General features: G+C 40.5%; 1 protein-coding gene across 1 annotated transcript; it reads left to right on the top strand.

The window, feature by feature from the left end:
- Positions 1 to 38,152: 38,152 nt before the first annotated feature.
- Positions 38,153 to 99,425, top strand: GRXCR1 (glutaredoxin and cysteine rich domain containing 1). Its single transcript, XM_073340109.1, has 5 exons — positions 38,153 to 38,548; positions 58,594 to 58,606; positions 82,302 to 82,531; positions 93,606 to 93,671; positions 99,176 to 99,425. The coding sequence occupies exons 1-5, from the start codon at positions 38,153 to 38,155 to the stop codon at positions 99,353 to 99,355; spliced, it is 885 nt and encodes a 294-aa protein (XP_073196210.1). The 3' UTR covers positions 99,356 to 99,425.
- The last annotated feature ends 44,754 nt before the right edge of the window (positions 99,426 to 144,179 follow it).

The following is a 144,179-nucleotide window of genomic DNA, read 5'->3' as shown; positions in this document are numbered from 1 at the left end:
TTAATCTCAGAAAGGGGGACTACACAAAAATGAGGAAGTTAGTTAAACAGAAATTAAAAGGTACAGTGCCAAAAATGAAATCCCTGCAAGCTGCATGGAAACTTCTTACAGACACCATAATAGAGGCTCAACTTAAATGTATATCCCAAATTTAAAAAAAACATAGTAAGAGAACCAAAAAAGTGCCACCATGGCTAAACAACAAAGTAAAAGAAGCAGTGAGAGGCAAAAAGGCATCCTTTAAAAAGTGGAAGTTAAATCCTAGTGAGGAAAATAAAAAGGAGCATAAACTCTGGAAGTGAAGTGTAAAAATATAATTAAGAAGGCCAAAAAAGAATTTGAAGAACAGCTAGCCAAAGACTCAAAAAGTAATAGCAAGAATTTTTTTTTAAGTACATCACAAGCAGGAAGTCTGCTAAACAACCAGTGGGGCCACTGGACGATCAAGATGCTAAAGGAGCACTCAGAGATGATAAGGCCATTGCGGAGAAACCAAATGATTCTTTGCATCAGTTTTCACGGCTGAGGATATGAGGGAGATTCCCAAACCTGAGCCATTCTTTTTAGATGACAAATCTGAGGAACTGTTCCAGATTGAGGTGTCATTAGAGGAGGTTTTGGAACAAATTGATAAACTAAACAGTAATAAGTCACCAGGACCAGATGGTATTCACCCAAGAGTTCTGAAGGAACTCAACTGTAAAATTGCAGAACTACTAACTGTGGTATGTAACCTAACATTTAAATCAGCTTCTGTACCAAATGACTGGAGGATAGCTAATGTGATGCCAATTTTTAAATAGGGCTCCAGAGATGATCGTGGAAAATTACAGGCTAGTATGCCTGACTTCAAGAAAAAGATCTTGAGTCACTGTGAATAGTTCTCTGAAAACATCCACTCAGTGTGCAGTGGAAGTCAAAAAAGCTGACAGAATGCTGGGAATCATTAAGAAAGGGATAGACAATAAGACAGAAAATACATTGCCTCTATATAAATCCATGGTAGCCCACATCTTGAATACTGCATTCAGATGTGGTCACCCCATCTCAGAAAAGGAATTGAAAAGGTTCAGAAAAGGGCAACAAAAATGATTAGGAGTATGGAACAGCTTCCACATGAGGAGAGATTAATAAGACTGGGACTTTTCAGCTTGGAAAAGAGACAACTAAGAGGGGGATATGGTAGAGTTCTATAAAATCATGACTGGTGTGGAGAAAGTAAATAAGGAAGTAAAAAGAACAGGAGTACTTGTGGCACATTAGAGACAAACAAATTTAAGGAAGTGTTATTTGCTCCTTCTCATAACACAAGAACTAGGGGTCACCAAATGAAATTAATAGGCAGTAGGTTTAAAACAAAAAAAAGGAAGTATTTTTTCACAAAATGCAAAGTCAACTCTTCTTCCAGAGGTGGCCACACTCAGCCCAGGCACTGTATAAAAAATAAAGTAAAGAAATAAAAAGACTTAAGAGTATGTGGGCCAATATTTTAGCTAGACTGAAGGAGAGAAATAAAGAAGAAAAGCTGAGAATGAGGCATCTTGTGTATTGCAAGTGAGTGAGTTTCTTCCAGGTGGTGGAAAGGCTAACTCCTTAATTCTTCCTTTTTGACTTTGGGGGACACTGTCTTCAGCTGTAGTCTTCCCTTGTAAGAATGTCAAGATTGGACCCTGTATTTTGAGTCAACAGTGTGCTGTTGTTGCCAAGAAGGCCAATGGCATTTTGGGATGTATAAGTAAGGGCATTGCCAGCAGATCGAGGGATGTGATCATGCCTCTCTATTAGACATTGGTGAGGCCTCATCTGGAGTACTGCGCCCAGTTTTGGGCCCTGCACTACAAGAAGGATGTGGAAAAATTGGAAAACATCCAGCGGAGGGCAACAAAAATGATTAGGGGACTAGAACACAAGACTTATGAGGAGAGGCTGAGGGAACTGGGATTGTTTAGTCTACGGAAGAAAAGAATGAGGGGATGAGGGGAATGAGGAGAACCACCTGAAAGGGGGTTCCAAAGAGGATGGATCTCGACTGTTCTCAGTGGTAGCAGATGACAGAACGAAGAGTAATGGTCTCAAGTTGCAGTGGGGGAGGTTTAGGTTGGATATTAGGAAAAACTTTTTCACTAGGAGGGTAGTGAAGCACTGGAATGCGTTACCTAGGGAGGTGGTGGAATCTCCTTCCTTAGAAGTTTTTAAGGTCAGGCTTGACAAAGCCCTGGCTGGGATTATTTAGTTGGGGATTGGTCCTGCTTTGAGCAGGGGCTTGGACTAGATGACCTCCTGAGGTCCCTTCCAACCCTGATATTCTATGATTCTATGACCCTAGTATCCATTTTCAGAGGATCCAGGAGCAAGTTTGGGCAATATCAGACTAGAGGTATCCAAAATCTGTCTTGTTCTTGTAGATCAGGAGGGGCTTAACTATCTGACACTGTAGATTAATTGGAGCCAGAGGGGAAGACCTCATCCTTTCCAAGCTGTAAAAAGTCTGAATTAGTTGACTAATTGTGACTGATGAGGCTGTGAATTCTGGCTGTTGAAGTATCTCACGTAGGCTTATTAGTAATGGTGAGAGCTTCTTCACTGTTCAGACTAAGTTTCATCTGGAACAAACTTTTAATGTTTTGGCACCTAACCAGAAATGTCTAGTAAGGACATGGTCACCGCTGACTGCTGTGGAATTGAGAGGGCTTGTTGTTAATTCAGTGCTATTGAGATTCTAAAGGTAAAAGTTGCTTCTCACATTGAAATTCAAGTCACCGCAATGCAGGAGAAAAATCCCCCCACCCCCCAACGCTTCCCTTCATTTACAGAGAACAGACAGTGGTTCAGGCTATTCCCATCGGCACCAGCCAATTTCAGCAAAAGACAGGTGGACACTTGCATTATAAGTCACATATAGTGTATCAAATTATTCTTATTAGTCTCCCTATAGGCTTCACCCACAAGTGATCACAGTACTGAACTCTCTACAATTGCTATAAAATAACAGTGCTCACCAGAACTCATAATTTATTCTGAATTTTTCCAGGTCTCTTTAGGTACTACGTAGACATCTCTTTTATTTTTGTGCTCAACTCTCAATTTATCTGAAATGAGCCATAAAGAATATGAATATAAGGGAAGCAGAATAAAGACACTGCTATCAGCTACATTTGTGTAAAGCCATAGTTTCCAGGCCCTCCTCCCCACTAAAATCAATGCAGTTGCTCTAGATAGAAATTGGCATAACTGAAGGAGGAAACTGGACCTTTATCTTTACTTTCTTTCTACTCATCTGATTGCCTGAAATTAACGAAATAGCATTAGCTTCTGCATCAAAGTATGGATGGGGAAGATGATTTTTATACCTGTTCTGTTAAATGATTGTAGTGATTTTTTTCAAGGCTGCAGAAAATGATGTTTTTAAAGTCTTTTTCTCAAGAATTGCAATTGCAGTGATGTTGTTAACTGTTCCAGTACAATATCAGCGGACTTTGTACAATAATTCAAGGTGTTAGTCATACTGATTTTGTTTTTTAAAAGAGGAAGTGTAACTAGCATCTCTGTTTGATGAAGTAGCATCTTCAGTCTGTTTATTTATTGGGATACATACCCTCATGTGGCAAAACATAAGTATTACATCTACACAGAAAAATGAACATTTGAAAATGTTGAAATATATTTTTCATCATGACATTTATATTTCATTTTTGTGGCAACACCCAACAATAACTAAAAGAGATTCCCAGCTGTTTGCAATGGAGTGTACTGTGGTCACAGTTCTGAATTGATTGATATCCTGTGCTGTCCTGTTTACTTCAGCAAGCTTGAATGGAGTCTCATTCAGCACAAAATTAGGCATGGTAAGTTTTAACTTATTCCCAGACATTTGGGAATGATGATGTAGTACCATCACCAGGACCAGCCAATACAACTCAGCTGCATGGAGTCTGTTCCTTGTGAAAGCTAACAATGTGACCCAAATAATTTCACTTAGCACATGAATCAAATACGAATCAAGATGGATGGAAGAGTAACTTGATATGTGATTGTTTTATACCCCTGCTAAAAGTCCTTTGTGTACGTTTGGATAAATAACTATAACTTTAGTATCCGAGTACACTGTAGTTTACCACCACATTTTGGAACCACTGAGTTCTTGTTTGTAGATTTGACCTCTTTGTCCTGCTCCTGACAACAGGCTGTGCTATAGCAGCAGCAATTGAATTAGATCAGTTGGGAGAGTGTTAGACTGAAGACCTAAAGGTCTATAGTTCAATCAAAGGCTTTGCCAGGACTCTCAGTTTCCTCTGGAGGTCAGAGTGGATAATGACAGTGGTCTTTTCTGTCCTTATCTATGAAAACTGTTCTTCAACTCACTATTTGTACCTGGTTCAAAGGAATGATAGACACTCATCCTGAGGAGTTGACAGCCTGGATTTTTAGCCAACACACACATGTGAGTCTGAACAAGGTTAATGGACGGTTTCAGAGTAACAGTCGTGTCAGTCTGTTCGCAAAAAGAAAAGGAGTACTTGTGGCACCTTAGAGACTAACCAATTTATTTGAGCATAAGTTTTCGTGAGCTACAGCTCACTTATTATGTAGTCACTCACTTCATCAGCACTTCTCTTTCAACGTTTTGAAAAATTACATTTGTTTGAATCTTAATTTACCCAATTTCCGTGGGTTTTGTGGCAGAAGACAGTTCTTATTGAGATGATAAACTGGGTTTGGAAGAGCCTGCCAGGAATAGAGGACAGCAGGAGAGCAAGCAAAGTGATGTTTGTGTTAGGAGTTGAAGGATTATTAAGGCTGACACCCTTAGCAACACGGGGGGTGGAAGCTTACCGTGAACGGAGGAGCTGACGTTTGGGGTTAGAGTGCGTGCTGAGGAGCCCAGGGTGCAGAAGTAGCTTGGGTAGCTTCTAGGGCTCTGGCAGCAGTGGGGTGGGGAAGGGTGGCAAGGCAAGGGAAGCACTCGCATTGGCCTCGGAGACACATGACAGGCTGAGTAAGTGGTCAGTCTCTGCGTGGTCAGTGCGGCTGTGGGGGCACAATGTCTCCACTCGTCTACCTGGGGCATCCAGAGCAGCTTACTGCCTGGCTTCCTGCCCTGGCTGCTGCTTTCTCGGAACTGGCAGCAACTCCTGCCCTGGAGGTGAGACAGACCCCCTCATCCCCAACCCCAAAATGACTCAGCTCCACCTGGCTGCCTCTTCCCTGCCCAGCCCTGTTCCACCCCTGCCTCCAGGTGACCCCTCTGTGCAGTGCTGAGGGGGCTGGGCTGCAGAAGAAGTGGGAGCCAGGCTGCCCATCTCACCCCTTCCCTGGGTACGGAGGAAATATTGTGGGGGAAACAGAGCAGCCCCCACCAGTAATTCACCGCAGACCTCCTAGCTCCACTCCCCTGATTAGCAGAGCTAGGAATGTAAGGGTGAGGGGATCAACTCAATACTCTATGCTGCTGTCTTGCTGCAAGGCAGGTGGCTGCCAGAGCATATTATTTCTTCTTGGCATCCCTATGCACAGGACCAGCAGAAAACCGATGCACTACTTAAGCCTTATTTTGTTGGATCTCTGCTCAGGGGTGAATTTTACCCATACTTTCTTCCTAACACATTTCAGATTTATGTTTGGCAGCATTAAAACTTCCCATTTTTGACTGAGTTGTCTTACTAGAAATGTTTACTTTTTGATGATCCATAGATTCCAAGACCAGAAGGGATCAGTGTGATCATCTAGTGTTACCTCCTGTACGACACAGGCCAGAGAATTTCCCCAAAATAATTCCTAGAGCGTATCTTTTAGAAAAACATCCTGTTTTAGAGAAAAATTGCCACTAGAGGACAATCCAAAACAACCCTTACTAAATTGTTCTGATGGTTAACTACCCTCACTGTTAAATGTACACGTTATTCCAATCTAATATTATCTAGCTTCAACTTTGTGTTATACCTGTCTCTGCTGGACTGAAAAACCCATTATTAAATATTTGTTCCCTATTTAGCTACTAAAGGGATCACGATTACAATCTCAAACCTTCTCTTAGTTAAACTAAATAGATTAAGCTCCTTGCATCTCACTGTACGACGTTTTCTAATCGTTTTAATTATTCTCATTGCTCTTCTCTGAACCCTCTCCAATTTATCAACATCTGTCTTGAATTATGCACACCACAACTGTGCATAGTTTTTCAGCAACAGTCACACCAGTGCCAAATACAAAGGTAAAATAACTTTCTACTCCTACACAAGATTTTTGTTTTTGAACCCAAGGATTATGTTAGTCCTTTTGGCCACAGCATTGCACTAGGAGCTCAGGTTCAGCTGATTATCCACCATGACCCCCCAAATCTTATTCAGAGTCACTGCTTCCCAGGATAGAGTGCCCTATGCTGTAAGCCTATATTCTTTGTTCCTAGATGTATGCATTTATGTTTAGCTGTATTAAAATACTTATGGTTTGCTTGCCCCCAGCTTACCAAGGAATCCAGATCACTCTGTACAGTGACCTGTCCTCTTCATTATTTACCCCTTCCACAATTTTTGTCACCTGCAAACTTTATCAGTGATTTTGTTTTCCTCTAGGTCTTTGATAAAAATGTTAAATAGTGCAGGGCCAAGAACCAAGCCCTGCAGGACCCTGCTAGAAACATATCTGTTTCTGATTCCCTGTTTACAATTACATTTTGAAACCATGTGTTGGACACATTTTAATGTGTTCCAGGTTAATTTTAAATCATTAAGTTTTTAATCAAAATGTCATACAATACCAAGTCAAACACCTTACAGAAGTCTAGATCTGTATAGCATGATGTCAGAATATTAAATACAATTTAGTGTGAACACAATATTTATCATTTTTGTGCCTTTCCAGATTCCAGTGAACTTGGTGATTAGCTTAATGTCACTCCAAAAAGTGGCAGAAGCGGTGCCAGGTAAATGGCTGATAATTCAGAGTGGAAGCAGCACTAGATTGACACAGTGCTTTTTGTTGTTACATAGATATGTGAAATTATCCCTTCTTTGTTTAACAAATTTCCTTGCTAAGAAACCCACAACAAAAGCCCCATGTGTATACAACTGCTGACTGTCTAACGCATATTGATGAAATAGCGCTTGATTACTATATTACAGTGGTGGCACCAGTTATTTATTAGGCTATCACTAGATAACACAGTTGACTTACTGTGCAGTTGCTATGGTTTCCAAAGAGGGTACTGTGCAGACTAATTACCTCAAAACACTGTGTGGTATTGTATAATCCATCACCTCTGCTGCTCCTATATTTGTATAGCAAACAAAACGCTGATAATGGGGAGACTGAGAACACACTGATTTCCCCTTATAGGTCTACACCCGTTCCCAATTGCTCTTAGCATATTTACATTTTCCAGACTTTACATTCTTCTTTCATTTCTACAAGATCTTAAATGAACTAAAAATGCAAATAAACAGGGGAATTTATCAAATGTAAAGTGCCTTTAGTGTTGAACCATATTCTTCCCTATTCTGGTTTTAAAACATGGGGTTTCCTATCCACTGTTTGCTTGTTATGGAGGGATTTCTTTTCCCCCTTTCCTCACAAGGGAATCAAAAAGTTACATGTCCTAAACAAGTAGACCTTAAGAAATTCAGGGTAGTTCCAGGGCCCCCACACAACAACCCTGCTTCCCCCTCTCCTTGGGACAGCCTGATTCCTTCAGGCAGCTACTTGAAGCAGCAATTGAACATCATAGAATCATAGAATATCAGGGTTGGAAGGGACCTCAGGAGGTCATCTAGTCCAACCCCCTGCTCAAAAGCAGGACCCATCCCCAATTAAATCATCCCAGCCAGGGCTTTGTCAAGCCTGACCTTAAAAACTTCTAAGGAAGGAGATTCCACCACCTCCCTAGGCAACGCATTCCAGTGTTTCACCACCCTCCTAGTGAAAAAGTTTTTCCTAATATCCAACCTAAACCTCCCCCACTGCAACTTGAGACCATTACTCCTTGTCCTGTCCTCTTCCACCACTGAGAATAGTCTAGAACCATCCTCTCTGGAACCACCTCTCAGGTAGTTGAAAGCAGCTATCAAATCCCCCCTCATTCTTCTCTTCTGCAGACTAAACAATCCCAGTTCCCTCAGCCTCTCTTCATAAGTCATGTGTTCCAGACCCCTAATCATTTTTGTTGCCCTCCGCTGGACTCTTTCCAATTTATCCACATCCTTCTTGTAGTGTGGGGCCCAAAACTGGACACAGTACTCCAGATGAGGCCTCACCAATGTCGAATAGAGGGGGACGATCACGTCCCTCGATCTGCTCGCTATGCCCCTACTTATACATCCCAAAATGCCATTGGCCTTCTTGGCAACAAGGGCACACTGCTGACTCATATCCAGCTTCTCGTCCACTGTCACCCGTAGGTCCTTTTCCGCAGAACTGCTGCCTAGCCATTCGGTCCCTAGTCTGTAGCTGTGCATTGGGTTCTTCCGTCCTAAGTGCAGGACCCTGCACTTATCCTTATTGAACCTCATCAGATTTCTTTTGGCCCAATCCTCCAATTTGTCTAGGTCTTTCTGTATCCTATCCCTGCCCTCCAGCGTATCTACCACTCCTCCCAGTTTAGTATCATCCGCAAATTTGCTGAGAGTGCAATCCACACCATCCTCCAGATCATTTATGAAGATATTTATGACATCCATGAAGTCAGCATGGGTCAGTCCCACACAGCTATTCCCTTGCTCCGCCCTTTCACAAGAATTTCTTCAGGGATGAAGGAGCATGTTATGGCCTGGCATCTCCCCACTTCCATGCCACTTAGTCAAGATTCCTTTCAGTTTTGGCTCCCCTCTAATCACAGAATTGGACTAGGCCCAATAGGGCTTAATCACAAAACTTCTTAAAGACTTCCATTTATATTAGATTTGTTTGGTTTAAACATTCCACCAGATTGCTGCAGGTTTGCACGTTGCCCAAGTGCCAAAGTATTTAATACTAGAGTATTTAATCATCTGAGCTGAGCAAAGTGCAAAATCTAGTACTTTTTAAATAATTCGTGACACAAGTAAAGGGCCAGATCCCTAGTGGGTGTAAATTAATGTAGCTCTATTGAAATAGAGATCTTCTGATTTATACCCGTTAGAGGTCTGGACCAGAATTTTAAATCAAATTAATTTTAGGACTTGGTTGTAGAATCTAATGTTTACCTTTTCAAATGAAACTGAGAGGTTCATCATAGTCTAGACAATTCACAGCAAATGTTTAGAGTGCTTTGCTTGTTTGTTTTTTTCCCCCTCCATCATTAATATCAGCTAAAAATCAGGACTCAATGGGTAAAAATGAGAACTGGGTGAATAAGAGCTAGCAAATTATTTACTTGACAATTTTCACTTCTGTCTGTTTGGGGATTTCCCATGCCCAGGTTATGAGTTTCTCAAATTTATTCAATATTAAAAATTGTTAGCTGAGTATTTTAGCAAATACTTATTGGTCTCATTGTTTGCAGTTATTCCCTGTGAGTATTCAGTGTTGAAAATTCACATGGTATATCTTTGTTCCCTGTGATTGGATGAACATAGCAAGTATCCTCATGCAAATACTCATGTTTATTAATTCAAAATTCACTTTCTGCAAATGTTCCCCAGTATTCACTTAAGTTTGCTTTTTATATTAGCTTTGCTGCCAGTAAACTCATTTGCTAAAATATTCATGTTAGGTGCTCAGATGTTTGACCTGATAAAAACCTACATAGACCAAACAAATACAAAAGGGATGCAAACACACGCTAAACAAATTTGCTTAAAACAGCAACCAAATAAACATAAACTCTTATTTTTGTAATGTTTGACCAGCTTTAGTTGAGAAAAGTCCTTTCTGTGTCCCCAACTTTATAAATTAATTTATTTAAATATTAAACTAGAGGAACTGGATTCCCTATCTGTGTTCATTCCCTATCTGTGTTCAAGCTCTATTGAAAAGGTGTTTTGCATTTCTTATTCCTGCATACATTTTGTTTATTTGACTGAACCAAGGATAGGAAATAATAATGAAAACACCCCAAACCAATCCACGCATTTCATATCTGTCCTTACATATCAAAGTGCACGGTGCCTTAGAAATGCCTAAGTTAGATAATTCTCTGGTGTCAACAAACTGCATTACAAAATAAAGTGCCAGTAGAGTGTATCAGTTGTTCGCAAATGAGAGAAATATGTTCCTAGACAACACATTTAGCTATGTTATTAGTTTGAGGATAATTCACATGGTTCTGGTATACTAAAACTCTTTCAGTACCGGTTCCAAAGAGCTATGAAATCACTTCTTTCTATTACATTATCTATTGATCATGAAACAACAGATTTGATGTGTCCAGCAGTTTGTGATATGACTTTGCTCTAATGCAGTTTGTTCTATTCTGAGGGAATATGTAAATTTGGATAGGATTACCAAAACAGGACTTCATAGGACACAAAAATCAAAGTACAAATCTATCGGTTAGATATACATGGTATGAATTGTTTCATGAGGGCTGAAACATTCTGAGTAAGTGTTTGAGGTTGTATTACATTTAAAAAGTTCTTAAATAGTTCATGCTATGCCACAGTTTCTTAATAGCATTGCATTAAATGTATGTGAGCAGGGCTCCTAGGGCCAAATTTAGCTACTTTAAAATCATTATAACTAGAGCTGTCAATTAATCGCAATTAACTCACGTGATTAACTCAACAAAATTAACTGCGATTAAAAAAATTAATCACAGTTTTAATCACACTGTTAAACAATAGAATACCAATTGAGATTTATTAAATATTTTTGGATGTTCTTCTACATTTTCAAATATATCAATATCAATTACAACACAGAATACAAAGTGTACAGTGCTCACTTTATATTACTTTTGATTTCAATTCCCATCATATAAGTACTGTAGTGCAATCTCTTTATTGTGAAAGTGCAACTTACAAATGTATATATTTTTTGTTACAGAATGGCACTCCATAACAAAACAATGTAAAACTGTAGATCCTGCAGGTCCACTCAGTCCTACTTCTTGTTCAGCCAATCAGTTTGTTTGTTTACATTTATGGGAGATAATGCTGCCCACTTCTTATTTACAATGTCACCTGAAAATGAGAACAGGCATTGACATGACACTTTTGTAGCCGGCACTGCAAGGTATTTATGTGCCAGATATGCTAAACATTATTATGCCTCTTCATGCTTTGACCATCATTCCAGAGGACATGCTTCCATGCTGATGATGCTTGTTAAAAAAAAAAGTGTTAATTAAATTTGTGACTGAAGTCCTTGGAGGAGAATTGTATGTCTCCTGCTCCATGGTTTTACCGCATTCTGCCATATATTTTGTGTTATGATAGTCTCGGATGACGACCCAGCACATGTTGTTTGATTTAAGAACACTTGCATTGCAGATTTGGCAAAACACAAAGAAGGTTCCAATATCAGATTTCTAAAGATACCTACAGCACTTGACTCAAGGTTTAAGAATCCAAAGTGCCCTCCAAAATCTGAGAGGGGCGAAGTGAGGAGCATGGTTTCAGAAGTCTTAAAAGAGCAACACTCTGATGCAGAAACTACAGAACCCAAACCACCAAAAAGAAAATCAACCTTCTGTTGGTGGCATCTTGACTCAGATGATGAAAATGATCATGTGTTGGTCCACCCTGCGCTGGATAATTATCGAGCAGAATCCGTCATCAGCATGGACGCATTTCCTCTGGAATGGTGGTTGAAGCAGGAAGGGACATATGAATCTGTAGGGATGTTACACACTGGGAGGTGCTGAGATACTATGTTAATGGGGACATACAGGTCATGTAAGTAACTTAGATAAAATTATTTGCCTGATATCTCTCTGGTTAAATAGTGCATGGATAATTTTTTGTAGCTCTGGATAACTGAAGAGAACATCCCCGGACTTGGACATTGTCGAAGTTCACTAAATCAGGTTAGGCTAAATAGTGGTGGATTCATTCTAAGTCATGTGTCTCTGGAGAGGTTTTTTTTAAAAAATAGGGTTCTATTTTTGAGCTTTTGAGATCACATTAATGTTGAAAATAAATAGTATGAAAATTTAATTAGGACTCGTCGACTATTTCCTCCTGATTAGCAGACATAAAATATCGAATTTGCAGCATCTTCCAGACCTAAATTAAATAACTGTGGGAAAAGGGAGTTCATACTGATTGATTCTTAGTGTTCCCCAAAGCCTTCTATTTCTAATTTAATGCTCATTTCTGGTTTTCAGCTGTAAATTCCTGCAATTGGTCATGGGAGCAAATTCATCATTGTAATTCCTTGTTGTCCTGGGACCAAATTTTATTCAGTTACACCACTAAAAATACAGAGTAACTTCAATTACTTCAATGGGGTTTATTTGGATTTACAGTGGCACAGGTGACATTAGAATTACTTCCATAATACACATTTTTTATCCTAAATTCATTGAAAACTAAATTCACTCATACTGAGAATGTGATGTTACCTGTTTTAATAATTAAAGCTGAAGTTCAACCATTTTTCTCTGATCATATGGGATTTGTTTACGTCATCTCAGCTGGATTATTTTAATTCTTCATTTGCAGCACCTCTTAGAATTCCTCTAAGTTATTGATTCAGAACTCTCTCATTTAAGTGGCAACAACATGGTCTCCAGCATCTTGTGAAACGTACCTTCAAACAATCTCACATACACACAAGAGACTGTTAAAAAACTAATCTTCCTGCTGGTCATTTGACAGGTAACACAAAGCTCACTTTATATACTTAGCTCTGATGGAAATTTTAATAGCTTGTGATATATTGCTTAATAACTACCCCATACACCCAATTCATCAGACAGCTGCAGCTGAGTACTCAGTGTAGCTCAGGGGAGTAGAGCAAAGGTTTCTACCCTCTGCCTCTTGATCCTCACATGCAATGGTGCCAACTCTCACCATTTTTATCACAAGTCTCACAATTTTTTTTAAGCCTCAGTAGCTGGAACCTAGATCTTGCATGAGGATCTCAGCATTTTTAAAGCACATTTCTAATTCTCATGCTTGCAGAGAAATGTTCAAAAATATGAGGCAAGTGCAATTTAAAGCCTCAGAACCTAGAAAGGAAAGATCCCTCCCCCAAAATTATTTGGCTTAAAAATCATGAGGGCTTATTTAATCTCATGATTTTTGAACATTTGGGGCTAGCAATACTGCAGATGACTCAGAGCCAGGCCATTTCTTGGCACCTGTTTAAATAGCCTGATGGCTGTTCTAAACTGTCCCAAGAGCCATTATGGCAAGGGATATCAGTGTGTAGATGTGGATGTCCTTATTCCTATTTCATGATCCCTCTGCTGGGGAAGTTGGGAAGAAGGCGCTGTAGAAATCACTGTGGTAGATCTGCACCAACCAATATGTTCTCCTACCTAAGGGGAATTCTTATTGGGTGACCCAAGTCAGCTTTCAGGTTGGTTTCTGCTGCTGGAATGGCATGAAGCTACTGCAGGGCAGTTAAGGATCTGGCCAGAACCTGTAAGATACCAGAGTACCGAGGAAGACTTCACATGGCATTTGGCCTCATAACAGAAGGGAAGCAAAATGGCAGAAGAAAGATTTTAAATCTTATATATGTAAGTCCCTGGGCATTGAAATGAGCTTCTCGTGTCAATGCAAGTCTGTGAAGTGTCACTGTAGTGTCAGACATTCCAGGTGCTTATTGTACCAGTAATTATTGTGTTACTGAGTGTACCAAGCATAGTCCTGGCCACCAAATAGCTTTTTTATTGGAGAGCTGACACTCGGTGTTAATTATCTGAACCAAAAGGGATTTTTGTCCACGGTGTAACTGGAGACCGGGGCTGAATGACTAACATGGCTACGTAGTGGCACAGGCAATATCTTTTGATCAGCACTAATCCTGTGAGGTGTTGAAAAGCCACAACTCCTACTGAAAAAAGAAAAGGAGTACTTGTGGCACCTTAGAGACTAACCAATTTATTTGAGCATGAGCTTTCGTGAGCTACAGCTCACTTCATCGGATGCATACCGTGGAAACTGCAGCAGACTTTATATACACACAGAGAATATGAAACAATACCTCCTCCCACCCCACTGTCCTGCTGGTAATAGCTTATATTGTTTCATATTCTCTGTGTGTATATAAAGTCTGCTGCAGTTTCCACGGTATGCATCCGATGGAGTGAGCTGTAGCTCACGAAAGCTCATGCTCAAATAAATTGGTTAGTCTCTAAGGTGCCACAAGTACTCCTTTTCTTTTTGCGAATACAGACTAACACGGCTGTTACTCTGAAACTCCTACTGAATTATTGAGATTAGAGTGTTCTTATCACACTGCAGGAGACCTTGACACCTAACCTTTGTGACTAAACCCCCCCCTCCCTGTGTCCCCTCCTCACCAACTTGTGAATCTAATAAAGTGAGAGCAAGCCTTGGAATTAGTTTCTGAGGCAAATAAAATGCATCAGAAGTAGGAGACACTTCTATTTTAACTGAGATTCAAATGAAAACGGATGTATATTTAGCTCCAGAGGAAAGAGAAACTAAAAGAGAGAGAGAGAGAGAGAGCATTAGCAAACAGTTATACAAACATCATACACTGACCAGGAAAGTAGTTTCCTATCTCTGTTACATATTAAATACATTTAGCAGCAGCGGTGAGCAGGTTAGAAACAGGATTCATTGTCCTAGACCTTTCTTCTAGGTGAAGATGCTACGTGACTGATAGTTAGGCCAGGGAGTTGGGTGGGCCACATTGCCTTGACAGGGAGACTCAGCATATTAGTGTATTATGGGGAACATGCACCTGCTAAAATACATCTGGTGGAACATAGGGTCCACTGCAATCGCCTTCACTCAGGCAAACTCTCTTTGTAGCATGACATATGGGGCATTTGTCCCAAATATAAGGTTTAATCAGCACCACTCAATCAATCAAGTTGCAGTGGGGGAGGTTTAGATTGGATATTAGGAAAAACTTTTTCACTAAGAGGGTGGTGAAACACTGGAATGCGTTACCTAGGGAGGTGGTAGAATCTCCTTCCTTAGAGGTTTTTAAGGTCAGGCTTGACAAAGCCCTGGCTGGGATGATTTAACTGGGAATTGGTCCTGCTTTGAGCAGGGGGTTGGACTAGATGACCTTCTGGGGTCCCTTCCAACTCTGATATTCTATGATTCTATGAATTAAAAAGGAAGGAAAAGTATTTCCCTTAATTTTCAAACAGTTCCTAAAATGTAGTCCTGAGGCATCATCCAAGTCTCACTAGTGACTGATCTGCTCTTGAGTCAACTACTTTGAGACATGGGGTCAGTGCTGCTTGCAGAGTTACAGTGGAAGAAAACGGATTCCATAGGCCGAACAACAGGTGGGGTTTTATTTGGCGTTGAGGCAAAGCATTCTTAAAATTAAACCAGAAATAACTGGCATTTAGAATAAAATATAGATATACATTTCCACTTTTTGTCAAGTCAATCGCTTTTATATACTTCCTCAGAATGCTCAAGTATATATATTTTGCTGGAGTAAGGGGCATTAAATTGCTCTCCCATCAAACTCTTCTCTTTTTGGCTAGCCGGTAGATCCCCTCTTGGATTTCAGCTACAGGAAAGACAGATTTATGCTGCAGCAATACCCTCAGAGATTAAAAAGCCATAGGCACTGCAACTGATATTGAGAACTCCTGTGGAGACACACTGTATTCCCATTTGATTTGCTGTCTGGTTAATGAGCCTGTAAATTGAATTAGCTCAGTCTAAGTGCTCAAAATCCATGTTGAAATAAAAAAAGAGATCACAGTAGGACAAAACTATTGTGGATGAAAGCTGTGCTTGGTTTTGTGCTCAATGTCTCAGGCACTAAAGTAAGACTAAAATAATAATTCTGAAATAGCAATACTAGCTAACAATGTTAATACCAAAATAAGAGGGATCACTATTTCCCCCCTTTCCCCTGATGCAAAACTGCCTGCATCTTCTACCTGGAAGACATGTCTTCAGCTGACATGTTTGTTTTAATGGCAAAAGAATGCCCAGAGGAAGAGATTTACAAATTAGAGTAATGAATGACCTACAGTCCTTATAACCTCTATGCACTGAGCTGTGTAGAAGGTTAGTCAGTAGTTTATCATTTCCTAGCGAATGATTTTAGGCAATCAACATGAGAAAGTGATACTGTTTACTTTTTTTTCTCCCTACCTTAGATCAAAATGCAGATAGTTATTTTTCTGGTAAATGTTTTCTCTTTCCTTGTATTCATGATGATACTCTTCCAGCCTCTGATGCATCTGATTGTGGAGTGTCCTGTGGCGTGCCAGGCCTCACCAGAAAGATGGTGCTGACCGAGTCTTAAGGATTCCTAACCTTCAGATCATTAGTCCATCCACCTTTCACCCATACATGCATATCTAACCTCTGATTTTCTGAGGGCCTGTCTAGATGGGGCCAGGAACCACATTTGTTGAGGCAGTTTTAAAAACCCTTCTAAAATTTGTTTTAGTCCACTCAGTATAAATGTGGTTTGATCTGTCAATGTACATAAGTGTTTCCAGACAGCCTGGCCTTGCTCACACTAGCTGATCAGAGTTAACCTGGGCCAGTTTTAAAACAGCATCAAACTGAAGCAGTTGAAAAATACTTTTAGAAGCAGTTCAGTCACCATTCCTGGACTAGCATCAACAGAGCCTAAATGGCTTAGTGAATGATCTCTTTAACAATTAGCTCAGCCATTAAACAGAATGCTGCCCTAATCACTTGCTGCAGGTTTCTTTGCAGTTCATGCGGAGACTCAAGCTGTTGGTGACTATCTCTGCCACAGTGAAAAATCAAACCAGTCCCATCTATTCCGTGTCCATGGGCAGCTTTTCTCTCTCAAGGTACTTTGGTATTAGACACATTTCCAAAGATAATTGTTTATGTCTAAAATCTACTGAGAGGAATGCAGGGTGAAGATGGAGAACAGATTTTTGATTTAAAAACAAATCATATATACGCAAAAAGAAAAGGAGGACTTGTGGCACCTTAGAGACTAACCAATTTATTAGAGCATAAGCTTTCGTGAGCTACAGCTCACTTCCTCAGATGCATATCGTGGAAACTGCAGCAGGCTTTATATATACACAGAGAATATGAAACAATACCTATTCCCACCCCACTGTCCTGCTGGTAATAGTTAGTGCTGTCTCTTCTTTCCAGCTGTGATTTGATATACCTGATATAGAGTTCCTAAATTTAATACTGATATAGGCTCAGGATCATATTCTTAGCTAAACAGTAAAATAAGTATCCAGTCAGTCACTGGGCTGGATTTCTCACAGTCAGGAGCCAGATGAGGAACTGAAGAATGCATATTTGGTTGGCAACAATGCCTATGTAAGCGCCTCACTCGCCATCACTCACATGAAGGATGAGATCTAAATTTTATTATTTATCACTATAGTATCTAGGTGTCTAAAATGAAGACAAGATCACAATAACTGTAAATTACTGAAAAGTAAAAATTATGGGGAAAAACATTAACGATGAAATTCTCACATCAGAGTCACAGGGACAATCTAAGAAAAACAGTGTCAGTCTCTGTTTCAAGGTAGAAATGTGACTTATGAAGTTTCTTATATCCTTTGTAGAAGGATTGCCACACACCACACCTGCATTAACTTTGGTGCAGGGGTGCCCAACCTACAGCTAAAAAGCCATTCAATGGCCCACCAGAGTATTTCATAAGGCCTGTGGCCACCCAGCTCTGAAGGCAGAATGGAGAGCGGTGGCTGCTTGCCTGGTGCCCAAATCTGAAGGCAGTGCCGCCATCAACAGCAGTGGAGAAGAATGGATAGCATGGTATGGTGTTGCCACCCTTACTTCTGCACTGCTACTGGCAGCCATGCTGCCTTCAAAGGTGGGTGCTCAGCCAGCAGCCACCACTCTCTGGGCACCAAGCCAGACTTTTACTCAAAGAATAGAAGTTATTGGTGCAGATTTAAAAGAAGAGCCCAAAACCCAAAATTTTGAGATATTTTTTAGTGGCTTTGGATGAAAGGACTGACATTACTGGCAGTTCTTAGCTGCTAATTTTCATTGTGGAATAGATGAGGCATTTCAAATAATTGAGGAGCTTGTGGGGCTCCAGACACATCATGGGAAAACTACATGTGAAGACTGAGATTTGCCGACACTATTAGTGAACTAGGTCTGTCTTGCCGGAGTGACAACGGATAGAGCTGAGAACATGGTAGGCTATAAGACTGGACTGATTTGGCTGGTGCATAAGGAGTTGGATTTGTGTAATGCTGAAAGGCCATTAGCGTTGCACTGTATTACTCACCAACATGCTCTGTATGGCAAAGTTCTAAATTTAGAAAATGTAGTGGCCACTGCAAGCTTGATCAGAGCATATAGGTTGTGTCACCGCTCATATCAACCATTCCTGAAGGAAACTGATTCAGAATATGAGGATGTGCGGTAATATAGTGAGGTGCATTAGCTCAGTTGCAGAAATGTGCTCAAATGTTTCTTTGCCTTGTGGAATGAAATCAATATTTTCATGAATGACAAGTCTAAAAATGTACCTGAACTCTCAGATTTGGGTTGTGGGATGGGTTGTGGGATTTGGGATTTGGCAAGTCTAACAGATCTAACAAGCACAGGCACCAACTTCTTCTCTAGCCTATTGGGTGCTTGACCCCTGCTCCACTCGAGGCCCTGCCCCCACTTCACCCCTTCCCTCAAGCCCCTACTTCTGCTCCACCTCTTCCCCACTTTTTTCCGCTCTATCCCCGCTCCTTCCTTGCCAGCCAATGCCTCCTGGGTGGGAAGTGCTGGGAGGGAGGGAGAGAGGGAGGAGGAGCAGTTGATCAGTGGGGCTGCTGGTGGATGGGAGGAGCTTGGCTGCTGGTGCGGTGGATGCTAAGCACCTGCTAATTTTTCCCATGGGTGCTCCACGGAATCAGCGCCTATGCTAACAAACCATTTGAATGATCTCAATTTGAAATCGCAAAGTAAAGAAAGGCTTGTTTCCCAGTTCTAAAGCCTTTCAAGCAAAACTGAAACTCTTGCAACAGCACTCAGAGAGGGGAACACTATCTCACTTTCCTTCCTGCAAAAAACTCCTTCCGGATGAAAAGGTCAGTGTTCCGGTCCCATGTGCTCAAATGGTAAAATAACTGGACCTCTTAGATAAGAATTTTGAGGACAGATTTTCTGACTTCAAGTCAGACGTCTGTTTGAAAATTTCTTTGTTGATAACGTGGATAATGTCCCTGCCCTTCTGCAAATGGAACTGATTAAGCTGCGAGTTAAGTCTTATTTAAAAGGACATGTTTCATGAAAAGAAACTGGTGGAGTTTTACTCACTGCTGCCCAATGATCAGTTCCAAAATCTGCAGAGATTTGCTAGATGAACATGCACAATTTTCGGCAGTACATACATCTGTGAACAAACTTTCTGTTATAAGCTGGATACGCGTAAGCTGTGATGCCCCCTAACAGTTGACCATCTGCATGCTGTACTTCAGATGAGTGCCTCTCACTTTGAGCCAAACTTCAACAAGCTGGTTGCTGAGAAACAACCTGAGACTTCTTGCTAACACAGAAAGTGCACTTTTTGTTTGTTATTAGGGAGAGGGTTATGTGTTCGCTATTGTTCTTTTTCCTGTTTTCTATCATTCTAATACACATTTTAGGCACTGGATTTCTTTGTTTGTTTTTACATAGGTTGTTTCTATATACAGTATTATCTATCTAAATACATACAAAACAAGCTGAACTTAAAATATAAATCAGTACAAGGGGATTTTAAATCTTATTAAAATATGTAGAAGCTGTTTGGCCCACACAAGGTTGGGCTTAGGTTTATGTGGTCCTCCTGTGTAATAAGATCAGGCACCACTATTTTAGAGGATCCACAAAAGGGAACATGGTCTGGCCAAAAAAAAAAGAAAAAGGGTTATTTACACCCCTGAACCACTGATGATGGATGGGCATGTTTACTTACAGATGCCCTACTGGTAAGGTCACAAACAAACATTACCGATCTAGAATATCAGGCTGATTATAGACACTCCCTGAAGGACACTTTCTACATGAAATCGGTTTGACAGCTAGAGGAAAATGTAATAATAATTTGCACTTTGATAATTTATCCAAGATTTTCAGTGTGTTAATGCAATCATTTAATTAAGTCTTACAACATCCCTGTGAGACAAGAAAGATAAATTGAAGGAACTTCACTCAGTAATAAAATACAGCTAACTCTATGGTAGATTTCAGCAGCACTTGATGCTTTTGGACATGAAGTGAAGAATATTGTATCCAAGGATAACTGCAGGAGAACTTTAACAATGCAGAATGTTATTATATGAGTGGGAATTTGGTGAGAATACGAGGACTATGATCTCTACGCTAGCAAAACATGCCCTTGGAACCTTCTTTAATATATATTTTTGGAGCCACACGATAACTACAAGTGGGTTAGGATTTCTGTTTCACCTCTGAGTCAAGTGATTTTATCTGGAGCAACATAATACCCCCTAATGCCATATAGGAACCCTCATGGACTGTTGATGCTTTGCAAATAATGAATGGTATGAGCAAATGCATCATTTAAATGAATGGTAACTGAGAGGCTACATTGTTACACTTTTTTATTCCAGCGTAACTGCTACCCAATTTGTCCCAACCCCAGAACATGGTACTATTTTCATATTAAAGCTGTAGCTCTTGACTCACAATCCAAACATAACCCCCACCACAAACAAATAAATCTTTTTAAGACAGACAGACACACGAACTTGGAACAGTGTGCACTTGGGAAACAGATTTCAGAGTAGCAGCCATGTTAGTCTGTAGCCGCAAAAAGAAAAGGAGTACTTGTGGCACCTTAGAGACTAAACTTTATGCTCAAATAAATTTGTTAGTCTAAGGTGCCACAACTACTCCTTTTCTTTTTTTGGGAACCAGAGAGACTTCTGCTGGAAAAGGTGCTTAGATGGACTTACTATTTCAGGTGGAGCTATGAGAATAGAAGTGTCTGTGTGAAATGTCAGTGTTTGTCATCTGTGTCCAGGAACAGTGCACATACCCTGAAAACAATAGATAGGAAAAGAATATACTGATGAATATGTGCATCATTTTCTTTCCCAACAAAGAGCCAAATGTTTCTTTAACCATTTGGAAATGGAACAATAATAAATTCAGTACTAATACCAAAGAGAATGTTCCATCCAGTGAAATACCACCATTTCCTGTCGCATATAGGTAATCCTTGGAGGCATTTCATCCAAATCTGACCTAACTTGGTGCTATGTGAATTGTGAGATCTGATGGGGATCACATCAGAAGATGATATAGCTATATGCCAGCTTTCAGACCAAGTGTTTGTAAACTGTACTACAAAAGGCTTGTTTCACACTCGGGAAGCCCCTGAGTTACAATGGGGATGGACGTGACATATGAACCTGAACAGAACAGCCCAAACCAAAAGTGTAATTAGAATTCACAGAAATATTTGCAAATATTTTCCCCAGTATTCACCTACTTCTAGTTCCATCATTTGACACAGTAAACACAATTTGACAAAGGCTAAAAAAGAAAAATTACATGATCTTTGGAATGTCTGACACAGAAAACAACTTTTTTTAAAAAAAATTATGGTCTGAGTTGATCCATTATGGAACAATCTTTTGGATTCAATGTTGTGAGCTTGGGCGCTATTCTGTGCTAGATTGTGACATGTAGGCACAGCTCTAAGGAGAGGGCTTGTGACATGTAGGTACAGCTCTAAGGAGAGGGCTTGTGCCTTGTGGAGACTCACCACCTCAGAGGCTGCTTTGGGTGTGATTGGGACTCCCTTTCCTCTCCCAGATGTCTTGTTCACAAACTGTGCTTACTCTCCACTAAGGGCTGGTAGAAAGTTGCAGTGAGCTTGGAGCTCTTTTGAAGACACAGGCCTACTCCTTGAAGGGTACTGTCCCCAAGATTTCCATGGACCTCAGTTCACAGTGCTTGTAAAAACCCATCCTCAACCTCCCCAAAGGCAGAATTCAAAGAAAAGTCTGAATGGAACCTGCAGCTTCTCTCTCCAGTCCATAAAATTACACTCAAATAGGAGGCAGAACACACAAAATGCAAGCCTATGGTTTTTCTTAAAAAAATTACAGCTTCCCATCAGTTCATGAAGTATATTCCTTGCACACACAAATTTCTATCAGTCACATAGGGTTTCACAATGATGTAGATTAGAAATCCAATATTAGCCTCTTCATGGGATACAAGGTATTACATCACAGCAATTTTACTGCTAATTATACATATTTATGATGCATGCTACACATTACAAACATTACCATGTATCACATCATCATTAATTATCTTATGGGTTACATTATTGCATACATCAATGACCTTTTCACTATGGTAGTGTACTTTATATATTCACAGTCAAAACAATTGAAGGCTACACAAACAGATGTCATTGTACAATATGTTGGTGACAAGGTAAATTGTCACACAACAGCAATGATTAGCCATCACCGTGATGGTTTTCTGAATCAGAGTCAATGTAAGCTACAGGAGTTTAAAGAGGCAAAAGGTTCATGCATGTCCCTTCAATCATATGGATTAGTCCAGTGTTCAAGGTATTTATGTTTGACATAGTGACAATTACACTTGCCCTAAGGCTTGCAGTCCCCACAAGAAATCATTTCAGCAAAACATCTGGAATAGCAGCTTTTTCAGTAGCCGTGGATACCTTCTGGAGGATCATCCCTTTATCCACTTTGTCTATTTGGCAATAATATATCTAGCTAGGCTATCAGTGAACTATACCAGAGTGGGGCCTGGCACAACAGTTAGCTTTTATGACATGCTAGTGCAATCTGTTTAGTTGGTAGGAGCTATTCATTTTCTTTTCTGCTGCAGCAAAACGTTGATAAAAAGATCAATTCCTTCCCTCTATAAATGTGTGCTATAAAATGTTCCATGGTAGCGAAACAAGATACAGTAAGTGTGTCTATTTCCTCCATTGTTCTAAAACCACTACATTTTTTCTGAAATCTCACTTACAATTCTCAATTATTTTACCTTTTCAATGCTAACTTGAAAAAGGGGGGAAGCATAACCTATAGCTGCATGAAGAACAAACACACACATTCAGTGGCGCACTAATTATTGGTAAGATTTGGGATTACCAAGTACTGTGTTATGGATTTTAGTTTTAATCTAAAAATCTTGGCAAGCCAGTTAGGTATTAACACATCACATTATCACCACCTCCATTACTATAATTAGTGGGCACTGACGTCTGATGTGCAATGGGTATAAAATCATATTTCCTGGCCTTAGTCGCATGCCCTGGGTTGAAGTTCACAACCACCAAATCTGATAGACAGATTGCAGGTGGGCATACTTAAAAATTCCATTAATTTAAAAGAGTTTATTGGTTCCAAGAATATTCCCTATTTTGAAAATGGGAAAGTTGGCTGAAAATGGAATCTCTCAAAACACTGGAACTTTGAGGGCACTCACTATATTAGTATCATATAAAGAAACATAGGCCAAGATTTAAAAAATTGGTGCCTGAAGTAAGACTCCTAAATTCACACCTGCAAACCTAAATAACTGGTCTGATTTTCAAAAGGACTGAGCAACCAGCTCTTAAAACGTTTTTTGCAAATCATAGCAAATATAACAACGTGGCAAACATAAAAACAACTGCTCCTAACGTTTGTGCTTTAAAAATAGCAAAACAATGCCAGATTTTTTCAAATTAGTTGTTTTCCAGTATAGCAGCTACCATGCCTACCTAATGGTTGCCAGATGCTAGAATAAACTTAAGCAGTTAGCAGAATTCCCCAATAGGTGGCTGGATTTGTCCTCTGTCCTCCTGGACAGCTGATACATTATATTCTGCACCTTAGAGTGTAGACAGCTGTTTTACAAGGTGAGCCAAAGGTAATATTTCTTTGGCTGAGCCCATAGGAAATGCATTACATTTGTCTCAGTTTGCAGCATGTTTATTCTATGCAGTCCAAATTATCTACCTCTCTAACTCCTCTTGGGCAATTCATTCCAGACCTTATGTTGTTGTTGCTCATGGTATTGAATAACCTCACTTAATCCACACAGAACAATCAGGGCCAGATTTTCAAAGGTTCATGCATTGACCAGAGCATGCACTTCCCAAGCATGTGTGTGCTTTTGAAAAGTCTAGGGCCTGGTTCTCTTTTCTGTTACTCATTTATTAAAAATTACAGATAACAGTGATATGATCATGGGTTGCTCTTACCATACCAAAGTCTACAGCCAGCTGCAAATAGATACCATAATGTACTCAAAAGTTAATATTACAAGAGATGTCAGTAATAATTCATACCATCTGATTACTAATGAATGGGACTGTTGTGCCATAGCTATTACCTTCACATTTGCTGTAGGTACTTAATAATCTGAAAACAATTTAAAACATCCACAACATGTGTGAATATGATAAAATGGTCTCATTTACAATGTTGATCATGAGTGCAAATGAAGTAGACATTATTTTAATCTAGCTATTTGCTCTTTACCTTTTCATGATTTTGTCATCTTATCTTCCACTACAGTCTCTTTTCTATGCTTCAATTTCCTATCTACTGCTATTTTTACATTACTCATTCCAACAGTTCTTTGTCACCTTTGCTTTTTACGTCCCACCTTTATCAGCTAGAGTCTTGTAAAGTACATTTTATAGTGGTTTTAAAAAGTACAGCTTACATCTCTTCAGCAGAGCTAGTCAATGAATATGGCAAATGTTCTTTGTCAAGCCATAGTCCTTAGACTCTGCTTCATTTGTGTGGATTTTATATTGCTGGAAATGGCTCACCTTGATCATCACTACAAAAGGTCCCCCCAGCCCTGCTCTCCTGCTAGTAATAGCTCACCTTAAGTAATCACTCTTGTTACAGTGTGTATGGTAACACCCATTGTTTCATGTTCTCTATGTATATGGTAAAAAATCCAATCTCTGTAATTTATGGTCCTCTACTGAAGTGAATTACAGCCAATATGAGCCATGTAAAGTCAAGAATAAAAAATGACCTCACAGAATTAAATTATACAGGGAATTGTACACTCAATGTTCAAATATAGAGATCACGGACGAGATCCTCAGTAGCTATAAATTGACAGGTCATTTGAAGTAAATGGAGCTAAGCAGATTTAAACTATCTGTGATCTGGTTCCTACATTCAAAAATCTGGTTTCGAAGATGTATATTTGGCATTCTCCTTCTGTTCTCTTGGGTACATGCATTGGTCTGGCTATGAGGGTTTCATCCCCAGTTGTATTCCTCCATTAACTTCTGCAGGATTAAAGCTTTCATCTTAATGTCATTACATTTCTACCCTGGTCTGGTAATAAAGATAGCTTTTCACAAGTAGATCAATACTGTGCTGTTTTCTCTAGCCTGCAGAAATAAGGACTGAATCCATAGCTCTAACAGAAGTGTGTACTGCTCCATTCATCTCAGCTGGATGATAACTCAGAAGCCTAATGAGGTCAATCAATGTGTCAATACCGATAACTCTTGCTATAGAACATGTTAATTAGTAGGGACATCAAGCTAACATGCTTATCTGGTGTTGTGAGATCCAGCGATGGATGGGTGCAGCCACTCCCTACATCATTTTCTAAAAAGTGACCCTCATGTAGTCTGTAGCGCCATCCTTTTTCTCCTGTACTTGGTGTGCTCTCTCAGATTTCCTTCCTGTTGTCCTGGAGAGGAATAGAAGTGGGAAGGGACATCATCATTGGACTTCCCTGTCTCTTGCATAGGGCAGAAAAAAATAACTTTTCTCCCCGAGGTTGCCCTCCAACTGTTAGGAGTCCCTCCTACATCTGCTGAGGAGTAGCCAGCAACTGCCACTCTTCTTCCTCCTCCCTGACATTCTTTTTTTCTCATTTCAGTGCAGCTCAATAGGAAGGAGACACTGGTTAAGAAAGAAAGAATCAGGGTAGTGCTGCTTATGGGGTTGCCAACCCCCCAGAATTGTCTTGGAGTCTCCAGGAATTAAAGACTAATCTTTAATTAAAAATTATTTTGTGTGATGAAACCTCCAGGAATGTGTCCAATCAAAATTGGCAACCCTAGCTGGTTAGGATCCTGAGGAAGAGGAAGAAAGGACTATATTGCTGCAACCCCTTTTGCCAGCAGGAAGAAGAGGAGGATCTGCTGCCAAAGATTCCTGGGGAAGTTATTATTTGGGGCTTGCAATGACGTAAGAGCAGATTGTGTTAAGTTAGGTGGTGGCTGGGAGTGAAACCTAAAGGAGAGGAGCTTTGAGTGTATGTGGGGGAACCAGGAGGACCATACTGTGAAAGTGTCACATTTGCCCTGGACCTGCATTTTGTTCATATTTGTTCATATTGCAAATCTACCTGCCTACCTACCCAGCTCCAATCACACAGGAAACTTACATTTTGGCTGTGCTTAGTGGTAGTCTTTGCTCTATTGGCTGTGCTTAGTGGTAGTCTTTGCCCAGGATTGGAGCAGGGGCAGCGATATTGACAAGTATTTTGGAGAATGGTAAAGCTTTCTCACCAGCTACCTGCACCATACCTTGTTCTCTTCAGTGCTATGCAGCCCTCATTTTCATAAGGGATAAAGAATGAACAAACAAACAAACAGAAATCAAAATGAATCAGAGTCTTCTAGATAAGGAGTTTAAGATTGCACAATGATTGTTTCATTCATGTACTGTACTTCTATGTCTAGTAGAAAAATCCAAAATGTACTTCTAAAGATCACACTAAAAATGTAATTTGCAAATATTCTTGCCAGGAGACAGGACATAAAAGACAAAGGAGGTAAAGAAAACTGAATTGCAACATTTTTAAAAAGAGAGAGAAATGGGAGAAGGGCAAACCGTCACTCAGCGCTGAACACCAGCAGTTAAAGGTGAAAGCACAAAAGACAGAGAAAGAGAAAGGAAGTAAGTTTGTCCCTGGATTTTATTTTCAAGTACAAAGAACAAAAAAAAAAAAAAAAAAAAGGGCTTCAGAAAGAATGACTTCATCAGGCAAGAAATGTGTCATTGCTGCCAAGCTCCACTGCATCCGGTTTGGATGGATACTGTCCACTCCATGAACCATCCTGCTGAATAAAAAGCACTTTGGCCACAAAAACTAGAAAAAGAAGGGGAAGACTGTGCAGTGGAAGCTGATGACATCTGAAAGTGCAGAGGCAATATTGACGCGTAAAGATATGTCAGGTTCCAACAGTAGGTAAACAACTCTGAATCTGTAAATGGGACAAAAACAGAGTAGGTAAAAATCTATCCTTCCTGTCCTCAAAGAGCTTCCGCTGAGAATACTGAACTTCATAGAGACCATAGCGCTTGTGTAAGACAATACAAACACATGCCTTTTAGCTCTTTGATCCTACATTCAAATTTCTTATGTCACAAATGAAACTAGCTTGTTGCTTTGGATCTGTTTCCTGGTGGATGTTTGTACATATGTAAGCGGGGGAATAGTTCCGCTCTTGTGGGGAACTTTCCTGGCTTCTCTACTACCCCGGTGAAGTGGGCTAGCGAAAGGATCTGAGTCCTCGCTCCCACTTCCTTTACCCAGTGGCCTCCCTGCCCTTGAGGACTCCCCTTCCACTCTCCTGTCTGGCAGAGTCCTCGTAACCCCAACAAGGCTGGGCCCAGGATTCCTGGGGGGCTCGACCTCCAACCCTGTTGTGGTCACCTAGGACAGGGGCTAGGGTGTCCCCACTGCGAGACTCTCTGCACTGGGCACTTCTCTGACCCACTGACCATTACATACAAGTTAAAGCAAATGCAAGTTATTTAATCAACAATTAATTTAAAAAAGAATAAGGGAAAATGAGAAAGGTTAAAGGAAACACAACCACCCGCTCTGTGGCAGGGAACATCACAAACAGCGTCTCTGGAATATCAGGGCAGTTCAGTCTGTTCCTTGTAAGTCCCAGGCCTTCTTCTCAGGCCCTGGCTTTGCTGAAGGTTGGACACTTACTCTGGTGGTGGCCATACGCTCTTAGGCTCTAAGTGGTAGGACCCTTCTTCCCAGTGTCGCCCCCACCCTGTCAGGGTTATGATCCAAGCCTGGCCTGCAGAGCCTCTTCGCTGAGGCGTCTCCATGTGCTGGGCCCGCTGCCCAGGGTCCCCCTCGCTCTCCCCAGCTGCTCACAGCACCCAGCTCTGGACTGCTCCAGCCCCAGCTCCACCATTCTGTCTCAGCACTGCTGCTGCTCTGCCTCCAGCTCCCTGGGCTGCTTCTCTGGCCCCTCTGCCTCTGGTTGCTACAGCTCTGCTCCCAAGACAGGTCTGCTCTGCAGGCTGCTTCTGTGACTCTGCTCCCAGCACTGACCTGCTTCCTGGGCTGCTTTTCTGGCCCCTTTGGCTCTGGTTGCTGCAGCTCTCCTCCCAGGACAAGTCTGCTCTCTCTGGGCTGTGCCTCTGGCTTTGGGGCTGCAGCTCTGCTCCCAGGACAGGGTCTGCTCTCTCTGGGCTGCTTTTCTGGTCTCTCTGGATCTGGCACAGCTCTGCTCCCCAGCTTAGCTTGGGCCCCTGCTTTCTCCTTAGCTCTGCCCCACTCTGTCTGACCCAGGCAAATCCAGCTCACAGGGAGGACGGGACCTCCCTGGCCTCCTGACTCCCTGATTATCCTGCTCGTCCTGTCATTCAGGCTGACCTGGAGCATTGGCCTCTCCCCATTGTTCCTGGGGGCTGTCAGTCTCAGGATACTGATTCTCCATCGACCCTTCCCCCTTTTTAGTATTGGGAGCTAGCAACTAAAACACCCCCGCTGAATGTTAGTAACGGGGCAACAGTCCTCCATATCCCAAAACTACTTTACAAGAGCCACATGTTTGCTCAGGAGAGGTCCACAACTGGAATACTGAGAGTGATTGTAGGTGAGGTTTGAAGTGCACGATGGGAGTGTGGTATTGGGCAGCTTGCACAGTGTTCACTTATCTTGCTCCAGAGCAACCAATGCATTCAGCATCTCATTGTCATGACCACACAGTGCCACATAAAATATTTTCTAATGAAAAGCTGAATTAGCATGTGACTGAATGATGCTCAAAATAATACAGCAGTAGCTGGTTAACACAGCTAGAATATATTTTAAAATGAAAGTCTGATTAATTCTGCATTTAGTTGCTGCTATATTAACACCATTTTTATTAAATGCATCAGGCCATCATTTAACTACTCAGATAGGGCCTAATCCTGCACACTGAAGTCAATGGGAGCTTTGCCACTGACTCAGATGGGCATGAGATCAAGCCCATGGTAAAATTCACATAGGATCTGCTAGAGAGAAAAAATAATTTAAATGTCTCATGTAAAGTGAGGCTCACACAGACATTCACATCTCCTAGTGCAGCCCAAATTCTTTGCAAACTAGTTGAGCTTTACTGTAGAAGTTTTAGGGAAAAAAGCATACCACCAGAAGCTATTATTCTGCTTCAAGAATGTTCTTAATTTTAAATCAGTGTTTGAAAATGAATTATGTTGGCTGTCACAGTTCACGTGAGTAAGCAGCAATTTTGCAATCACTGTGATTCAGCCCCTGGAGAGAATGAATTTTATACAGTGTCAGATACACGTATTTGATACAAATACAGAGTTCGATATAAGCTGTTTTTCTTCTTGAATGTATGATAATACATTGAGTCTTGTCATTTATTATTTTTAGTTCATTTCTTCTGTGTAAATACTTGATAATGCAATAAATCACCTCTTTTCAGTGGGAAAATATGTCTGACAACCAGACAGTAATGTTATGAAATATCATTAATCATTAATATTTCTAGTTCATAGACTGAAGATAAGAAATGATCGTACAATCTCTGTTGGATGAAATTTGTACTTCTGTAAATCCTTTTAGCTTTAAAGAGTTACTCCTAATTTTCACTAATTAAGTGAGATAAGAATCAAACCTTGTGTACTTAAAATGCAGAAGTTTAATTCCTCCCCAGTTGCACCCAATCCCCAGGTGCAAAGTGGAGATGGTCCATATATCTGTACTTAGGCATCCAATACTCATTCAGGGACAGATAATTCCACCCAATCTAATAAACTCAATAAAAACATTTTTAAAAGGTGTTACTTTACATTTCTATTGCTTTACTCTTGCCCTTTTAAAGGCATTCCCAACCCTAACCCAGTTAAATGTAGCCTGATGAAAGTAAAAGGCTGAAAGCCTTTTCGAGCACACAAATTCGTACCCTCCTCCCCTTAATTTCCTTTAAACATTCTGATTTAGACCTGGAACTGCTTCCTTTAGCCACCAGAACCTTAACCAGAATATAGAAAGTCAGAGAATTACTTGATCACAGCAAATCTCTCAATATTCCAGTATATATTCTCCTTCTGGCCACCTTCAAACAAATACAGTCTGGGCTGAATTTTCAAAAGACAGCACCCAAGTTAGACCAGCAAGAAACTGACCTCTACACCCACAGATCCTGGTGAGGGTGCAATCACTTTTCAAAAGTGAATTGGGAGTGCTTTGTTCCAGGTGGGCTTTGAGTGGGCCTGACTGTTATAAAAAGGCAGCCAGTTGCAAACCAGCTGAGTGGCGAACAGCGGAGCGGAGCGGCTAACAGAGGGAATTTGACTGGGATCTGTCCAAGAGAAGGTATACTAAGGGCTGCTTTAGGGGGGCTGTGTTGGTAAGTATCTGAGTGTCTGTTGCAGGGACAGTTTGTCAGTTTGGCATATTGAGCTGCATTAGTAGGAGCACTGCCAGCAGATTGAGGGAAATGATTATTCCCCTCTATTCGGCACTGGTGAGGCCACATCTGGAGTACTGTGTCCAGTTTTGGGCCCCCCACTCTAAAAAGGATGTGGACAAATTGGAGAGAGTCCAGCGGAGGGCAATGAAAATGATCAGGGGGCTGGGGCACCTGACTTACGAGGAGAGGCTGAGGGAAATTGGTCTTATTTAATCTTCAGAAGAGAAGAATGAGGGGGGATTTGATAGCTGCTTTCAACTACCTGAAAGGGGGTTCCAAAGAGGATGGATCTCGACTTTTCTCAGTGGTACCAGATGACAGAACAAGGAATAATGGTTTCTAGTTGCAGTGGGAGGTTTAAGTTGGGTATTAGGAAAAACTTTTTCCACTAGGAGGGTGGTGAAGCACTGGGATGGGTTACCTAGGGAGGTGGTGGAATCTCCTTCCTTAGAGGTTTTTAAGGTCAGGCTCGACAAAGCCCTGGCTGGGATGATTTAGTTGGGGATTGGTTCTGCTTTGAGCAGGGGGTTGGACTAGATGACCTCCTGAGGTCCCTTCCAACCCTGATATTCTATGATTCTATGCTGTTAGCCTTCTTGGCAACAAGGGCACACCGTTGCCTCTTATCCAGCTTCTCATCCACCATAATCTCCAGGTCCTTTTCTGCAAAACTGCCGCTTAGCCAGTCGGTCCCCAGCCTATAGTAATGCATGGGATTCTTCCATCCTAAGTGCAGGACTCCACACTTTCCTTGTTGTACCTCATCAGATTTCTTTTGGCCCAATCCTCCAGTATGTCTAGGTCACTCTGGACCCTATCCCTACCTTCCAGCATATCTACCTCATGCCCCATCTTAGTGTCACCTGCGAACTTGATGAGCGTGCAATCCATCCCATCATCCAGATCATTAATGAAAATGTTGAACAAAACCGGCCCCAGGACCAACCACTGGGGCACTCCGCTTGATACCAGCTGCCAACTAGACATTGAGCCATTGATCACTACCTGTTGAGCCAGACGATCTAGCCAGCTTTCTATCCACCTTACAGTCCATTCATCCAATCCATTCTACTTTAACTTGCTGGCAAGAATACTGTGGGAGACCGTATCAAAAGATTTTCTAAAGTCAAGATATATCATGTTCACGGGTTTCCCCATATCCCCAGAGTCAGTTATCTCATCCTAAAAGGCAATCAGGTTGGTCAGGCATGACTTGCCCTTGGTGAATCCATGTTGACTTTTCCTGATCACTTTCCTTTCCTCCAAGTGCTTCAAAATGGATTCCTTGAGGACCTGCTCCATGATTTTTCCAGGGACTGAGGTGAGACTGACCAGTCTGTAATTCCCCAGATTCTCCTTCTTACCTTTTTTAAAGATGGGCACTATATTTACCTTTTTCCAAACATGTTCGCTCCTTATGCTAAAGAACCTGTTCCACCTTGAACTTGGCTGTGACACTCAGAGAACCTTTCCCAGAGCTGAAGAAGAAACTCAAACTCTTGTCTCTTTAACCAACATAAGTTGGTCCAATAAAAGATATTACCTCACCTGCTTTTTCTCTCTAACATCCTGGGACCAACACAGCTACAACACTGCAAACTAGAATTTATTTAACTTTTAAGTGCCTATCCAGAGCTTGGAAAACATTTAAAAAAATTGCTAAGGGGGCCAATGCTCATAAAGCATCTCCGATTCCCCACACCAACTCCTCCCTCTCACAACCCTTATGCCTAATTCCACCAATTGATGCTCCCTAAAAGAAGCTTTAGAAAACAGGATTGCTTATAGCTCTGCTTTGAAGATCAGCTTATCTAAACTGAGGGGATCCAATTCCAAACCTGAAGGCCTCGTTCTATTTACATTCTGCCAAAGATATGCAAGGTGCTAGGCTTTCAGAATGGACACATTTTTCAGGTACTTATGCACACGTTTGAAAATGTGGCTCATTATACAGATTTTTTTATTTTGTAATATTTTATTTAGATTTTAGAAAATATTAATCAATAATTAATCATTGCTATTTGTACTGCAGTAGAGGCTAGATGCTCCAATCAAGCATCGTGGGCCCATTTTGTTATGAGGGGGGGCAATGAGAGTATTTCTACAATACAGCTGGGAGTGAGCCTTCCAGCCGGAGCAGACAGACTCACGCTAGTGGGGCTCAAGCAAGCGTGCTAAAAATAGCTGTGTGAATGTTGAGGCTCAGGGGAAGCTCAGGTTCTCAAGCTGACCTGACCCTCTGGGTCTGAGCTACTGTGACTAACTCGAGTCTCAGCGGGGGCTGCAATGTCCACACTGTTATTTTTATCATGCTAGCTTGAGCTGCGCTAGTATGAAGCTGTCCACCCAGACTGGGAGACTCACTCCCAGCCGCAGGCTTCCCTGGCACCAGGATTTCACCCAGAAGTTCCCAAAAAACATTTCACTTGAAGGATGCAATGTTAAAAAGCAACATCTAGGGACGTAATCCGTGCTTTGTTAACATATGTTTGACTGGTAAGAGAGAGTGATGCTAGCACTAAACACCACCATTTCTTCTTGAAAGTTAAACAGAACTTAACTACACATGTGGTTTTAAAAGATCCAATAAAAGTAATAACAAACTTCCAAGTTACTGTCCTTCAGGTTTTAAAACTAACTTTTAGGGATTAGAATGAGACCTTCGTGGAGGAGTAAATTATTCCATAGTGACCTGCTGCTGTTTTTCTTGTACCTTCTGCCGAAGAATCTGGCACTGGCCACTGCTGGAGACAGAATATTGAACCAGACGGATCATGGGTCTGATCCAGTATGGCAAGTCCTTTGTCACTATCCTTCCAAAGCCAAACTCTCATAAGCCACTTGTTTTCACTTTCAATACCCTTCAGGGCCTATTTTCACCCTACGCATCATCCTTCATTTGCTAATGACACCTGCCTTTAACCGGTGCACGATTCTGGCCTCCATTGCCCTTTTGTTAAATTTTCCACACAAGAACCTTTGTGCTTTTTCCCGTGCTGCTCCACAAGCTTGGGAAGGAATTCTCTGTAGACAACTGCAAAGTTATTTCATTATCCACCTTCAAAACCCTTCTGAAAACTCTCCTTTTCGGTGATGCCTCTAAAAATAAACTTGACAATAGGTCAGCTGCTGATGTGCGGAGACTACACCTCTCATGCTGACCAATATTGTCTCATTGTTTCCTGGTACTCCCTGTCGGTCTGTCTGTAGCCATCCGTTCTCTTGTCTTACACTTAGATTGTAAGCTTTTTCAGGCAGGGACTGTCTTTTTTTTCCTGTGTATGTACAGCACCCAGCACATGGGGTCCTGGTCCATGAATCGCGGTTCTTGGCACTATGGTTAATACAAATAATAAATCATCATCATTGGAGAAATTCAGGTTAAGATCAACACCCTCTTGCCTATTTTTCTTTTGATCATTTTAAAAAAGTCACAGAATCTTCATACTAAGATAAACACATAAATATACACACATACTTTTATGTGAATTTCTGATAGAGAGATAAGAGTCAGAATTAGAGTATTAATTCAAATGCCTTAGGCATGGCGCTAACAGGTTTAATTTTAATGGGATTCTCAAATATTGAAGAATGTAGACAGGAAGAGTAAATTCAGTATGTAATATTAATTCTAAACATTTAATTTAATTTATGGCAGGAATATGTAAAGTACATGTACTAGCAGTATGCTGAGATGCTAACAGCTTGGGAATTATTGGGTAACGTTTCAAACATTTTAATGTGGCTTGTCACCTCTATGCACTGGTTTCTTTTTTCCTGTAAGTGTTGTTTCACAAACAGCACTTTTTTGATGTATTTGATCTGAATGTTTAGATTTTAGTCTGAACTTGCAAAAACCACCCTTATTCACCACTCTGTTGTACTAGTTTTTGGTCAGTGGAATTCCATGGATTTTCAATGAGGTTATAATGGCATAAAATGGGACATACATAGTGTTGAGAAGTGACAACAGTAATTTTAAAAATGCGTTTACTATTCTTATTTGCAGGATAATTGGGATTTGGTGGAGTAATGTAGTGTTCTCTTATTGGGACAGTCTGCATTACTTTTGGAGCTCTGGAATATGTATTTCAAACTGACAGTCCAATACGAAAAAACACAGAATAGTGGGACTCAATCTGCAAAATCCACCACATACTGTAGAATGTATGATTTCTACCATGCCAACCCTGATATAATACAACTGATTTAAATATTAGGAGCTGCTTTTCAATACACCTAAAGACCATCTGAAATCAAAGAATTAATGAAGAAGTACTGTTAAGTGTATTGTAGTATGCTATCTTGTACACAATGTAAAATTGACTGTTCTCATTCACAGGGAATGGGAAATCTCTTTTACTGTGGTGAGGGAGAACCGAACAAGGATTTCCAAAACAAACCTCAGGAGAAAATACCCCCACTGTTGATTAGCAGGAAGGACATCAGCTGCTTTTAATGGAGGATCATTGGCTAAATCTATCATTATATACATATTTCTCTGGTCCCTGTATACCTGTTAAAAGCTGAGTTGTGTCACGGTTTAGTGTTACTTTTACTGTACATGCCTCTATGACTCCTGGCTTTCAACTGCTCTGAATAGAAGGGCAGACTATCAATCTTAAGTAGGTGGGAACTAATTAAAGTATTGGAATATAAATAACAGTATCATTTGATATTTATTCATTATTGTAGTTAACAAGAAATATGGAATATTCAGTATCAATGTAAACGTTGGTTATTTATCTGCTTTCATATTTTTAAGAGGGAGAAAGAGGCATTTATCTGCTAGCATTTAAAAAACAAGCCAAGAGTCTGACCACAGTGTTTCACAGTTCCTAATCCTCTGGGTTTTTCAAATGTGACAAATAATTTTTACTGTTTAGGATTATTTCTGAGGATGTCTGTGACTTTATGACCAATCACAACTCACCAACACAGGTTGAATTTTGAATATTAAAATACTGAATACTCACACAGTGAGCTGTTCACAATCGTTTTGGTGAATAAAATGGATATATCTTAAGAAATTGCAACTGGCTGATGGATGTTTTTACACTAGATGCCTAAAAGATGTCACTGACTTAAGCTGGTCTTCTTGATCTTTGAAGCCTTTACCATAGGTGGAACTGAAACTATTTGAGACATACCACTGGAGTCCTGGGTGATGGGTAGTTGCACCAATACCCCATCAACCTTTTACATCAGTAAAAGCTCAGTTCTGCCATTCTTACATTAAATAGGACCTTACTCCACAAGTAGTTTTACTGGTTTCAGTAGAACTATTTATGGAGTAAGGTACCACTCAACATAAGAGGAAGCCCTAGGTATTCATGGTTTGTTGTGAAGGGACCTAGATTGCTCTGTCATTAAGTTAATCTTGTCCCACTTTTCTTTGTTTGATCACTGTTTGTCTCAGTTTATTACCTTTCTCTTCTGTCTTTTTTTCCAGATTCCCTTGATCAAGCACATTGTGCAATTTACGTAACAGAATACAGACCAGTGTTATTTTTACATCAGTTTGTTACTTTACATATCAGAATGCGATTGGCCTTATTCTTCTCTTCCATTTTGCTCTTGCACCATAAATAAAAGGCCACCATCAGCACACACACAGACATAATTGTACTTTTATTCACATAATTCCATTGATATTGCACGGAGTTACAAAAAGAGCAAATTTTGGATGAACCTGTGACTGAGAGTTGAACAGCAGATCAAGAAAGTGGTATCTGTAAACATAGGCACTGACTGTCAGTGCTCTGGGGCTGGTAAAAAAAACAGTGGGTGCTCAGCACCCACCGGCAGCACCGCAGACCAGCACCTTCCTCTCTCCCACCAGTGTCTCCCACTCATCATCAGCCCTGCTGATCAGCTTCTTTCCCTTCCTCCCAGTGCCTCTCCCTCACTGTGATCAGCCGTTCAGCAGCATGCAGGAGGTGCTGGGGAGAAGGGGCAGGAGCAGGGGGCGGGGTCAGAATGGTGGTGGGAAGAGGCGGGGCAGGGGCTTGCAGAAAGGGGTGGAGTGTGGCAAGGCCTGGGGCAGAGTGGTGGTCAGCGCCTCGGTTTGTAAAGCAATGTTCCCAGCATCCATCCCTCTCCAAAATTGGAGCTCAGGATTTTCACCTTAAGTGCAAAGTGTATATATAATTCTTGAACCCTTTCATTTTCAGTTTAAACTGATTTTTACTGTAAAATTCCCGGGTTTACAAAAAGTGTTCAGCTTTATTTTTCACCCTACTTTTTGTATCATTCAAATATATAAAAATAGCATGTTTTATTAGGAAAATACAATATGTTGCATGATATATAGATATCACAATAATACATTAGTTTGTGCGTATATGCAAAGCTGCCTGTTGAAGTAAGGCTATGTATTAGTCTAGAAGATGCACAGTAAACAAACAGGCATGCATGCAAGCTCTAATATGCATGTGCATCTGAATGTACTCATGAATCTCACGCTCATCACATACACCTTTCAAGCTGTTAGCAGATAACGGTTTAAAGATTTGACACTAACATGGGAAGAAAATGAAAATCTGTATTAGAATACAAGGAAGTATTTGAAAGTTTAAAAAAAAGAGAAAAGGAGGAAGTTGAGTATATGCGATGCAAATGGTATGGCTCAATTATGAAATGTAAATATATGTAGGCTAATAGTTTTAAGCCTACGACAGTGAACTATTTATTCAAATGAAAAGTTTTATTTGGGGATTAGAGATGTATTGTTTTCTTAAGCTCAAAGGTGGCATTGTGTTTTGAGTTCTGTTTTAGTTCTGCGGCAAACCACATTAATGAATGGAATTCAAAGCATTAATCTACTGAATACCTTTTTCCCCCGTCTTTCCATATACCAAAATAAACCAATATTTACCCAGTAAAATTAATAGGTTTTTTTGCACTGATTTTCACCTGTTTTTTTTGTTGTGGTAATAAACACTGATACATTCCTGGGAAAAATTAAATAAAATAAAAACTGAAAATGAAGGGCCCTAATAATTCTACACAGATGAACCCTGAGGAAAATTCTTCCTTCCTTTTTTGCGCTTTTCAACAAAGTTTTATTCACATGAACTCATGTAACTTATGTTTCTTTGATTGGAACCAAAATTCAGATCAGCATCTATTCATATTCTCTCTCTCTAACTGCTAAAAAACCAACACAATGGCTCTTTAATATTTAATTGATGATATCATTTTGCAGGTTTTAGTTTAAAGGTAACCATAGCACAAACACATTCATTATTAACTGTAGAACTGCAGTGTAGGCTCTTGGGAATCCTCTTTCCTTTACACTTCAGTTTAATATGAGTGCTGCTGTCCCTGGAAAACAGTTCTGATATTGTTTTAAAGTGTGGCAAGTTGGCAATTACAGTCACAGCCTAAACCAGAACAATGTAAATGGCGGATATCAATAGATGGGACAATGCTTAAAAGCGAGATGAAGACTGAAGGTGAGAGGAAGCTGAGGAAAGTCCGATTTCGAATTGCTTCCTCTCACAGTGGGAGAGTACTAAAGGAAGTGTATGCAGATGGAGAAACCGCAGACTCTTTGGATTCTGAATATACCAGTAGTTCAGAGACTGACCAAACCAGCAGACTGAGTGAAGCGGATGGACAGCAGAATGGACATTTAGGATCTGAGTGTGATGAAAATGAGAATGAGCAAGATGACTTGTTCATTTTAGTGAGAGCTACTAAAGAGAGGGGCTTTGGTACAAAACGAGTCAACATTCTAAGCAAAAATGGTACAGTGAGAGGAGTCAAACACAAAGTCAGTGCTGGTCAAGCCCTCTTTAACAATTTGTCAAAAATATTTCAGGTAAGTGAAGCAGCTTTGCTAATTGTGAAAACTTTCATTTACCCTGTGTCTCATCTTTTTCTCCTATTTCTTTCAAGCCTCTCTTATTTTATGAGTTCTCATACTTCAGTATTCATAACTGATGCCACTGAAGGCTCCCATGTACAGGAGAGAATGATTGTTCCTATACCAACTCCACAGCACAAATTGGTTTGGAAACTTCTCTCAGTATTCACCTCCCCTAGGGTTTGCTGGCTAAAAATGGATACTCTCTGCCTAGCATGTAAAGACCTGGAGTGAGGATATGACTGAAGAAATTAATTTTCAGCTTCATTAGAAGCATTAAGAGTGATATATGGGGTCATATGCCATTTCCAGCCCTATGGTATCTGTTTTAACTGGTTTACCATGACATCTGCTATCCTTTCTCTATAAATAATTCTGTTGTGTTTAACCCAATTAGTAAGTCAAATTAGATGCAGAATACCACCAATGACACATCTCCCATTTAAAGGTTAATGATATCTAGTCAGATGTCTCTCTTATTAAGGTCTGTTTCTCACTAATCTGCTGGAAGGAACTGAAAACCTATATTTAAAATGGTTTATGCCACTTTGAACCCTTAGGCTGAAAGCCAGATTTCTCAGAAAAATAAAATAAAATTGTCTTTTTTTAAAATAGCTTAGATTTCATACAATAATACTACAACATCTACTATTCACTAGCTCTGCTATACTATTTTTGAATTATTAATGTTCAAATTGTGCTAGCATGCGTATTGTTATTCATGGTTTCCCAGAAGGAATCGATGTCCAATGTGTTTATCATGATATTGAAAATTAACACATGCTAGTTTTAGAGGATGTATTGTTTTAGAAGCATTTGTGTAATATCTAAGGGGGGTGGGGTTTTATATAAGTACTTATTTATTTAAATTAAATGTTCTATTTATGATTTATGAGAAGTCTCTCTGAGTTTTATGCTGTGTTCTTATTTAACAAACATGTAATCTTATTACAGTCACCCTTGCCTTCCTATCCCCGGGTTTAGAACATAAGATCTTCAGGGCAGGAACCATGGGCCTAATTCTGCTCTCACCAATTTTATACCAGTGTAAATCCATTGACTTCAGTGGAGTCACTCCTGTTAAGTGCAATAAGAATCTGGTCCAGCAACTTTACTTATTTCTGTGAAATGTCTAGAAGGACGGCATTCGGGAAAGGCTTCACAGGAAAATAGCCAGAGAAAACTATACACAGAGAAGGTAGATTAGACTCTTGGTTTTCATGTGTTCCTCCACTGGATGATATCATTGCCAACAGAAAGAAACTACTCTGAAAAACTGGAACACACAGATATTTTAAACAGTTTGAACAAAGCATAAGGAAAGTTCCCTGCACAACAGTCACCACAAATTCAAGGTTCAGAGTCTAGCGGAGAGGAATTATCTTTTGCCAATGATTTCTATGGCATGAAGTCTGTAACACTGATTAGTATAAATGTGGGATACCAGAGTGCAAAGGTTTCCTTTGAGACTGCTGGAGTCCTGTGTGAGATCTGTTCAGATATCCCTCCTTATTAAAAATGGAATGGTATCTGCCTTCCTCTTGAAAAAAGATCACCACCGCATGATTTCTATTGTTATTCCATGAGCTTGATCAGGACCTTCTCTTCCCCAACAAAAGAGAGTGTAAAAAGTAGTAATTTTGTGGTAAAAGGTATGACAAGATAATTTTGTTTCTCTCTCAAAAGGATATGCTTCAGCACCCTCTGGTCTATGGACCTTCTAGAGGGTCCAATGTTGAAGAGCTGTGACTGTCTGCAGTTGTATTCTTTTCTCTATAGGGAAGGGGCAACTAGCTGTATAACAGTTCAGTCAAACTTTTATGGAGGTTCCAATATCTGAGGTGAGATTCTGACCTTGCTTGCATGTTGATTCAGAACTAAATGGCCTGATTATATGTTTGTCAGGATCCTTACCTGAAACAGTCATTTGAAATCCCAAAGTATGCACAGAAATTCCTGGGTCAATCCTGAGTCTAAGTTGTGGATGGATTCTTGAATATTATTATTTGGATCAGAGTAACTAAGAAATGATTTATAATGAAAAATGTGATTTGGAATCTCAAGCATGCAGTATGTGTGTGTCCTGTGATCACTAACAGTGGCTTCTCGAGGTATACTGCCAGTTGTGGCCACACGATTTTGGTCCTCTGGCCCAACTTCCACATCAAAGCCTTTGTTAACAACTACTAACTGTGGCAAATATTCTCTAGTGTTGAGCAATGGCAGACTTCAAAACAAGTAATTTCTAGCAGGAAGTAGAGACACTCCATATATATACAGAGACAAGTGCAGATTTTGGTAAATGGAGTTTGGTGAAGCAGGCAAGCTGTTTTCATCTTTTATACTCAGAAGGACTAAGAATACCTGAGCCCAGCAAGTCTTCTGTGAATTTTAAATGTTCCAGAGAGATTTTTGGATTTTGAATAATTCTCTATTCATGCTACTGAGTGCACCCCTATGGAAGTGCTGCAGATAGTTCCTTCAAAAAGGCTACCTATTCAGACATGGCTCATGGCCACCACACCTTTAATGAATATGAGCAGAGTAGATCTGTTAGGTGGGAAATATTTCTAGATTAAAACAAGAATTTGCCTGTTGTTGAAGCCCAGTCAGAGAGAGAGTTTACACATAGATCCGTTGCTCACTTCTACAAGAAGACTTGGAGCATCTCTGCCACAAGGCAGATGGATGGCTAATGATTTCAGCCATTTGTGAAACAGTAACTGGGATTGAAACCTCAGTTTATCTAATAATTGGTCCCTGTACATACTTTTGGGTTCAACCATATATTGAAATGCTCTGCAAATAAGAGGGGCCACAGCAATTCAACCAAGCTTAATCATTTACACCTGAGGTTTGAGGCAGGTATTGAAAGTGCTGAAAGATGGCCAAGACAGCACCAAGAAAGTTACTTTCTCGGCTCGCAGGGTGGGGATGCTATTACCCTTGGCAATTCAAACAGGTCATGCAGGGAACTGCATGGTGTGAAGGGAATTATGCTGGGGTTCGGGGCGGGTTTAATTCCATTTTAGGATGTGGATGCTTTGAAATTGGGGTAGGGAGGCTGCCACGAAACCAGCCCTTCTGATACCCCAATGGGAGCTTGGTTTCTATAGCAACTCCTTCCCACTTTCCTCTAAGCTGCTGGTGCCTGAAATAGAGAATGTTGCCATAGCAACCCCCTCAGCCTCTCCTTGTGCTTCAGTGAAGATGGGAACAAGGTTGCCATGGCAACATCTTCCCACTTCCTTTTAATGTGAGTTGATGCCTCCAGCAAGGAAGGAGACATAATTCCCCTGTCTTCCTGCAGCATGCTCTGAAGCCTGTGGGTGGAGGACTCACTTTGTGTCCAGCCTGGAGCACAGGGCCGGGGAGGCCTCAACCCAGTTGATATAAAGCATTTTCCACTGAGTCCAGAGTGGGGTTCTAAGTTAATGACCCTCACTGGCTACTCAGTACTAGGCCTGAGACCCTATCAGCGACTCCACTGGGTACTTGGAACCAGGCTTAAGTAATATCAATGACCTTGTTGGATGCTCAAGACTAGGCCTGGGGCCTACTGAGGGTCATGTTATCACTCAGAACAAGGTTTGAACCTCATAGATGTCTTCTTTAGGTATTCAAGATTAGGACTGGAACACATTGATAACCTTTTTGAATGCTCAGGACCAGGCCTAAGACATGTTGATATGCACTCAGGACTCAGTGTGTTGGTGACAAGGCATTTGTCACTAGGAGTTCAGTATAGCTAAATTGAGCAGATACTTGTGATTGAAGCTACAGCAGACAATCAACTAGAGATCCTCAACCATCAGCATTTGAAAAGGAACTGCACTCCAAGAATGCCCTACTGCTGCATGCCCTCAATGGGAAGGAAGATACCACCTTCTGGCATAGAACTATGGGAGTGACCTGCTACTTATACTCAGGGTGGGATCCAGGAAGGGACTTAGGTGTTGCAATACTGACTGTCACAGTACCTAACTTTTAGGTGCCTAGAAAATCATAGGAACAAGATTGCAATCCACGAAGCTGAGTAAGACACCTAGGCTCCCTATACAATGAATGGGAGGAGAGAGAAGGACTGTGTAGCCCAGAGATTGGGGCACGCACCTGGGATGTCAGAGACCCTGAGTCCCTTCCCCCTGCTCCAACCTCTCTTTCATTATTTATCCACGGTGGAACAACTTCAACAGGAACGACTGAGGGAGCCCCACATCAGAATAACTCAGTGGCTAGAGCTCTGTCCTGACAGGTGGGAGACCCCTGTTCAAATCCTCTCTCACCCTCTGGCAGAGAGAGTGGTGACATGAACCTGAGTCTCTCACATCGCAGGTGAGTGCTCTAAGCACTGGGCTAAAAGTTATAAGGTGGGTACCACCATCTCATCCAGCTGGTGCCCTATGCATAGGTGCAGTCTGAACATGCCTACCATACTGGGTCCTCCCATGAGAGTTAGGTGGATGACTGCCTGTCTTTCCCTGGTTTGTGAATCACCCTGGGGCTTAGGTTGGAGAGGAGTCTTGGTGCCCAGAGTAGCACTGCACATGTTCAGAGGTAGAGACATAAGGACATTTTAATCTGAAAAGCTGAGGCACTGAATGAGTTTAGGCACCTACTGGGTCAGTGGGAGTGTTGTGGGTGGCAGTGGAACCAAAACTGGGATGTAGGCACTGAAAACAGGAACTTAGTTGCCTAAGTCTGGAGTTTAGGTGCCTAAATTCTCTCATGGATCTTATTTTAGGAGCATATACTCATTGGATGCAGCTGTGGTTTAACTGTTGTCTTTAGATTAGTTTAGTAATATTGATTTGAGGTTTATAGTAATACTCTGCACACTCATTAATTAAATATACTTAATCTCTATGGCACACGTTTTTAGTACCTCTACAGGCTTGAATATGCCTACGATTTTTCTATAAAATATAAGAATGGCGTGATTTCTGTTTTCTTAAAATAAATGCTAACACTCCTCAGAACCAATCTTTGGTGACTTGCGTATGCCTCATATAGCATCTAGGTAATATAGAGCAAAACTGAGTGAATCATTTGGTACATCGCTAACTAGCATGATGTTCAATTCATGCTAGATTTCCTACCACAAGGTGTGGTACAGTGGAGCCCAGGCAAAAGATTTGTACAGATCCTTTCCCTCCTTATCACAGTTCCAGCAGAGATCTTTTTATTTAATTCCAGGCTTATAACACTCTGCTGGGCATCTAGTATGTTCTGAAAGGTCACTTGCTGTTTGATTAACTGCAGAACTAAATCAAGGCAAGCCTGCTAGCATCCATTATATTAGGGGAGGTGCGGTTAACAAATCTGATTAATGTATTTGTGGATGTAGCAATAAGTGCTTTTCAAGCTCTTTTCCAATACAATGTCATAGACAAGACTAATGTGTAATGTTGCAAAGTATAGTATTGACAATGAAATACTCAGCTAGATAGAGTTAGCTTGTTAAGACTGAAGAGAGGGGTGGTAAATGGTGAAATCAGATAAAAATGCAACAAATGGAGTGCTTCAGGGATTGTTTTGCAAGCCCCTTGTCATTTTCTCTGTTCATCGGTGACCTGGGGGAGTGAATATGTGATGATGTTTTCAACTTTGCAGATGCTGCAAAAATAGGAGGGCTGACCAATACCAAATAGCAAGCAGAATAGAGCCAATGGGAGTTCAAAAAAGAATTGTGCTTTAAATAGTACAAGCTGCAAAACACTGTTTGGGAAAGGATTTGGGAGTGACAGGTGAAGGGAAACCTAAAATTATAGGCTGGATGGAATGTAGCTACAGCCCCTTATTAGGGGCAGAGTGGAGGTCATAATCCCCAGAACTCTAGAGGACACAGGAGAAGAATGAATACTGTACCCCTATTTGGAGAGAGTCATTGCTCTTGCCCTCCCACTCCCTGGTCAGATTTTCATCATGGGCCACAGTAGTCCTGCAGAGTCCTTTGACTCCCTTAACATAAAGGTTCCCACTGGACCTGAATCATACTTATGGGGAGCAAGAGGAAGAGAAGCTTCTTGTGCCAGAGCCTCCTTGTGGGATGTCTGCACAAGACATAGGTTCCAAAATAGCAGATTTCACAGAAAAGGGAATTGCAAGGTCAGCAGTACCAGTCAGCCAGGCTGCTATGGAACCCCAGCTGTAATCTAAAGCTACATCATTTGTATGGATCTTGAAGGAGAGTGACCTTCCTCCTTTGGGATAAATTCTGATATGCAGGTTTATTTTAACTTATACTTCCTTGTGCCAGCTTTCACTTGGAATCTTGTGACCATTCTGAGCACTATATTATAGAAGTCTATTGAAGAATTAGAGAGTAGATGAAAAATGGTAACAAGGCTGACAAATGCCAGTGGAGTAATAGCTGTGAGAAGTTAGGAAAATTAGATTTCTGTCCATTAGAAAATAGAAAAGGCATAACTGGAGTGTCCAAAATCTGAGAGAGGCATGGGAAGGGAGAAAACTGTTGTTGCAAAACAATTTAAAGAAGCCATGTAATTTTGTCAAGTTACCTCAACTGCTTGGGACTAATACTGTAGTTTTCCTATAGTTAGTTTTATAGAACCACGTGCTGAATAATTACATTGATTCCAAAAGGAGGATTTTAAACTCTGGGTTAATGGTCTTTCAGTTAGAGTCTATGGTTGATTAATTAGTGTATTAGTACCTGTTGTTCCCAGACTGCAAAAACAGCTATACATCAGCAGGTTTAGACAAGAGCATTATTATAGTGGCACTGTGCATGCTGTTACAGTTAAGGGTTTACTGGTGCTGCGTTGAAACACCTTACTGTTAAGGGTTTATAAATAGACTGGAAAAAATACAAGTTTCTGAAAGCTGATATACAAGATTTCAGACACGAGGGACTTCCCCTCCCCTCCAATTTTCCCCTAAGTTAGAGGGAAAAAAATCTTTTGACTGCTTGATTTACTGAATATCAAGAAACCAGCAACCAAAGCAAACCATGATATTTGATTGTTTGATTTCATCAGCGATTGTTCCATAAAAGTGGATTAGTTTTTGTTATTTTGGAGAAAGTAATATACATGTTTTTATTTTGAAAATTTCATCCAGCTCTGTATAGTACAGGCTCTTAGACCATGACCTACATGTAATCAGAGCTCCACAGATGCCGGTAAAGGATTCTTGCTCTATCCTGCTGAGGGACCCACAAGTGTGAACCCTTATTCTCATGTGGAATACTGGTGAAATCAGTGGTGCTCTGGATATAAATGGGATTTCTTGGCATTTCTTTTCCATGTTTGCATACATACCTATCTAATTATCCAGAATATTTCCTGAATCAGGAAAATCTACATGTTTATCCACTGCTCCTTGGATCCTCTGTAGTCATTTTCACCTCTTCATGGCCTTTTATGATGAGATTACTGGTTCTGTGGATGAAGGGAAAGCAGTGGATGTATTGTTTCTTGACTTTAGCAAAGCTTTTGACATGGTCTCCCACAGTATTCTTGTCAGCAAGTTAAGGAAGTATGGGCTGGATGAATGCACTATAAGGTGGGTAGAAAGCTGGCTAGATAGTTGGGCTCAACGGGTAGTGATCAATGGCTCCATGTCTAGTTGGCAGCCGGTATCAAGTGGAGTGCCCCAAGGGTCGGTCCTGGGGCCGGTTTTGTTCAATATCTTCATAAATGATCTCAAGGATGGTGTGGATTGCACTCTCAGCAAATTTGCAGATGATACGAAACTGGGAGGAGTGGTAGATACGCTGGAGGGGAGGGATAGGATAAAGAAGGACCTAGACAAATTGGAGGATTGGGCCAAAAGAAATCTGATGAGGTTCAATAAGGATAAGTGCAGGGTCCTGCACTTAGGATGGAAGAATCCAATGCACCGCTACAGACTAGGGACCGAATGGCTAGGCAGCAGTTCTGCGGAAAAGGACCTAAGGGTGACAGTGGACGAGAAGCTGGATATGAGTCAGCAGTGTGCCCTTGTTGCCAAGAAGGCCAATGGCATTTTGGGATGTATAAGTAGGGGCATAGCGAGCAGATCGAAGGACGTGATCGTTCCCCTCTATTCGACATTGGTGAGGCCTCATCTGGAGTACTGTGTCCAGTTTTGGGCCCCACACTACAGGAAGGATGTGGATAAATTGGAGAGAGTCCAGCGAAGGGCAACAAAAATGATTAGGGGTCTGGAACATATGACTTATGAGGAGAGGCTGAGGGAGCTGGGATTGTTTAGCCTGCAGAAGAGAAGAATGAGGGGGGATTTGATAGCTGCTTTCAACTACCTGAAAGGGGGTTCCAAAGAGGATGGCTCTAGACTGTTCTCAATGATAGCAGATGACAGAACGAGGAGTAATGGTCTCAAGTTGCAGTGGGGGAGGTTTAGATTGGATATTAGGAAAAACTTTTTCACTAAGAGGGTGGTGAAACACTGGAATGCATTACCTAGGGAGGTGGTAGAATCTCCTTCCTTAGAGGTTTTTAAGGTCAGGCTTGACAAAGCCCTGGCTGGGATGATTTAACTGGGAATTGGTCCTGCTTCGAGCAGGGCGTTGGACTAGATGACCTTCAGGGGTCCCTTCCAACCCTGATATTCTATGATTCTATGGTGAGTGTATATTGTTACCAAACTGAGTTCTCTGTTCACACTGGCAGCAGCATTTATATCTCCTTTGCATGGGTGACAATGCCTACAATAGGCACAAGGCAGTTGAGAATTGTCTTATGCATTTGCAGTACAATATTAAAGAGGATGTTAGTTTAAAAATCTCTAGACAACCTAGAACCACACGTTCAAATCTTAACAGGATTGCCTCTGCACTCCATCCTTCCATGGTAGAAAAACTGAGCTTCCTGCAGCTTTCCACACATGGGTCTGAATTCCAGATGCCACCAGGATCCAAGGGTAGGAGGCAATTGTAACTTCACACCTACCCTATTCAAGGTCTGGGTGGGGGCTGTTTTGACTTCTGGCACAGATTAGAGCACTCAGGCCTACCCTAACTTGTGCCTAATTGCCTATGGTCACAAGGAGTTATTGCAGAGTTCACAAAAGCAAGCTGCTGTCAGCTACATGAGAAGGGCAAGAGTGAGCTAGAGCTCTGCAGCCATTTCTATGCCAGGGATACTTTCCATAAAGAGGAGGAAATTCCCTAATAGGCACATCCATTGACTTTACAACCTCTTAACAGCAGCAGCAGAGCCCGCACACAGGGGAAACAGTATAACAGTGAATGAAGCTCCTAACTTTAGTCTCTAGCCTGTCTTCAACAAGGCATTCAGATTCTGAATTAGCATCCAAAATGCATTCCCTTCCTTCAATGTGGCATCATCATTAACACATTCTCCCCAAAACTAGCTGTTCTTGGGTTTCACTGCAGGACCTACTCTATCCTTCTTCTATCCCCTCACCCCCTTCCATCTTTTAGAGAGTCACCAGCCTCTCTTCTATCCAGCTGGTCACTAACAAGATCCATCTGCCAGCATTAATCATCAATCAACAGTAACAACCCTGCACCTTTTTGCAGAGTCTACTACCTGTGCTTTGTAGGGTGACTCAACAGAACAATGATGTGTTCCTGTTGCAAGGTCTTTCTGAACCAACCTTAAAACTTGGTCCTGTGTACAGACATTTTAAAAATGCTTGTCATGTTTGCAGGAGTAGGGGAGTAGCTTGTCATGTTTGCTGTCCTGACCAAATTCCTGCCCGGCCCCCCATTATTGAGCAACAAGCTGTTCACTGGTTGCCTTTCTCCTCTGTGCTGGATGGATTCCTGTGATGCTGTATATATATATAGTTTGTGAAGAACTTTAGGTTAAAAGGTGAAATGTAAATGTTGTAAATAATTTACATGTATAAACTGTCCTAGGTGCTTAGCAGCTGAAGTCAACCATCCAGGTTCAGGATAGTGCATATGTGGAAACTGAATGTCCTGCAGCTGATTTTAATATTTGCATGGAAGGTCATTTAGAGTAATGTCTAAACCATGAAAATATTATAACAAACGTCTGGCCTCTTCAGTCTTCACATCTGTCATCAAACTGTGCAACTATTGATGTTGTGAAAATGGGGACAGAACTCTCCTCTTCCTAGTCCAAAAGCACATGCTCCTACCATTTGAGCTAAAAGGGAATCTCCTTTAGTGGCTCGTTGTCTGGGGCCCATGACAAATAGTGCTGATTTCATCCAGTAGAAGGCAATGGTACAAATACACAGCCAGTTAATTACAGCATAATACTATTTAGTTCTGAAGTTTTGTCACACTCTTAACAGCACCTCAGAAGGCACTGAGCCTGCACTGGGGTTTGCAAATACTGACTAGCTGAATAAGAATATTACACAATATTCCTGCAATACTGATGTTGTGCAGCAAAGGAAATCTGATATACAGTTTTAGCACCTGATCATAAACCAGTGACAAGTCAGCCAATCATATGCTAACCAGCATGACTGCCACGTGGAAGTGGTTAAGTAGCAGTTTCCTTCAGACCAAAAAAAAAAAAAAAAAAAAAAGAGAAAGTAATGATGTATTTGCAGATGAGAATCAGAATGAGAAGCAGCTAGACTACTCAGGTCTGTCAGAGCAGGCTGCAGACATCTGCGTGCTGTGGCTGGCGGTTTATTGCACACTGCATCCATACAAGATACATAATTAACAGCTTAAAGAAAGAAACAGTTGAAAGTATCCTGTAGGTGGTCTATCGGTTGGCTAAGAACAAAGTTTCCAGCAGCTACTGCAATAGTCTGCAGGATTATGAGTAAATCCCTAGTTTAACTGCATTAAAATAGGTTTTAAAATGAGGGAAATTTGCAGCCAGAAATAAAGGTATGGAACTTTAAATTTTCCTTTGCCCCCTTTCATCACATGCTCATAGCATCTGGTAGCAAATATGAAAAGTACTGGAGTATAAACATTTATCAAACTTCACCATTTAAGCCAGTCTCTATTTATAAGTAATTCGTGTACTACCTCTTTTCTGCTGGTGCTGGATAAGGTTCAGGAGAAAGATTCCTCCCAAACCAAACAGCCGAACTGCAGCGTTTTGCTAGGCACAAGAAACACATGCAGCAGCAGCATAATTCTACACAGCCTTCCTCCGCTATCCAAATCAGCAAAGCTGGTCACAGAAATGCTGCTGGAGTCAGTGAAGTATGGACTCATTTCGCACATGACAAGAAAGATGACAGAAAAGCTATTTACTGTAAGTTGTGGGAAGCATTTAAACAACCATACAACAACTCTGCTTTTAGCGATCTCCAGAGGCACCGTCCATCAATACTATCAGAGGAGAATGTCTGCTATACCACAAAATCACCACATCTTTCCTTTGCCCTCCTCCCCTGCCCCCAGAAACATGCAAAAGTTTGTCCTCAGCTGATATGTGCACAGGTCTACAGCAACGAACAATATCATGTCTTATACTTATGAACCCCTGAACCAATCAATAAATACCAATGCAAAAGTCCAATCATAAAATCCTTCTGTATCAGGTTGCCCCCTAGTAACTAGTTTGGAACATCAGTGGCTACTGAATGGGTGATAATACTTTCAAAAGAAGCCCACAGAAAAACGAAGGCTTAACAAGACATGCAGCAGCTAGTTGTAAGTAAATTATTTTTACAAAATCCTTCTTGTTCACACAGTTCATGTGATATAGAATGCAGTCAGAACTCCCTCTAATCCTGCGACTGGGGCCATAATCTTTAAAAAGAAAATGCAGTGTTGTGTGTGTGTAACTGAACGATGATGTGCTTCTGCTTTCCATATACTGCATCTTTTATTGCAAGAGGAGTATCTCTGCCTGCTGCAGAGCCATCTGTGAAGCAGTTGCCTTTGTGTTTCAATTCAGATGCAGAACGTCACAAAGTGCAGAACAGCAGAACTGGTGAAAGATGACAATGTTAAACACCGCCACACCTGCCTCCACCAATCATAGGTCTTAATGTGCTTCTTGAAAGTTACAGTTTAGTTCTTTCAATCAGGCTGATGCACAACTGAAGCATCCATAAGCCACAACCCCCAATGCCATCCGGAGAAACAACAAAACAGAAACACAACCCATCTCAGCACCCCCTCCCACAAAAAACCAAAGACCAGCCACCAGCCTCAACCTCCCCAAACAAAAAAAAAAAATCCCTCCTAAATAAACCCTTCAAAAAACACACACCAAAGGAAGAAAGTAATTTACAAAAGCAAATACTTCCTTAGTGATTCATTCAGAGGATGGATTCTGTGGGAGCTGCTGAGTGCTCAGGACTTTTGAAACCCAGGTTACTGATCTAGAGGCTTTGATCTGGACCTAGAAGTCTCTCTCTGAGCACCCATTTTTGAGATTAGCCATGACAGAAAGAAAAATTATCACACATTCTTCATATGACTGTTTGGTGGTTAGAAGGGCATTTTTACAGTTAATATTTGCAACTAAGTGCAAATTACTTCATCTTCACTTACAGAACTTTGTGTTCCTGTAAGTAACCTTGTACAGTATGGAGACATCACATCCTCAGCTGTTCTAAAATTCTGTAATGAAGGCATGATACAGGAGGGCGAGAGGTATAAAAATAGGGACGGTGTCCCACATTGAAAAAATTCAGCCCAAGATTTTATTCTGTCCATACTCGGACTTCAGTGGAGGATCTAGGTACTCACACTTTTGGAAAAAATCAGGCTACTTAGTTAGGTGCCTATCTTTAGGCATCCACTGAGAAGCTTGGCGATCTATCTGCTTACTTCAGTTTTTTCTATAGCACCTATCACTGAAGTATCAGAGCACTTCCTTGAACTCTCATGAACACTTTGCCCGACAGTCTTTTCCCTAGAAGATATTGGTCCCTCTCCCTAAGGATCTATGAAAACAGTAAATCCAGGTGTTTTTTTCCCCCTTCTTCATTTTGATATTGTTCTCCCATGTATTTCTGTTGTTTTAATTGTAGCTCTGATTGGCGATTCTCTAGTAATGGGGGTGGATGAGATCTATCCAGGACCATAGGTTTGTCATGACACATGGCTGCCACAGGCCCCTCCCTGCATCATGACTCTCCACCCACCTAGAGTAGAGGTTGCAGGGAGGAAGTCTTCTCCTTTCCCAGATAGGCAAGAGCAGCAGTAATGGGACCCTTATATCCCCCACTCGAACAGTAGCAGGGCTTCTCTTTCCCTTTGAGAGCTGCAGGGGTCACAGCAGGAGTTCCCTCTCTTTCCCTGGAGAGACAGTGGCCCCACTATTTACCGCAGCACTGGGGTTTTATCTACATGGGTGGGTGGCCAGGCCCACTGCACTCCTCTCTTCCTGCCATACATTGAGTTCTTGGTTGTGGTGATATTGGTGGGACCTGCAGAGCAATGTATCTAGGAGTTAATATAACCCATGCTTGCTTGTTGTGGTGCTTCCCCCCCGACTCCCAGTGGTACCTAAACCATCTAGAGAGTAATGAGTCTGCTATAGTCTTAACTAAGAGCAAGTGTTTAGTGCATGCAATAGAGGCTCATGGATTTAGCACCAGAGGTCCCAGGTTTAATCTTACCTGCCAACGGCATTCCATTTAACACGCCATTGAGCTGAATGTGGAAGTTCACATCTCTTGTAGCTATTGCTTCAGGCTCTCTGCAAACTCAGGCAGTCATCATTGTGTTGGTTACACTTAAGTCACAAGTGACAAAGGGAACTAGCAGGCTAATTAACCCAGATTCAGCCTGTAGAGACATGAGACATATTAGTAGATAATGATTGTGGTGTGTGTGAGTTATATATACATATACACACACACACTAGTTAGTTCCTGTCTATCACTGTATTCTGGTAATTCAGAGATCAAAAATAGATATGAACATTTAAATGAACTATGAATATAGTAATATCACTGTCTTGTGATATCATAGAATATCAGCTTTGGAAGGGACCTCAGGAGGTCATCTAGTCCAACCCCCTTGCTCAAAGCAGGACCAATCCCCAACTAAATCATCCCAGCCAGGGCTTTGTCAAGCCTGACCTTAAAAATATCTAAGGAAGGAGATTCCACCACTTCCCTAGGTAATGCATTCCAGTGTTTCACCACCCTCCTAGTGAAAACATTTTTCCTAATATCCAACCTAAACCTCCCACACTGCAACTGGAGACCATTACTCCTCATTCTGTCATCTGCTACCACTGAGAACAGTCTAGATCCATCCTCTTTGGAACCCCCTTTCAGGTAATTGAAATCAGCTATCAAATCCCCCCTCATTCTTCTCTTCCGCAGACTAAACAATCCCAGTTCCCTCAGCCTCTCCTCATAAGTCATGTGTTCCAGTCCCCTAATCATTTTTGTTGCCCTCTGCTGGACGTTTTCCAATTTTTCCACATCCTTCTTGTAGTGTGGGGCCCAAAACTGGACACAGTACTCCAGATGAGGCCTCACCAATGTCGAACAGAGGGGAACGATCGCGTCCCTCGATCTGCTGGCAATGCCCCTACTTATACATCCCAAAATGCCACTGGCCTTCTTGGCAACAAGTGCACACTGTTGACTTATATCCAACTTCTCGTCCACTGTTACCCCTAGGTCCTTTTCTGCAGAACTGCTGCAGAGTCATTTGGTCCCTAGTCTGTAGCGGTGCATGGGATTCTTCTGTCCTAAGTGCAGGACTCTGCACTTGTCCTGGTTGAACCTCATCAGATTTCCTTTGGCCCAATCCTCTAATTTGTCTAGGGCCCTCTGTATCCTATCCCTACCCTCCAGTGTATCTACCTCTCCTCCCAGTTTAGTGTCACCTGCAAACTTGCTGAGGGTGCAAGCCACACCATCCTCCAGATCATTAATAAAGATATTGAACAAAACTGGCTTGAGGACTGACCCTTGGGGCACTCCACTTGATACCGGCTCCCAACTGGACATGGAGCCATTGATCACTACCCGTTGAGCCCGACAATCTAGCCAGCTTTCTATCCACCTTATAGTCCATTCATCCAGCCCATACTTCTTTAACTTACTGGCAAGAATACTGTGGGAGACCGTGTCAAAAGCTATGCTAAAGTCAAGGAACACCTCCACTGGTTTCCCCGCATCCACAGAGCCAGTTATCTTATCATAGAAGGCAATTAGATTAGTCAGGCATGACTTGCCCTTGGTGAATCCATGCTGACTGTTCCTGATCACTTTCCTCTCCTCTAAGTGCTTCAGAATGGATTCCTTGAGGACCTGCTCCATGATTTTTCCAGGGACTGAGGTGAGGCTGACTGGCCTGTAGTTCCCCGGATCCTCATCCTCCCCTTTTTTAAAGATGGGCACTACATTAACCTTTTTCCAGTCATCCGGGACCTCCCCCGATTGCTATGAGTTTTCAAAGATAATAGCCAATGGCTCTCCAATCACATTTGCCAACTCCTTTAGCACTCTCTGATGCAGTGCATGTGGCCCCATAGACTTGTGCTTGTCCAGCTTTTCTAAATAGTCCCGAACCACTTCTTTCTTCACAGAGGGCTGGTCACCTCCTCCCCATGCTGTGCTGCCCCGTGCAGTAGTCTCTCTTTGAGGTATAAAGCAAATCACCTGCAAATGATGGGAGACAGGCATTTGCCTTAAGTTAATCTATGTAGCTCATTACCGTTGATGTTTAGGAAATAGGAGGTTACTTCAAAGACACTATTGTTCATCCTAGGATTGGGTGCTGTCAAGAGGGTGCCTAGAAACTGTATAAAGGGTTCTTGGTACAGATCCTTTTTATCTCAAATCTGTTTGTTTTATCAGGGGATGCTTGAGCCACAAGATTGAGGTTTCCAATTTCATTTTGGATCACCCTGATATTGAACATTGAACTAAACCTATGGACTAGTTCTGAAAGAACTCTTTGCAACTCTAGAACTCACCATTTCTACTATGAAACTGACCTAAGAACTATATTAATATCTATATGTATAATCTTTTAACCAATACCCTCTCTTTTCTTTAATAAATTTTTGTTTAGTCAATAAGAATTGGCTTTGAGTGTGTATTTGGGTAAGATCTGAAATATTCATTAACTTGCTTGGTAATGTGTCAGATCCTTTAGAATTGGTAGAACAAGATTTATATGATGAACAAGATTTTCAATAATCCTCATTATATTTGACTTGGCTGTCTGGGAGGAAGCCCAAGGCTGGGTTACTTTAAGGGAACTGTGTTTTTGACTTCTGGGTAACCAGTATGGTATTATAGAAGATCCACTAAGCTAGCAACAAAACAGCTAAGTACCAGAATAACCACCAGTTTTGGGGATTGTCTGCCCATTCTTTGCAGTTTGCCCTGATTGAGCAATGTCAGCATGGCACCCCTGGGATTCCGGTCACATCACGTTTTCAAGTTTTTCTTTGCAACCACAAGGGCAAGAACGTTATTTTTAATTTTGAACAAAAGCTGAGATTCTGTGATGGGTCCAGAATGACTATACCAGGGGTCGGCAACCTTCAGCACGTGGCCCATTAGGGTCATCCACTGGCGGGCTGCAAGACATTTTTTTTACATTGATCATCCGCAGGCACAGTCCCCCACAGCTCCCAGTGGCTGCAATTCACCATTCCCAGCCAATGGGGGCTGCAGGAAGCAGTGGCCAGCAGGTCCCCAGGAGTCTGGTTGTGAGATACAGTGTCCTGAGGGTATCTGTATAGGGCCCATGTGGCTGCCCAGTTGGTCTCTCCACCCATGGTATGTCTAGAGTAGGATAAAAGGTAGTGTTTAAAATGTGTTAGCTAACATGTTTTAATTAGTATGTTTTATACCCTCATGTAGACATTGTACATTGCATTCTAATATGTATTAGCTGGTCCCCATTGGCTCACTACTTGGGTCCATGTTAATCAGCCAACATGTATTAAAATACAGCTTGAGTGGTCTACAGTAGGGTTTTAAAATTTTTGGTAAAACGTGCAAGCTAATGTGTTTAAACCCCCCACACCTTTTATGCTAGTCTAGACATTCTCCCAGGCACAAGGCCTGTGGCCTTAAAATGAATGTGTGTGCAGTCTGCCCCAGCTTGCATAGTGAGCCATCTGGCCTCAGGAGAAGTTGGGTCCAATGTAGAGCCAGTCCATGTTACATATGGATTAGGCACCTCTTATGTCTGCATAAAATACCCTAACACCTTAGTCCTATAACCTCAGATTTGTGGTTCAGATGTAATTTACATGAAAAGAGGAAACTCCAGCATGTGTGATACAGAGGTAAAATTTAGTTTTAAAAATAGAGAGGATTGAATATGTAATTAGTTAATGAATTAGTTAAAGTCTGAAGATGAAGGGGGTATCCAAGTCCTAGGTATTATTAAGTGAGGAGGAACAGTTGAGAGGTATAGTTCCAATTATGTTAAGTAAGTGGCAAGGGGACTGAAATCCTCTGACATGATAACTTGAAGAGGTCCTTTTTCTTCACTACTGGGCTTTTAGTTCAATAAGGCACAGCTCCAGCCCAGCAGACTCAGGACTGAGTCAATACTTTATCAGCACTTTGTCAGGGTAAACACAGTCCAGTTCTATGCTTTGTCTCACTGAAGTTTCAATGTGAAAGTTATTAATGTTTGCCTAGTGTTTTGGGATCCTTTGAGAGGAAATGTGTTGTTTGGGGTAAAGTATTACTATTTTTATTTACAATAACTGTGCCTTAAACATGAAAACTTCAGCTTTTCCAAAGATGCCTGTTTTCTGTTTATTACTACTTTTTAGCTCAGTTGATTAACATTTTCACCAATAAGGTATCATTTAAATAATAAGCACATTGTATATTACAACTATTGAGAAAAAAGTAGCAGATCATTTTATATGTAAATGGCAGAAATTTAGAAATGGAAATTAAATATATTAAGTACAACCTACTATGGACCTAGTTTTGCTGTTTTATTTTATAAATAAAATACTTTCATGGTCTCTGTTCATCCTGTTGCAGGTTCCACTCATGGAAATATTTGTAAAATATGAGCTGACATTTAAAAGAAAGTTTAATATCTGCCAAATTTACAAACTCAGGGGTATATCTCAGACCAATCACAAACTCTAACTGATTTCAGGGATTGAATTTATTGCTTGGAAGAATAAACTGTGAAGAATGGATTAAAATTTTACATTTTCTCTATTGATTGCACATGTAGCAGTCTGAAGTAACACCTTATTTCAGTAACCCCATTGCTTTCTTTAGTCTTTCACTTGTACTGGATGAACAAAAGTTGTTTTGTTATGCCAGACAGACTGATCCTGGAGTGTAATTAATCCATGGTGAAAGCTGGATCAGCTGCCAATGAAAACACTAAATTTTCAACTGAGCTAAGTCCAACAGATAAGATCTTTACTGGCAACTGCTTGTTTACTTGCTGATTACTGTCTATGACACTAAAGGGTTTCTAACAGAATCCAAGACATTTGTTTTAATTAAAATAAGGTATTTCAAATGGTTGGCAAATAAAAATAAAGTCAGGGAACACTGCACATACAGGCATTTTTATGTTTCTCTGGGATGTTAAAAGCCAGGCTCAGACAAAGTGATCTATTTTCAGCACACTAAGCCCATCTCGGAGAGAGAAAAGTAACCTAACAAAGGCTGGACATTAGACAGTTTTTACCACCTCAGCATACTTTCCTCTGGCCAGCATTATGATGAGTCACAATAGTAGGGAGCTCAGCAATCTGGATTTCATTTTCCCAGAGCAGTAATGCCTTTAAATTAAATTAAATGCAGTCAGCTCTTTGAGATCTGTATAGGGATCATTGAATGAGTAAACTGCACCTGGTTATGTTTAAATGTGAAGTGGCTGACCCACAGTTTCATGTATATATTATTAATCTCTCTATATCTTTGTTGAGGTTTAGAGGTATAAGGGAGATCTATCTCTCTCTCTTAGAAGGGGAAAGAATAAGAGGCTAGAAGAAGACAGAAGGGAGAGAGTGGTTTCTTTTGCAAGGCAGAAAACCATGCCATAAAATAGGAAGAAGAAACAGTGCCCTTTTCTAACTTCAGCTGGTTGCCTGAGAACACACGGGTGTTTTTTTCAAAAACACCGACAAGCTGAAAAGAAATGGGGAAAAATAGGTATAGTATTTTTCAGGACTGCCATTCACTACCTGTGCTCCTGAACAGTACAACGATGCTTCTTTGCAGCGTGAAATGTTCCACTGTGTGATACAGCATATGCTGGAGGAAGACACAAGCATCACAAGGTTCCCTCCTGCTCTATGATACGCAAGCTTAATCTGTGCTGTAAAGTGGGACAAATAAATGAGCAGAAATATAGTCTTATTGCTAAAGCAGAGGACAAGGAATCAGGAGACTTGGGTGCTGTACCAGAGGGGGACGGTTAAGGCTTAATCTATTAATGTTTAAAAAGTGCTTTAAAGTTCTGAGGGAAAGTGGTATGATGTTCGTGCCAAGTATTAGAATTATAACCTGAGTGAATAGCAGGTTAAAATGTTCTCATGCTGGACAACTAAGCAAGTTTGAGAAATTTTACCCGTGCATAATTTTAGAAAAGGAAGATCTCAAAAAAAAAAAAAAGAGATGACAAAATAACCTGTTATAATGTTTAATCACTCAGGATTAAATAGTGACAGGCAATTCTCTGAATATTTGGATAAGCAAAAGTCTGGATACCTATCTAAACTCTATATATCCCTTTAGTTTCCAAACTGTGTTGGAAAATCTTTTAAGTGCCAGCTGTCGTTTGTGATTTCCAGCACTTTTGCTTCTCATCCTGATCAGAATCAGAAAATGCAGAGGAATAAGAAAAACTCATAAACAGTAATGAAATAGTTAGCCAACATTTTCTCCCACACCCCTACACACAGACTTTGACATCAGTTGGTAACACATTAACCTTAAGTAGTAGGAATTTAAATTACATTATCTAGGTGCAATTTTCTGCCATGAAGGTAACCTCTAGTTATAATTAATATTAACATCCTAATTAATTGCCACATATGTGATCCATTGTTTAAACCCTTCATATTTCACTGTTTGTAGACATAAGTTTAGACAAGCAAATGCTATGCACACCATGGCATGCATTTTTAATGTCCTGAGAGCAACCTTCCTTAAGTTGACATTCAGTGGAATTTTTTTCTCTGCTCTTAGATTAACTAATGTTAATGTTTGTTAAGTACTTTGGAGATGTAAAGATGTTAACACTTTGCTAGCTCACTAAGTTCAGGCTGTGTGTTAGTGATCAGAGACAGGGAAAATTTGAAGGAATGAAAAATTATGAGTTCTGCAGTGGCCTCTCTACACTTTTTGCTTTACTCCATAACTTTCCATACATTCTAAAATGTCTATCTTGCTATTGCAAAAATTAATATTGCATTTATAGCATCTTTCACTATCTAAGCTGTTATGCTGCTGTCTGGCTAACATCAGCTTCAGAAAACTGTCTCCAGTTAAACAATGACAGCTGCAAAGGTAGGAACTCAACCTCTTCCCCCGTTCCTTCTCATGTATGAAATGTGAACATCAAAACCTCCAAGGATCGTTTACAGAAGCATAGAACATTGTCTGTTCTAGGATATGCTTAACATTCAGCGGGGGTCAAGGCACATTTAAAATACCCTAAGAACTTAAGCCACAATCAGGAACTAAACTCAAAGGACTCCAAAATGGGCATGCTGTTATGCGGCTAAAACAGTGTTTGTATGCACACATATCTTGGCCATTAGCAGTTCTGTGTAGTCCACACACAACAGAAGTTATTCCTGCCAGAAGTAATATTCTGCATGCAGGGGTTAGGGAAGCAGGGGGAGGTCCATTAGAGCCTTTGCAGTTCAGGACGTTTCATAGCTGCCAAGATTTATGCAAATTATGTATAAAAATACATATTCTTTAAATAGTTTGTATGTTTGCAAATTTACATATGATCATAAACTACAGGTTAACAGCAATATACCTTGCACCAAACAGTGGTGGGGGTAGAACACAGAGCTGTACCAAATCTGACAGCGGTGGCAAGTGGGTGTGTACTGAAGGGTGTCTGGAGTGTATGTGGGTACATTCAAAGTCAGGGCAGCTGGGTTTGTGGGGTGTTTGGGTGGAAGATAAAGATGGTGGGGAGCTGTGGTAGCGGTTGTGAGGGTGGAGATGGTTGGGGAAGCTGGGTGGCACCTAAGGGAAGTTGTTTTGTGGAGGTAACTGGGAGCTGAGGGAAGCTGTAACGTAGCTAAGAGAGGCTGGGTTTGCAGGTGTATCCAGGAGAGAAAGATGGGAGCAAACTCAGTGGTTGGAGGGGGCTGGGGGTAGAGGTTGGGGTGGGAAGGGAGAAGCTAGGAACAGTTGGGATTATGGGGGTTTCCAGGAGATAGTTGGATAACCTGGGGGAAGAGCTGGGTTTGTGATGGTGTCCAAGGGGTGACTGGGGGCTGGGGAAAGCTGGAGGGGGTAGCTAGCTTTGTGGAGGTGTCCAAAGGGGTACATGGGAAAGCTTGGGAGAGAAGCTGGGGACATTTGGGTTTGGGAGGGTGATCAAGAGGGCAGCTAAGTGGCTGAGTGGCAGCTGATGTGATGGATCTGGAGCAGCTATGTAATAACTGATGAATCGTAGGACTGGAAGGGACCTCAAGAGGTCAACTAGTCCAGTCCCCTGCATGCATGGCAGGACTAAGTATTATCTAGACCATTCCTGGCAGGTGTTTGTCTAACCTGCTCTTAAAAATCTTCAATGATGGAGATTCCACAACCTCCCTAGGTAGTCTATTCCAGTGCTCAATTGTAATATATGTGGACCTGGTTACTGAGATATTTACTATATGACTGGGCTGGCACAAGAAGAAAGAAGTTAATCTGGGCTATAGATGGGCTGAAAATCACTCTGTCCCTCAACAGCTGCTGGATATGTCAAGTCAGGAGGGAAAGCCTTCCGGATAGATAGAACAATCAGGAGGGAAAAAGGAGATGAGAGAGGTCGCAGCCTTCTGTGAACTGGCTGCCCTGACAACGGAAGGATGTCTCTCGGACAAAACTAGAGACTAGAGACCTAAGAATTGAAGTTGGCCTGGAAGAGAGAGGATGAGCAGTAGATCTTCACTGAGGGGAAGGGAAGCTTAAAAAGCAGACTGTTCTCTGCTCAATATGTGGGAAGACTGGTTGGTTTCCCTGAGCCCACAAGATGTTAGAGAGCCTGGTGAGCAGGAGAGAAATTCCAACCTCTCTTGAGGGGAATAGTAAGCTTGGGAATGGAATAGAGCAGCGATACTCAGACCTCAGTGGTTCAGGAGCCAAATTAGTGATCAACATTACCCAAAAGAGCCACAGTAGTGTGAATTCATTGTTTCATTTTCTAAATTATATACTCATTTAAACAGTATAACAGGAAATATTAAATTACATATATATTTATATATATAAATAATTCTCACAGCAAAATGGCTGACCAAGTATTATTATATCCACTACAATTGGTTACTAACATAGTAAAAGCATCCAGATGGGTTAATAGCTTAGATTGGTTAATAATTAAATCACCCAGTGTTTTAATGTCATGTGCCGCAAAGAGCTGCAGGAGACTATTAAAGAGCCACTTGCAGCTCGCGAGCCTCAGTCTGTGTATCACTGGAATAGAGGATTGGTAGGTTGTTCGTTGAACTCTTTGGTAGTGATCCCTGTCTTTACCTGGCATTGGCATTTTGTTCATTCTTTGGATTACTGTTTTCTTAAAGGTGTTTATTTCCTAGCCCTATCCCAAGGTGGGTTTTCCTTCTGTCCCTTCCTGTGATCAATTGGGACTATCCTGATGGGATTCCTGTACAGTTCTCCAAAGTAGGACTTCAGCCCTTGGACTGAAGGATACTGAGTTTTCTTAGATTCTTGGATACTTAGAGTTTTCCCCTTTTCATTTTCTGAGTCTCTACCTCCTCATATGAATCACTAGTAATAGAGGATTGGTACATGGCTCATTTTAAAAACTTCTGCTTGCATGAATGATTTGTTATCAGCAGTCAAAGAACCAAGGAGAGAACCAGGCAGATTCTATCTGCTATAACCCTGTAGCACCATTTTGGATGAGAAAAGGGAAAAGACTTCAATTTATAGTGAACACGGGATCCAGTGATTTAACTCAAGCAAAGAGAACCTGTTTATCTCTATAATAGGATGCAAACTGTTCAGCAGAGAAGCCATTTATTACACAGCAGGTAATTAAACAATGTTAGAATTAATTTGCTACCCGGGGCCTTAGCAACTTCAGTACACACACTAAATATGGTTTCTATAGCCATATATTAAACTTATGGTTACAGGATGCCACACTGATGCATAAAGCAGGAGCATAACAGAGTAGGCATACTGGGGAAAGCTGGAAGACTCAAATGCCATACAAAGCTAATTTTTAGGACAGGTACTCAGATCTGATGATGATATACAAAGTACAAGATAGATGTTTATACTGTTAACATTAAATGTGGCATATGAATCTAGCTTTTTGATTAGATTCAGTAGGATTTTCCCATGAACAGCTGTCTTCATTATGCAGGAAAAAAGGCTTCTGCTGTTTAGACTTCCTTGTAAACTGACTCAAGAGCCATTTCTAAATAACTGTGTTTATGAACTTCGCGTCATGCTATTACACCATGGAAAGAAAACAAGCCAGACATTGTTCTTCCTATATAGAGTCACGGCAGGGTCTTTGTATCCCTGATTTTGCCTACATAAATACACAGTCATCTCTGGTTTTGCCCTCCCTTCCCTTTCTTGTAAAATCTGGCATTTTTAGCCAACCAACTGTTAGCCAAAGAAGACTAGACTGGAGTATGTCTGATCCTGTCATTGCCACTTCTTACTGAACTAGAGTGCCCGCCATTGAGTAATGAGAGGGTCTCAATCTGTGTACAGATTAAATGTACAGTATATCCAAAATTAAAAAAAACATAGTAAGAAAACCAAAATGTGTCACTTTTCCTTCAGAACTCTTGGGTGAATACCGTCAGGTCCTGGTGACTTATTACTGTTTAGTTTATCAATTGTTCCAAAACCACCTCCTAATGACACCTCAATCTGGGACAGTTCCTCAGATTTGTCACCTAAAAAGAATGTCTCGGGTTTGGGATTCTCCCTCACATCCTCAGCTGCATTCTTTTTAGGTGACAAATCTGAGGAACTGTCCCAGATTGAGGTGTCATTAGGAGGTGGTTTTGGAACAATTGATAAACTGAACAGTAATAAGTCACCAGGACCTGACGGTATTCACCCAAGAGTTCTGAAGGAACTCAAATGTGAAATTGCAGAACTACTAACTGTAGTTTGTAACCTATCATTTAAATCAGCTTCTGTTCCAAATGACTAGAGGATAGCTAATGTGATGCCAATTTTTTAAAAGGGCTCCAGAGTTGACCCTGGAAATTACAGGCCGGTAAGCCTGACTTCAGTACCGGGCAAACTGGTTGAAACTATAGTAAAGAACAAAATTAGAGATGTAGATGAACATAATTTGTTGGGGAAAGTCAACATGTTTTTTGTAAAGGGAAACCACGCCTCACCAATGTACTAGGATTCTTTGAGGGGGTCAACAAGCATGTGGACAAGGAAGATCCAGTGGCTATTGTGTATTTAGATTTTCAGAAAGCCTTTGACAATGTCCCTTACCAAAGGCCCTTAAGCAAAGTAAGCTGTCATGGGATAAGAGGAAAGGTCCTCTTATGGAGTGGTAACTGGTTAAAAGATAGGAAACAGAGTAGGAATAAATGGTCAGTTTTCAGAATGGAGAGAGGTAAATAGTGGTATCCCCTAGGGGTCTGTACTGGGCCCAGTCCTATTCAACCTATTCATAAATGATCTGGAAAAAGGGGTAAACAGTAAGGTGACAAAATGTTGCCGATGATACAAAACTATTCAAGATATTTAAGTCCCAAGCAGACTGCAAAGAGCTACAAAAGGATCTCAGAGAACTAGGTGACTGGGCAACAAAATTGCATTTATCAACATTGAATTTATCTGCCAAGTAATGCACATTTGAAAACATAATCCAAACTATACATATAAAATGATGGGGTATAAATTAGCTGTTACCATTCAAGAAACAGATCTTGGAGTCATTGTGGATAGTTCTGTGAAAACATCCACTCAATGTGCAGCGACAGTCAAAAAGGCGACCAGAACATTGGGAATCATTAACAAAAGGGATAGACAATAAAACAGAAAATATATTGCCTCTATATAAATCCTTGGTGCACCCACATCTTGAGTACTGCATTCAGATGTGGTTGCCCCCTCTCAAAAAAGATATTGGAATTGGGAAAGGTTCAGAAAAGGGCAACAAAAATGGTTATGGGTATGGAACAGCCTCCATATGAGGAGAGAATAATAAGACTGGGACTTTTCAACTTGGAAATGAGATGACTAAGGGGGGGATATGATTGAAGTCTATAAAATCATGACTGGTGTGCAGAAAGTAAATAAGTGTTGTTTACTCCTTCTCATAACACAAGAACTAGGGGTCACCAAACGAAATTATAGTAAGCCTGGGAGAAATTATAGTAAGCCTGGGAGAAGTTTGGATCTGGATCCACACTTTGCATCATTAAGGAATCCGATTAAGATGAGAGGGATAATATGTACCTGTAGTAATATTAAAAGTAGGTCCTAACTGCTTGTGGTTGTGTAAGCTCCCAATGTACATTCTGCAAAAGAAGGGTTGTCATATATTTTGTTTAAAATTCAGTTTGAGTAATTCCAGTCTGCTTACTTAAAATTTGCCCTGTAGTTGCAGTTGAATAAAATTATTCTTCACCTCCTGCCCTAAGCTGTGATGCAGTCTCGCTGTGAGCTTTTCAACAGTAACCACAATACATTTCAGTGCTGGCAACATTTCGCTGGTGGGTGATGAAATTCCTATGGACCCAGGTTCCACTGCCATTACCACTGGTGGAATTGTACTGGTGGTGAATTGTGTGTCTGAATTTTGGCAATGTAGTTGCAGCTATACAGATTTTCTTTGTATTGGGAGCGGGAGATTCAAATCCGTCTATTTTCCCAAGGCTATAGAGATCAACTGTGAAAAAGCTGTTAGTGTGATCATTAGCTTGTGTCATAAATATAAAGGGAAGGGTAAACCCCTTTGAAATCCCTCCTGGCCAGGGGAAAGCTCCTCTCACCTGTAAAGGGTTAAGAAGCTAAAGGTAACCTCGCTGCCACCTGACCAAAATGACCAATGAGGAGACAAGATACTTTCAAAAGCTGGGAGGAGGGAGAGAAACAAAGGGTCTGTGTGTCTGTCTATATTCTGTCTTGGCTGGGGATAGCCCAGAACTTTTAGTAAGTAATCTAGCTAGGTACGTGTTAGATTATGATTTCTTTAAATGGCTGAGAAAAGAACTGTGCTGAATAGAATAACTATTTCTGTCTGTGTATCTTTTTTGTAACTTAAGGTTTTGCCTAGAGGGGTTCTCTATGTTTTTGAATCTAATTACCCTGTAAGGTATCTACCATCCTGATTTTACAGGGGGGATTTCTTTATTTCTATTTACTTCTATTTTTATTAAAAGTCTTCTTGTAAGAAAACTGAATGCTTTTTCATTGTTCTCAGATCCCAGGGTTTGGGTCTGTGGTCACCTATGCAAATTGGTGAGGCTTTTTATCCAACATTTCCCAGGAAAGGGGGGGTGCAAGTGTTGGGAGGATTGTTCAGTGTTCTTAAGATCCAAGGGTCTGGGTCTGTAGTCACCTAGGCAAATTGGTGAGGCTTTTTACCAAACCTTGTCCAGGAAGTAGGGTGCAAGGTTTTGGGAAGTATTTTGGGGGGAAAGACGCGTCCAAACAGCTCTTCCCTAGTAACCAGTATTAGTTTGGTGGTGGTAGCTGCCAATCCAAGGACAAAGGGTGGAATATTTTGTACCTTGGGGAAGTTTTGACCTAAGCTGGTAAAGATAAGCTTAGGAGGTTTTTCATGTAGGTCCCCACATCTGTACCCTAGAGTTCAGAGTGGGGGAGGAACCTTGACAGCTTGGCTTTAACATTGTAATGCTATTTTCCTTGTGCGGTCTTATTCTGTTTCTCTGTCTTTAAAAGCTTTATGACAAGGGTGGGGAGGCTAACAAATTTCATTTCAGATCTGTGCAGTAGTGAAGTGTTTTAAATAATGAGAACACATGTACTACTATAATCAATCAACTAAGAAGTAGAATGTTAAGCAGATGATTCTATTTTTGGATTTACGTGAGACAGCCTTTTGACTACATTTTAGTTGTAAAGGCATTTTTGTCAATTGGCATTATGTTAGTGAGTGAAATATAATTCTGAGTAGCATTTTAGGAAATTACTTTAATATAGAGATGCTGACTACATTTCCAGCTATCTGTGAATATAAACAGGACATGAAGAGGAATTTAATATCTGAAGATTTTTCCTAGCTCATTAAGAAAATTGTATATGAGAGCTCTGTATTGAAAATAAGATTGAGCAGCTGAATTAGCTGCATTTTTGTGATTTCACTAAAGTCTGTTGTTTTCATAACAATAATTTGATCATTGTTACACCTTACTCCAGTCATTTCCTTCCAGAAATAAGTGCAATGGGCCATACTGGGAGCTGGTGTAAAGAGGCAGTAATCCACTGAAGCCTGAATTGGGCCTCTGAGGTCTTTACAATGCTTATATTTTACCATCCATCAAAGATACTATTGTGCTTCAGAAAACAGGCTAGACTGCTTTCAGTTTAGAAATACCACGGCTTGTGTTAGGTCAGTATGTTTCCTTTGGAGATGAAGTGAAGGGTGAGATTTCCTTATTATGATGAAGACTGTAAATGTGGAGGAGAAAAGCACTCAGCTAGCAAACAGCTGAGTTACAAATACACATCTTAATCTGAGCCCTAAACGTCAGGCTAGCTAATGGAGACTTCAGCGGTTTTACAAAACAATCTAGCTGCAACTTGTTTAGCTTGAGGCCTGTGCTACTGAATAAGGAGAGCACATGGTATACTTCAGATCAGAGGATAGCATGATACATTAGATTAGATTGCTAGATGCTGTAGTGGAATAACCTCTTGAAGTGCATCATGTGAGCTGCTGAGAACAGAATTTTTTTAAATTTATTTTCAATAATTCTTGTTTCGCCTCATTCTGTCCTTACTAGATGTTCTCTTTTTATTGTGTTTTAATGGAGAGCAATACTTATAAATTGGCTTTACAAAAATTTGTTTCCAGGCTGTTGCAGGGGAGAACCAGTCAGTGGCTTTCCTTTCTTATATACCAGATTTCCATTTCCAGGAGAGTGTACCCAGGGATGGGGAGATGAGAAGTATGTCAAAAGCCATGGCCTTGTTCCTGGAAGGTTAAGGAATAGATTACAGAAACCCACGCTGGTGCACCTATGGTTCTTGGTTTACAGAGGTCCCAGAAGCTGTAAAAAGCCAGAAGTGATATCCCTCCGTTATCAGAATATGTAGAAAGGAATAAATCATGAAGCACACAGTAATGTGCTACATTAAAAAGAAAATACTGATGGTGCTTTCAGGGAGTGGACTACTTTTCATAAGTCCAGCCAGGTGTGGAAAGATACTGTTAGTAATTGTTTGTAATATGATCATTACAAATGATGTCCTGGACAAATTCCAAGCTGGGTAAATGCATTTTGCCTGCTTTACATCCTCCTTGTAGTTTTAATTGGATATGGTGTTTTTCCTTTGTTTAATGTCCTTAAACATTGTTGTGCATTGTTAAACAGGAACTGTATTCCTCCCTAGAGCTGGTTGCATACCAGTAGTGGTAAATTTGTGTATGAGTTTATGAAGTCAGGGGCAGCAGAATCTAATGACCCAGGAGCAGGAAGCTATGAATTCCAGAGTGCTAGTCCATGCTCTGATATTAGCTCATTTTGTGGCCATTGGTAAATCTCTGAGGGACAATGGGTGACCTGTTCCTGTGGCGATGTGCATGGTGCGGAGGAATGAGAGCATGAGGAGCCAGGCACAATTGCAGTCTTTGAACTTGAAGTGCTCCAGCCTAGTGATAGGTGAAGTGCTACTCTTGTGGTAGATATGACAATTTCCTGCAATATCTTTGAAAGACTTTATGGCATTAAATTTATGGATTATTGTGGGTTAGGATTGTATGTGACCTCTATATGGGGGAGATGTGACAGATGTCACACCTGGGAGTTCAAAAGACTATATTGAAAATGTGCCAGACAAGTATGGACTTTTGGGATAATAAGTGTAAAGTGAATTTCCTAGGGAGAAGTTAATGCAAATTCCTCAATTCCAGTTATGCAACCCCCCAGCATTTTGAAGCTACTCCCTAAAGAGAGGGACATTGTTTGCCGGTTACTTGTTACAGAAGGCCAAGATCAAAGGCCTGAGCTGTATAGAAGAGCAACTGATCTGCCCAGCCTTGATCCTGGATTTAAGACAGATGAACCTGTAAACTTGGGGAAAACCCAGCTGTAGCTTTTGAAGTGCTAAAATCAACCAGAGCCCTCAGCTGGAGTTGGGGGGTGACCTCAGGTAAGCATTTTAGTATGCATGTAGGTTCTTTTAATATGTTTCCTCTGTAATGCTTTTACTTTAAAATAAACATGCTTGCTCAGAATGAGCTGTGTGGTAACTTGTAACTGGCAATACACTGTTCATAGCCCTTGGAGAGAAAGCAAGCCCAGGCATTGCCCTTTTCAGTCAGTCTGGTTTGCTGAGGATATCACAGTGTAAGGCAAGGAGCTGGGCAGCTTTTAAATCCCTGGTCAGGAATAGTGCATGCAGGTGTCTGCCTAGGAGAGGTGACTGCTGGGAGTTAGAGGCCTAAAGTGGGTGCCATTGGTGGAGCACGGAGGGGAAATACAGGTACTGTTGCCATGAAACTGTGACAACTCCATCCTATAGATGACAGGAAAGTGAAGGGCCATGCTCTAGTCCCTTGCATTGGTGTTTCAAGTATTTTTTCTTACTTGAAAGCACATCTTTTTGTTAGCATGTACTCTGATCTACAAGATGTGTTGGTAAATTTAAGCTTGCCAAAAAACCAGTATGATATTACATTGTACTATTTGAGAAATCACATGGGATCATAGTAAGAGGTGGGGAAATAATTGGTTTGAGTTTGTCGGCAATTTAAAAAAAAAGTTAGAAAATTTTTGGCAAACTGAAAAGAAAAAATATTGTTTCATTTTGATTTGGAGCATTTAATGTTTTTGATTTAAAAAAAATAAAGTTAGTTGTTTCAAATTGAACAAAATGTTTTGTTTCAAAAATGTCAAAATGAAACATGTAGTTTTTTCAGAATTGTCTTGGTTTCTTTTTCCAAAAATGAAAAATTCACCAAAAAATGTTTTGTCAAAAAGTTTTACCCATTTCTAATCATAATGCAGACACAGATGGGGTTAGAGGAGAGGCAGACCCTCCAGCCTTAACTTAATCTATTGTCTTTTGAGTGCTTAGTCACACAACTTCAACGTTCTTAGTCATAATTCCATCAGAAAACGACATTAAATTCCTAAAATGGTTTGGGATTCTTTAAGACAAAGGTATAATATACATACAATTTACTTTTTACACTATTATTACAGCAATTTCCTTTATGATATCCCTAAAAGACATACATTGTCTTAAATATAAAAATGGATTACAACCCTCCATATCATACGTTTTATAAACATGTTTTATTATTGATACCCTGCTTCCTGGCAAGGAGGTATTGTATGCCAATCTGCACTGAAGGAGTACAGCAACTATTTTTCTGAACTATACCACTGGCTATGAGTAATTGTGAGGGGACAAACCTTATAAAGATTATAACACTAAGGAAGCAACCCTTAAGGGCATATCCAAAGGGTACGGAAAGGTAAACAGGGCTATTTCTTGTAGATAGTTATCAAAGCCATGTTAAGTAAACAAGAATCTTTAACATGCTTACCTGTATAGTTAGAGAATCAACAGAGGCTAAGTGTATTTGACTGTGTTTATGTATGTCTTGTTAAAAGTTTAACAATGTAACCAGATTAGTTTGTGGATGCTAATTCCCTTTCATGTCTTTATGGCCTTACAGTATGCATGTGGATGGTTCAGTTAACCTTAAGAGCAAAGATGCAAGATACTGTAGGAACTCATAATATTATTTGCATGGTCTTCAGTTTAATTATCTATGCTATAGATAACTATATGCTATAGATAATTCCCACCTTTTCATATGCTGTGTATTTATACCTCCCTACTGTATGTTCCACTCCATAAATCTAATGAAGTGGGATTTAGCCCACGAAAGTTTATGCCCAAATACATTTGTTAGTCTCCAAGGTGCCACAAGGACTCCTTGTTGTTTTTGCTGATACAGACCAACACAGCTACCACTCTGAAACCTATGATATAATGAACTGTATTGATTGTTTGACTGGCTAATTGCCTTGTATTAATGAATGCAACTAGTTTACCTGTGTATGCAAAGGAAATAGAAGATTAGTTTCAAAACAACAATCTGCACTGCCTATTCTTCACCTGGGAAGGTCCTACTGTGACAATTGCTGTCAAGAGGCTAATCAGCTTTCTAGAGGACTATAAAGAAAAGTCCCAGGCCTGATCCTTTTTATCTCAGATCTGCTTAAACTTTAACAGGGAAGGTCTAAGCCTTAAAGTCTGAGGTCTCCAGGTTTACCCTGGATTACTCTGGAATTCTCCTGGAAGAACCTGAGCAGACTCTACAGCTGGACTGCTCCCTGGACTATAAACTGGAATCAACTGATAAGAAAGACTTTTACAAATCAGCAGAGTCACCTTCTCTGCTATGACACTGACCTAAGGACTTTATGCATATCTGTTTGTATATTGATCTTTTAACCACAGCAACTCTTTTTTTATTATTAAACCTTTAGTCTTTTAGTTATTAAAGGACCATCTGCGTGATTATTGGGTAAGATCTGAGACTCATATTGACCTGGTGATTAGAGTCCAGTCTTTTGGGACTGGCGAACCTCACATATGGAAAATCAGGTTTTCAATAACCTCTCATTAAATTAGACTTGGCAGCCCAGAGAGGGGCAAAGTCTGGGTTGCTTAAAGGGGACTGTATTTGGCTTCTTAGTAGTCAGCGTGGTATTACAGAAATTGTTTGGTTACTGGCTTGGTGAACCTAATTATAGAATAAACCATTTTGGGATTTCTCTGTCCTATTCCTTGCAGTCTGCCCTTAATATACCATTCTCAGCATTGCCTATCCAGCTACCAGGTCACATAAAATAGGAAATTGCAAGAAAATGGGCTATATTCCCAACAGCTGTAGGAGGAGGCTCTAGAGAGGCAGGATGATCTAGTGGCTAGAGCACTAGCCTAGGACTTGGAAGATCAACATTCAAGTCCCTGCTGGGCCACAGATTTCCTGCATTTCACTTAGCATCTCTATGACTCAGTTTCTCACCCATAGAATGGGGATAAGGAGTACTTCCCTACATCACAGCTGTGTCACGAGGGTAAATACACTGAAGATTGTGAGGTGCTCAGATGCTAGAGAACCTCACTATATCTATCATAGTACCTAAAAGAGATATATAGGTATAGTATAAGAAAAATGGGTTATGTTTTTGAAATGATGTACATGGGAGGAAGACAAATCCTATTAACATGTAATGGAATTAGAATTAATACTGTTCTTCGCATGGTTTTGAAAATGGCTAAATGAAATGGAAAGTGATTTTGTACTGAAGTACATCACAGATAATGAGAGATGACTAAGTATGATCTTGACAAGGAAGTTTCAGTATCTATCTATCTTTCTATCTATCACTGTGTGCAATTCCTTCTCTCTCAGAGCACTGAAGGTTAGGAACTGTTTATTGAGAGAGAAGGAATGATGGTCAGGAAACCAGTTATTTTATTCTATATTAAAGATGCCATTATATCTTTAACTTTCAAATGGACAGCCCCCAATGACAGACAGAAGGGATGTGGGTTTAATGTATCACATGGATAGCATCTTTAATGGTACAGCACAACCAGTATTTCATTATTTTGTCAGCAATGGGTAGAATCCCAAGTCTGTGTAGTCTTAAGCCTACAGCCTTCTTCTCCAGAGAATTTTACCAGCTGAGGCCACAAAATATCCCAACAGGTGGACTAAAGCCTCATTTAAGACTCGTGAATGAAAATGTTGGCCAAATTTTTTTTCAGTGCAACATTCACTATCAGCTGCAAGTGCTTATTCACCAAATAAAACCCCATTGGAACAGATCTTGCTGTGTACTGTGACTTTCTTCTTCAGAAGAATCAGTGGATAGTAGATACCTGTTCCAACCTGATATGATCTTATTACAAGGCCAAGGGGTACATATTTCAGTAGAACATTTCAAGATGTGGCAAGATGATATTCTTAGATTGAGAAGGAAGTGTCAGTCATTTGTATGCATTAGTGATGCATTTTGCTACTGCTTGAATGAAATTATTTAAATGATATATACTAACATACTAAGAACCTTAAGAAATCTCATATTTACTACAGGTTGATGTTAACATTTCAGCATTAGTGATTCAAAGTATTGTTCCAGACCATCAAATGCAGCAGATAAGATATTGTGCCTTCGCTCAAGCACAAAATATAAAGCCAAGTTTCATTGCATATACTATTTGCAACACACAGGACTGTGAAAAAGATAAGTACATTGAAAGACACAGGGCTAAATTCAGAAGTGAACCAATTGGTGGTATAATTATATGGAGGTGTGAATGTGAGCTGATGTCACTTTCACACTGAGGGGGGCCAAAAAACAAGGCTGTAATACAGGGATAGCAACCATCAGGAGGATGTATTGACATGTAAAGTACGTAGACCAGCATTTGTATCTCCTCTGAATTTTGCCCACACAGAGCAGCAGTAAGCAAATATCTATGTTACAAGAGTACGTAGCTCATAAGATGCATCTACTTCCAACAATGGCAGATCAGGGAAGATGGTGCATGTGCTCCTCCCTTGCCAAAGGCTTGACCCAAATCTCAGTGAAGTCAATCACATCTGCAAAGGGCCTGATTGATCTTCATGCACCTCACAATGCAAAGGGTCAGTCCAGTCTGATGTTTCATTTTTCTCTCCTGACAGAGAAAATGGCAGATACTGATCCCTGCTCCTTTGTGCTCATCCACTAGGATAGGCTACTGGGGCTTGTTCCCTGGAGTTATGTTGCTGATGCCTTGAAGTCCCCAAGGGAAATGAAGGCTGTAAAGTTTGAGGCCCTGGAGCAGCTACCCCATATGGACCTTTCCTTGGCAAATGGAAGCATTGCACTGTTAACTTAATAGCTGTAAATAGTATATAGACTTGTTATAAAAGGAAGCTTGTTTTTTTCTGACTCTGTAAATCCCGCCCTGACACTTGTTCCATGCAGGTGCCGTCCCTGGAATTCAGTGCAGGTTCACCTGAAACGTGACCCAAGTTCAGGAGCCTTGGTGAACCGGATCCAACGTTTGAGTTGGTAATGATATCGCAAACCAAAATCAACTGCTCTTTGCTTCAAGTTTCCGCATAAAAGTTTTTCAAAAGGATGTTCACTGGACAGCATAAACCATTGCAGCTGAACCTTTGTAATTTGTTACATCATCAGTCCACCCTGGGCTGAACAGCAGCTTTTTCATGTTTATTGACCCATGAATGAAATTAACACCCTATTTCAGGGGTGACGCTAGGGAGGGGCATGAATGGTCACATGACCCTCCCCAGACACGGGGGAGGGCACATTCCAGAGGGGGCTGGTGGGAAGCTGTCCCTGTCTTGTCCCACCCACCAGCTGTGCTCAGGTACATGCCTGCCTGCTTGAGCTCGCTGGAGTCATTCTGCCTGCCGCTGCCAGTGAGTAAGAAGGGGGGCTTCTTTTTTGCGGTCACGGGAAAAATAGTAGGGCTCAGGGGAGGGAGGAAGGGAAGCAGGGAGGAACGGGGGGCCGCTGGGGGAAAATCATGGGGGGGACGGGGAGGCAGCATAGGCCAGGGCTGGGAATCTGGTGGGGGCAGGGGGTGCGCAAGGAAGGAGCCATGTGACTGGCCTGGATGCTCCCTGGATGGGGGAGTGGCAGGGTGAGGCAAAACCCATGGGGGATTTATGTGGGAGAGAGGTTTCTTGGCCTGGGTTCCTCCGGCCACAGAATAAGATAGACAGAAATCCCTGATGTTCTTTTAGCAATGCACAGGATTCCTTTAAAGCCATAAGGGTAGGAAACAGGTATTTTTCTTTAAAGACCCTGCCTGAGTTCCAAATGCTGAATACGTGCAGAATCAGACCATTTTTCATGAAAGGAAACCAAACTTCTCCTATGATCTGGGCCAGCCTACTAGTAGCTGGTGAGCACTTAAAACTCCAGTGCATCCTCCAAATGTTTGTTGTGTGTTGATATGAAATTCAAAGGAGGGGCAGGATGGTCTTGTGGTTTTGGCTTCTCTTTATAAGACCTAAATATTATTATTTTGCCACAGACTTCCTTTATGCAAGTCGCTTAATTTCTCTCTGCCTTAGTTTCCCTCTCTGTAAAATGGGGATAATTCTTAGCTAAGAAGGGCATGTGATGATGAACTTGTCTGTGAAACTTTGGAAGAACGTGCTATAGAAGGACAAAGTATTTATTAAAATATTAGGGATGAGACCTCAAAGAATGGGTGCTTAAATTAGGCACAAAGGGCATTATCTTGCATCACTGAACTCCAGGATACCATTGCCATTGATCTCAGTTGGAACAGGATCAGAGCCCTAAATCCTTACAGAGGTTCCTAAGTGGCCCAGGTTTTCAAAGCACCCATCAATTTCATTTTTGAAAAATTGGGTCATGTATTTCAGAGCCTAACTGGGGCACATATTTAAAGGGGAAAAAAAGAGTCTTCATCTGTGTGTCTGGAGGTTATTGTCTTCCTTGAGGCAACAATTATTGCTCTTTGAGCATTTAAGAAAAATCTGCAGCCAACACTTGTAGAACATTTAAGAGCAATTGTCATGCAAGGGTATGGAACTGATAACTGACATGTAAGCGATATCAAAATAACTTGGTGCAAGTTACTCATCTTCCTTGACTATGAATAAATTTTGCATTTGAGTTACTTGCAAAATTATGAAAATTTACTAATGGATGCGCAAATTCTACTAATCTGAACTGACAATATTTTAATGAAAGCAATATTTTACTTGCTTGTTTCCCCCCTAAAAAAAATTTACCATGAGTGTGTGGAGTTTTGCAAGGCAGAATCAAGTCAGACTATGGGAAATGCTTCAGGAATGAGTGCTAGTCTACACTGGCAATGCTAAATCAATTAGAGTATTGATGTGGAATACAGCTAATGTTGGTACGTTGATTACTTGTGTGAGTACTATTTGCAGTGTTTGTACAATATGGTTTCAATCTGAGGACCCAATTCTGCACTTAATGGAAGAGTAAAATCTTTAGCAAAAGCCATGAAGAAGACAGTGCTGTCTTCCACTTTTGGAAGGGATATAAACCCTTAACATGCTGTAGGGCATAAAATAACCTCTACTATTGGGGAATAGGAGTAAACTTTCCCTGGGGCACATTACACAATATCTTCTCCAGGCTTTCTTGAACCTTATTCTGAAGCATCTGGTACTAGTCACTGTTGATGACAGAATACTGTACTAGATTGACCGCTGGTCTGATCCAGTCTGGGAATTTGGCAATTCCCTTATTTCTGTATTCCTGTTATTAGAAACAAATATGACCAATTTTGGGGGTCCATCTAGATTTAAAAGTGAGGGTGTTCAGTTTATATATATTTAAAATATCCATTAAATTAACCCTATGCAATATGCATTCTCTAACCAACTTGCATATTAAAAAGAAAGCAAAATAAAAAAAATAAATAAATTTTTAGAAAACTAAGCAGCATCTGTTGTCCATCTTGTTAAACTGCCATCTTCACAATAAATCTTGAGTTGCACTGTTTATACTACTGAATGCTAGAGGCAGGGTCAGAAAAGATGGGTAAATATGCATTTATTTTGTGGATTTCTAATAGTGCACTACAGTGCTGCATTTAATTGTATGTTACCAGCTGCCTCATCATTCAGTTTATTTTTTACTTTTTCTGCAAATGAAATATTCCTTTTATTACAAGTCAAGAACTCAGGAGATAACGGGATATTCATGGTTAACAGGACGCTACATCTTTATATATAGTTCAAGTGTGTTGCTCACTTTGAGCCTTTTAAGGTATGGGTCCTCAAGAAGAAATAGAGGTCTATAATGTTTAACTATGGTTTGATGCACTCTTGTGTTCTGTGTATGACCGAGCCATTGAGCTTCTTTATGCTACACAGAACACTTCTGTGCACTCGAGTTCTCTTGTGCATCTAGGAATATCCCTTTCAGTCAACAGGAGGATAGACTGAACAGGAGAGTTCCTTCAGGCCCGAGCTCAGTAGAACCTCCCAGTATCTTGTTAGATCTTAAGAGCTCTAAAGAATAATTTTCAAGTCCTGGGTGGTCCATGAATGCCTGTGTCAGGGTTCCATCCCCAATCTGAACTCTGGGGTATTGATGTGGGGACCCACATGAAAGACCCCCTAAACTTATTTCCACCAGCTTAGGTTAAAAACTTCCCCCAGGCACAAATCCTTCCTTGTCCTTGGATGGTACTGCTGCCACCACCAAGTGAGCTAGGCAAAGATTTAGGAAAGGGACCACTTGGAGTTCCTGTTTCCCCAAAATATCCCCCCCAAGCCCCTTCACCCCCTTTCCTGGGGAGTTTTGAGAATCACATACCAACCAAATAGGTAAACAAGCTGAGCACAAGCCGGACACTAAAAACCAATCAGATTCTAAACAGAACTTTATTATAAAGTAAAAGAAGCACCTTTGTAAAATCAGGATGGAAGGTAGTTTTACAGGGTAATAAGATTTACCACACAGAGGATTCCCCTCTAGGCAAAACTTTAAAGTTACAAAAAAAAAAAAAACCCAAAAAACACAAGGAATAAACCTCCTTCTTAGCATAGGGAAAATTCACAAGCTAAAATAAAAGATAAGCTAACACATTTACTTGCTATTACTTACAATTTTTTTAAATCTTGGATGCTTATTTCAGGTAGGGTTTTAGGAGATGGTTTTTCCTACCCTGGTCCCTCTCTGTCCAAGAGAGAACAACAAAGAGCACAAAACAAAGCCTCCCCCCCGCAGATTTGAAAGGATCTTCTTCCCTTATTGGTCCTTTTGGTCAGGTGCCAACCAGGTTATTTGAGTTTCTTAACCCCTTACAGGTAAAGGAGGGATTTTATGCTACCCTTATCTATATGTTTATGACAGCCTGTCAGCTTTATTTTGCTCTTGTCAAAGCATCTGTTATAGGGGTACAAATATGTGGTAATTGTTCCAACTTAAAAATAAACCATACAAATTCCTCCTCCTCCTCACAGCAGGGAGTATCTTTGCAGACATTTTTCCATCAGATGCTCTTTTTAGGTGTTTCTATATCTGAGGGCAAACACAATTTCCCATATAGGGAGAGATAGGAATAAATTACTTGTGTCTCCTGCTTGCAATATGGACTAGACCACTTGCAGCGATTCTGGAAACATACTTTCTCCTGGGGTCTTTCTGCAGTACAAACTGCTTGATTGATAATGATTTGTCAAGTTTCCAGTCTATATGAAAGATGTAAGGTTAGCTGTAGAGTAATATTTCCTGAAAGCAGGATTGCAAAAAAGTGCTTATACTTTTTATTAAGATGGCCACCATCCAAGTCCTACTTTACACCAGGCCTGTGACAGTCTGTCTGGAATTCCCTATGAGTCTAGGAGTCCTGCATTCCTCTCCAGGTGAGCAGAAATGTAGGATCACGGCTAAAGGCACAATGTCAACTTGAAAAAAAAAAATCACGTCTGTCTGAAAACTTTGTACCTACTATAGTGACAAGCTAACAAGTAAGATTACGAAAACCAAAAGAGTTTAGGGTGTGTGGGAAGGGGGGGGGGGCGAGAAAGAGGGAGGAAAGTGTCTCCTCTCCTTTTTTTCAGTTTATTTTATGTATTGATGGCACTTTGTGTATAGTCAGTTTCACAGTGTCCTTGTAAGGTCTGTTAGGGCTAAATTTGGGCTGTGCTGCAAGCACCACGTATGGAGCAATGCAATACCATCATAACCTTTAAATTGTGCCTCTTTACGATCAGCAGTTACTAGTCACCTATGCCCTCTGTTTTATTCCAACTCAAAACACGAAATGCATTCATATATTTAATGATCTAAGGTTCATTACAGTAAACGGTGAAAGTTCATTTTCTGAACTGCTTTTCCATTAATTTATTTTTTGCTGCCATTTAGTTTATTACAATTCTGCTGCCATGTGAGACTAACAGATAAGAACCTACATTTACAGCTCAGCAAAGCAAAGCTACAGGGATATTGGTTCAGAATAGAACTCTGCCGATTTACTGCAAAGGTTTATATTCTATAGTACATATCGTGGGTTACTATCCTTCAAACTGGGTAACAAAATAGGAATTAGTACTAATCAGAGAAAAGAGAATTTCACTTTCACATTTTCTGTATATTTACATGTAGGATTTTGAATGATCAAGTGCAGCCACAGTAGGCAACAGTATAGTGCAAAGAGGAAAAGCTTAATGTTCCAATGCCAAGCACAGTCAGCCTCTAGTTTGGAAAGCCATTTGAAGAAATCTAATATGTCCTGAGTTCCTATTTATCTTGCACCCTTGGTACATCTTTGCAGCACATACAAGTGTTCTTCATTACCCCATTAGGCAAAAGAAACATAAAAGCAAATGCAGACACATAAACCTGCCTAATCTCTGCTTGATATCACTCCAAATAGTCTTTCATCTCTCTACTTTCCCCATGTCTGTTGATTTGTATGCTGCTAGAACACCTCAAGTGCTGATGCTAATTCAGATAATGACCCTTTGTTTCAATCCCATCTGCTGTGACTGGGAACCACTAGTACTAGAAATTAGAGCTGTGTGGTAAGTGGTATTTCTAGAAAATGTTGCATTTAAAAAAAAAAAAAAACGTTCCAAATCAGAACAAAACAGGCTATGCTAAGCTGTGGCTTCCTCTCTCCCTCAAAAGGCAGGCTGCCAAAGAGCCAGAGAAGTGGGTGCACAAGCTGGTTTACTTGGTTGGTTTCCCCCTAAAGTTTCAATAGAAGCAACACGTTCATGGGAATGTTCTGATTCTGCTCAAAAAAAAAAAATTCCAATGGAAAAACAATTCCACTGGAAAGTGGTTGACCAGGTTTATTAGAGAGGATGATTCTGGCTCCTGTTCATTATGACAATGCTACCAAGATCCAGCATGACTTTATTCGTTTAATGTTGGAAAACATCATTTGTGAGAACCAAAGTTCTTTCACTTCCAGTCAGGTATACATGAAAGTTATTTTTGCCTCTGGAATTGTGAATTAGCATTGTTAAAGAAATTATTTGGAGTTAGCATTTCCATTAGTTCAAAAATAGCTTACTTCTCAACTCCCCCACTCTTTTGTCCTGTGCATAAGAAGCTGTCCCCCCCCCCAAAACTGTGCAACGTGTTATACATTTGCTTGCTAAAAATTCTCTATTTTTAGTACTTTTGCAAATCTTTTGGACTTTGGCATCAGCTCTTCTGCTCTGTAAGGAATCTTGTTTAATTGTGGATCATTACTCAGCAATCCTAGTTCCATAACAAATCTGTAACCATATTATCAATTATTTTTTTCCTTTCACTTTAGTTTAGTTTTGTTGAGAGAGTGTAACTATGCAGGATTCACCCCTGTAGCACCTCCTGCTGGCTGTCTGGGAATTAGCTTGTTTTCCAGCTCCGGAGCACCCTCTGCAGGCCAGTGTCATCACTGCTGCTGGACCCTGGTGCCCCTTTGGCCGGGGGCTCTGCCCCAGCAGTATCCCCTCAGTCTCCAGGTCTCCCCTCCCCAGGGAACCCCTAACCCCCCAATGCCACCTTGCCTCAGTGCCTACTGCCAGTCATCATTTAACCCACACTCACTGGGACCAACTGTAGCCTGTAATGGCCACTCATCATTGGCAAGATGGGGTAGGACCTGCTGCCTTTGCCTATCCCCAGGCTGCTCCTTTGTAGTCCCAGAACCTGGTTTGGGCCCTGCAGTCTGGGGGGTTGTCAGGCTGGAGCTCCCCAGTCCCTCTTGCCTTTCCCCCAGCACTGCCCTACCTCAGGTCCCTGTTCAGCTCCCAGAAAGGCAAGTCCTTCCCTTAGAAAAGCTAGAGAAAGAATCTTAAACACCTGGCTCACTGGCCTTTTGTAGGGCCAGCTGCAACCTGATTGGGGCGTAGCCCCAGCTGTGGCTGCCTTCCCCATCAGCCTAACTGCTTCTCACAGCCCCAGCCCTCTCCCAGGGCTGGCTTTAACCCTTTCCAGGGCTGGAGCGGGTAACCACCCAGCTACAGAGAGTCTTATGATTAAAGAATACAACTAAGCCACATTACCGATTCTCGTCTTGGTTGTACTCCAGCCTTCCTGTGTGACTTTAGGAAAGTTTCTTAATCACTTTGTGCCTCAATTTTCTCATTTGTGAAATAGGAATAATGGTACCATACTACCACACATGGGCATTACAAGAATAAATTAATGTTCATAAAGAGATCTGAGATGTTTGTGTGAACAATGCTGAAAAAGTATTACTTTGTGTTCTGAGATACTATAGTGATGGGCATTTTAGATGCTAGGAATAGTATAATAACCAGAAAGGAGGAGAATATAATTTATAAGACAAAGGTGACAGATGAGGCTTATTGCAATGTTTTGCACCATTACTGTAGAATATTGAATGGTTTAATAAGGGATAAGCTATTCCTCTCATTCAGGAGTTGTGAAAAATGCTAAGGAAGAGTTAATTGCCTCAGCAGATGTATAGTAGATTCTAGGGATAAAATACAGACCAATGAGTAATGGGTCAATTTTACACTAACTTTTCCTACAAACAGAAGAGCCAAGAAGTATAACCAGCGAGAAAGAACCTTTGGATCCTTTATGGGATGATTTCCTGGGATGGTGGGTAGGAAATTGGTAAATTCCATATTTTTGAAGCATCCCTTTGGTGATTTGGAAGAGCTGAAAGTTCTTCTTGGGGACTTTCCTTAACTACAAATTAAATCCTTTAAAAATCTAAGTAAAATAAATTTGCTGCCAGTGACATTTCAGTCACTTCCAGTGGTGTTTGTCCTAGTCTGACTGCAATTTTACCCCTGCAGTTAGTTTACACAATTCAAAAATGAACAATCACACATCAAGAATCATTTTCTACAAATTGCTGCAGTATAATGTAAGTCTTTGTTCTGTAGTGTTTCCTAACTTGTGGCTTTATTTCTGTAACATTGCCAAAATAATGAAACCCTCTCATGTTGGCTCTTGCAATGGGTAACTCAAAAGGCTTGGAAGCTCACTTTGCTTTAGTTAATAACCTAGGAGTTCTACTATTTATCCAGTTTTTGTCTGAACTTAATATCTCTTTGATCTACAACAATGGTTCTTTGACATTATTATAATGCAAGCTACTTTTTTAAAGAGGGGAGACTCTCTCTCACACTCTCTCTCTTTCAACCTCTATTGACTACAATAGGCTTTGGATCTGACCCTTATTATAAATTTACCATTTTAAAAGGGAAAACTGTTGGTTGAATCCCCAGCAAAGACCAGGAAGTACTGAGCTGCCTCTCAAGAGATGCCAGTCCTTTTCAGTTAGACAGACAAAATTGTCTGCCTTTCTCTTGCATCCTTTTTTCCTAGCAGTAGCATTGGCTTTTCATGAGGAATCATGATAGCAAGGGCTCTAGCAGGGGTAATCATTTATTTTTTGTCAAGGTCTACATTTCTTGGTCAAGGTATAGTCGAAGTCCAGACTCCAGAGAAAATAATGATAATACTAAATGAAAACAAGTAAATAAAAATATTTGGGGGTCTGTTCAAAAGCGTCTGGTAGTCCAGATTTGGTCTGCAATTTGCCTATTGACTGCCCCTGTGCTATTATGTGAGATCAAGATATAATGTACTACCCCTGTACTATAATGTGAGATCAAGATATCATTGGCTATATGGGTCCCTAGTCCCCAACTGATAGGGGAAAAACAAAACCGTATTTGATACAGGATCTGGCAAATCCCCAAAAAGTGGATTAATCACATACCTAGATGAAGGTCACAGCTGGATAACTGTGTATTTGTGCTTTTAGAGCAGTGGTTCCCAAACTTGTTCAGCTGCTTGTGCAAGGAAAGCCTCTGCCGGGCCGGGCCGGTTTGTTTACCTGCCGCATCCGCAGATTTGGCCAGTCGTGGCTCCCAGTGGCTGTGGTTCTCTGCTCCAGGCCAATGGGGCTGCTGGAAGCGGCGGCCAGTACGTCACTCGGCCCGCGCCGCTTCCAGCAGCTCCCATTGGCCTGGAGCAGCGAACTGCAGCCAGTGGGAGCCACGATCGGCTGAACCTGCGGATGTGGCAGATAAACAAACCGGCCCAGCCCGGCTTTCCCTGAACAAGCGGCGGAACAAGTTTGGGAACCATTGTTTTAGAGACTGGAACAAGTGGGGCTGATTCATCACTGTTCAAAGCTGCTTGCAAAGCCAACATAAGTCCTCTTAATTGGGCCCCTGCATGGCAATTATGACAGCTTAATCCAAGATCACACCTCATCCTCTTCCATACTTATGTTTGAGGAGAGAAAAACAAAACAACAATTTTGGAAAAGAGGTTAAGATGTGCTTACTGCTTAAATAATATTTCAAAAGAACAGAATAATCACTGAAAGGTACTGGTACAGCCATGAAATAAATGTAACTACTAACATTTTATTTACTGGAGTGAACAATAAAAACATTTCGTTTTCCAGGTGTCTACAGTTCTAGAATTTGGTCGCATCGTAATTTACACTACCAGCCTTCGTGTGGTGAGAACCACGTTTGAAAGATGCGAGCTAGTAAGAAAGATCTTCCAAAATCACAGAGTGAAATTTGAAGAAAAAAACATTGCTCTGAACAGCGATTATGGAAAAGAACTAGAAGAAAGATGCAGGAGGGTGTGTGAAATCCCATCACTACCTGTTGTCTTTATTGATGGCCAATATCTTGGGGTAAGTTCTGCACAAGTTTAAATTTCACTCTGTAGTGTGTGTGTGTAGATGCTAACCGATAAGAATGGGAAATTATTTTCTTTTATTGTTTGTATTACAGGAGCAATCAAGGATTGGGGCCCTATTGTGCTAGGCTCTGTACACATACACAGCGAAACATGGTCCCTGTCCCAAAGAGCCCACAGTCTAGTTACTACAAGATGCAACAGGTGGATAAAACAAACAGGGAAAAGTTGGGGGGCATGCTTAAGTAACAGACAAGTGAACAAGTTATGCTTAGCCTCTGATTTTTCACTCTACTTCAATAGCTCAGCATTTTCAGCAAGTAGGTGATACAAAAAAGGAATTGTAGCATTCATTTATCCTTTTCCAAGGGCATTCAGAACTGTCAGAGACCAGTCAGATGTAAAGCCCCAGGGGTTTTTTGTGGAGGGGGGATGGGGAGAAAAGGATGTATGTAAAATATGCAAAGGGGCTGGTTGAATGATATTTTGCAAGTTAAAGTAGAACTTATCGAATAATTTATCTTCATATGAAACATTTGATTAATTTTATCTTCCATTATTCATTCATCTTAGAGATCTGATTGAAGAAATTGAGTTTTATATCCATTTAATCAATTTCACATTTTTTTATAATATTATATTTCTCCCCTTCATTTGGCCAGTTCTAATGTGGTGGCAGGTTTAAGAATTAGATTTTTATTTGCTTCATACTCTGTGAAGATTTACTTATGATGATGATGACATTTGTATGTAGTTCTTTAAGAAAATACCAATTGTTTTATTATAAACTATGTAGCGATGACAAGTTTCAGAGTAGCAGCTGTGTTAAAGTCTGTATCCACAAAAAGAAAAGGAGGACTTGTGGTACCTTAGAGACTAATAAATTTATCTGAGCATAGCTGTAGCTCACGAAAGCTTATGCTCAAATAAACTTGTTAGTCGCTAAGGTGCCACAAGTACTCCTTTTCTTTTTAAGTAGCGATGTCATTGCAGCGAATTGATGCATTTACCCTACTCTAAAACACTTTTGTATTTTGCAACAAAATATTCTATGGCTTTCCTTTGGTGGTATGAATGGTGAACGGCCTTACAACCACTGTCCCACTAATATGAGTGTGGTGTAACTATTGTGCATCTGTTACCAGAACAAGCCTCTAGTGTTTCCCCATCTTGCAGAGGTCAGCACTCCTAAAGGGTAGGCATTAATAATATCTTTTTAAAGACCAATAAGCCAGCAATTTAGCTTTTTGAAGACTAAATTTAGCTTTTCCTTTTCTAGGCTATGTAACAATACTACATTCACAGTATTCTCATTTTGTGGCAAGGTTCCCAGCCGTATGAACATGTCTGACTACTGCCTGTTGCAATGGGTGAGATCATCTGTCCAACAGTAGGATCCTGTGGATGTGTAAAGATGAATACTTGACTCTGTTCCCTACCCGCCCCCAGCCCCTTATGAAAAAACTGCAGCTTGGAGTTGGATTAATTCCTCTGTGCTGGGAAAACCCTCCTCAAAGATGGCGGAGGAGATGTGGGTTGGGTCATTAACTTTATGAGGGATAATGAGCAAGGAAAGGGACTCATTCTGTAGGCTAAACAGGGTCAAGAGATGTCCTTGAGTTTGCCATTTTCGCTTGGGCCTCTTATTTCTTGTAAACCCACTCTTTTCAGACAAAAAGAAAAGAAGTACTTGTGGCACCTTAGAGACTAACAAATTTATTAGTCTCTATGGTGCCACAAGTACTCCTTTTCTTTTTGCGGATACAGACTAACATGGCTCCTACTCTGAAATCTTTTCAGACAGTAGTTACTGTTGCCACACAACCCCCTGCTTCATTAAAAGGTTGTAATAAGTTGTTATTTGTCTTTATATAAAGTGATATAAGCCTGTGTCTACTCCCTGAAACAAGCAACATGCATTTTAATATGAACAAATGCAAGGTCATGCATCCAAGAACCAAGACTGTAAGTCATATTTCCAGGATGACGGATTGTATCATCCAAAACAGTGACTCCGGAAAGGACCTATAGGTCATAGTGAATAACCAACTGAACACGAGCTGGTATGGCTACGAGGGTGTACACAGAGGATGTAGAGTCATAGCAGGAAGGTGGTATTATGTCTATATTTGGTGAGATCATTTCTGGAATATCATGTCATGTCTGGTCTCCACATTTTAAAAAAAGATGTTGAAAAATTGGAAAGGGTTGAAAAAAAAAAAAAAGTTACCCCAAGAATTATTCCAGGTCTAGAAAGCCTGCCTTACCATGAGAGATTTAAGAAGCTCAACCCGATTATATTATCAAAGACAAGGTTAATAGGTAACTTGATCATAGCCTATTAATGCCTCCATTGAGAATATTTCTGATAGCAGAGAGCTATTTAACTTAGCAGACAAAGGCATAATAAGATTCAATGGCAGGAAGTTGAAGCAAGATAAATTCAAACTGAAAGTAAGATACAGCAATGGTAATTAATATTAGAACAATTTATCCAGGAATGCAGTGGATTATTCATATTAATATCAGCCAGTTTTTAAAAAGACATGCTTTAGTTCAGTGAGAAATTAGGGTCTTTGTTATGCAGGAGGTCAGACTTGATGATCATAAAGACAGGTTTCAGAGTAGCAGCTGTGTTAGTCTGTATTCGCAAAAAGAAAAGGAGTACTTGTGGCACCTTAGAGACTAACCAATTTATTTGAGCATAAGCTTTCGTGAGTGAGCTGTAACTCACGAAAGCTTATGCTCAAATAAATTTGTTAGTCTCTAAGGTGCCACAAGTACTCCTTTTCTTTTTGATGATCATAAAGGTACCCTTGGGCCTTATAATCTACAGATCAATGATACTACAAGTGTTGCCTTCATAAACTGATAAATCCAGCAGTAACTGCTGAATCTTGGTCTCCTGCAATTGTTTAATGGCAATCTGAGAAACAGATATTCTATACACGGGAGCTTGCTGGGCTACCTCTTACAGATACTTTACTCTTCCATGGAGATGACCAGTGTTTCATAAACTACAGTTTGTGAACTGTGGGTAATACTAAGCATCACTTGCTATGCCACACACATCCCATTCAGCCTTCTAAAAGGAGTCAATATGCACTCACCTGTGGCATGAAGATACTAGGCCAAAAATCAAAGAAGTTACCCTGGATTAATGACAGCATAAGTGAGACCAGAATTTTGCACAATGACCTTAATAAAATAAACATCTTCAGTGAATAACAGGACTTGGTGCACTCAAGCTCCCCTTATATTTCTTTTCTCACTGACAGATTTGACATTAGTACAAATGTTCTCTCATTTTCTGGATGGGGATAAACTTGCCGAAAGCCAAGCAAATAGTAAGAATGTATATGAAAAAAGAGTGTCATTTTAAGGTGTTATAGAATCTGAACCCAACAGTCAAGCCGGCAATCCAGAGAGATGGACCAAACCAAGAAAGAATATGCTTTTTTTGGCAGAGGAGTCAGTCTTTACTCTACTAACGTAAAAGCAGAGTTATAGACTGAAGAACAAGATTTCCTAGAATACAGGGGGATGTTTTACCAACGCAACTAACTACCACACCAAGAGATGTCATGTTAAAGGTGTTTCTTCTACTATTATGGAAGTATTCATAACTAGAGCGAGGTGAAATTTTTCAAACAAATTTTTTTCTGAGAAAAATGAAGACTCAAGTCAACCAAAACATTTTGTAAATTTATGTCAAATTCACTGAATTGTTTTGACTGGAAAAAATCCAAAACAAGGTTCTGTAAAAATAGAAACATTGGCATTTGCAAAATAAAATATTGTATTTTTTCAACTCTTATACTTTTATTTTGAATTTTTCTTTATTTTAAAAAAACACTTTAGAACTAGAAATCAAACCATTTTGTTTTGGGTTGAACAAAACATTTATTTTATTTTATTATTTTTTGGAACTGCCACTGAACTGAAAAATCAGTTATTTGCACAGCTCTATTCACAACTATACACTTTCCTCCCAAAGACAGCGATGGATTTAATCTAAACTCAAATGCACTTTCACTGCAGTGTGGTGGAGGGTAGAGAGTGATGATTCTGTTTTAGTGACATTTGTTCTCACTTCATCTTTTCAAACTTTTAATAAATCCCAACCATACAGCAGCAGATTTATTTCACTAAAGTTCCATTAAAATATAATATTATTTTTCCTTATCATTACTGGTCGATAAAAATAGTTTTGTGTGAATGATAGCTCTCTTTAAACTAGAGACAGTCTGAAAAACCAAATGAAAAATAAATGAATGCACATATCAATGAGATAGGGGATAAAGTTGAAAGGAAATTCAGAGACAGCTTTAGGCCCAGATCCTGCATCAGGGTCCCAGATCATGACATGATCTTCATGTATCTACAATCAACATACCTCATTCACATCACACTCTAACTTAGTGTATATAGAAAGACATGCATGTCACTAAATTCCCATACAGACACTGTCAGCTAGTCCTTGCTCAGAGAGAGACAACATCTGCAATTCTCCTCATGCAAGTAAGGCATATGGTGCATTGGCAGGACAGTGTAGGAAAGCTTCCACCTTATGTCCCTGAACTATGCCTCTTGCCAATTCTCTTAGACCAAATCCTTAGGGAGTTAGGTCCTAACCTCAGGCAAAACTCTCATTGAACCATTGCTAAACAAGGACTTCAAAGTGTGTGACTTACTCCTTACTTTCCTGTACATTAAAACTCAGTCTGACTGAAGAAAAATTAAAAGAAAATAATTATTTAAGACAATGCACCTCAGGACCCCTTTTCATGTATGCCTTTTGTTTGCCATTTCTGTGCAAAACCGTTAATACAAGCATTAAGTGCTGTGGCTTACATTTAAATCCACACTAATATTAGGTTAATGTTAGATTACTAATGGATGATAGCATCTATTCATCCAACAAGATAGCTTTCCTCTCACTAGAAATTCTTCACACTGTGAGATAGTTCTTTAATTGTGGGATAGAGAAGGATTTACTCAAAAAACAAACAAAAATGAAACAGGTAGAAGGGCAGGCTTTTTACTTTAGTGGATTTAAGGGTCTAAGATGAATAACCTGATTATTTGGATCATAATTCTAGATCCTGCTAGTAAACCCAGCACTTGAAGTTAGTTTATTTCAGTTCTTCATACTGAAGTAGTCTCAGAGACCCCTGTACTGCAATAGTCTGAAGATAGAGCCAGAGGTGCTGTAACTAGAGGTGTGGGGGTGCAGTAACACCCCCTGGCTTGAAGTGGTTTCCATCATATACAGGGTTTACAGTTTGTTTCAATGGCTCTCAGCACCCCCACTATACAAATTGCTCCAACACCCTGGAAAGAGCGAGTGCACACTCAGTGAAAGAGCTCCCATTAACATAAAAATGGTGTCTATGGAATAGGTACAATTAAATCTATTTTAGCATGCTACCTACATAGGGCTAGATCAGGGGTTCTCAAACTTCATTGCACTGCAGCCCCCTTCTGTTAACAAAAATTACTACACGACCACAGGATGGGTGACCGAACCTTGAGTCCGCTCAAGCCCCACTGCTGCGGGTGGTGGGGCCAAAGCCAAACCCCAACCCCGACTGTCCCAGGTGGTGGGGGGCCAAAGCTGAAGCCCGAGGGCTTCACCCCCAGGCAGAGGGCCTATAACCTTGAGCCCTGCTGCCCTGGGCGGTAGGGCTTGGGCTTGAGCTTTGGCCCTGGGCCCCAGCAAGTCTAAGACAGCCTTAGCGACCCCATTAAAATGGGGTTCCAACCCACTTTGGGGTCCCAACACACAGTTTGAGAACCACTGGGCTAGATCATGCTTTTAGCATGGAGCCCATGCTAAGGGGGTGCTAGGGAGCTGTACTACCCGCAGAGGACTGGGTGTGGGAGTAATGAATAAGTAACTACACTTATTTAAAGGGTGTTACATTCAGCTGGTACATGTAGGAGGAGGAGGGAGGCTTATGGTTGTGTCATCTTTCAGCTTGTCATCACAACCCACTCTCTGTCCCTGATGCACATGCATACAGGGGAGTAGTCTATGCCTGTGTCCATCAGGAACTGTGTCTGTGTGCTACCCTGAGTACTAGAGCTGTAATTATGGATAGCCCTTATGTTGGCCTCAGAAGGGGCAGAATACTTACTTCTTACCACCCCAGTGCAGCTGCATAAGTGCAGGGCATAATCTAGCCCATAGCCTGTGTCATTGATACAGATGTTATGAAAAGCAGCTATCATGATAACACAGTAGCTGACCTAAACAATGGAGCCTTAATTTTTATTCTTAGAGTCCCAGGTCCACAATATAGATTAGCTCCTTGTAAAATATTCTTACATTTCATTTTTAGTTCAGAATAGAACTGTCAAGCAACTAAAAAAATTAACCGTGCTTAATCGTACTGTTAAACAATAATAGAATACTATTTATATTAATATTTTTGGATGTTTTCCACATTTTTAAATATACTGATTTCAATTACAACACAGAATATAAAGTGTACAGGGCTCACTTTATATTTATTAAAAATATTTGTAGTGTTAAAAGAAAAGAAATAGTATTTTTCAGTTCACTCAGTACAAGTATTGTAGTACAATATCTTTACCATGAAAGTTGAACTTACAAATGTAGAGTTATGTACAAAAAATAACTGCATTCAAAAATAAAACAATGTAAAACTTTAGAGCCTATAAGTCCACTCAGTCCTGCTTCTTGTTCAGCCAATCGCACAGACAAACAAGTTTTTTACATTTGCAGGAGATAATGCTGCCCGCTTCTTGTTGACAATGTCAACTGAAAGTGAGAACAGGTGTTTGCATGGCACTGTTGTAGCTGGTGTTGCAAGATATTTACATGCCAGATGCACTAATGATTCATATGTCCCTTCATACTTCAACCACCATTCCAGATGACATGTGTCCATGCTGATGATGGCTTCCGCTTGATAACGATCCAAAGCAGTGCAGACTGACGCATGTTCACTTTCATCATCGGAGTCAGATGCAACCTACTGAAGGCTGATTTTCTTTTTTGGTGGTTCGGGTTCTTTAGTTTCCGCATCTGACTGTTGCTCTTTTAAGACTTCTGAAAGCATGCTCCACACCCCGTCCCTCTCAGATTGTAGATGCCACTTCAGATTCTTAAATCTTCGGTCGAGTGCTGTAGCTATCTGTAGAAATCTCACATTGATACCTCCTTTGCGTTTCGTCAGATTTGCAGTGAAATTGTTCTTAAAACAAACAACATGCTGGGTCATCATCTGAAACTGCTATAACATGAAATATATGGCAGAATGCAGGTAAAACACAGAGCAGGAGACAGACAATTCTCCCTCAAGGAGTTCACTCACAAATTTAATTAACGCATTTTTTTTTAAATGAGCATCATCAGCATGGAAGCATGTCCTCTGAAATGGTGGCTGAAGCATGAAGGCGCATGTGAATGTTTCGCATGATTAATTTATTTTGGGTTAATCACATGAGTTAACTGCGATTATTCGACAGCCCTAGTTCAGACTAATCAGAAAAAAGCATATTAAAGACTTTAAAACTATTGCTAACTACTGTATCATTAAAAAAAGATGCAGTAATGTGAATTTCTGGTTTGCAGCTGGGATGATAAAGTTTTAGCTGAATGCAAGCTGAAATATAAACCCTTTCAAACCTGTGTTCATAATGGAAAGCATGTCAAATTTTGAATTATACTGTTGTGACAGTAGCTTTACACTACAATCCAGTATCAAAGTAGCATAAAATAGGAACCACGGAAATGGTTTTCACCAATAGATATTTCTATTCTAAATAGAAATAAACTGTAATCATCTCAGGGCTTGTCTAGATTTAGGGAATTTGCACTGATGTATCTAACATCAGTGGAATAGTAAATCCTTAAATGTTGCTACATTGCATGGTAAATCACAGCAGTGCAACCTGTGTCTTCTACCAGTGCAGTGCATTTATATCAGGGGTTTGCACTGGTGTACTCATGAGTTTAGCTCCTCCCACCTCATATAGATAGGCCTCAGCAAACACTATTGTATTTGTTGGCAAATGTTGGCTTTGTAGCAACAGTCACTTGTGTGACTGGGATGTTCATGTGTCAGATTTTGCCAGTCTTACCCACACTGAATAGCACCCTCCCCCAGTCATCCCAGTGAACTGAAGGGGTGGTGCGTTCAAGCTAAAGGTGTAGTGGGAGTGGCTCATAGAAGTCCCTGTGTAGGCGTCACAGAGGGCCATGGAACAGTCTTTGAAGCAGCTATTCCATCAGCCCATCATCTGTAGTAGATTTCAATAGGACAACTCATGGAGGAAGGCACTACTCACCATGAACAAAGGTGGCAGAGTTGAGTGCACAGTCAGCTTTGCTTCTGTAACTAACCACAGCCAGATATATATTGCCTCTCCTTTTCAATTCCTGTAAATGTGAAATAATGGAATAGCAATCCGTTGTTAAATAAGTGTTGGCTAAAATATTCATATGTTGTCATTTGAAGAGATAAAATACTTAATTATAAACTGTGTCGCTGAATAACAGCCCATAGCTATAGCAGAGAAATTACCCACAGCATCTGGTGTGTCTGCCTGAGAGAGAAAAAAAATGCCATTCCTCGGCAAAAGTTAAAGCAAAACAACTTTATGCTGGGAATCTAAGTTGGGCGGGCAGGCATGAGGAATCTTCCCCAATGCTAGATACAAGCAGATCCTCAGCTGGTGTAAGAATTGTCATAGCTCCAATTACTTTAATGGAACTATGACAATTTATACCATCTGAGGATCTGTAGAACACCTGTGCCTCCACTCTGTTGTCCCAGTCAACTAATAGGTTGTAGAAGTAATTGGGGACCCGTATACTCCCATGCACAAGGGTTTCAGTTCTGTGTTTCCACCTAGTGGCATAACCACCAGCCACTCACTGACTCCTCCTCTGGGCTGATCTTTCACCACACTCCCATCCCAGCTGCCACAGAAACAGTATCATGGAGTAGAGTCCCATGGTGTGTGCACTGAGTCCCTCTGTTTGGCCTGCACATGGCCTGCCTCCCTGTTCTGTAGAACAACATATATTTGTCTGCATTCAGGGCCTTCCCAGCCCCCACAGGGGACTTGGGGAGGGAGGTGGGGCACGGTGCAGGTAGGGGAGAAGCAGCATTTGGCCATGGAGAACAGGATACCAGTATGTGACACTCCAACATATTGTCAGTTGAACTAAGTGTGTGTTCAGATATGCACATACAGAAGCCTCTTATCCAGAGTACTTTGTATTTGGTGCAATGACAGTAACTACTGAGCTACAGGAGAGACAGAGTTGCCTAGTAGCTAGAGAATTGGACTGGGACTCAGAATTCTACTCCTGGCTCTGCCACCAGTTGCCTTCTGGGTGACTCTGGGAAAGTTGCTTGAATGCCTTGTGCTTCAGTTTCTGCATCTGTGAAATGGGAATAGTGAGGTTTAGCTACTTTGTAAAGCACCTTGAGCACTACAGATTAAGTGCTATGTAAGAGCTAGGTATTATTATTCAAGACACTCATAGCTACATAAGTTAAATGCAAAACATTCAAATTGGACCCTCAATTAGTTGCAAAAAGAAAAAAAAACAGAAAATAAAAAGTTTTACATCTTCTTTGGCATGTTCATTTTGTTTGTACTAATCTCTGAACATTTACTTTCAGAAAGAAAAATGAGAAACTATTTCATTACTACTCTGATTCAGATGACAGAAATCTCCAAAGGCCTAATGTACTAGGGCTTCATTATTATTATTCACTACAGAGTTTTGACTTCAATGTTGTTACAGAATTTTCATTGTCCGTACTCACTCTTATTAGGAATGTTATGTCTGAATTCAATACTCACCTGCCAGAATAGTTGAAATACAGTTTCCCCGATATCATTTAGCTACATTCTCTGATGCAGTGTATATTTATATAATTGTATTTTTGACATATAAGACATTTTCTATTCTGCCAGGAAGTGCATAATGTAAAATAAGGCGAAAACAGTCTCTATAATTAAGTTGCATAGAATGGAACATATAGTAAGAAGATATGTGTGTGTGTATATATATATATATATATATATATATATATATATATATATATATATATATATATATATATATATATATTATATACACATACAGATAAATCGGAAGTTGCCATACAAACTGTGAGAGGCTAATTAGTTAAAATGAGCTTTTATCAGCAGGAGAAAAAAACTTTTGTAGTGAAAATCAAGATGGCCTATTTAGACAGTTGACAAGAAGGTGTGAGGATACTTAACATGGGGAAATAGATTCAATATGTGTAATGACCTAGCCACTCCCAGTCTCTATTCAAACCCAAGTTAATGGTATCTAGTGGTGGCAATTTTGCAACAGAAAAGCTTCAAAAACAGACTCCAAGGAGAAACTGCTGAGCTTGAATTAATATGCAACCTAGATACCATTAACTTGGGTTTGAATAGAGACTGGGAGTGGCTGGGTCATTACACATATTGAATCTATTTCCCTAAGTTAAGTACCCCCACACCTTCTTGTCAACTGTCTAAATGGACCATCTTGATTGTCACTACAAAGGTTTTTTTCTCCTACTGATAATAGCTCATCTTAACGAATTAGCCTCTCACAGTTTGTATGGCAACTTTCACCTTCTCTGTATGTATATACATCTTCTTACTATATGTTCCATTCTATGCATCCGATGAAGTGGGCTGTAGCCCATGAAAGCTTATGCTCTAATACATTTGTTAGTCTCTAAGGTGCCACAAGTACTTCTGTTCTTTTTGCGGATATAGACTAACACGGCTGCTACTCTGAAACCTATAATTAAGTTGTGGTGAATTCCCAAGAAAAATGCAATATAGAGTTCAATAACCAACCCTGGACAGCTTTTCAGGAACTTGAGTTGGTTATTTTCACCTTTCAGCCATCCTAAGGTTCATCTCATAACAAAAATACTTCACGTGAACAAAATTCAATCTTTTCTTCAACCTAGTTACATTTCCAAGAGTAAACCCTCAGGTAATTCCAGTCCCCTCAATGGTAAATCTGCTGTGTTTTTTCTTTTTGCTAATAGGGAGCTGAGAAAATTCTGTCAATGAATGAATCAGGGGAGCTGCAGGATCTCTTAACCAAAATTGAGGTAATTGTATTTTTACAAACTCTCTGGAGAAACTACAAATGGAAGTTGTGCTGTTAAAATTAAATTATTTGCTAGGTATTTCCTTTCTTTCTGTTTTAAACTGATCACAAATCCTGTTTTTCAAAACCAACAACTACTTAATGTTACAAACCAGCAAAGATTCCAGCCCCATCAGAACGGATTGCCACTATGCCAAACTCAACAGTCCACATCCATTGTACCTGAATTTGACAGGGAGAAGACCCAAGACATTTATCCTCTGTAAGACCTATTTATGCAATCTCCATGATTTGAGCTGGGACAAATCCAGCATAAGGAGTCTGATATTTAATCAGACAGCAAATTCTTTGATCCTGATAGAAGAGAAACACAATGGTGAACACAACAAAAAGCAACATCCAACACAGTACAACTGAAAAAGAGACCAAACCATCTCCACTCAACAAATGGGTGTTCCTGAGGGAACTTAGCAGTAGTAGCAGTTAGGGTAGCAGAATGCCCCTCACTCCTCCATCCACTGGCCACCTCTGGGCTCAAAAGGACTGGCCAGTGAGACAGCTTTACATGCAGTTAAGCTGTGTTTGTAGGCGGAGCCTCTAGCATCCTTCTCCAGAAGGATGGGTGGTTAAAGCCCTGGTCTGGGACCAACGAGATAGGGGTTTAATTCCCAGCTCTATCACAGAGTTCATGTGTGATTTCTTGCAAGTCAAGCTTGGTTTCTCCTTTCCCCATCAGTAAAACAGATATACTTCTTTTCTCCCGCTCTTTGCCTGTCCTATCTGCTTAGAATGTAACCTCAGTCTCTTACTATGTGTATGTACAGCACCCAGCACAATGGGTGTCCTGATCTTTGTAGGGGCCATTAAGTGCCACTAAAGTACAAATAATAAATAGCAGGCTAGAGCAGACTATGATCATAACTGTACACAGAGTACATCCACTGATGTGTTAATACCAGTTTATTTTCATGGTCTAGAATGAAACAAATTACAGAGATGGCTTTGCCGGAAATCAGCTATAAGGTTCAGTCATGACTCATTTTCACTGAAGATCCAGAACACAGGAACTCACTATATGCAGTCCAGTCTTTCAGCAAGTCCAGTTCAGTTCTTTCAAGGCAAAGCTAGACCTCCCCTCCCAAAATCCAACTTTTTCAAAGGGTTACATCTAGAGCTGACAAGTGATTAAAAAAATTAATTGTGATTAATCATGCTGTTAAACAATAATAGAATACCATTTATATAAATATTTTGGGGTAAGTACTTTGAAGTAAGCCAGTATGGGCCAGTACGGCATACCAGTAAAAGGTGGCCTCCAGTACTGGCCAGTAACCAGCTGACTTTAATGTTGCTGCCCCTTTTGTGCCCCCCATCGGCAATGCTGCTGGGTTCCTACCAACAGGGCTGCTGACGGGGGGGGGGGGGTGGGTCCTTAAAGCGCTGCCATGGCAAAGGACCCTGCTTAAAGTGCTGCTGTGGCAGCACTTTAATGTCGTTGCCCCTTTTGCCCTCCTGGGCTGCCGAAAGCGATTTAAAAGCGCCCGGGGCTCCAGCTGCCACTGCTGCTACCGTGGCAGTGGCCAGAGCCCCGGGCCCTTTAAATGGCAGCTGGAGCCCCGGGCCGCGTGGGCCAGGCAGTGCAGATGGGCTGGCTGGGGGATGCTGACCCTCAGCCCTGCCCCTTCCCCCCGAGGGCCCGCCCCTTCCCAGGGCCAGAGCCGGCCCCCATACCAGTAAGTCTTCGGCTTTACTTTCACCCCTGGGTGTTTTCCACCTTTTCAAATATATTGATTTCAATTACAACACAGAATATACAAAGTTTACAGTGCTCACTTTATATTTTTTTATTATAAATATTTGCACTGTAAAAACAAAAGAAATAGTATTTTTCAATTCACTTAATACAAGTACTGTAGTGCAATCTCTTTATCATGAAAGTTGAACTTACAAATGTAGAATTATGTACAAAAAATAACTGCATTTAAAAATGTCCCTCCATGCTTCAACCACCATTCCAGAGGACATACATCCATGCTGATGACGGGTTCTGCTCAATAACCATCTAAAGCAGTGCAGACCAGCACATGCTCATTTTCATCATCTGAGTCAAGATGCCACCAGCAGAAGGTTGATTTTCAATTATGGTGGTTCGGGTTCTGTAGTTTATACATCAGAGTGTTGCTCTTTTAAGACTTCTGAAACCATGCTCCACACCCCGTCCCTCTCAGATTTTGGATGGCACTTCAGATTCTTAAACCTTGGGTTGAGTGCTGTACTGTCTTTAGAAATCTCACATTGGTATCTTCTTTGCATTTTGTCAAATCTGCAGTGAATTGTTTTTAAAATGAACAACATACTGGGTCATAATCTGAGACATGCTATAACACAGAGCCGGAGACATACAATTCTCCCCCAAAGAGTTCAGTCACAAATTTAATTAACTAATTTTTTTTTAAATGATCATCATCAGCATGGAAGCATGTCCTCTGGAATGGTGGCTGAAGCATGAAGGGGCATATGAATGTTTAGCATATCTGGCAAGTAAATACCTTGCAATGCTAGCTGCAAAAGTGCCATGTGAACGTCTGTTCTCACTTTCAGGTGACACTGTAAATAAGAAGCGGGCAGCATTATCTCCTGTAAATGTAAACAAACTTGTTTCTCTTAGCGATTGGCTGAACAAGAAGTAGGACTGAGTGGACTTGTAGGCTCTAAAGTTTTACATTGTTTTGTTTTTGAATGCAGTTATGTAACAAAAAAAATCTACATTTGTAAGTTGCGCTTTCACGATAAAGAGATTGCACTACAATACTTGTATGAGTTGAATGGAAAAATACTATTTCTTTTGTTTATCATTCTTACAGTGCAAATATTTGTAAACAAAATGATTTAAAGTGAGCACTGTATTCTGTGTTGTAATTGAAATCTATATATTTGAAAATGTAAAAGAACATCCAAAATATTTAATAAATGTCAATTGGTATTCTATTGTTTAACAGTGTGATTAATACTGAGATTAATCATGATTAATTTTTTTTAATCGTGATTGTTTTTTATTTAATCGCATGAGTTAACTCTGATTAATTGACAGCCCTAGTTACATCCCTTCACTAAGTGTTGCTAGGTGGCACACCATTGCTTTTTCACATGATGCCAGAAATAGAAATTTTAGGAATTTAATTATAAGAATGTGGTTCTCTTTTAATTTTGGAGTTAGTTGCAAAAATATCCATATAAGTAAAAAGGTTAGTATCATAAGCTGCCACAGAAAATGTGGGCATTGCTAGATATGAAAAATGAATTTTGCTATAAACACTTCCCCACAGAGACTAATCAAAAATAGGAATTGCTTGCTGAATGAGACAGTGGTAAAAGCCACTTTTGTGAGATGCAGGGAAAAACAAGAAGGATTTCACATTACCTCTAAGTTTGACTTTCTATACCCTGACAAGAATTCAAAAGCTCGCTTTGCCTTTGGCTAACATTGGTATATGCTGGATCGGCTTCTTCAGCATGATAATTCTTACACACACACACACAGAGGGATGATCTAATGGCCAAATTGAGGTCAGGAAGTTATGTTTTCCCACAGCATTTTGGCTGAGATCTTTTTCTGCAGCTTTGTGTAGAGATTATATATCTCAGAATCAGGTAGGCATTTTACATACCACTGATTTATTTATCTAGTTTTGCATGTATACTTATGTAGCACGTCTATCAAACATACAGCAAACATTTTAAGCACAGAAGCTTTCCACAAGTCTTTCCCAAGCATTAGAAGGTTGAGCCCCAAGATAAAACTAATCATGCCCCTCTACAACCTTGCCATGTTATCAGTGCAGCATTTGGGAAGCTTATGCTGTCATTGGTCTGGACCACTCCCTTGCCCTCACCCAGCTTCAGGGGCATATCTCATGCTGCTCCATGCAGCATATCAGATACATTAGGAAACAAGAATTTAAGAGATTCTTGGGCCAGATCCTCAACTGAAATGAACTGACATTGACTTCAAAGGAACTGTACTGACTTATACCAGCTAGGGATCTGCCTTTCCTCATCCTTTCGCTTTTTACGTGGCTATGCACACTGATCTGCATTACTGGTAGACAACTACTTTTTTGGACAGTTTTGCATCACTTCTGTTGCATTTGATGAAATTACAAAAAAGCAGTATGTTCGCTGTACATATTTTAGCATAATTTACTAATTATTTAAGTATGATACCTCTGGGAAATACTAACAGGGATTGTATATATAACTGCCTTTCTTCTGTAAATGAACCCTAAAAGCCTTCACTCAACACAGCAGCTCTAAAAAAGCCCACACACCTGTGCTACTGTAAGTACTTGCTATATGTCATTTCTCTCAAGTAAAACTCCAGGATGATCATTAAATTAAGGGTGATGTTTTCATTAAAGGAGATTTAAGTCTGCTTCTTAAATCTCTTTAATGCATCATAAAAAGAAAAAGAAAATAAAGACAGAATTATTAAAGGTTTCAGAGTAGCAGCCGTGTTAGTCTGTATTCGGAAAAAGAAAAGGAGTACTTGTGGCACCTTAGAGACTAACAAATTTATTATTATTAAAACAATTCAGGAACAACTGAGAGATTTGAGTCTTATTCTCTCCTTGCTCACACCAGTTTCCCCAGTGTAACTATTGATTTCAAAGGCATTTACTCCTGATTTATACAAATGTGAGAAGAATCAGACCCATGGCTGGTATATATCGTTTACAATTAAAACCTAAGATAATCTCCTCAATACTTAGATTTGTATATACCTGTTTTCTAAAGAGCTCTGCCTTGCTTAGAGGCTATGAATCATTTTAAGATATGAGCAATTGTCAAATGCTGAATCACACAATTCAAACATAAACATGAAAAATTATACACGTCATACTATTATAATATGCACCATATATAGTATAAACACAAAACACCATGTTTCTTACCCCAGAATTTAGAACAGGCCAGTTAAGTTATCTAATAGATCATAACTAGACAATAAAATATGTAGAACCTGGCTAATTCTTTTGGCAAATGAAAACACAAACCCTTAAGCATTACGTTAGATATACCAACTTGTAATGAACTTGGTTGATCACTGAATGCTGCTCTTACCACCTGAAAGGACAGATAAAGCAAGATTCTATGGCAGTAGGACGACAAAAACCAAGTTCAGTGTTCAGATTTTGCCGTTTCCTAGAATAGGAATTGGGGGGATGGGAGAGATAGCTCAGTGGTTTGAGCATTGGCCTCCTAAACCCAGGGTTGTGAGTTCAATCCTTGAGGGGGCCATTTAGGGATCTGTGGCAATAAAATAAAATTGGGGATTGGCCCTGGTTTGAGCAGGGGGTTGGACAAGACGACCTTCTGAGGTCACTTCCAACCCTGGTATTCTACGATATTGCAGAGTGAATTCCGACTCAGAATCCTCATTTTGCTAGAGATTACAGTCATTAATGGAAACGCTTTTCCTCTCTTGCTTTCTTTTTCCTTGCGCAGAGAGTGCAGCATCCCCATGAATGCCCTTCCTGTGGTGGTTTTGGCTTCCTTCCGTGCTCAGCGTGCCATGGGAGCAAGATGTCTGTTTTTCGGAACTGTTTTACAGACTCTTTCAAAGCCCTCAAGTGTACCTCTTGCAACGAGAACGGGTTACAGCGCTGCAAGAGCTGTGCAAGTTAAGAATGGCATCTTCCCATGTAGAACCTCATATTATGATATTACTGCAGCAGTTTGTTACATACTTTTTAAAAACAACCATGTTTCTGATGCAGTCAATAAAATGTATTTGTAATAAACTTTTTCTTATTCAGTTGCTAAAGCCATTAGCTCAGGCCAGTGCCTGTCACGTGCACTGAGTCTTAAATAAAGGGAAAGTATAGGCTACTTAAGAGAACAAAGTGCTCACAAACGTTATTAGATTGACAGCCTTTGGATCTGAAATCTTTATTCACATAAGAGATTTAGCAGCAGGAGCACACTTTTCCTCACATCACCCCGCCCAAGGACCTCAATTCTGACCTGGAGAAAACATCAGAAGGAAGTTTAGACTTCATATCTGTTTGATAGTTTCTGCACAGACTGCCAATGATGATAGTGATTTTGTGATGTGGACTAACTTCAGACCACAATTCTTTCTGCATAGCATTTCACTAAACTGTCAGTTTGGTCACAACTCACCTGGGCTAAAATTTAACATATATGTAAAATATCCCATAACAATCCCTTGAACCATTAACTCCCCTTAGCCTGCTACTTTAAATGCCAAAATAGTTTTATTTTAAAAAGTTATATAAATATTTGGTGTTGTAGCTTCTACTTGTAATGATCTCTAAACCATCACAAAGAAGTATTGATTTGCTGCATACTGTAGTGATAACTTGGGATCACAAGAAAGCCTTACAAACTACAGGGTAGGTAAGGAATTACAATGAGCGTTCTGCTTTTGTGGCTTAGTAACAAAGAATCTCTTCTTTCTCATGGATCATCTGCATGGCAGGACAGATGTATTTGCATTTGCTCCAAGGAGTAGTCAAAATGCAATGTGGCCTGGAGTTATTAGAGAGTGAACTACAAATGTGCAAACTTTTTTGCATATTATTTCCCTTATATAGTCTATATCCTATCTATATGTTATGCTGCCACAAAGAGGCAGCCTCTCTTAGTGGCTAATGCACAAGGACTGGTTGGATTAATGGGAAATTGAATGGTATTAAGGAATATGCTTAAACTCTTTATCCTGCGATTTACGATGAATGAAACCCTGCTTCTTTACATTCTTTGCCACAATTGTTAACTAGCACTGGATATAGACTATGAGCACACTCTGAACAGTGACTACCAGGATGTGTACTAGATAATCAAACTCCTTCCAAGAGGGAATTACTACTAAAAAAAGGCAAAAAATATTTCCGATTGGTTTATAGCACTGAAATTCTAAAGTCCCTCACCGATGAAAAGAACTCTGCACTTTATATTGATGATCCATCCTTCCACAGAAATAGCATATGTGAATTAGAGCTGGTTAAGTATTATCTCATCACAGAAAGTTGTTTTATTCACCCTGAAATGTTCTTCTGTTAGGGAGAAGGGACTTGAACCTAGGTTTTTTTTACACTGCAGGCTAGTACCCAACCACCATGCCAGAGGAAGTCTTTGAAAGCCTTCAAAAGATCTTGGCTTTATAGGAAGAAAAATTTTGAAGCCTCATATTATTTTGTGAACCACAATGGTTTTCCATCCACCCCTCATGTAGCTATTACAAGAGATACTCAGGAACTAAAAAATTGGGCCTTGCATTGCCCACAATAAATTACAGAGACCAATCTTCAGCTATTATAAACTGTTGTGTCTCTGTTGACTTTAGTGAAGGGGTGACCATTTACACCAGGTAAGGATATGCTCCCTGATAATCTCCTGTATTAAGAAACTCTCCATAAGTTTCCTCAAACTTACTGAGTATAGTTCTGCTAGAATTTTAATAAGTTACTGTCTGTGCTATGCAACCCATTTTTGTTGCTCCCTTGCATGGTTGTGAAAGGCAAGTTTCACTAGATTTTGTTTGCAAAGACTGAATGAGGAAAGCAAAAGGGGATGTGATGGTAGAAAAATAAGCTTTAAAAGTTGTAAAATAGTTACAGATAAAGAACATAATAAAAACATGAGAAAGAGATACAAAAATGAAACAAAGTTCTAGTTATTTTAAATGCATACAATAAAATGTCATTACTGTGCAAGCCAATGTTTGCGTTTCCAGTCTTCCCATGAATTACCAGTCTGTTCTATCCAAATGTATTTTCCTTGTAGTCAGCCCACCTGAGAAATATCACGAGAAATAATTTGTGAAGGAAGGAGTAATTTTGATAATAAGTAAAAATACACTGTGTATTACTTGTCACAGTTATTGGGCCAGATCCTCAACTAGTGTGAAGCAGTCTAGTACCATTGAAGTCAATGGCGTGATGCCAATTTATACCAGCTAAAGATTTGGTGGTAATAACATAAATATGCATGGTGCTTTACAGACATAGAAGACTGTCCCTGAGCCATGGAGCTTGTAATCTACGTTTTAAGCAATATTTGTCTACAACTAGACATAGGACTTGATTCTATTGTGACTTGCCCAAGTTTTGCACCCATGTAACACCACTGACTTCAAAGGAGTTATAGTCCTCTCTTACACCAGCCTAGATCACAGGTCAGACCCTCCTGACTAGTTCTTTGTGCAACTGGAAAGAAAAGTTGTACTACCAGATGTATTTACAGTAGAGCATGGGGGACAAGAATTTTGTTTGGATCATTAGGAATTCAGACAATTGAGAGGGCAGGAGCCATTCAGCTGCAGGGTGGCCTTTTCATGCAGTCTTGGCCAAGGACCAGGTCTCTGCTTTATTATCCTAGTTGCCACATTATCCTAATCCCTTCCTTGTCCCCCAGCATGGAGATATATTCTTCTCTGCAGAATGTGTCTCCATGCTGGGGGACAAGGAAGGGAATTCAGATAATATGGAGTTTTGGGTAATAGGGTTTCAGAGAAATGGGAGTATGTAAATTAATAATCGGAAGGAATAAATAAACCAATATAGACCAAGTTGTACTTCTCGCTGCAAAAGCTGTGCTAGACTGGGGAGAGGGCTCAAGGGGTTGGTGACCTAGCAGAGCTCAAATGTATAAGAACCATAATTGAGCCCTGTATATCACAAAGTCATGTAACTGCTCTGGCAAGTCATGATTATTGTTAGTGAGACATTAGACTGAAAGAGCAATTAAGGTTGTTGTAGCAAGTAGGCTGCACAGCAGGGAGTGAAAGGTTTGCTACCGCCAACCCTGATATGCCCAGTCAGAAAAGCATTGGGTGGCATGCTTTTCCCTCTTAACATGATTCATGTCACATGTCGTGAAATGCTAAAATCCGCTCTCTGATTTGCTGTAAAAAGTTTCCATTCTGTTGTGTGCTCAGAAAATTGGGCTTATTTTTACTAAGAACAAGCAAAAGTCTAGAATATATTGACAAATATTGTAGCAAATCCATGGCTATGACTACATAGTTTTCACTATGATATACAGTAGGGCCATTCAATGGCTCACACTCCAGGGCATTTAGAACTTCTTGGTGACTAGGATAGACATCAGAGCCTCCTCTTCCAGAAGTAAAGACCTCTTACTACTTGAAATAAAGGACAAATTCCCATAGCTGTAGGCAACATAGGATCTATGGTGTACAGCTGAGCAGTTCTGATTACATCCAGTACAATTCAGTTGACCTACAAACTAGCCAGTTGGTTACATTATAATTATGATATTGCATAATAACCATGGTAAATACATGCACTGTGTTTGCTACCTGACACCTCATTATCCATTTTTTGGAAGGGAGGAAAAATGAGACACAAAGCCAAGAACCACCGGGTATTTAATATTCTCAGGAAAAAAAATCTGTGGAAGACAGAAAATACTAGACTACATACCATGCTGGTAACTACCCCAGGCTAATCGCATAAATGGGAACAATGAGTGTGACTGTTGGATAAAAACAGGTTGTTTGGAGAGAGAGCAGCAAAAGTATATGCCTATTTATAAAAGGGTCCCGCAGAAAGTTAAATTGTCACAGCAATGGTTCTTCATTATGGACTGAATTCACCCCTGTGCAAAGAACTATCAGGTCTATGCACCACTTAAATACTACTTATATAGGGTTTACATAGTCCCTGAGTGGAATTTAAGTGGCACGTACATCTTGTGTTCATGGGTGAGTTTCTACATGAGGCTGGAGTGTAAGTGAACCTTTCACTCTATGAGACAATTTTGGGTTTCTCAGAAAAGTTATTTCTTTGTACGGGGTTCTTGGTTTGTTTGTTTGTTTTTTTTAAAAGGTGCCAGAGCTGAGGTATTTACTAAGTAATTAATTTTTTCTATAGCTCTGGTGCAGGGATTTGTATTTATTTAATCCCTTCTTAATTTTTTTTTAAATTTGCTATTCTGTGGAATAAGTGCACTTTAACACATTGAAAGGGATTATTTTTATTTTGCTTTCGGAAGTGTCCAGTCATTTTTCTTATGAGAAACAGTGCCTCTAGGAACTGCTTTCTGTTAAGTCTATGGCTTTTCCTTGGTGTGGGATAAGGTAGGTGAGGTAATCTTTTATTGGACCAGTTTCTGCTGGTGGAAGGTACAACTAGGGTGACCAGACAGCAAATGTGAAAAATTGGGACGGGGGTGGGGGTGTAATAGGAGCCTATGTAAGAAAAAAGACCCAAAAATCAGGACTTAGTCTCTAATGAGGCTAATGAGGAGCTTAGGGATAATGGCAGGATGATAAATGGGAATGAGGATATGGAGGTAGATATTACCACATTCGAGGTAGAAGCCAAACTTGAACAGCTTAATGGGACTAAATTGTGGGGCCCAGATAATCTTCATCCAAGAATATTAAAGGAACTGGCACATGAAATTGCAAGCCCATTAGCAAGAATTTTTAACGAATCTGTAAACTCAGGGGTTGTATCGTATGACTGGAGAATTGCTAACATAGTTCCTATTTTTAAGAAAGGGAAAAAAAGTGATCCAGGCAACTACAGGCCTGTTAGTTTGACATCTGTAGTATGCAAGGTCTTGGAAAAAATTTTGAAGTAGAAAGTAGTTAAGGACATTGAGGTCAATGGTAACTGGGACAAAATACAACATGGTTTTACAAAAGGTAGATCTTGCCAAACCAACCTGATCTCCTTCTTTGAGAAGGTAACAGATTTTTTAGACAAAGGAAATGCAGTGGATCTAATTTACCTCAATTTCAGTAACACATTTGATATGGTTCCACATGGGGAATTATTAGTTAAATTGGAAAAGATGGAGATCAATATGAAAATTGAAAGGTGAATAAAGAACTGGTTAAAGGGCAGACTACAATGGGTCATAATGAAAGGTGAACTGTCAGGCTGGGGGGAGGTTACCCGTGGAGTTCCTCAGGGATCGGTTTTGGGACCAATCTTATTTAATCTTTTTATTACTGACCTTGGCACAAAAAGTGGGAGTGTGCTAATAAAGTTTGTGGAGGACACAAAGCTGGGAGGTATTGCCAATACAGAGAAGGACTGGGATATCACACAAAAGAATCTAGATGACCTTGTAAACTGGACTAATAGTAATAGGATGAAATTTAATAGTGAAAAGTACAAGGTCATGCATTTAGGGATTAACAACAAAATTTTTTGTTATAAACTGGGGACTTATCAGCTGGAAGTAAGAGAGGAGGAGAAGGACCTCGGAGTATTGGTTGATCATAGGATGACTATGAGCCGCCAATGTGATATAGCCGTGAAGAAAGCTAATGCGGTCTTGGGATGCATCAGGCGAGGTATTTCCAGTAGAGATAAGGAGGTGTTAGTACCGTTATACAAGGCACTGGTAAGACCTCATCTGGAATATTATGTGCAGTTCTGGTCTCCCATGTTTAAAAAGGATGAATTCAAACTGGAACAGGTACAGAGAAGGGCTAGTAGGTTGATCTGAGGAATGGAAAACCTGTCTTATGAAAGGAGACTCAAAGAGCTTGGCTTGTTTAGCCTAACCAAAAGAAGGCTGAGGGGAGATATGATTGCTCTCTATAAATATATCAGAGGGATAAATACCAGGGATGGAGAGGAATTATTTAAGCTCAGTACCAATGTGAACACAAGAACAAACATATAAACTGGCCATCAGGAAGTTTAGACTTGAAATTAGATGAAGGTTTCTAATCAGCATAGGAGTGAATTTCTGGAACAGCCTTTCAAGGGGAGCAGAGGGGGCAAAAGACATATCTGGCTTCAAGATTAAGCTTGATAAATTTATGGAGGGGATGGTATGATGGGATAGCCAAATTTTGGCAATTAATTGATCTTTGACTATTAGCGGTAAATATGCCCAATGACCTATGATGGGATGTTAGATGGGGTGGGATCTGAGTTACTATAGAGAATTCTTTCCTGGGTGTCTGGCTGGTGAATCTTGCCCATATGTTCATGGTTTAGCTGATCACCATATTTGGGGTTGGGAAGGAATTTTCCTCCAGGGCAGATTGGCAGAGGCCCTGGGGGGTTTTCGCCTTCCTCTGCAGTGTGGGGCACGGGTCACTTGCTGGAGGATTCTCTGAACCTTGAAGTCTTTAAACCATGATTTGAGGACTTCAAGAGCTCAGACATATGTTAGGGGTTTATTACGGGAGTGGATGGGTGAGATTCCGTGGCCTGCGTTGTGCAGGAGGTCAGACTAGACGATCATAATGGTCCCTTCTGACCTTAAAGTCTATGAGACTGCCCCTATAAAATCGGGACATCTGGTCTCCCTAGGTACAACCCTTTGGAGGTCACATAACTCTTTTTCAGGTCTGGGAAAGGTAGCAGAGTGTCTGAGCTAAATACAAGATGGCACAGACAGTTAAGCAGAAGGGGTAACATTACAGGTGATCACTTGAAATGAAATGGGCAATTGAGGGTTAGATTGTTATGTACAAAGGATTTGAAGTGGGGAATTAAGGGTATCAGGCAGTGTGGAATTTTACAAATTGTTGTAATGAGCCATTAAACCAGTGTCCCTGTTAAATCCATGGTTTTTGATGTCTAGCAGAGTTATGACTAAGTTCCCAGGCTTGCCTTTTGAAGATGTTGTGCAGGTTTCCCTTGATGACAAATATTGAAAGATCAGATATGGAGTGATCACTTTGTGAAAGGTGTTTGCCCGTGGGTGATCAGGTGTTTTTGTCTTTTATCATTTTTCTGTATGAGTTCATTTGATTGTAGTGATTGTCTGGTTTCACCCATGTAGTTGTTATTATGGCCTTTGATGCACTGGATAAGGATCCCCCACATGTTGTGATAAGCACATGTAGGACCTATGAATCATGAAAGGTGTGTTGTTGGGGTATTGATCCTTGTAGGAGTGGAGTTCTTTGCAGGTTTTGTATATGTTGTTCTGAAAGGGTCAGGTGCTGCTTTGAGGTGGTGTGTCCTGGTATGTGGAGAGCTTGCTTTTGATGATCTTGGCAAGGTTAGCTGGTTGTTTGAAGGCCAGAAGTGGTGGTTTGGGAGAGATTTTTCAGGATGTGGTTCCCCTTAAATATTTGTTGTTACTGCTTCAGGATACCCTGTCTGGGTTCCAGTATGGGGTGGCAGGCGACAAGTGGAGTTTTGCAGTAAGTGGATTCCCCCCACCTCCTCACACACATTTCAAAGCAGGTTCTCTCAGGGTGTTCAGGTGGCTTGTTCCATGATGCAATCTACTTCTCTGGAGGAGTGTCTTCATTTGGTAAAGGCTGTTTTAAGTATTTTAATGTGTGTATCCCAGCCTTTCTCCTCAGAACACATTCTGTGCTATCTGAATGCCTGGATGGAGTTAACCGATTTTTTGGTGCATCTGGGGTGCTTGCTGGATCTGCGGAAATAAGTGTGGTGATAGTGGGTTTCTTGTACATAGTTGTTTGTAGGGTTCCATTGTTTAAGTTAATCGTGGTGTCCAGAAAGTTGTTGCTGGTGTGGGAATGTTCTAGAGAGAGTTTGATCCATGGGGGTGGTTGTTGAAGCTGTGGTGAAATCTGTGAGTGAGTTTAGGTCATCGATCCCAAAGATAAAAATATCATCAATGTATCTCAGGTATAGCATCGGTTTTGTGGTGCCTTTTTCCAGAAATTCTTACTCAGTGTACCCCATGAAGAAGTTGGCATATTGGGGAGCCATCTTGATGTGTTATGTCAAGAGATATATAAAAGCAGAGACACTGTCATACCTGACAATAGGCTACACCAATACAATGTTTTACATTATATTGGGATAGCAAGGATTGCTGCAAGCAATTCTGGTTAGAATTTTTATAATTTTCTTGACCAGTGAATTCATCCTGATAAATCATATAGAGCTACTGGCCTCTAGCTTCTAATTCTATGGTCTCTAAAGCGTACCAAAGCCTATTGAAATCTGTGGGAGTCGTTCCATTGATTTCAATGGACTTTTGACTGAGACTTTAAAGTTTACAATAAACTCTTCATTACTCCAATGTCAAGGTATATGGAGTTACCAGACCACTACAGAATGTAATATGAAAGCGTCCTTTTAGAGTGATAATGCATTGTATTTTGAATACATGGTAGAAGGCATGCTTTCCCTGAGTGAGGTAATTTGTTATACCTGTACACTGGCTATTGTTTACATAAAAAAAGTCTGGATAAATCTTGAGACATGAGAGTAAAAGCTAGTTTTGCCATAAGTAGTGTCAAATATAATAATTTTTCCTTTGACTTCATATGGTGCAAAAATAAAAAATAAAACAAAAAAAAAGGCCTACACGTTTTTCCAGAGGCCCTGGGTTTTATTAAAGAAAATAAGAAATTAATTTTGTTGCTGAAATATGCTTTATCATTTTCATGAGAAACAAAATAACAGTATGCACTTCATGTATTATTTCTATCTACTGCCTTTGTATGATTGCATTAAAGATAGTTTTATTCACTTAGACTGTGACACATAATGTGACCACAAAAGCATTCAACAGGAAACATTTATACCCTAAATAATTTAGGCAGAAAGAATTTAGATTGCTCAGCTTACTTTAAATTATTTAGAGATGATAGTAAAGGACATTGTAATCCAGCCACAATTTGAACAGTAAAAATTATAAGAAATCATTTTTTGTTTAATCCTATTTTTTTCCTTTCTTCCTGCATTCTTTTACTCATGGGTAATGAATCAGGAAGTAGTTGTGTTAGAAGAAAAGTTTTATGAACAGACTCAGACACTAGTGCTTGGGGCTTATCAGTGCTACTTTACAAAACTGCTTTCAAATGAGTTAAAAGATTTATGAAATACAGTAAGTTCTCACTAAAGTAAAGCTGTGTTGTTGCGTTTCGGTAGGACTTTCACTGCCTGCTTTGTTTCATGATTCTAGACACCATATTTTGTCTTGACTAAAAGACAACCCATCTCCCTGAAAATGAAGAACTTTCAAAGCCAATTAGCAACAAAAATGCATTCTGCTGCATGTAGCTCTAATGACTTAAGGTTTGAATGCATATGTGGAAAATACTGCAGGGTAAAATTCTCCAGGAAATTGTCAGTGGGTATACTTTGAACTCAGAAACAAAGCTCCTACATGGTACATTGTTGTTAATCCCTTTTAAAAAAGCAGATAATGATAGCCAATAAAAAAAAATAAGGAAACAAAAGTTACCATAAGAAAATCAGCGTTTACCAAATTACCATTTTGCTATCACCAGTAACAAAACGGCTCTGATCCTGCAGGCTGATCTACTCAGGTGAATCTTGTGCCAGCACTTGGGTGTCCATATTTCCCTAAACTGAAAACAGAACACTGAGAGTGGATATAGACCTTCTGCCCCAGTACTTCTCCCTCCTATTTTTCCCTATCCCCTCCTCATTGTACCACTTCTTGACCCACTCTGCTCCTATTTCCCTCCTTCCCTGCCCTCTCTTCACCTAATTGCATTGAGAGAACATGAGCTGCCTGCCATCGCTGCTGGCCTGAGCCCCACTTGACATCATAAACATCACAGCTTTTTTGGCAAAACTGGACATTTGTCCCATTTGCTCTTGCTCGAACATTCTTCAGGACTCCCACAGGGCAAGAACAAATGGGGAAAATGCTCAGTTTTGCCAAAAGAGTCATGATGTCTGGGACAGAGCTTAAAAAGGGGACTGTCCCAGCCAAAAAGGTAATTTATTGTCATGCTAGCCAGCACAGATACCCACTGATCATCAACAGGGCTTCAGTTGGCTTCCAAGGTCTACCCAGATGGATCAGGAATGTGTCTTAGATTGTGTGGATATTAGTTCAGTGATGGGTACAATTAGAAGATTCAGTTTAAATTGTTATTTTTAGAAAGAAAATGTTTGTTCAGTGTTTGAGATACTGTAGTTATAGCCTATTATTATGAGTAGGTAAATATTTCTGCATCTGAGATACCATGGTGTGGTAACTGTTGGCAAATACAGACTTTTTGCCACAATCTTATCATAAAATACATTAAGAATTCATTAAACAATAAAGCTGTAGTTTTAAGTGTAATTGGTTTAAAAATGGTGTTACTATTATTATTTTGAATTTATATAGCACTTTCCTGCCATGAATCTCAGATCATATTACAAACACTCAAGAGCCTCACAACAACTTTTACTCAGGTCAACATTATTACTCCTATTTTCCAGATAGGGACACAGAGTGAATAAGCCGGAGTCTCCACTTCAGTGGAGTTACACTGATGTGTAACTGTGGCAGTGGAATGGAGAATTAGGCCTTTGATGATTGCCCAAAATCAGATGGCAATTACAAGGCAGAACTGAAAATAGAACCCATTTTTCCCTGACACCCAGGCTTGTGCCCCTCTGGACCACCCTTCCTCCCTTGAAGCGCCTCACAATTTTCTTAAATATGAAGGGCTGAATTTCCAGTCATGTTCACCTGAAAAAATGAGCAAGCATTTGCTCACCTGCAGAAACTAACACTGGTACATGCCAACATGCAAAATGTTTTTTGTAAGAGTTTTTTACCTTTGAAAATCTGGTCCTGGATGTATGTTCTATAAAAATGAGTTGAAAATGAACCAAACTTTTCTTGTCACTTGGTGTTATTTACCAGACTTACGTTTATTGTGTCATAACTATACACCAAATATAAATGGACTGCAAATGCTATTCTCAGGAGGAGACTGGTAACAAATCTGATGATATTTTATTTAACACTAGCAATGTCTGATTCTGTTTTATTGTGCATTAGTAATAACTTTCAGTAATCATTACATTTGCTGAGGGTGGCTTCTTATATACACAATATCACAAAAGAACACGCCATGTCCCTGAAAGCAAGCGCTCATGTTCTATACTAACAGCAGTAACAATAAGCTGACGGGAATACTTTATGGCTTATCATTCAGCACACATGCTCAGAAACATACATCTGTGTTGTAAGCAGCCATTGACTGATTGCAAATAACTTGCCTTTACATGCAATGATTTAAGGAGTCTTTTAAAAAAGCCATTTCTATTGACTAAATACTGTAGAAAGCCTCATCCATGAAGGACGACTGTTCTCTGCTTTAATTACAGGAGAAAATTTTTAAAACGATGACACATGAGTTATTTGGATCTTTCACGTGACTGGGGGAAAATAACCACGCTTCATGGAGGAGTGTTTTATGCATTTTGCAGTTATTAATTTGACTGATTAAATTTATTGGCTCAATATAATTTCCCCTGTAACCCTCAAAAATTCATTTGAGAGCATATTGTGGGCTTTTCCCCCATTCATTTGAAAGTGGAATCTATGAAAAAGATATTAGAAGTGAAATTAATAATGGTCTGCAAATAAAAAAAACCCACAAAAAGTAACAATTCCAGTCTCTCCGTCCTCATGAAGGTAATTATAAAAACACACATCCTAGTTTCCTTATAATTCATCATGGCTGACACCATCTTGACAGGAAAAACCCACATCTGGAATAGCCAGAGTCTCATGAATCAGGCTCAAGTTGCATTCACAGCAACTGTTCCTCTTCCCATATACACCTCTACCCCGATATAACGTGGTCCTCGGGAGCCAAAAAAATCTTACTGCCTTATAGGTGAAACTGTGTTATATCGAACTTGCTTTGTCCTCGAGCATTTCCGTTATTAGTAGTCACTTCCCACCCCCTGACTGACCCCTCAGAACCTCTGATCCATCCAATCCCTCCTGCCCCCTGTCCCCTGACTCCTATCCACACCTCTGCACCCTGACAGAACCCCTGGGACTCCCACGCCCTATCCAACGCCCCTGATCGCCATCCCCTGATTGCCCTGCCCCCAGAACCTCCAAACCATCCAACCTCCCCTGCTCCCTGTCCCCTGACTGCCCCCTGAGACCCTCTGCCCCTTATCCAACCCCTCGGCCCCGGCCCGGCACCCTTAACACGCCGCTCAGAGTGGTGTGTCACAGCCCGACATGCTGACGCGCTGATCCACCTTTCCCCCAGAGTGCTGTTTTACCGCGTTATATCTGAATTTGTGTTATATCAGTCACGTTATATTGGGGTAGAGGTGTACTTTGACTTACTCTAGGCTTTACTAGTCATTTTAATTTATATCCTGTGTTATGGATTTTAGTTGCAGCCCTCCATTAGGGATCATGTAGCGTTACATCACTTGATCAGGAGCACTGGGAGGCATAATAATTCACATACTATAGTGTCCCCTTGAGCCCTCCAACACATATGGGGAGCTCACAACGACAGAATATATGGAGCTTAATAATAAAATGTACATCCACAGATGGCCTGATTCAGAACTAAGCCTTTAAAAACACATCAGACAGAAGATGCTGCTTACGTATTTCCCAGAAGAGACTTAAGTAATTGTAGCAGCTAGTAAACTAAGCTAACAGTCAAACCTTGCTAGTTGTGAAATACCTTCCTCTTTTATCCTTATGATATGCTTTATGCCTAGAAGTTCTTTATAGACACACACACACGCACAACCATCATGTTATGTTTAATACAATAATACAGTGCTATAGTTGAATGACAGAGCTGTAGGGTAAAATCTAAAAACTGTATAGAAAGTGAAAGCTACCAAAAGCTTGTTGTGAAAGACCCTTTGAATTTGAGGTAGTGTCGTTACCAAGGTGATCTGTAAGGTAGTGTGGTGAAAATCTTACCTTGAACCAAGACTGTAGTTTTGTTAAGTCTTAGTCACTAGAAAGCATATTTTTACTTTTGTTCATTACCCTTTCTAACTTTATTCCTTATACTTGATCTCACTTAAAGTTCCATATTCTTTTGTTAATAAACTTATTTTACTTTAAATCTAAACCAACTCAGTGCTCTGTTTGAATTGAAGTGATAGTTCACTCTAAATATAGTGATACGCTATGCAGTTTGTCTCTTAAGAGGAGCAAACAAACCTTATTATTCCTCTGAGTGGTCCAGGAAAGGGCTGGACATTGCAGAGCACACGGTTTGGGAATATTCAGGACGGTGGGGGAGATGGTGGGGTGTGGAGTTGGGGTCATCTTGCCAGGTGTAATCAAAGCTGGTGGAAACCAGGGAGTGACTATGTTGCTACATGAGGAAAACTGCTGAAGTCAGAGTACTGCTGAAGTCAGAATACTCAGAGTATTGTGTACCTGTGCTGTGCAGAGTGCATGCTTGTTGCTGACTGTGCACATCCCAGGCATGGGGAGCTGCATCGACAGAGCATTTAAAGCACTTGGGATTACAGGGCAAGTGGTGACAACCACCCACTGGGCTGAATGGCACCCAGAATGTAACTATGAACTACAAACAAGAATAGAACAATAAAGGAACATGGAGAAGCTTTTCATAAAGACTCTGTTCTAACTTCAGAATGGACATTTCTGCAAGTGTGCTGATGGAAAGAACATAGAGTTGTGCAAATCTGGCCAAAGGATATACTGCAAGAGGGGCCTATGGAAAGCAGCTTGCAGATCCGAGCTAAACCAGCAGTGTTCAATATATGTCCCAAGATGTTTTGCATAAGCTAATATGGCATACAATATTTTTTTACATATAGTGTAATTTTCCAGAGAAAGTATTGCAAGAATTCACAAAGATGATGCCTTGTGTTCTCATTTGTTGATGAAAAGGGACACAACTTTTATTCTGGCTAGAGATTTCAATCTTTGCTAGAAGCAGGGGTTACATTCTCATTGGCTCACATCAGTTTTGCTCAGAACCACCACCAGGCTGCTCATCAAAAACTATATAAAATAGCCCTCTTCTATTTAACACGTAGCTACCTGAAGCTGAAACACCTGGAAGAGGGCTATGGAGTGTGGCACCAAAATTGACTGGCGAGTGAAAGTGCCCCCATCTCATAACAACTAAACTCTCAACACTAGCATGAGTCCTATCAACTCTGTTTCTTTTAAGTCCTATTTAGGAAGAAGTCTGACATCTGGAAAGAGAACAAGAGTACAGTTGTCATAACCGCTTGAATGAAAACTGATTAACTTCTTTACCTTGAAAAGCCAGTTAGTGCAACTGTAAAGCTGAACTGGAAAACCTACCTTCATGCCAGTTCCACCGGGTAAATACCAAATTACACATGTATTTTGTTTACCCCAGTCTTTACTTGGCTATAATGCTACCTGTCCATGGTAGAATCCCTTCCCCTGTGCACCTGGCTGATATGGAAGGAAAGCATGACTATGATCCCCACTATTTTAAAACATTTAAAAAATAATAATCCCTCATCTAATTATATGTTAGCATTTATGCTAGTCTAATATTAATGCCAGGCTACAGCTGGGACAACTTGAAACATGATAATACGTTATTGCTCAACAATACATTATTGCCCTTGTAGCCTGACATATAGCCTCCTGCTTTTTGAGAGGTTTGGGACTTCCTTGAGTAAAACTCTTCCAATGCAGCTAAGTTGTCCTCCTATTTGAGAACATGTACACATACTTTTCAGGGACCAACCTTTGCACCAATGTCAGCTAGCACTAGATAGTGCCCTTAGGCACGGTGCTGAGTATGAAGCAGTGTAGGGTGACCAGATAGCAACTGTGAAAAAATAGGACAGGGGGTAGGGGGTAATAGGTGCCTATATAAGAAAAAGTCCCCCAAAATGGGACTGTCCCTATAAAAATGGGACATCTGGTCACCCTAATTAGCAGCAGGTAGCTGTGCCACTAATGGAAGAGCACCAGGAAGGCACTATGCCTCAAAGACACTTCTCTGAAGTACAATTCTATCTGAACCACCTTTTCTTCTGTGGGAGGGAACATGCTGCTTCAAACATTTTGCATCCAGCTAGGTCTGCTGGTCAGTGCATAGAGGGGAGAGCCATGGCTTTACCAACTTCCCTCCTCTTCTGCCCATCTTCACCTCCTCCATACATACTCGGGGGAGTCTACAGAATGCAGAAAGTGCTTTTCCCACCTCCCCCGTATGCTTAGAGCCCACCTGGATTATGGTTCTACACAGCCAAGCAGGAGGTGGAGCCTTATTCCTACATATTCCTCTGTTCAGCCATGAGGACTGGAGCAGCCATGAGCCAAGTTTTTTTATTCTGTCTTCGTGAATGAGATTCCCTAGTCCTTTGGATTCCCTTAATTCAACATTGCTGTACAAGACAAAGATCCTCAAACTGTACACACAGATCTAAATGTTACATTTTATATTTGATAAGATATCCACTCCACTCCAAACCAGGAAGGAATATCCTTACATAGACCCTGTACTTTTTCATAAACACAGTAATTTGATTATGTCCACTATTATCTAAGAACAATGAATGTAGGCCATACTTACAGGACAGGGGACTGGCTGAAAAATATTGGGGATCATGGTTGCTAGTCAGCTGAACATGAGCTCCCCATGTGATGCTGTGGCCAAAAGAGCTAACACGAACTGGGATGTATAAACAGGGGAATCTGGAGCAGGAAATAGAGAGGTTATTTTACCTCTGTATTTGGCACTTGTGCAAACGCTCCTGGAATACCATGTCCAGTTCTGCTGCCCACAATTCAGGAAGGATGTTAATAAATTGGAGAGGATTCAGAGAAGAACCATGAAAGTGATTAGAAAACATGCCTTATAGTGACTGGGCTCTTCCAGTCTGTTAAGCTAAATAGATAAAGAGATTCAAGAGGCGACAATTATCGCTTATAAGTATCTAAAAGGGGAACAAATATTTAATAATGGGCTTTTCAATCCAGCAGAGAATCAATGGCTGGAAGTTAAAGCTAGACAAAGTCAGATTGGAAATAAGGTGCAATTTTTTTTAAACAGTGAGAGTCATTGATCATTGGAACAATTTACCAAGGGTCATGGTGGATTCTCCATCACTGATGGTTTAATAATCAAGATTGGATGTTTTTCTAAAGATCTGCTCTAGGAATTATTTTGGGGAAGTTCTGTGGTCTGTGTTACACAGGAGGTCAGACCAGATGGTCACAATGGTCCCTTCTGGCCTTGGAATCTATGAATCCACAAATTAGTCTCTGCAATTACTGATTTCTAACCAGTGATCTCCCATTTTGTTACTCTTTGCTACTCCCCTTCTGAATTAAAATCTCATTCCACTGATTTTTGTCCTGTTTTTTATATACTTTTGTAATTCCTCTGATTTCGGCTGTGGCTGCAATCCATCTGAGATTGTTAAACATATTTTCCGTGTACCAAACAAAATTTTATATAAGAGCAAAGCTCTCAAACCATCAGAATTGTGAAAAAGGCCTTTGATAAAGACAACTATGATTCACTGTTTTCTAGTGAAAATGAGGGAAATAAATGTGCTGACTGAATTAAGATGTTTAATTACCATAACAAGACATTAATTATCCCAGGTGAACCTACTGGAGTCTTTCAACTACTGTAAATTTCTATAATCACATAAAACTTGCACTGAAAGTAATAACACCCACAAAAGTGGCATTTAAAGAGTGCTGACATGTAACTTCGGCCACAGAAATCAGAACAACCTAGGCTGATAATTTGGCCAGTGGTTTAATGGAGCCAGAACAGTGGACCAATACTATTCATGGAGTGCCCAGCCTGCCGCAGCATGCCTCCCCACCCAAACATCCTCACCCCACAGCCACTGTGTGAGGGCTGCACCCAGCAGTGTGCACCCGGGGTTAAAGAGCAACGTGGAGGAGGGGTTAGAGACCCAGGTCTCTGCCATTCTAGGGCTACATCATTAACTTTGGCCCTGAAACTGCTGCTTAAACAAACAACCAAAATCCCTCCGACAAACAATGAACTCACATTTCTAGCATTAAAGTGAATTTCCTTATTTTTGTTGGGAAGGGGTCATTCCTAGTTTCCAGATTACATCCTGTTTTGAACCAATTTCCATCCAATGCAAGGAAATTCATAGTTAACACCACCAAAGATCATGCCCCTTATGACCTTTTCCTTAATACAGAATATTTAAGGCCTGAGTTTTGTTTCTAGAGAGGAAAAAGATGGAAGGGTCTGGTGAAAAGCAGGAAAGTGGAATTGACATAGGTATATTGTTATTGTCCATCTGCCAAGCAATTGGAGGTTTCAGAGCCTTGCAGGTTGGTTTCCCGGTTAGCAAATTTGGGTTATTTTAGATCAAGTGTGGGAGCAAGTTCCAGAGTCTCAGTGTAAGCAGCACATAGTATCTGTGAAAAAGTGTATATACAGTATGGTCAGGCACAGAACTCACAAATTCAGATATCCTTCCTCAGCCTGTGTAGTACCACATTCGTGAAGAAGTCCCATTAAAAAAAGTTAAAATGATGGTATGATCTCATCCACAGTGACAGATAAACACCCACTCTCCCCTTGCAAAGAAACTCGCTTACAAACTTGACCAAGTATTTCATGTTTCTTTATTTTCCCTTTCTAAATCCCTACATAACATTGCACAGTAAAACCAGTCTAAACCATGTTATTCTCACTAGTTTATAGCCATTGAATAAACCAAGTGAACACTTCAGTTTTATAGGTTATATGAAAGTAATCCTGTAAGTTTATTATTTTGTGTTGAGAGCTGAGATCCCATCCATGACCGACCAGAACAATGCTTTGTCAACTTTTCAGTTCAGAAAATAATACAAAAAAGGAGTCCAATTCTATCATTGAAGTGAAAGGAAAACCTCCCATTGGCCTCAGTGGGAGCAGGATTGGGGTGCAGTATGGCAGCACACATATCCCTTGCTTTTATAGTCTCTGCTCCTGCAAACTTTTACTTACATGAATAAATGCTGTAGGACTGGGACTTCTGAGTCCTTTACCACAGTGTCTGTAAAGAAGGGACCATGTAGCTGTACTTTGTAATGTAGGTAATGTAATGTAATCTTTAGGCTGGATCTGATCTCTTCCTTTGAGAAATGAATTGACACCGCCCATAGAGCAGTTTCTGATGATTAAAACCAAGTAGTGGACAGTTTGAAAAGTTTGATGACTCCAAAGTTATTTGATCTGGAGGTAGTTAGTCGCAGTTCTATTTTTGCTGCATTGGGAAAGGTCACAGAACCCTGACAAATGTTGCTGGAAAATGGCAGATTGCCATACCTGTCTATGTGGAAATAAGTGATACACAAAGAGAACATGTATTGTAGATGGAAATAAACAAATTAAAATCAGTTAAATAAGTGGGAAAGGGCTTTTGGAACTGTCAGAAAAAGGACCCAGGGCAGCAGGCTTGTTATTTAATCAAGGAGAGAGCATACAGCCTTTGAGAAACACAAAGCAGCCAGGAAGAAGTCACATTGCGTCCCTCTAGAGTTACTAAATGATACACATGCTTAGATGATGTAAGTAAGATGAATACTGTTGTAAATAGGAACTAGGCTGAACAGTGATGAGCAGGCAGTGGAATCATTGCTGTTTCTTTCTTCTGGATTTCTACATATTTCATTTCCTGCCAAAAATCTCATGGATCATTGTTAACCCAGTGTCTAATTCTGCCACTACTCATGCACATCACTTAACTCTCTGGAGAAATCCCACCAATGCCGATGAAACTACTCACATGAATAAAGTTAGACACATATATGTTAACAGGATTGGCCCCAATTAGTAATTGATGCCTGACCTGGAAGAAAGCACTTTCCATTTACATTTTTAACACCTAATGCCACATTACATCATAGTATCTGCACTTACAGCTGGCAATGGCCCATTATGTTACGCAGTATGTCAGCTTGAAATGTGACATATGGGAATGGTGCAAGATGAAAAATAAGTAGCTTAAGTAATATGTAATAGGACACCCTGGAACTTTCAGCTCAGAACTGCATACCCTGTTTGGGAAATGGATGAAGTATTGACTGGCAGGGGAAAACAAAGGGTGGGGGGAGTAGAAGCTAGAGCACTGGGACTGTTCACAAGCTATCAGGAAGGTGTCTTGGCAGTGTTGCACACATCTAGTATAGAGAAGTATTTCAGACTGTATCAGATATTGGGCTGGCTCAGTGTTTCCAGAGACAATATGGTACCAATCAGTCTATGCTGTTAATTAATCCTTCTATTGCTATATCCTTTTGAGAAACAAAAAAGTCCATTCCTCCCCATCCATCCGTCAGGGAGAATGGTAGACAGCCAAGCTCCCATTAGCAAGGCAGTAGAAGAGATCATTCCCTCTGTGATGTCCTGGGGATTGCCCTTCAACATCCCTGGAAAGGACTTTGGAGCAGCTGAAGAAAAGAACTGCCACCAAATTTTACCCTGAGCGTGGTGTGCTGGGATAGGATTTTATAAGTGTAAAAGGGTGGTAAAGCACTGGAATGGGTTACCTAGGGGGGTGGTAGAATCTCCATCCTTAGAGGTTTTTAAGGTCCAGCTTGACAAAGCCTTGGCTGGGATGACTTAGTTGGTGCTGGTCCTGCTTTGAGCAGGGGATTGGACTAGATGACCTCCTGAGGTCTCTTCCAACCCCGCTATTCTATGATTCTATAATCAGTGTTTTCTGCCTAGTGAGACAGTGTAGACATGGTTAGTAAGGTCATATGCAAATCATGAGTTACGTGTCTCTCTGTTGAGCCTCAGAGCTTTGTTTTAAAAAGAGTTCTTTAGTAAGCAGAAACTCAACACTTCTCTTGGGCAGAAGCAAGATCCCCATTTCCTTATCCACATATGATATATGACATATATAAAATCCCTCTTGGACCTTCCATTTAATCATCATCAATCCAAGTGGGCCTAGCAACGGGGTTTGGATAACGTTTAGAGTTTTCTCCAGAGTCTAGTCCCTGAAGCCCCAACTCCTCTCCTGCTTGTTTAAGCAAAAGCTGAGTGTTGCCTCCTGAACATGTCTTTGCTCAGCTTCTGCTCATCTGCAGTGTGGGAATGACAATGCAGCAGATTCTACCAGCTTATCTCCCCCCTGTCTCCAAGGGAGACAATGAAGAATCCCCTGCAGAGAGCTTCTCTTTTCCCTTCCGCATTGTTTTAAGGGAAAGATGGAAACAATTTCCTCTTTGGTGCTCATCTCAATGGCCTCAGGGTAAAGAGTAGAGACTCGACTACAAAACAGGGGCTCAGTGCAAGGGAAAAGGATGTCACATTTTTTGTAGAGGAAAGGATATGAAGATTTCCTCTGGTCTGGGGATAAGAAGATAATCCCATTAGATTCTGATCAGGTAGCAACTGGACTCAGGTATATTCAGCTAAACTTAATACACCGGTGGCCACCATTAGTCACCATTTACTACACACACAGTAATATCGGTTTGACCACATTTATTTCCTATTCAATCTCAGACACCACCATGTGATAAATGTGGGCCTTTCCTGCACCAGCCCCCCAATACTGGGGGGTCATCACTGTCCCTTCAAATTGAAGTTTATCACATTTTGTCTGTGAAATACTTCTCACCTTCCAAACCTCTGGGCAACTACAAACAGACACCATTTAAAACAAAAACACTAGACCGAAAATGCTTTGCTTCGGACAGGAATTTTCCTTCCAAAGTTCTCTCCCACAAGTGCATGACAGACAATATTTAACTCTGGAAGAGTGGCATGCCTAAGGTCCAATATCGCAGGACCCATCAGAGCAGGAAACAAGGAGCCATATTTTCAATTGGCATATGTCAGCATAGCACCAATGACATCAATACCATTTATAAAATCAGAAATGGATTGTCTGCAAGAGCCAGGCTCCCACACTGGGTGTGGAACCTTCCTCACCCCCACCTCTGTAGTGCATGTTTCACTCTGTGGGAAAAGCAAATAATGTCCAAGCAGCATACCGTGTGCTGGAGAAGATACAGTGCTAGGCAGAATGTTCAACCTGCAAGCCCACTCATTCCTGCTCCTAGCTGGCCATCTTCCAACTTGCACAGCTTTACATGTGCAGAGCATTTGTGTATCTCCTGGAGAATGGGATAATATCAGGAAGGAGATACTCTCCACCTTCCACCCAACCCAGATACACCACATCTGAATCCCTTCTATTTGCTGGAGAAGAACTACATCTTTTGCTACATCATTTTCACTGAGAAGAAAATTATTCCTCTTCTCTTAATTTTGCTAAGGTAAAATTTGCCCATTTAAAGTCTACCCCAGAAGGATTTGCCAGGCAGCCAGGACCACAATTTGAGAAACACTGTTCCAACCAAACAGTGAAAGTCCAGATGTCAAAACTATTGATTAATGGTAATTTACACAAAGCAGCAGTATAAGCCTGATTCACCATTTCTCTACTCTAGTTTTACACTGGAGTTCTGTGGGGTGGGAGATAGTGGATTGTGGGCAAATGGGAGTGGGGATTTGGGGTGGTCATTCTTTGTATCTTGTTTGCATGGTCTAATTTACCTCCTTTGTTGACAGAGTGGAATATCTGAATTCAGCTCTGAATTCACAACCAATGAGGAAGCCTGTCTCTTGGAAGGAATCTAACCTTTCTATTGATATAAAGCTCCTATTTCTACTTCTGATGAGTCATGAGATAGCACAGTCTTAGAATTTGCAGTACTTGATGCAAATTGGAGGAGCCACAATATATTTTCTTACTGTGTATGAAAGCAAGGGATAGATGACAGTGGGTTAACTCTAGCACTTCTTCATTGCCATGCAGCCTTTGAAGGTACATCTACACAGCAACTGGACACACGTGGCTGGCCTGTGTCTGTTGACTTGAGCTTAAGTTGCTGTTTAATTGCAATGCAGACTTTTGGGCTTGCGCTGCAGCCTGAGCTCTGGGACCCTCCTACTTCACAGAGTCCTAGAGCCCAGGCTCCAGCCTGAGTCCAGACATCTACACTGCAATCAAACAGCCCCGCAGCCTTAGTCACAGGCACAGGCCAGCTGTGGGGTTTTACTTGTAGTGTAGACATACCCTAAGGCTTCTCATCTGTATTTACTCTGGCTAGAGCTTCCCTCACTTAACTTCCTATTATGTTCCATTTAGTGACTTAACAAGGAATTGTAACCTACATTAAAATATTTTTATTTTTTTTAATTTCAAGACACATGCAGAAAATCATGAAAGAAAATGAGACATTTTATGGTAATCTCCCCAAGTTTCACTAGAAATTGTTCATGGTAGTGTTCTAATAGGACAATGGAAAGGCTTTACAAGTAGGATTTATGTCTATAATTCAGCTATTCAAATTGCATAGAACTATGACAAAGTGTATTCATCTGGATTAGCTCAAATTAATAGTTGATTAAAAATGACACCTTCATTGTAACAATGCGATTTATATTATAAAGTAGCAACTTGTTCAAAGTTTAAGTAATTTGGGATAATTTTGTGGATGCAGTTGGATATTGAGTCTGAGAGGTACAGTTTATAGATAAAAATATCCTTACTGTCAATACGTTACCAGACTGCTGTCTGTTGTGGCTTCATTAATTTCAGTGAGCTACGAGTGAGATCTTTAAAGATCTCCCAGGTGTCATTCCTTTCCGGAATTTATCACAAACAAAGACATAACCCAGAAGGGAGATTTACAATATTATTCTATTCAGATGATGGCAGTATAATATTAACTCCAAAAAGGGAAAGGATAATGCCATCTGTGAAATACTTTAAACAACCCAAAAAATGAGTTATCAGTTTCATTTCAGAAAGCTGCAGCAATAATTAAAGGACCATAATCACCAAGTGACAGAGAAAGTTACAAACATATGCAGAATCTCTCTTGTTCTCTTGTCTGATAAATGCAGAAGGTGCTGACCTGTTTGCAGTTTCTTGCTGCTCAGATTCTTGAAGAACTACCTGAATAACAAGTCTTGCTTTTTTCAGCATTGTTTTGAACTTTCCCTGCCAGGCAATTGGCATTTCTGCTTGTCTTCCTGAAGGGTGTAACTAGATTTGTTGGGGACAGGAAAAGGAGTTGGGAGAAGGAGAGGAGGAGAGAGCCAGGGAGTTAAGGAACAGAAGAAGTATCTAGTTGGGTTTGGAGAACAGAAAAGAAAGCCAGAGAGGTCTGGATGAACCTTTCAGTTTTTCTGTAAGCTGAACTGAATCTTTGAACATCCAATAAAATCATCAGTGCCGGAAGTTTTTTAGCTCAATAAAATGCTTTAAAAATTACTGTAGGAGTCCTCCCACAAGGAATATATCATTGTCTTGTCAGGAGTTTGTCAGTATTTGTGAGTGAAATCCTGATCCTCTCAAAGTTGATAGGTAACATCCTGTATATTCCAGAGGTATAAGAATTTCACCTTGTGTGATTGAATGTAATAGTTAAAGATATTGAGTATGTAAAAGAAGCATCATCTTCTGACTTTAGATGGCATTTTTAGGGACAGAACCCACCTAAAGGACTTTGGGAAACTAGTTCAAGCATAACAAGGACACAAGAAATATTCCGGACTGTTCTGGAGTTGCCAGGGGCTTTAGCTCCCTCCCTGAACTTTGATGCTGTCACTAAGTATCAGAAGCATATTGTACTTTAGAGTCATACTGGACACTATGTTCTTTGGTAGCACCGCTAGCATGGTTCCAAAGGGGGGACATTTCTGCTTCCTGAATTCTGAGATGAATTGCCAATATGCTCCACAGGGAGGAAACATTGTCATTCGTGGCAGGACATCTGCACTAAAAGGTCACATTTCATTCTGATGTTTAAACTGATCCATTGCAGCTGTCTGTAGACTAGATTGAGTTATTTTATGTATAACCCCCAAAATGAGACACACCTGATGTGCTTGGAAAGCCAAGATGCTGCTGTGTCCTCCTAACTGCTCTAGCTCGGTTTGACAAATCAATGAGGTGCCAAGCACCTGTTGAGAAATGAGGGGCTTTATGTGCTCAAACCCCAAGGAGGAACTAAGCGCACCAAAAAGAGGTGAGGTTACTGGGCATGTTGGTTTATTTACTTGCTTTTATAGCACTGCACTGAACACTTGATGAAGAGGGTATGCGTGTGTCTTGGGCAAGATGGAGAACAAGGGAGCTCTCCCTAGTGACAATTGTGTATGAGTGACTGGTACTTTCGGACAGGAATTCCTTCATTCTTGCAGTAGATGAAATTCCATGTGGTGTGTTCCATATATTACCACTGCACTGAATTTTCACTTCAAGATGACTCATTTCCAGGAGTACAAGTTAAGTTCTTAGTGTTGGTAATGAACTACATGTTCTTTGGTGCCTTAGAGAAAATATAATCAAGCAGAGTGTTCATTAGAAAAGGGTGGTGTCATAACACTGATGAAAACAGGAAAATACATGCCTTAGGCAAAATGCAGAACAATGCTCTTCCTAATGAGATCATGCATGAGTGATTGAATGAGTGGTATTTTTCCCCCAATCGAAAATACATACAGTCATATAGTAGATAAAATATAGTAAATACCAGATGGAATTCTATCAATGAACTTTGATACTGAAAGTGTTTTAATGTTCTTGATTTAGTCCAGAGTCTCTCAAGTTACCAGCTAGTGCTCAAAGTGGTGGAAGAGTATCTTAGCAGCCATGTTGTGCTTAAGTCAAGCTAAACCTGTACAGTCACATTAAGACAATTGGTGAGAGTGAATCAGAGTGAACCCAGAATCCCTTGCTGTTTGTCACATTTCTATCTTTACCTACCCCAAAAAAAAATAAAAAAAATTAAAAAAGCCACATGAGATCATGTGAAATGATTCAGACATTGGCTAAACAGTCCAGCTGCTTTTGGGTATTCTCAGCAGAGCGCACTTTAAGAAAATACTGTATCCAGTTTGGAGCAGTTGGCTTCTATACTGTGCAGTGCAGCTGCTGACAACAATTCTGCTTTGTCGTTACAGCAGAAGTGTGGATGTCTGGCCCACAGCTGTGTTACAAATAAGTGCGCCCCCTTCTTTCAGGCTCAGAAACTAGTCCACTGTGTTCCTGTATTATAGAAAGCTATCTTGGTATTTGCTTGACTAACCACACCTCAATAGTAAAATCCTCAATTCTCCCCCTTATGCCTTACACATTATTGATCAAGCTAAGTATGAGTGTAACAGGGTGGCTGCCTCCCCAACAGCCCCTCATGACCAGAGGTCACTCAACAGCACCCTGCTTCTGTTCTCCCAACTCAGGGCTATTTAAGAACTCACAAGTCAAGGGTGGTTCAAACACCCCTCACAAGGGGTCCCCTTTATTTAGTTCTCTGGTACATACTGGCCCTCTAGGCCTCAAGCCCAGTGTCTCTCTCCTGATTAATCCAAAATAACAAACAAACAAACTCAGACAGTCTTTATCCCAGCTCACCTTTACAGCCTCTGCCTGCTCCACTCCAACAACTCCAGTTTCCTGCTCTTTTTATACAGTGAGCACCTGATTCAACCCAGCTGGGGCTCATCAGGGCTGGCTTAGTCCAAGACTCTCCAGCCCATAGGGCAAGCCACGCAGTTACAAGAAGGTATAGCAATGGTAGGGAACCCATTTCTATTGGAGGGTGTGCAGGGGGAAGAGTATAGATATAATAGGCTATGAAAGCCAATATTCTTCAAAATAGGGTATGGATAAAGATCAAGGACAAACTTATCCAAGACTTTCCAGTTTGGGACAGTGAGATTGCATTATTTCAGGAATATTTAGGTTTCCTTCAGAAAAGGGTTGATATTGTTAGCAAGGAATGCACCAGAGGGTGCAAAGAGGCTACTCAAACCTTGCTCATGCTAGATAGAGAGCTGTCTGGTGAGGGGTAGTAATTGTTAAAAAGGTCTTAATTGAATCTACTGTTTGGAGGAAAGGTGCCAGGGCCCAGACTGATAGCTTGGAGACTGAAGTCCTTTTTTCACAAAATGGTTACAGGATGGACAGAGCAGTGCAAGGTACTCCACACTGCTTCACCCATGTGTCCAACCATACTCTAGGGGGACCATCTGTAAGAGAGAGGTTTTGGTTTGTTCTCCATAGCTATTCAATCTCTGATCTCACTGGTGAAACTGCTGACAGGATTGCCTATTGGCAATTAGTTGAAGTGGTGGGGAGATAGAGAGGGTTGTGCTGAAAAAGAGCCAACTTATTTCACATAGGCTAGTGAAAGTGTCTTCTTTACAAGGTGGTTACTAGGGATGCAAGAACCAGGTTTGGAAAGATAGGAGTTAACAAATCCTTTTTGGAATGTATTCTAGTGAACTTTAAAAAATAATCACATGCTTCTGTACACCCTAAATGAGCTGTGAAATCAGTACGTTAATATTACGTACATATATGTGCCAAATCATTGAGCCATAAATATCTGTCTATATCTATGTGTGTGCACGTGTGCGCCCCTTAAATTGAGTAGCCATGTCATTTTGTACTTGAAACATGTCCTTCCTCACCTTTGCTCTTTCATGTTACTACCTCAATTGTTTGTTATATCCATTATTTAGATTGTAAGTTCTTTAGGACACAAACCTGTTGTATGTTTTCTGTGCAGAACCTTGCATACATGTGACCATGTAAAGAATAATTATAACATTTCTTCTTATTAACTTCATGGTAATTTGAAGTTCTCCCAGGACTTCTCAGAGTAAGCAAGATTGGTCAGACTTGAGTAAGAGATGGTAGGACATTTTTATCCTCCATACCTGGGCTCTGTCCCTGTCGATGCATCACTCCAGTCAGAAACTGAGAAGTTGTACCTGTGAAGATGATAGAAAACTGTTCATACAGAAGAAAGTTTCACTTTATTTCAAGGTGGTTATTGACTGAATTTGCCATGCTGTCCATGACCAGAAACAAGGTTTAATGGGATTTTTTGGGCTCTGTCTTTGAGGAAATTCTATCTTTGAGGAGAATTAAACCTTCTTTGCCACCCTGACAGATGTAATAGAGAACACTTCAAGCTGTTTCTGCTACAACTCATTTGACTTCAAATGTGTTTTTCTCCCACTGCTGCTCTAATCTGCCCCCTGCATGCATTTATCTATTGAAGGTCCTCTGTGTACAAAGAGGCTTGTATGAGGCATGATATAGGAGAAGATATTTGGGAGCCATTTTATCAATGGCTGAGGATGACAAAAGATTATAACCTTTTTTACAGGTTCTTGACAGCATTATCTTTAGAAGACATCTGAAACTGACCTGGGTCTATCAGTTTCCTTCAGCAAGGCAGATAAGTGACAGGGTTTTTGCTCAAAAAGGAGGTCTGACTTCAAACATGATGAGGAGATAATCTGACTTGATAAAATTATAATAAATCTCCTCCTCCATCCAAACAACAAGAACCAAAAGGTAGCCATCCTCGTGCACTGAGCTTGTAACCACCTGGAACAGGCTCAAGGTCATGACATCCTGAGTTAACAGAAGAACAGCTGGCTCACTGGTCTCGTCCTATATGGCATTTTCTTTGTTCCTACAAGAGATGGTTGATATAAGTGCTGGGATAGAAAACTTGATGAATGATAGAAAACTTCAATGAATACAGCTAGAAAGACAGTGAACTATAGTGGCTTGTACCCAAAACCTAACTCTAGGTATACAGTTAAAGCAAAAAAAAAAAAAAAAAAAAGCCCAAGTTGTCCCTTGAGATTTTGTGAGATGATTTGGTGGACTGACAAGGAATAAGTGAAACAAAACACAAGTATATCCAATAAAAAAGCTGAGAGAACAAAATTGTATAGTGTTTAATATATTTCTTCATCAATACATACCCTGCTATTTCAGTTTCCTTTTGGCAATGAAGGTGTTATTCTTTGTTGAATAAATGATTTAATAGCAATCAGTCAACTGAGAATGTTTAGAGCAATTAGATGTGGGTTAAAAATGCAGAAAAAAGGTACTTCAGTACTTTCTTTTTTTCTAGATTAAGTCATCTTTTGCTTTCCCTCTCATTCCTCCTCCATTCCCTCGACCCAACACGGATGCGCGGCACAGCATTTCAAAGTGTTAAGTAAAGAATTGCGTAATGCAAACTGTGCTACCATAATTCCCACTGAAACAACAGCAAGGAAAGAAAAGCTGTCGAGTATAAAATTTGCTGATCCTTAGGGATGGCTTGGAGGACAGTTTGCCTTTAATAGCTTCATGCTGTGCCAGACTATAATTCACTTACATTTTTGTCAACAACCTCATCAGCATGTGAGTACGACTTTCATGAAAATGACTACCCTATAAAACTTTCTTTACTATGTGAACTTAATTGATGGATACATAGCAGCAGAAAGATAATAGAACCATGATACTATATTTCTTGGCCCTCTATTTCCAATAAATATTTTGCTAAAAACATAAGATGACAGTCCGTACATTTGTGTGACTTTTACAAGCAACAAGCCAAAGGCCAACTGACTTTAGCCACCAGAAATCTACAATACCCCCATAGAAATGCACTGCCTGGACTGAAGTGAAATACATTATACAAATTAAAGGCCAGTCAATCCGTCCGAATCTTTACTCATACAAGTAGTCCCATTAAAATCAATAGGAATGTTTCTGGGAGAAAGGACAATTTATGAAGGTAATTGCGCACTTAGAACCAGACACTTTCTGATGCTTAATGACATAAGTATGACATCAGTAATAGTCAGACAGGATGGACTAGTTTTTGTGGTTGCTAACTTGATATGTTTGTTCTGTGAATTATGCTGTAACACCCAAAGGTAGACTGAAGCATTTTTGAGAAGGGCTTTGGTCTCAATTCTGCTCCCACTGAAGTCAATGGGAATATTTCAGTGGGAGTAAAATTAAGCCCAAATATTAGAGCAGGAGAACTAAAGCTTAATTTTAATTTCTAGACAGTCTTGCCCAAATGTGGGAGGTATCTGTTGTACTGTTTCCTTGTCAGCAGGTGACCACAGTAAGACTAGCTGTGAAGAAATTAAACGGCCTCTGCATGATTTTGGAGAGGGAAGTTAGACTCTAGCAGTGTGGGCTGTGCTCCAGCAATGTGTACTGTCTTAGTGTAATTTCCTGCCAGTGTTTCATATCCTTGGAAACCTTGTTAAAGAACAAGGAACAAAGCCATTGCCTGCTGTAGTGAGAATCAGGAATTTACCAGGTTTCCCTTTGGCAGCTTCTGTTTTTTTCTATTGCCATTATTTATTGTGTACGGAAGAAACTATGAATCATCCCTTTCAGTCACCATCACTCTGCTCCACTGAAACATTAAAGGAAGATTTCAGAGTAGCAGCCGTGTTAGTCTGTATTCACAAAAAGAAAAAGGAGTACTTGTGGCACCTTAGAGACTAACAAATTTATTTGAGCATAAGCTTTCATGAGCTACAGTGTAGCTGTACATTGTTTGTGGGGAAGTGTAATAAGAGTCCTTAGAAATTGAAAACATAAAGGACATCTTCCTTTAATAAAAAGAAAAGGAGTACTTGTGGCACCTTAGAGACTAACCAATTTATTTGAGCATAAGCTTTTGTGAGCTACAGCTCACTTCATTGGATGCATTCAGTGGAAAATACAGTGAGGAGATTTATATACACACAGAACATGAAAAAATGGGTGTTTATCATGCACACTGTAAGGAGAGTGATCACTTAAGATGAGCTATTACCAGCAGGAGAGTGGGGGTGGGGGGGGAGAAAACCTTTTGTAGTGATAATCAAGGTGGGCCATATCCTGCAGTTAACAAGAACGTCTGAGGAACAGGGGGGGGGGGGAATAAACAAGGGGAAATAGTTTTACTTTGTGTAATGACTCAACCACTCCCAGTCTCTATTCAAGCCTAAGTTAATTGTATCCAATTTGCAAATTAATTCCAATTCAGCAGTCTCTCGTTGGAGTCTGTTTTTGAAGTTTTTTGTTGAAAAATAGCCACTTTTAGGTCGGAAATAGAGTGACCAGAGAGAGTGAAGTGTTCTCCGACTGGTTTATGAATGTTAAAATTCTTGACATCTGATTTGTGTCCATTTATTCTTTTACGTAGAGACTGTCCAGTTTGACCAATGTACATGGCAGAGTATCCAGAAGTTACCTACTACAGGACAGGCCCAACAAAGAAAATAACAGAACGCCACTAGCTGTCACCTTCAGCCCCCAACTAAAACCTCTCCAACGCATCATCAAAGATCTACAACCTATCCTGAAGGACGACCCATCGCTCTCACAAATCTTGGGAGACAGGCCAGTCCTTGCCTACAGACAGCCCCCCAACTTGAAGCAAATACTCACCAGCAACCACACAACAGAACCATTAACCCAGGAACCTATCCTTGCAACAAAGCCCGTTGCCAACTGAGTCCACATATCTATTCAGGGGACACCATCATAGGGCCTAATCACATCAGCCACACTATCAGAGGCTCGTTCACCTGCACATCTGCCAATGTGATATATGCCATCATGTGCCAGCAGTGCCCCTCTGCCATGTACATTGGTCAAACTGGACAGTCTCTACGTAAAAGAATAAATGGACACAAATCAGATGTCAAGAATTTTAACATTTTTTCATGTTCTGTGTGTATATAAATCCCCTCACTGTATTTTCCACTGCATGCATCCGATGAAGTGAGCTGTAGCTCACGAAAGCTTATGCTCAAATAAATTGGTTAGTCTCTAAGGTGCCACAAGTACTCCTTTTCTTTTTGCGAATACAGACTAACACGGCTGCTACTCTGAAACCTCCACTATTTTTGAATCCCATCATTAGTGCCCCACATCTTCACTGCAAGAAACAAAATCTTGTCCTTACCTTTAAGTCGCTTCACATTTTAGCCCTTCCTATGCATGTGCTATTGTGTCTGATGTCACCAGTTATGCCAGCCTTCAGCCTCTGCTCCTGTAAACACCTTTGAACTTTCTTCCACAACACCCTTTTTGTATGGCACATTCTCCCCTGTCCTTCCTTCATTTCCCCCTTCACCCACTTCTACCAGGACGTCTATGGGAAATTGCCAGTTGATATGGCTAAGGTAGATGGCCAGAAGGGATTTTCACTACTTAATCTTATAATTTATTAAATATATTTTTCAAATTCACTGACTCAAAACAATCTAGCTATGAACATATCTGGCCTATGTAACTACAGGTCCTTGTTACTGTTCTCACTGATGTCCTACCTCCATTTCTTTGGTACACCAACTTGTTGCATCTTTTTTTAATGATATTGTAAACCCTTTGGGGCACTGGCCATTCTTACTTTGTGTTTGTAAAATGTCTTGTGCAATGGGAGAACCCTATGCTAGAATTATTATTCCTTTCTCCTTTTTATCCTTCTCTCCCATCCACTTGAGCCTTTAGCAGCTCTGTCTGCAAAATGACCAGATGTGCTCTGCTATGTGCAATCCTGTCCATGAATTATCACCTTTTCACAGAGATCGCAGCATATTGGCTACTGCATTTATTATAAGTAGGGCCCTACCAAATTCACAAGGCATTTTGGTCAATTTCATGGGACAGGAACTCAAAAACTCCTGAGTTCTAATCTGAATTTTGACTCTGACATGGTCTTGCTGTGTGGGCATAGCCAAAAAAATTGCCTAGTCATTGCCTCTTCTTCATCATCCATTAAATAAGGGTAATAACCACTCACCTAATTAGTTAGAGTCTCCTGCTCGAGAGCATGAGGGAAAAGGCATTGAGATCCTTCCCTACTTGCATTCCTTTACAGAGGGCACTGGGAAGGTTAGCATTGCTAGGAGTTCTAAACAGTCCCAAAGAAATGGGAGCCTGGAGACATGCCACTTCTATAGCAGCTGATAGTATGCTACTGTGGGGAGCAATCACTGTCTTTTTTAAAGCATGGAGCAGTAACTGCTCCTCTGTGCATTTCCCCAGCACGCCCAGAGCTATTCTGTCTGCTTGTACCCACTGCATAGATTCATAAAACTTAAGGCCAGAAGGGACCATTAGATCATCTAGTCTGACCTCCTGTATATACTGTGGCAAGGCACCTCCTTTGTCTCCCCAGACTTCGCCCGTCCCTGGATGGGCAGTCCTGGAGTAAATCAGCCCTACTCTGGGCCATATTTGCCTTCCCTCTTCTGTATTCCTTTGGCCACATTTTCAGGGTAGGCCTTGGGGTTGGACTAAAGCGTAATCCTCCACCACAAAAAGGGAAAGTCTCACAAACTCAAAAATTGAGGGGGATACCTTTCTTTGCCTCCTCACTAGGACAAGGTGTTGTCTTGTTGTTTGCCCAGGAGAGTCAGTCCTTCCCCAGCAGACACTCAGGTCTGGATGTTTCCCTTATGGAAAGGGGCATAGCGTCTCACCCTGGAGAAGTCTGGGGTTTTTTTCCTTGCTACTAGCCTGGAAGCAAGCTTGTCTCCCCCTCTACCCCAAGAGGAGGGGTTTTAAAAGGCCCCAGGCAGCCCTTAATTGGACTCAGCGGTCCCTAATTGACCTGAGGAAAAAGGGCCTTTAACACTAACATTCAAGGGCTAACATATCAGCTCTCCAGTACCCTCTTGAAGCCGTCTGGCCTGACTTTGTCACGATACATTTAATCCAGTTATCCCTGTATTGAGCCCAGTAGCTTGCATTCGAATAGAGCATACCTTCCAGAAAGGCATCCAGTCTTGATTTAAAAAAACATCAAGAGATGGACAATCCATCAATTCCCTTGATAGTTTGTGTCAGTGGTTAATCAGCGTCACTGTTAAAAAATTGAGCCCTATTTCTTATTTGAATTTGTCTGGTTTCCACTTCCAGTCATGGGTTTTTTATGCCTTTCTCCATTAGATTAAAGGGCTCTTTAGTATTTTCTCCTATGAAAGTGCTTATACACTGTAGTTAAGTCACCTTTCAAGCTTCTTTTTCACTAAGAACTAAGCAGATTGAACTCTTTAAGTCTCTCACTGTAAAGCATTTTCTCCAGCCCTTAAATAATTTTTATTGCTCTTTTCTGCACCCCCTCCAATTTTTCATCATCATTTTTAAAATGTGGACAACCAGAATTAGACAGGGTATTCTATTATTGGTCTCACCAGTGCCCTATACAGAAGTAAATTCACTTCCCCCCTGTTACTCAATAGTCTCCTGTTTATATATCCAAAGATCACCTTTTCCCTTTTTGTCACAGGATCATAGTGGAAACTCCACAATGGCCCTTAAATTTGTTGCAGTCACTGATTTCAGGATATAGTTCCTTGTTCTTTAGCTACTGAATTACTTGTTCCTAGGTGCAAAAAATTTGCATTTGGCTGCGTTAAAATGCATTTTGTTTGATTGGGCCCAGATTACCAAGCAATCCAGATTGCTCCACATGTTTGCCCTGTCCTCATTATTGTCCACTCCACCAATCTTTGTGTCACGAATAAATGTTACCAGCAGAGATTTTATATTTATTTCCAGATCATTGATGAGAATGTTAAACAGTGTTGGGCCTAGTACTGATCATTGCTGAATCCCACTAGATACACCCTTATTCGATGATGATTCCCTATAGATGACTACTTTTTGAGATCTGAGAGTTAACCAGTTCTTAATCCATTTAGTGTGTGCTTTCTTCTTCTTTTGTATGACTTAAAAGTAGTAATGTTAGATCTCCAAGTCTAGTTTGGAGATCCAACTGATTGCTTCAGGTGGCATGGAGTATGGCAGAGATGCCCTCAGGATATGATTGTTTCGGACATTGATTAACAAGATGTTCCATAGTTTGAAGTTCCTTTAGTTATGGATATTTTTCAGGTTATAGTGGTATGTGAGGCTTTGGTCTAATGTCACACATGATGTTCAAGGAAGTTCACTGGTGTAGATATTAAACTAGATCAGAGTTAGGATTGATCCCCATGGAAGGCCATCATTGAGGGTGCATGATCTGCTGACCTGGTTATCAAGAAAAACAGGAAATCTACCATTGATCAGAAGTTCTCAGAAGCATTTTATCATTGCATTGCATGGGATAATTTTGCTGACTTCTGGGTGAAGGTTATTCCTCTATATGGTGTTGTAGCCAGCAGGTAAGTCTAATAAAGCTGCCTGAGTCTTGAGGTTTTGATGGAATCCTGCCTCAGTGTGTGTTGTTAAGGCTAATACTTTTTCTGTGCAGCTGCGGGCTGGTGGGAAGCCTGCTTGTTCATTCGGTAACATTGCTTCTACAATTGGCATGATCCTTGCCAGTAATATTCTCTGCATGAGCTTGTATGGCATGCAGAGGCATGATATGGATCAGTATGATGAGGGATTACTGGTTGGCTTCATGGGCTTGGCATTGGAAATGGTAGCCTCACACCAAATCCTGAGGATGAACCTGGTGGAATGGATATTGGAGATTACAGTGCTGCTAGCTCTTTCCAGCCCTTGGCTCTGAGGCTCATAACAAAATCAGGAAAGATGCCATCAGGTCCTGCAGCTTTCCTGGCTTTATTCACGTCCTCAACAATGGAGGGCAATGGTATGGGGCAGGAGTCAGGTAGTGAGCTATTTGTCAGAGATCTCTGTTCACTTTGCGCTTAATAAACTTGTCCTCTGATGCTTTTAAAGTCGTAAGAAGCAATTGCATCAGCTGGGACTTCAGGATTTTGAAGTTTCACTGGGTTGGCAGCCCCAAACTGGAGTAATAACCGCCAGGCTTTGTGGCTGGAGTGAATAAAGTCCAGAGTTTCAACTATCTTGACTTAGCTTTGATGACATGTTAAATTCAGTGACCCGTAAGGATGTTGCAGTGTTCAGGTCACCAAAATTTGGTACTCTCAATAATCTTTCTGTTCCTGGTCTCCAGCATGAAGTGGTATCCTTTGCGATGGCTGCAAGAGATGTTTTTCCTTGGACCTATTTGGGTAAGCCAGGTGAAACAGCCAACATTTTCAGGCTTCAGTGGAATTACATCTATGGTAGCCTCATTTGTCACAGTAAATCCTGGCCAGTTTGCTTTTTGAAAGCTCCATAATGGTTTGGGAAATGACATGATTACTGGGAGTTCAATCCCAATGTGGATTATAACTGGACAGTGTGGAATGAGTGGAAAGTTGCCAAAAATAGTTTTGGAGGTGTTCTGAGGGATTCCAAACTGGTCTTTGGTGAGGAAATAGAGGTGTGGGTTGCAGTCTCTGCTTCACCAGGCAAAATGAGAAGTACCTCTGATTTGCATCAAAAAGGAGATGTGTCTTTGTTTGATGACCATTCTGCAAGTGTCCCACTTGCAGTATTGTTACTATCATAGCCCCATGTGGTGTGATGGCTATTGAAATCATCAATTTATATTGTCAAGTGAAATCATCAATTTATATTGTGAGTAACTGGGGAGAAAGCCAGGCTGTATTTTGTGGTTTATGCATGTTAACTACTGTTACCTTGATGATTCTTACTGAGATAGTGAAGATTACGTAGTTGGCCCTGGCATCTATCATGTTATAATCCTTAATGCCCTGCTTGACATAGGTGACAAGGCTGCGTTTTGGTTGATGAGATTGTAGCTATGTAAGGGATATATAGAACAAATATGCTCTGAATTCCTTCTGGCCTTAAAAAGAGGACCCACCTAAGAAATAAAGACAATAAGAAAATGTTTCACATCGTGTGTGATTTTTGTCTGTGGTCCCACTGATCAGCCAAAGTTGGGAGTTTTCTCTCCAAGCATAGAAACCAAAATCACTAAATGAGATTAATAATAATCACCTAGGCAAGAATCTCTCAGAATTTGCATATGGATAAAACCTCTTTCTCCCTCCCAATATAGCTAAAAATAACTCCAAGTTACCAAGCAAGGGTCCCATCCTGCTTTCCTATGCTAAGTGGCCCATTGTACACTGGGAGTAGATCAAAACCGGGTAGGGAAGCTGCGAGTTAAGCAAGCTAGAAATTACTGGCTGTAATATTGAAGGTCAAATTGAGCAAACTGCCTGTTACCCCAAGAAATCCAAACCACATGTTTTCACCCCAAATTATAAACTATACATTGTTTTCTTTGTAAATCAAATATACCATGAATTTTCTTTGTAAATCAAATATACCAATGAATAATACCAAATTAAAAGCTGCACATTTGTTTGCCTTGTGACTCAGATCTACATCCTTCAATATGTGAATATCTTTTTTTCTATTGTAAATCCTAAATAATGTGAAATTTTACATAAAATCGAAGGATGTATAGAGTATGTGCTCCAAATTTAGATTATAAGGGATTTTGTTGGTTGTCATTGTAAATAATTGTTGCAGCCTAGAAGTAATAGGAATTGTCTGGCACAAGGAAGAAGGAATGAAAGATATAAATTAGGATATAACTTTTTAATATTAACATTAATTGCTTAAAAAGGGGATCTCAATTAATAGTACGGGCTAATAATGAATCTTTGAAATGAATCAAACTTAAAAATCCTCTGATAAAAAAACAATTAAAGACATTTGTTACACACTAGCACCATCTATTGGATTACCAATGGAAACAGCAAAGAGACTAAGAGCTGAAATCTACTTGACACATTTCCAATAGAAATGAGAGCATTGACTGAACCCAGCAAGAAGCTGCAGAATCCTAAGTGTGACCAACGCCTGGATCAGCTGAATGGAAAGAACTCTCCCCCATCACAGGATTAAGAGGATAAGAAGTGGTGAGATTTCTTTTCCAAGACTGTATTTCCTCTTTTATTTCTTTAATATAAATAACTGTTGGCTATCTTGTTAAGTCTACACTTCCTAGTGAGACTTCAAGGAACTGTATTTTAGATTCCAACTCCTTTATAGGTCCAAACAAGTTGGCCTATGTGAAATTGAAACTAATAACATTAAGCAATTGCTTTTAATATTCTAAACTTGTCCCTTTTGGACCAACCCATTCATACTGTACTAACCACATTCTTCAAAGTGCCGTAAACACAAGTGCATCCTTGGAAGTGTGATAAATGTGTAAGGTACTAAAGAATGCAGAACTGGTAATCATAAGCAAATGTAATAAGAAATCTTGGTAATTTGTATTGTTCCTTGATATAATGGCTAAGCCTCAATTTTAATTTGTGATAATTGCTTGCAAGACTGTGTTCTGTATCTAGCACACACCTAGAACATTGTGTCTACATGTGAATGATGAACTTTTGATTGTATATTAATTCGTTTCTGGGTGAATTATTAAATTCTTGGTTGGTTAAGAATAAGTAAGTGTCCTGATTTGAGAAATACTGTTCAAATTAAAAGTTGACTTGAAAAGAACACAGTGTTAAAATTAGTAAGATAACACCCCTTGGACTCCATAAACAGGGGTTATTCTATTAGAGTCTATTATATGTTGGCTATAACACTTATTCAATTGGCAAACCTAGTTTATTACATTTCAGCTTTAAAATGTAACTGGCATCTTGGAAAATTCATAAAAATAGACCCTGCTTCATGCTTATTACAGTAATATGGCAGGGTGATTCTTGAGTGTCATCTTTGATATGGGTTTCTTGCAGGGTGATAGCATTGATCATGTTATCTCACATAATGCGAGCTAGTTAGTCATTTTTAGATCAGAACATGCCTTCAACATTCATTTGGCAAATTTATAGAGCTGGGCCTATGATTCTCTTACAGTAGCTCTGGAACGAGTCAATTTTTGCAGGATAACTATTTCCTTTGCTGTTCAGTCTGAGACTTTGCTGAGTGAAGTTCAGATTTCAGCTGGATGACGTTGGTTGTGCTCTAGCATATAACAAGGCAGACCATGAGAAGTTTGTTATCACCTGTGCTGTATTGATAATTTTTAATCAGAGTGTTGTGTGGTATGAAGTCAAACACCAAAGTTTAAGTAGCCTAAATTACTCAGTTACCTTTAACAGTCAAACTTGTAATCTCATCAAAGAATGAAATCAGGTTTGTTTGACAAGATCTGTTTTCCATAAAACCATGTTGACTGGCATTACTTGTATTTCTATCCTTTTATTCTTCATTAATTGGATCCCATATCAGCTTTTCTATTATTTTGCCCGGGCTTGATGACAGGCTAACTGTCCTATATTACCTGGGTCATCCTGCTTGTCCTTTTTGACTATTGGCACAATACTAGCACTCTTCCAGTCTTCTGGAGTTCCCCGGGGAATCCACTATTGATTAAAAATTTACATCAGTGGGCTGGAGATCTCCTCAGTTACTTTTTAAGGACTCTTGGGTACAAGTTATCTGGGCCTGCTGATTTACTCTTGTTTTTATATTTTATTTTAATCATCAATAGTAGAATAGTTTACTTTCTTTTTAGCTCCTAATAGAAAGCATGTCATTGTCCTCTTTTCTGCATCATTATTGACAAGTGTACATCTCCATGTAGTAATGGGCCTATACCATTGCTAGAGGTTCTTTTGTTTCTAACAAACATTAAAAACCTCCTCCATAGCCCTGCCAACCATGGGTTTTTTCCTAATATCTGTAACTTCCCATATTAATTTTCTACATGCTGTAACTTCTAAATTTATATACTTTGCTATTTATTTCTCCTTTTCCCATGTGTTACATAGTGCTTTTTTATTTCTAATTGCTGTCTTCACTTCCCCACTGTACCAAGGTGAGCTTTTAAGCAAAGTTGTCCTCTTTCTTGACTGTAGAATTGTTGCTTCAAGGATATCTAAGACTCTTCTTAAAGAGCTGCCAAATTTCTATCACAGTTTTCTGTCTACATATTTCCTCCCACTCAGTTTTGCTCATTATTTCCCTCAACTTTAGGAAATGCAAGCAGAATGTTTCTCAGTACTGCCAGAGATACTTAAGTAGCATATGCTAATCTTTAAGCAGGTGTATCCTAAGAAGTCACCACAGAGGTCTTATCATTACACTAAACTTTCAAAATGTAAAAGGCTAAACTAGTGCAGGTCAAGAGTCTACATAGCTGGAGGGAAGAAGCTGGACACAAGGCTCAGGTTCAAAACAAACAACAAAACAAACAAATAAAAAGCAAACCCGCCCTCCTCTCTTGTTATTGAGGTTTATTTTCCCAAGGCTCATATGTAGTAAAACACAAGAAAAATCAAAACTTCCCAGAGTCTCTGACCCCATTCTCCTCACTCATCTGAAATAATAAAATAAAATCTAAACCAGAGTGATCTATAAACACAGAGCAATATAAATAAAAGACAGCTCATCTGCCTGGACTTTAAACACCCTTTTCTCTCCCCTCCAACTAGCCCAGATTATTTTTAAAATTATGAACCTAAGTGGGTTCAACTGCAATCAATGGCTTCCCAGCCGGGAGTGCCTCTTTAAGACAACTGTGATTTAACTCCAAAAGTACCACATCACAATCTGATTCAAAAGAACCTCCCCCTGGGGTGGGTCATGGTTGTAGAGACCCCTCCTGCAGTGGGTGTGGAAAACCCTGTTAAACAATATTGGGGACCTGCAATTGTTCCTTACTTTCTCAAGCCAAATTGTCAAGTTTGATGTGGGTAGTTCGGAGGGGATTGGGGTAGAATTATCTTGTCAGACTGTGGAGACTGAGTAGAGCTGCTCCAAACCGTAGGGCTGCAGCTAGAACATCCACAGCACTGTGTTCTTCTCTTTTCTGGAGAATTGGCTGTAAATCTGCATAGAGACACTGACCTCACAGTGCAATGAACACAGGTGCAGATTCCTAATCCAGAACTCTTTGAGTCCTAGAACTTGCTCTACCATGCAACAGAACATACCAATTATGCTGTGGGCTGGGTCCAGTACAGTCATGGCAGAGGGGACAGGATGTATCCCTAAAGATGATCCTTAGAAACTTTCAATAAAAGAGCAAATATTTTAAAAATTCAGTATGTTGCAATCTTTGATGTGGGGAGTGGATATATTTAATTTTGCCCTGCTGGTTTTCCTTCCATCCGTCCGCTCTTCCCTGGCCTATTAAAACATCTAGAGGCAAGCTAAGTGACCTGTACTGTGATTTGGGGTGAGATTGCCTGTCATCCTGTATAGAATCACAGTCCATCTTAAACAAGAGAAATGTATTAAAGGCAACAGCTACAGATATAAACAAACTGGTTCCACACAGCTTAAGATCTAGCTTTGTCTCCCTTGTTTATCAGGGATCCCAGATTGATTGGTACTCCATACAGCACAGAGAGACATCTAGTGACTGAATAATATTCTGCAAGTAACGATATCCTTACATTGCTCAAAATCTTCCATTGGATTAACAATTAATATATGCCACTGTTATACTCTTATAGTTAGTGAGCTAAACATCTTTAGATAATTTCTGAAGACTCTGCTGTCACAGAATTAGAGCTATGCTTTCATAACACATCCTCTTCTTCCTTTGTGATTGTCAGCTCTATTTCTTTTTGTCTGTTCTATGTTCCTGTGATCTTTCACCACAGCCTCTCTGTTTTAGGTCTGTGTTTTAATCAGTGTAGATTTGTTTACAAATCCTTTCTTCCATAACCACTCATACTAATTGTCAAGGTTCCTCCTCCACTCTAAACTCTAGGGTACAGATGTGGGGACCTGCATGAAAACCTCCTAAGCTTACTTTCATCAGCTTAGGTTAAAACTTCCCCAGGGTACAAATTAATTTTATCCTTTGACCCTGGATTTCCACTGCCACCACCAAACTTTAACTGGGTTTACTGGGAAACGTAGTTTGGACACATCTTTCCCCCCCCCAAAATCCTCCCAACCCGTGCACCCCACTTCCTGGGGAAGGTTTGGTAAAAATCCTCACCAATTTGCATAGGTGACCACAGACCCAAACCCTTGGATCTGAGAACAATGAAAAAGCATTCAGTTTTCTTACAAGAAGACTTTTAATAGAAGTAAAGGAATCACCTCTGTAAAATCAGGATGGTAGATACCTTACAGGGTAATTAGATTCAAAACATAGAGAATCCCTCTAGGCAAAACCTAAAGTTACAAAAAAGGTACACAGACAGGAATAGTCATTCTATTCAGCACAGTTCTTTTCTCAGCCATTTAAAGAAATCATAATCTAACACATACCTAGCTAGATTACTTACTAAAAGTTCTAAGACTCCATTCCTGTTCTGTCCCTGGCAAAAGCAACAGACAGACAGACACAGACCCTTTGTTTCTCTCCCTCCTCCCAGCTTTTGCAAGTATCTTGTCTCCTCATTGGTCATTTTGGTCAGGTGCCAGCGAGGTTACCTTTAGCTTCTTAACCCTTTACAGGTGAGAGGATTTTTCCTCTGGCCAGGAGGGATTTTAAAGGGGTTTACCCTTCCCTTTATATTTATGACACTAGTATAGAGTCAAAGCCAGCAAGAGGATTAATAAAGACTTAACTTCATAAAAGATTTTAATCAAGAATGGTTTTTCCTTCTTCTTTTTGTTTTTTCTTTTTTAAAAAGACTCTTGGTCTTTTCTATCCTTGTCTCACAGGGTTCAAGCTGATTTCATTCCATGATTTACTGAACAGGCATTTTAGAAACTGTAGGTTCACTTTGCTTTAGGGAACTTACTTTCTCTGCTTTTCCATTTGACCCCTTACATTTTGCTAAGAAGTACTCTCTCCCCTCCACATTTATATATTGCCAGGACAGGCTGCCTTTTAAAAATATTGGCCCTGATTCTGGACTACATTCTGGCCCTTTTGTATGCTCGTGTGGTACCAAGGGGCTGCAGCCCAATCTGATCTACCCAATGGGAAATGCTCCCTTCATAAGGGTGATTGATTCCCCAGTGGCATAGGGCTGGTAAAATAATCCTCACCCCTACTACGCAGAACAAGGGAAAGCATGTGCTGGGGAGAGCAGTGGTGTGGCCAGAGAAGTCTGTACTTTGGCTCTTCTGAGAAGACAGATGGCCTCTTGGAAACCATTGAAGCCAGAACTTAAATCAGAGCACCTCTTGAATTGGTCTCTGACAGTTCCAGCTGCCAGGAGGTGCCACAAAGCCTCCTTTGCCCCTGCTACTTGGGACCATGAGGTGGGTTTTTATTTGGGGAGGAAGTGTCTAAAAACTGAAAACCACTGATAAGAAATTTTTCGACCATTTCTGTGGGAAATTTGTTTTTGACAAAAATTTACAGGTTTTTTCACTGAGAAACTGAAAATAAAAAGCAGAACAATTTTTAGGTTTCGGTTATGGAAAATATTTTAATTCTTGGTTACCAAAAAAAATTCAGGTTTTTTTTTTCATTTTGACCAAAAACTAGAAATATTTAATTGAAAATAGTTTTCCATTTTGAAAAAAAAAACACACCAATTTTCCCCATTTTCATGGGAAAAAGCCTTTTGAATGAAAATTTTAATCCGATCTTTAAAGCAACCAAAATAAAAAGGATTTTTTTTTTGTGGCGAAAGCCTTCTTAAATCTGTCATAAAATACACCATAACAAATTATGTTCTGATGCAAATGGGGACAGCAGAAGTTGGGGAGAGTTGCAGGGAAGTGTAATTATAATGATTTGCCTTTACAATTATAATGGCCAATATATTTTCCATAGACTATGTTTTGAAAAGTACATTTTAATGTGTATATTGTCACTGTATCAGATAGCTGCAATAAAGGGTGGTTCATGCAGTGTCATATACTAGAAATTTCTCTCTCTCTTTCTCTCTCTCTCTCAATTGTCTGGGCTAAATAAACCCCTGGAGTAATTCCACTGGATGTAAAACAGCTTTTCTAAAAGAATTTCAGCAGATGGAGCTAGTGTGCTTCTAATCTGTGATGGTTGTGCCTAGTATAAGAAAGATTAGAGTGAGAAAAGACAGTATGATAGCTTTCAGAGTAACAGCCGTGTTAGTCTGTATTCGCAAAAAGAAAAGGAGTACTTGTGGCACCTTAGAGACTATGCATACACATCCAATGAAGTGAGCTGTAGCTCACGAAAGCTTAAGCTCAAATAAATTGGTTAGTCTCTAAGGTGCCACAAGTACTCCTTTTCTTTTAGTATGATAATTGGAGTCATCGGGGGAAGGTTTTCCTTTAGCTTAATGGAAGAGCAACAAATATAACTGGATATAACTGCATCTGAGGAAGTGAGCTGTAGCTCACGAAAGCTTATGCTCTAATAAATTGGTTAGTCTCTAAGGTGCCACAAGTACTCCTTTTCTTTTTGCGAATACAGACTAACACGGCTGTTACTCTGAAATATAACTGGGAATCTCCAAATCTATGTCTGGCAGTGATGGATAAGAGGACTGCAAACATCTGGATCTGGTTCAGGTGTCCTGACCCAAGAAAATAGGAAGCATGATAAAATAAGGTTTCTCCCCAAAGTTTTCATAACAAGCTGTTATTTTGTGTTGTTACTCTAGGCACTTCACACACTCGCATGGTGTGCATCATCCTGGGTGTAAGTACCTGGTGGGAATGATCTAGAAAAAGTGCAGACAATTCTGTAGGTTCCCTGGGACACATCGACCCACTTTGACCCTGAGTATGCAGAAACAGCTCCACAGAAGGCAATGGGAGTTGCTTCAGGGCTGAACTTGGCCATTAGTGCACATTCTCATATATCCATGAATAATAAATGAAACTTTGAAAGAGGAGGGTCCTGACCGCACACTGTTCAAATCAGAACAGGGATACCTCAACTGGAAAAAAAAGATTGAAATTCTCTCTATTTATCAAGCCATTTATCAAGCCCACACTCAGATCCTAGATTCCTATCCCAAAGAGTTCCCCCAAGCTCACTTTATACCCAATTTACAGTTAACAGCAAGAAGCAATCAGCAGCTTTCTGCATATTCCAATGGATTTTTTTTAAAGTTCCTTAATGCTAATTTAGAGGGTCCAGCTATCTTCCTGCATAAAATGCTCCTGTAGAGATGATTCACATGTAAGTGCAAATTCTGCCCTACCACAGCAAAGCCATCAAAGTTCAGATGCATGGAGAAGCAGGACAGGATCTGGGGAACTTGTGCAGGGGCTCCACGGCTGGCCTTAGGGAAAATGGCACCCTGGGCCGGCTTGTATTTTGGCACCCATCCCATCACCCTGGCCCCCATGGGCTCCCTGGGCTTCCCATCCCCTCCTCCCATCCCCTCTGGGCCATGCTGCCTCCCACAGTGTTTAATTTGTATTGAAAGAGGTGCCATAGCTCAGCCCTGACACAAATTAAGCACTGGCAGGGCGGCCTGACACTGGTGGGTGCTGCCAGGGTGCCCAGCTCTGAAGGCAACGCCACCAGCAGCACCAGCGGAGACGTAAGGGTGGCATGGCATATGGAGTATTGCCACCCTTACTTCTGCACTGCTGCTGTGGCTTCTGGTGTCTGGTGCTTGGCATGTGGCTCAAGAATGTGTGTTGTGGGAGTGTGGGAGAAAGAGAGTCTGTGTATATGTGTGAGCGAGAGTGTGTGTGTGTTGGGGAAATGTGAGAGACAGAGTGTGTGCGCGTGAGAGAGAAACACAGTGTGTGCTGGGGGAGTGTGAGAGAGTGTGTGTGTGTGAGAGAAAGAGAGAGAGACGGTGTGTGTTGGGGAAGAGTGAGAGAGAGCGCGCTGTCCCTTTAAGCAGAGTTTCACTCACCAGTCTGAAGGCTTGTTCAGACAGCAGCAGCTGCCAGCAGCCTCCTCCCACTCCTGAGCCTTGTCCCCTTACCCCAGCTCAGTGGAGATGGAGTACATGGATAGGGAGGCAGGGGGAGGGGGATACCCCGACATCAGTGTTCCCCTTTCCTCCCCCACTTCACACAGCAAACAGGAGGCTCCTGCGAGCAGCTGGTCGGGGCAGCTCCAAGCCAAGGGGCAGGAGCAGAGCAGCAGTGGGGGGAGGGGCACCCCTGCTCCAGAGGTACCCCACTTAGAACGGCACCACAGGCCTTTGCCCAGTTCGCCCATACCTAAGGCCAGCCCTGAGGGGCTCTAAATGCCTACTATGGAGTCCTGCTCTATGATG

Source organism: Lepidochelys kempii, chromosome 4 (genome assembly GCF_965140285.1).
Source record: "Lepidochelys kempii isolate rLepKem1 chromosome 4, rLepKem1.hap1, whole genome shotgun sequence".
NCBI lineage: Eukaryota > Metazoa > Chordata > Testudines > Cheloniidae > Lepidochelys > Lepidochelys kempii.
This window is presented reverse-complemented; position numbering and strand designations above follow the sequence as displayed.

What these genes read in the sequence shown, in the direction of transcription:
- GRXCR1 (XM_073340109.1), top strand. Translation starts at nt 38,153, where the DNA reads ATGCTTAAAAGCGAGATGAAGACTGAAGGTGAGAGGAAGCTGAGGAAA. An exon ending in TTGATGGCCAATATCTTGGG is followed by an intron (nt 82,532 to 93,605) that starts GTAAGTTCTGCA and finishes TTTTGCTAATAG; the next exon opens with GGAGCTGAGAAAATTCTGTC. An exon ending in ATCTCTTAACCAAAATTGAG is followed by an intron (nt 93,672 to 99,175) that starts GTAATTGTATTT and finishes TTCCTTGCGCAG; the next exon opens with AGAGTGCAGCATCCCCATGA.